At 38.7% G+C, this 124894-nt stretch overlaps 5 protein-coding genes across 10 annotated transcripts; all 5 read left to right on the forward strand.

Annotated features, from left to right (window-relative positions):
- Window positions 1–3373: 3373 nt before the first annotated feature.
- On the forward strand, window positions 3374–14005 carry LOC103031719 (ankyrin repeat and LEM domain-containing protein 2). Of its 2 annotated transcripts, none has more exons than XR_007427542.1 (13): window positions 3374–3523; window positions 4773–5168; window positions 6073–6255; window positions 6973–7163; window positions 7677–7865; window positions 7973–8095; window positions 8743–8806; window positions 8934–9115; window positions 9213–9319; window positions 10074–10255; window positions 10946–11429; window positions 12165–12333; window positions 12429–12469. XR_007427542.1 is itself a non-coding variant. In XM_007250239.4 (13 exons), the coding sequence occupies exons 2-13, from the start codon at window positions 4784–4786 to the stop codon at window positions 12815–12817; spliced, it is 2379 nt and encodes a 792-aa protein (XP_007250301.3). In that variant the 5' UTR covers window positions 3374–3523; window positions 4773–4783; the 3' UTR covers window positions 12818–14005. The 2 variants fall into 2 exon arrangements, 1 of the variants encoding a protein (XP_007250301.3); XM_007250239.4 differs by lacking the exon at window positions 12165–12333 and adding an exon at window positions 12661–14005 and having other exon boundaries at window positions 12429–12560.
- A 1295-nt stretch (window positions 14006–15300) lies between these two features.
- On the forward strand, window positions 15301–37445 carry zdhhc8a (zinc finger DHHC-type palmitoyltransferase 8a). 2 transcript variants are annotated; one of them, XM_007250323.4, is made up of 10 exons: window positions 15301–15556; window positions 27202–27323; window positions 28458–28615; window positions 30409–30581; window positions 31427–31529; window positions 31777–31868; window positions 33052–33181; window positions 33599–33713; window positions 34522–34631; window positions 35521–37445. In XM_007250323.4, the coding sequence occupies exons 1-10, from the start codon at window positions 15453–15455 to the stop codon at window positions 36523–36525; spliced, it is 2112 nt and encodes a 703-aa protein (XP_007250385.3). In that variant the 5' UTR covers window positions 15301–15452; the 3' UTR covers window positions 36526–37445. The 2 variants fall into 2 exon arrangements, with proteins under 2 accessions (XP_007250385.3, XP_015461554.3); XM_015606068.3 differs by having other exon boundaries at window positions 33602–33713.
- A 12472-nt stretch (window positions 37446–49917) lies between these two features.
- arvcfa (ARVCF delta catenin family member a) lies at window positions 49918–81316 on the forward strand. Of its 3 annotated transcripts, XM_007250238.3 has the most exons (17): window positions 49918–50979; window positions 53988–54146; window positions 62104–62214; window positions 64515–65463; window positions 67155–67338; window positions 67540–67657; window positions 67988–68156; window positions 69430–69447; window positions 69700–69771; window positions 74467–74594; window positions 74806–74956; window positions 75811–76003; window positions 77420–77531; window positions 77682–77769; window positions 78026–78102; window positions 79182–79285; window positions 80690–81316. In XM_007250238.3, exons 1-16 carry the CDS (start codon window positions 50959–50961, stop codon window positions 79272–79274), a joined length of 2643 nt encoding a protein of 880 aa, XP_007250300.2. In that variant the 5' UTR covers window positions 49918–50958; the 3' UTR covers window positions 79275–79285; window positions 80690–81316. The 3 variants fall into 3 exon arrangements, with proteins under 3 accessions (XP_007250300.2, XP_015461549.2, XP_015461550.2); XM_015606063.3 differs by lacking the exon at window positions 69430–69447 and having other exon boundaries at window positions 49919–50979; XM_015606064.3 differs by lacking the exons at window positions 69430–69447; window positions 69700–69771 and having other exon boundaries at window positions 49920–50979.
- Window positions 81317–82227: 911 nt separating this feature from the next.
- Window positions 82228–88529, forward strand: LOC103030033 (uncharacterized). Of its 2 annotated transcripts, none has more exons than XM_022680891.2 (6): window positions 82228–82428; window positions 83805–84385; window positions 84636–84669; window positions 84867–86147; window positions 86913–87304; window positions 88180–88529. In XM_022680891.2, exons 1-6 carry the CDS (start codon window positions 82359–82361, stop codon window positions 88318–88320), a joined length of 2499 nt encoding a protein of 832 aa, XP_022536612.2. In that variant the 5' UTR covers window positions 82228–82358; the 3' UTR covers window positions 88321–88529. The 2 variants fall into 2 exon arrangements, with proteins under 2 accessions (XP_022536612.2, XP_022536610.2); XM_022680889.2 differs by having other exon boundaries at window positions 82229–82428; window positions 84867–86153.
- A 14465-nt stretch (window positions 88530–102994) lies between these two features.
- Window positions 102995–117350, forward strand: npffr1l3 (neuropeptide FF receptor 1 like 3). The gene is made up of 3 exons (XM_022680892.2): window positions 102995–103613; window positions 105467–105566; window positions 115382–117350. The coding sequence occupies exons 1-3, from the start codon at window positions 103247–103249 to the stop codon at window positions 116331–116333; spliced, it is 1419 nt and encodes a 472-aa protein (XP_022536613.2). The 5' UTR covers window positions 102995–103246; the 3' UTR covers window positions 116334–117350.
- Window positions 117351–124894: the final 7544 nt, after the last annotated feature.

Below are 124894 nucleotides of genomic sequence, written 5' to 3' on the forward strand. Positions count from 1 at the left end.
AAGGAAGATTAGCCTGTAATGTTACACATATAATGTTTCAGGAACATTCTGAAAACTTGTGACAAAATAATGGTTTGCATCACAACTTTATTTGAACGTTTCCCACATAACCTTCACAGCTAGATGGTGACTAACATTATGGAAATGTTAAGAGTAACATTCCCAAAACTAAAAAAAATTTACATTGACATAAGTGACATTGCAGCAATGTTACCAGAACATCTAAAATGATAAAAAAAAATGTATAAGAACCGCCAGAAAACTTGAGATTAAACATTTTAAGAACATTAATAGTAATGTTTAGAAAATGTTTTACTAGCCAAAAACTGATGGCTGGATTCCAGTTAAAGAAGAACATTATAAAAATGGTTACCAACGTTACACAAATAATGTTCCAGGAACATTCTGAAAACGTGTGACATAATAATAATGGTTTGCATCACAACTTTATTCAAACATTTTTTTCACATAGTGTCTCCAGCTAGACGACAACTAACATTATGAAAATGTTAAAACACTGACACTGAAGTGATGCTTTAGTGAAGATACCAGAATGTTAAAAAAAAGCAATAAGTATAATTTTTTTAAGAACATTCAGAAAACCTGAAAGATTACACATTCTATGAATGTTAACTGTAACATTCAGAAAACGTTCTGCTAATCAGAAATTGTTTGCTGGGCAGCAGCAGAAGCTGGTTTTAAGCTGGATCTTTCAGCAGGGACGCAGCTTTGTAACACATTATGATTGATGGTCTGACTGATAGAACATGTTGATTTATTTACTTAACCTTCTCCCACCTCGTCTGTTCCTCAGGGACACTGAGATGTCAGTTGAATGATATGACTTAGCGAGACAATTTAGGCAGCAAACGTTTGTTAAATTAGTTAAATTGGCTGGATAATGTGGGCAGAGGAGGCCTCGAATTCAGGCTGTGTCTTAATTTGTGTGCTGCACACTAATAGACTAATAAGGTATAGACTGTATACTATATATGTAGGGGTTATTATGGTAGCCTATATGAATATTTTGTGTACTAACTTTCCAAACCATTATGATTATTAGAAATTAGCAAATTATAATATTTTTAAACTCCTAGTTTCCTGCCACCTTCACTGTTATAGTTGATTTTATATATTTTTTAAATATATTTTCCTGATTTTTGAGTGAGTTGTTTTAGGTTTTATTTAATTTTTTGTTCATTTTTTTAAATTTTGCTTTTATTTTAGCTGTCCTTTTACCTTCCTATTATAGTTTTTTTTTTTTTTTTTTTTTTTTTTTTTTTACAATTTTTCAGTGAATTGTTTTAGGACTTATTTAATTATTAGTTCATTTTTTACATTTTGGTTTGTTTTAGCTGCCTTTTAACCTTTCTGTTTTTTTTTTAAACTATTTTTTTATCATTTTTAAGTGAGTTGTTTTTATTTTTTAATTTTAGTTATTTTTTTGTTTTGTTTTAGCTGTCCTTTTACCTTTCTTTTATAGTTTCTTTTCATTTTAACATTTTGGTTTGTTTTAGCTATTCTTTTACCTTCATTTTATAGTACCTTTTTTCAGTTTTTAGTTATTGCTTATTATTTTTTACACCTTTATGTGCTTAGTTTTATTCATTCTCTTGTAATTGCATTCTAGGTAAATTAGTTAAGCAAGCTGCATAAAAAAAAAAAACATACTATGTATTAGAAGATTTTATGTACTAACCGACCCAACCAATAAGATGGGGGCACAGCCTTTAAGCCATAGAGCCTACTGTTAACAGTACAGACCCGGCCCATAGGCCGTGCACTGTTTGATGCTTGTACTGAATTTATTGGGTCTATTTATGAATCTGCTCTGTAATATTATATCAAAAGAAGTCTGTGTTTCATCTTAGAGGTTTGAAGAAATACCTCAGTATTTAAATGTGCTGTCTGTCAGAGCTTCCCCCCTCAGGGTCTGTTGAATGTCAATTTATGTAGATGTTTTTCATTTGAATCCAAATTCAAAGCTTCATGCAGCATTATACAGCTGCACATTCTAAAATATAGGTGTGTCTATAATCATAGTATTAACGGCAACATTAATATTATAATAGAATTTTTGGTTTAATACCTTGTGCAGGTTCTATTTAAAGAGAAACTGGAAAGACTGGAAAGAATTAACATTTTACTGTGCACATTTTTTTTTGAGAATCTTTGCACTTTTTGGGGGCAATGGATGAAATTACATTTTTGTACTAAGTAAATAAATAAAAGTATCTTTGACAAAACCATATATACTTTTAGATTTACATGCCTACATATTTTATATTTTATTTTAAAGTATATATATTTCAATATTTAATTACTATTAATTTATTTATTGCAAATATTAAATGAATTTATTGGAAGTAAATTGCTTTTAAGAGGTTTAGGCATCAGTACACAGTACATCGGCGCCCTCTGCTGATTACCTAACAACATGACATCCTTACCTTCTGATCAAATACAGTGCATCTAAATATACACACTTAAACACATTCATCTTGCAGCATAGTTCTACCTAATACAATTTAAGTATAATTGTCTAATCTGCACAGTGAACCGCTAAAAACTACTTAAAATGTGCTTAAATGATTCTTGTCACATACTTTTATATATCAATTATTGTTGTCCAAGGATGAAATTTGTATATTTATAAATAAAATAAAATATTTAGACAAATACTTCTTTGTTTATGTGTGTTTTAGTAATATACATCTATTTATCTAAGTATTTTAATCAGTAAAAGAAATTGTAGCGCCTTACTTTTAGTAAAAACTAGCAAGTGCCTCCTCTGATACATGTGAAGTCAGACTCCGCCACTTTTTGAACTGCTGCTGATGCAGCATTACAGAGTCGCATCACAGCACTAACGCTCGGAGGAAAGCGCAGCGACTCGGTTCTGATACATCAGCTCACAGACTCCTTGTGCTGATCGACATCACCCTAGGAGTGATAAGTGGAAAGAGCGCCATCTACTGTACCCACCCAGAGAAAGCAAGGCCAGTTGTGCGCTCTCATGGCTCTGGCAACTGATGGCAAGCTGCATGACCGGGATTTGAACCAGCAATGTTCCAATCATAGTGGCAGCGCTTTAGACCGCTGGACCGTTCAGAGCTCATATTACACCTATTTTTTCAAGATCTTTTTATTTTTTTAAATAGTGATTGATTATTCAAAAGATTCTAAAAACATATGGATAATTACTCATTCAGTGACAGTGTTGGTATATTAATAACTATAAATATATAAATCCCATAGGAACTTTATTATGAATGACGGGCTCCTCCCTCAGCCTGGGTCTCTGCCTTTTAAGGGCTCGCGCTGAGTCTGCGCGCTGTGACGGGCTGCCTGATGAGCATGCGCAATAGCATGCTGCTGGAATGAAGGATATGAGGGCAGGGAAGGGGGTGTTTTATTATATGGCGGTTTGAGGAGCATAATTCAGGTTTTTATTTAGAATTAAACTGCATTTGCGATAAAGGAGAACACTGCCAGGGTTTCCGCGTGTGTAGCTGCAGACGCTGTGAGTCTGTTTTATAGTTTTAACCTGTGTATTCTTCACGTTTTATTGCAACGTGTTTTAAAGTAACCTAACTAGGTTATGTTAGCTGAGTGAAACGTAAGAGACAGCCTTTTTAAAACAATAAAACATTTTTATTAAGTGATTTAATTTGTATTCAAGCTTGTTATTCAGTTATTTTAGATTATCAATATTTAACTATAAATGACAATAATGTTTTTTTGTTTGTGTGACTTTTATTGTAGGGACTTTCAGTTTACAGACTTTTATTTTGTAGCGCTTTAACTACGTACTTATAGATTGGCAAAAAAAGAGAATAATATAGGTAAATCACTAAGTAATGCTTTAAAATCTAGTGGAAAATCTTTCTTAGACAGTATAGAAACAGTTAATCCAACAATAACAGCAGAAGAGAATGTTTTTACACAACAAAATTCTATTAAATGAGCTTATTTTAGCAAAATGTATTATTCACATTACTGTATTCTCATTACTGTATAATGTTTATAATATATATTTCTATAAAGACTCAGAACCATTTTTGTTATTTGTGTGACTTTTATTGTAGGGACTTTCAATTTACAGACTTTTATTTAGTAGAGCTCAAGGTGGTTCACAGCCTAATGCAGTAAAAAAGTAAAATAAAAACAGTACTTAAACAAATGTTAAAAATTAACATAAATATAAGAGAATCATGATGATGGTGGTAAAAAAAATAAATGTGAAATAGGAGAGCTTATGATTATATAAACGAATTCGATTTAAAAAATAAATATAAAAATAAATATGTTTCATTATATTTCAGTATTAATATATTTATTAAATAAACAAAGCATTTTAATTTTTACAGTGTTATTTACATTATTATTTTGATTTGTCCACTGTGCCCTAATTTAACTGATAATTTTACGTTTTTGCTGAAATGTGTTTATATTGGCAGTTTTTTAATTGCATAATTTAATTTATTTTTACCTCTACTTAAAAACCGCATGTGAAGCACTTTTGACATTCATATTTTGTGAAAGGTGTTATAAAGGTGGTATAAAGATTATTCTTATTATTGTTATTGTTGAACACTAGGTTTACTATTTGGTATATATTATTATTATTTTATTTATTTATTTATCTATTTTTTTCATTTTTGCAACATATAGCAAGCAAGAATATAATGACCCGAGAGTCAGTATTAGCAGAATGTGAGATGTCACAGGGGGCTTTAACCTCAGCAAGTCTGTGTTAATTCTCTCACCAGGTTACCTCACCATGGAGGCAGTTCTGAACAGGCTGCAGACTCTGACTCCGGATCAGCTCCGCGAGGAGATCACCAGGGCGGGGCTGAAGTGTGGACCTATAACAGCTACTACCAGGAGCATCTTTGAGAAAAGGCTGGCCCGGTCTCTTTTAGAAAGCCAGGAAGACAGTGGAAGGTCAGAGGTGGACAGTGATGGTGGTCCAGCTGTTGGCTCTGTGCCAGAGAACACGAGTTTGGCTCTGACTGCCGACCCAGAGCAGACGGCGAGGCAGGAGAGAGATGTGAGTCCTGTTCCTCCGACTGTGGAGGAGGATGTGAGTCAACAGTCTTCTCCCGGATCACCTGTCCTCTTCTATGGAGTGCTGCCACCTTTAGATGATCCACTGCTCAATGATGGTAGGTTAGGAACAGCTGTGAGTACTGTCACATGTGGGATGGTCTTGATTTGGGGATGAACTGAAATGCCAGTAAGAGTTAATATAAAGAGTTTTTTTTTATAAAGAACACCAGAAAGTCCAAAAGTTTGGAATATATATTAAAAACCACTATGCTGAATAGAAGTTTCGAACTTGACAGTTAAATATTGAGACAAAAAAACTGAAGACTTAAGTCAGACACAATGTATGATTAATTTACTTTAATTAATTTATATATTCTTGTAAATACATAGCAGTGATGATAAAATGGCTAAATTGCTTTTCAACAGTACAAAGATATATATATATATATTGGTTTTCTAGGAGACAGCTAAATGGAAATAATGTATATTGATCCATTCATCACCCATTGCAGTGTAAAGCATGCAAAATAGAGAAACAAGGTTTCTTGGTAACTTGTGAAATGTATAAATTCAAAATGATCAATTACAAAACAATATCTGGTGAAAAAACAAAAACGCAATTCCAAACTTTGGATCAATTTATTAAGTTTTTTATTTATAATAATTATTGTTATTATTTCTCCCCAATTTACATTTCCGAGTGGCATCCCACGGTTCCAATACATCAGCTCACAGACGCCGTGTGCTGATCAACATCATTCTAAGAGCGCATGAGTGGATGAGGGTAAAGAGCGCCAATTTTGCTCTCTCAGGGCTTCAGCAGCTGATGGCAAGCTACATGAACAGGATTCGAACCAGCAATCTCCTGACCTGCCAAATTGTGACTAGATACTTGTCCCTTATTTTTATAAATGTGAATTGTTAAGTTCAAAGCCCAAGCCCAAGGATTAATGTGTGAGTGTGTGAGTTTCTCAGTTAATCTGCTTTGTGAGATTGATATGATGTTGATTCTTGCTGTAGGTTCGCTGCATGTATACACTGACAGACAGAAGGCTCTGAGGACAGTGGTGAAGATGAAAGGGGCGAGGTTCAAAGCTTTTTCCAGCAGAGAGGACGCGGAGAACTTCGCAAAGGGCATACATGAGAGTGGTCTGTCACCCTGCAGACCCTCAGCAGAAAAACCCCTCAACACGTCTCCTACAGGTGGGCAGCATTGCTAGAGATGCATTCCATTCCATATTGATTAATATAAAGTCTTTTTAAAATCCTTTTAATCAGTCAGTCATTTTGTTCCTATACTTTAATGATTTGTAGAACAATAACTCTACAGGGGAAGGAAACATCCTCAGTCCTTAAATAAGACTAAATAAGACCTCATTCATTCAGCACATACTGTTGCTGAACCTAGACCTGACCAACTGCAGCAATACCAGATTCAGATTAATTGCTTCGTTAAATCCAGGTGGATTTATTTATCACTTGGCAGGACATGCAGTGTCAAATTATATTAAATAAATACATTTAAATGGACATTCACACTGTTATTGTTTCCATGATGAATCTACTAGATGAACATTATATGTAGTGAATATATCGAGTGAATTATTAAGATTAGTGAAATCTGATTAGAAATTCAATTGTTTTATAATATTGAGTATACCACAGAAATAATATATACTGCAATGTATTTGTCCCTCAATGTCATGCAGCTCTACTGTCAGTTTAAGTCAATGCAATATTGTCTAATTTGTTTTTGATCGTTTCTGTAAAAACTGTAAAAATGGAGATGCACAGTTTTTTTGTGCAACAGTCATGATTTACAGCATTTGGCTAATGTGCTGTTTTGATGTTATTTTGTTGTCATTATTATTAGTAAGATTTTTTATTAGATTTTTAAATGTAAAGTCTTTTTTTCTTTAGGAGAGAAATCAATACATCTAGAAACTGCAAACATGGAAAAAGCAAATGAGTTTAAAAGTCCTCGTACACAAGACCTGACCGCCAAACTCAGGAAATCTGTGGAGAAAGGAGACGAGGAGGCCTTTAAAGAGCTGGTGAGGAGCAACCCACGATACCTCATCGGCTCTGGAGACAACCCAACCATTGTGCAGGTGTGCAATATTGTATCATACACAATAATATTATCAACATTTAAAAAAAAAAATGTTATAATAGCAATAATCTTTTTTGAAAGCAGAATATGCTTTGTTTTTCAATTTACTGTAAAGCTTTAAGCATATTTTTTGTATAATTGTTTATGTTTGCAGTTTATATGCACAAACTAAATATTCTGCACACTGTAGTAAGCATGGGAAGGTGTTCAGCCACTACTGATGTTAATTTTTAGTTTACTACATAATTTGAACAGACAAACTGTCCCTTACACTGTGTCAAATTTCTTGATGAACGGACCAATAGAAATACTTAAAAATGACCTGAAATAAACTCTTTTTACATTGACTTCCGTTGAAAGTTTAGAAGGTTTTTTCTCTCTCCTGTAAAGTTGCTGTTTTGAAGATACTTTATTTATTTTTTTTGTTGTTTTTTATTAGACATGTATATATGAATATACTGTTACCCTTTTGCATGACAATGGACTAAGAGATCTGATTCATGTTTTGTAGGAAGGGTGTAGATACAACGTTCTTCACGTAGCTGCAAAAGAGAACCAACCAGCAATGGCTTGCCTAATCCTGGAGACCCTGGAGGATCCAGAGTTCATGAGATGCATGTATCCTCATGATCAGGAGGACATGCTGTTGAAACGAATCGAGTACATCGTGGACCTGTACCTCAACACGCCTGATAAAGCGGTTAGTGATGTTCTGACGATATGCTGAATAAATTCAGAATTACTGTAAAGCTGACTCACTATCACACTATCAGTGTGACAGTTTTGTTTACTGTGTTTTTCTCACAGAGTAACGAGACGCCGCTTCACTTTGCCTGTAAATTCGGCTGTTCAGAGGTCGTGAATGTGCTCTGCTCACATCCATCCATCGATAAGAACTGCAGGAACAAGTATGGACAGAAACCTTCCAGTGTGAGTACATAGATTTCATTTTAGTACAGCAGAATTTTTTATTTGATGGCTATAAAATAGTAAACAAAACATGTTAGCTGTTAGCATGTTAATAGTTAGCTGTAGAAGAGATAGAAATTATGGTAGGGATTTTTTTTTTGTTTTTAAATATATGTTTTTATTGGACATTATATTAAGTTACAGTACAAAAAATAACAAAAACAATGTTAACATCTATTTTCCCCTAAAACTGCATTTCCTACAACTCCCCATTCTCCTCACCCATGTTGGTCTAATGAAATCATACAAATGATACAAATGTGAATAGAAAATAATATTAAAAAAATTATAAATAATAATAATAATGAATGTAAAGGTAACAATGAATATGGTAGGCACACAATATGATCAATTAGTTAAATAAATAAAGATGGAGGCCCTCGAGAATTAGTCAGTTTATGGACAAATGTGGTAATTTATTAAAATAATGAAGAAGAGGTTGTCAACTTTGGTAAAATTTGTGAGTTGAACCTCCTAAGTGTAAATTTTATATTTTTTTTCCAATTTCAGAAAGGACATTTAAATCAGAAAACCGCATGAGTTAATACCAGAATTAATATATTTTGCTGAACTATTTCTTTAAACCAGTCCTTGCATTTTTTTTATAGGTGATCTGTGAGAGGAAGAACAAAAGTAAAGAAATAAAAGAGAAAATCAAAGAATATTTAGAGGGTAAGTTTGAATATATATATATATATATATATATATATATATACTATATGACGATCCGAATTAAATAAAAGCCAGTTTTTAATGAAGAAATTTCTGCTTGTTAACTTCCTTTTATTTTGTATCACAGATCGTTTCTTCGTGCCTTTGCTGAGAGCTACAGATAACACTCTGAACCCTGTGGTTGGAGCTCCGTGGGCTCCTGGATCTTCTAAATGTGATGATCCATCACTCAGCCCTCGGCTGGTGGAGGATCCCAAAAACCCACTGATGACCATCAGAGCATTTGCTGGGCCTTTAAATCAGTTAAAGGTAACTCTGACTGTGTACAGTTTTAGCTGCAGAAGCTGATAATGCTGTCTATTTCTAAATAATTCTGTATCCTAATACTTAATATTTCGTTCTGCAGGCTGAGGAGTTACACAAGTTGTGGAGAACTCCAGCTCGTCATAGAGCCAAATATTTCCATGATATTTTAAAATCGGACCCCGATCGAGGAGCCGAGAGAGTGGGAAGGTAGAAGCAAAACTTTCAATTTTAGACCTGTTGATTATGTGTCAAAAGTATTCAAATTCAGGCATTCAGGTGGAAGTATAGATTTAGTTTAAACTACTTCTGTAGAAATTAAAGTATAATTTCAGGATTTTTTCCTCTTTAAGTAAAAGTGTAAAAGTACTGCTTTCAAAACTACTTAAAGTATAAAAGTAAAAGTAACGTAAGGTAAAAAAAAGCCATTAAGGACAAAATCTTGTCCTGTAGTGCAAAAAATTGCCTAAAACAGTATAGTAAAATATAGATAACCAGTATGTACACTTAAGTAAGACTTACAGACTTTATAGAATTGTTCCTGCAATGTAGAGTTCAAGAAAGACAGCTATTGAAAAATACAGTGCTGTAAAAAAAGTATTAAGTCCACCTCTGAAGGTTTTAAAGTGCCCTAGTAAAACTCCCGATTTTTCACACAGGACTAGGTTGGTTTTGATTGATTTTTTTTTTTCCTTAAAAATAAAATGATCAGGGGTTCCGAGTGGTCCAGTGGTCTAAAGCGCTGCCATTATGATCGGGAGAACACTGGTTTAAATCCCAGTCAGGCAGCTTACCCTCAGCTGCTGGAGTCCTGAGAAAGCACAATTAACCTTGCTCTTTCTGTGTGGATAGATGGCGCTCTTTGCCCTCATCACACCTAGGGTGATGTTGATCAGCACTGTATAAGGGCTTAATGGATTTGAAAACTGTTTGCTGAAATGTTCATGTTCATCTTTGTTATCAGGGAATTAGCTCAAGAGATGGGGTACCCCTGGGCTGAATACTGGGACTTCCTGAGTTGTTTCACTGACCTCTCTTCAGATAATGGTTTGAGTTTGCTGGAGGAGTATCTGAAGAACTGTGTTCAGCAGAAGAGCCGTACAGAGAATAGCTGGATTCATGCTAACAGTCCCACGTCTTTCAGGGGTAAGCCCAGGTTTCCACCTCATTAACATACTTAAAAAATTATACGTTTTTTATTGTATTTGGGATTTTTAAGCATTACTATTTTTAATATACTAAATTTTAATTATGTGTAATTGCGTTATATTGCTACTGTATTGTCATTATATCATTACTGCTTTGTCTTGGCAAGAATTTGGCAATGCAATATGTTTTACGATAAAGGAGTTATGATTCAAAAGGTCACAATAAGCAATGGGATTTATTGTAATTGTTTAAATCAAATTTATATATAAATACTTATCATATTTGTATTTATTAAGTGTGAATAAAAGAGAAGTTAACTTTTTACTTTTTATCCAGTTATAATGTTTAGCAACTATTTCTGGGACAATATATCACCCAAAAATAATTGGTTATTGTAATAGGCCTAATAATCATTGATATAGCCTTAAGCTGTTGCAAAAGATTCAGATGTTCAGGTTTAAATCAAATTAATGCATAAATACTTATCATAAATTTCTTTATTTAAGTCAGAATAAAAGAAAAGTTGACTTTTTATTCACCGATAAAGTTTAGCAACTATTTCTGGGACAATATATTGTAAAAAAAAACAATTGGTTTATTGTAATAGGCCTAATAATCACTGGTATAACCTTTAGCTGGTGCAAAAAAAAAATGTGTTCAGATTTTAATCTTTGAATTATTTTGCAGAATCGTGTTCGTTGCTGGATAATCATCTGCACAGTCCCTCTGGGACGTCACTTGATGATGGCTGGACTGAGGAAAACAGCCCTGGATCGCTCAATAAGAAGTCCCCAGTGTGTGATCTTCGTCAGGAGTTTGAGAAGGTGTCCTTCGATCAGACAGTGGATTCTGGTGTGGGTTGCCACGTCTCATCTGGCTGTTTAGGAGGAGACAGTGGTCTGGATCTGGCTGATCGTAGCTCACTGGGAGGGTGGGAGTGGAGAGAGGATGATGATGCCAGTTCAGAGGAGTACTACACAGCGGACGAGGACGAGGAGGAGGTGCCCTGCCAGACTGATGGGAGTGGAGGACGGCGTTTATCAGAATGTGGGATTCTGGCTCGTTCCAGTCCTGTAAGCTGTTCTTCTGGGTCGTCTTACAAATCCACAAACAGCACACCTGAGGAGAGGTGGATGACGGACGAAATTTGGCAAAACACTTTCCTTGCAGGGTGAGACGTTTCTCTGTATTAGAGTTTAGTCGGTTTTAAGAAAATGGTCTGTGATGTAGGCGTCTGTTTTTAATGCTATTTTTATTTCATATAAAGCTATGGCGTGATAATCACAATACAGCAAAGTAACAAATAAAACTGTTTAAAAAAAAAAAGTTGCACATATTAGAATGTTATAATCATGTTATATATCATGCAGCTCTGGGTCTGAAAATCTGGGTCAAATCAACAGTTTGGTACATTCTGGAGGAAAAAAGAGCGCACTGGATAGCTTGTGAACTCAAAAAGACCTGGTCGTCCACAGAAGACGTCCATACTTAAAACAAAATACTTGTTGGCCTTTATATATAAATATTAGTGGTGTCAATCGATTAAAATTGTTTATAGCAGTATATTATCTATGTATATAGTTGGGGTAAAAAAAATATATATAACGTTACTTATTCCAAATAAAAAAATATTAAGGGTTACAGCTTTAACTATGGAATTAAGAGACTGCTTCAGTTTCTGAATCAGTTTCTCTGATTTTGCTATTTATAGGTATATGTTCGAGAAATGAAACATTGTTGTTTTAGCCTATAAACTAACTATAAACTATTATTGTAATTCAGAGCATTTATTTGAAAAAAAAAAAATAGGAAATGGCTAAAATAACAAAAAATATGCAGAGCTTTTAAACCTCAAATAATGCAAAGAAAACAATATTTGGTGGAATAACCCTGTTTTTTACCACAGTTTTTTATAGATCTTGGCATGTTCTCCTCCACCAGTCTTACACACTGCTTTTGGATAACTTTATGCTGCTTTACTCCTGGTGCAAAAATTCAAGCAGTTCAGTTTGGTGGTTTGATGGCTTGTGATCATCCATCTTCCTCTTGATTATATTCCAGAGGTTTTTAATTTGGTCAAATCAAATAAACTCATTATTTTTAAGTGCTCCCTTATTTTTTTTCAGAGCTGTATTTATAAAATGTGTGTTATCTTTCCGTTTTGGTGCAGTGACTCCCCCACCAAGCTGGATAACGAGGTCCTGCTGGCAATCAGTGGGGCGGACGCCGACCACCAGCTCTATCCCTGCATTAATAAATGGAAGAACGTTGTTTTATCTTTTCCTGAAGCTCAAAGACTGAGGTGGGTTTTACCTTATATGACCTGCCTCACCCACCTCTCTGTAATGTACAAACATACGCTTTTTATCAATCCATCTCTCTACATGAATTTTGTTTTTCAGATGGCTGAGCGTTAACGTGTGGAACAGGAACCCGGAGAGCCAGATGTCGACCCCCCGCAGGCTCACGCGCAGCTGGCTCACGGGATCACCCAGCTTTCTGAACATGAAAAAATGCATTAAGAACAGCACGCCCAGCAAACCTTCACCATGCAGATAAGCACTAACCTGTATTGCAAACTTTTTATAAATGTTTTTTGCCCTGTATTAATTCCCCTCACTCATCTTTTGGTCAAAAAGTGTAAAATCACTTTAAAATATATAATTAACTACTATAATAATAAACAGCCTCTATAGGCTAATAACGCTAATGCACTAGGGGAGTTCAAAACCCCACAGTCAAATTATTTATGAAAGTCAATATTTCATTGTCGCCTTTTAATGGCAAAGTAATTACTTGATTACAATTTACATCACATTTGGGAATTGTTATATACCCCCTCCACACATTTAATAAGTGTTTACAGCCTTTCTCAGCGCTTATTTTATTGTTGTACTACAGTTTACGGCACTTTATATAAAATAACATGGAGCTACTGTGGAGCTGGATGTCCACTACATTTGTTTTATTAAAATAGTTGGTTGTTATACGTTCTTATATAAAATTAGCAGACCTGATGTTTCAGTTGTACTGAAATTGACCAATATATCACTTTTTACTGAGGTTTTATTTTATTTTACTTTATTTTATATTTTATTTTTTTGCCTGTAGCGCTACTGGGATTTATTCCCATGTCCCTGTCCTGATGCTGGGCAAATCCAATTATGCAGATTAAAATATATAAAGCACTACAACACTACAGGCTGACCTTAAAATCCAAAAATCTGTCTGCCAAGTATTACAAAACACGTTAATGTGGTAAATGTATTCAAACCTAAACAATTGCAGCGTATTAGTGCACTATGTTTAATGAAGGGATCCAAAAAAATGAGTAAATATGTATTAAAGCACTTTTAAACGGTTAAAATGTAATGTTAAGTATGGATTATGGATATCTGTATTACTCAGATACGCAGTACATTATTTGTATTTTGGTCAGGACCCAATTAATTGTGTACCGTAATGTTAATGGTGTTTGATTTCTATAATTAATAATGATCAAGTTGGTTATGTCTTTGAATAACTGTTACTTTGTCACTTTTATTCCTCATGTTTTGTAAGCCAAAGAAGACGTGTTTAAAGACAAATGCACAATAAATTGTTAGGCATGTGTATTGTGAATGTTTTTCATCCCTTTTATATTATTTTACTAAACTGAATAGTGCAATTTGTAAGTGAAAAATCTGAAACTGAATTCCCTGCTATGTTGTATATTTGAAATTTCAAATAAAAAAGGCATAAAATCTGTTTCTGTGCTTTTAATTACATATTCGTGTATGTGAATATTATATATTACTGATACTCTTAATATAAAATATTCTTTTATTACTGAAGCAGACTGGTGTCAGCCTCACTGCAGTGCTGCAGTTTAAGAACTTCACCACCAGAGAGAGCTGAACTGCCTTTTTAACCAAGAAGTTCTTGCTAGAAATATGTATATACAGTACCAGTCAAAAGTTTGGACACACTTCTCATTTTATGTGCTTATTTATTTACTTTTTCCTACATTATAAATGAATAGTGAAGCGATCCAGACTATGAAGAAACATATAAGGAATGTAGTGACTTAAAAAACTGTTAAACAAACCAAAATACTAAAACATTTAGGTGCTCTTATCTGGGGAAGTCTGGAAACTCTGATAAATTTATTCTGTACAACAGAGGAAACTCTTGCTCTTCCTTTCCTGGGATGGTCCTGATGAGAGACACATTTTTATTATAAAGTTTTTATAACTTTTTTTGTTTTTTTTTCGTCTTCGCGTCCATACTTGAGTATGTTTAATTTCTAGATTTTTTTTTTGAATGACTGACCTAATTATGAATATATTTCTTGCAAAAATTCATAACGTAATAATATAAAAGATTCTACAAAAAAAGTCTTCAATTTATTCTGCTTATGCTTGTGGTTGGTGAGCGTTTACAAAACCACGCCCACCGAACAAAACGATTTGGTAATTATATATATTAAATTATATTCAAAATATAGATGAGACAGGTTTTTTATTGTATTTTAATAAATACAGTGATAAAAATATATTTTACATAAATGTAAATATATTTACGTTATTTAATATGTTTAAAATATATATTTTTCGCTGGTGCTGTAAATATTAGATTTAATATTCATTAATAAAATACGTTATTTTGTGAGGAAAAAAAAGTCCCCAAATTGAAAAATAATCCGTTTATGCTGCTCGTGGTTGGTGGGCGTTTACAAAACCACGCCCATTGAACATAACCCCGCCTCATTATATCAGTGGCCACCATTATATCAGTACCCACTGACCAAAACTATTTAGTGATTATATTTATTAAATTATATTCAAAATATAAATGAGGCGGGGCTTTGCATATACTTAAATAAATATATTTATTTATTATAGTATATATAATAATTATACATTCAATATTTATTAATAAAACTAATTAAAGCTGCTTCTGGTTGGTGGGCGTTCATAAAACCACGCCCATTGGTCATAACCCCGCCTCATTATATCAGTGGCCCCGCCCCTTTATACTTCATCCACAGATCATGGGTTTATCTGTAGGGGCTGCGGGACCAGAGTGTTCCCAGGACGTGTCCCCGGCCGGTGCCCGAGCTGCAGCCCGGAGCAGGAGCATGTTTGGCGGTGTGAGGGGAGCGGGGAGAGCGCTGTGTGTGTGCGGCTGAAGGGGCTGAAGCGGCGGCGGCAGCATGCCCAGCAGCTCCGCAGAGAGAGTTAGAGCCGGAGCCTACCTCCCCGTGTCCGTCGCTGCGGGGCTACTGGCCGGATCCTCCACCCTCTTCTTCGCCTTCACGTGAGTCTGTCTGACCTGCTGATTATCATTTATTAATCATTTATTAAAATTCTACAACTTTTCGATGAAGTTAACAGGACCACCTGCAGCATTGTTGAGCCCACTCACATTAAAAACATTAAAAAAGAAGCATCACCAGCTTTTCTACATGACCATATCATTAGATATTAAAGTTTTAAATCATTTACTCTAGATTTGTTGGGAAATGCAGTTTCATACTTATGGTGAGGTGAACCAGACACCTGATAAGTGCATGTTTAACACACCTAAAAGTTCCAATACATATAATTTTTACACTAAGAATAGTTATTACATATTTATTACTGAGATAGATATAATGGTGCATCTCAAAACATTAAAATATGATTGAAAAGTTACTTTATTTTAGTAATTCAGTTAACAACGGGAAACTCCTATATTATATAGATGTTTTACACATTTAAAGAGTTTATTTCTTTTATTGTTGATGATTCTGGCTTACAGCCAATGAAAATCCAAAAATCAGTGTCTCAGAAAATTAGAATATTTTAAGTCCTGCTGGAAAATGAAATCTCCATAAAAGTTGTCAGTAGCAGAGGGAAGCATGAAGTGCTGTAAGATTTTGTGGCAAAACAAAACTTTAGACTTTAGACTTGATAATAAAACACAGTGGGTCAACACCAGCAGAACCACCAGGTTCTCCAAACTATGTCCAGCAGGAATTGGCACACTACATTCAATGCTTACAGTAAAGCAGATCACTAGATGTGTAGTACATCTATATAATATATGAGTTTCACATTTCACATTTCACAACTTTTTAATGCCAATCTAATTTTCTGAGATGCACCTGTATTATACCTGTATACAAAAAAGGTTTTGGGTGTTATATGTCAATTGTTTGGTGGTTGTAACTTTTTACATATTTGACTGAATGAAAGTCTGTATGATTAAAATGAATAACTATTTGCATTTAGTTATTATCTCAATTTATTATAAATGAAATGTGTAATCCACCTGTAGCCCATGCAGTCTGCAATATGACAGCTGCTGCAGCTGGGTGCTGAAACTTTTTTGACCCTAGCTATTAGGCCTATCATTTTTCATGATGCTAACAATGCTAACCTGAGACAATGCTAACAATGCTAACTTTGGACATAAAAAGTGGGACCAGGTTTTGTGAATGTAAAAGTCTTAAGTTAAGTGTTCTTTGGAAAAAAATCATGATGATGATGAGTACTTATTGTTGCTTTGGATAAAAAAAATCATAAAAACATGTAATTTGATCATGGTGACCGAATGTTTGCCTCATATGATTAAAAAGCTGTTTCCAGCGGAAGAACATTACACTTGTGAAATCTTGCACTAGGGTTATTGCGCTTCCTGTAGTGCACGGTGATGTGGGGGAAACCCTGAGCTGGAGGAGCGCTGGACTTCAGGTCAGCTATTGTTGGTGGCGTGTGAGTGGGCGGACGGGGCGGGATGAGGCAGCTGTGCCGAGCCCACTGCTCCCTGACCTTTCCTGCCATATTTGTCCCAGTTTCCGTGCAGCCGTGCCGCTGCGGCACCCACAAACACAGAGGCTGGATATTGGTTGGACGCTCCAGCAGATGGGAAGTTGGAGATTAGGATTTGTGCTCAGTTCTCTTTGATTTCCCATCTGGAGGGAGTGGAGGGGAGTGGAGTGGGGGAGAGGGGAATCTCATACAGTCTACGAACATCCCGAGAGCCAGAACCCATGATCCCTGTGACTGAAACAGGGTTTAGGCTGGGGATCATATGGGATATGTCCAAATATTTGTGGACACCTGCTTATCCAGCGATTCTTCTGAAATGAAGAGTATTAATATGGATGTTCTCTGTTCACTAGGGAGATCAGTGCACTAAATCAGGGGACCCACATTTTCACATGGTTATTAAGTTGCGAATACAAACAAAACAAATGTATAAAAAAGAAGTAGCCTTTTAAAACCCATTAAAACATACATATGCATGCAAAGTGAATTTTAGAGCAATTGTTTTAAAAAACTGATGAGGAACATGACAACTACATGTATAAAAGTTACTGCTATTTATTTTATTATAATATAATATTATATCAAAATTGCAAAAAAAAAAGGCCATATCTCTGCATTCAGAATAAGAAACTCTCTCTGTCCCTTTTTTCTCACAAATATAAAAGACAAAGGAGTACAAAATTAGATAAGCATTAGTTATTTAAAATTTAAATTAATTTTACTTAAATGTATTTAATTTTTACAAGCTGTCCATGACCTGCCCGAATTAATCATTATATTTAGATGAGACTTGATTGGTTTATTGGTCTGGCACAGTACAGTCACATCATTGACGAAGCTAGTTCCGTAAAAAAAAAAAAAATACAGGTCTAGCGCCTCTGCCGGCTGGTTGCAGTATGACGTGTAGCTCCGCCTATCCATATTTGTTTAAATGACAGAAAATTACCGCCTATGTTATTTCTTATTTTTCTCCTCTAAACTGATTTTCCATCTCCAGTATCCAACAATTCCAACTGTTTGTTTTCCTGTGCTAATTTTGAAACATTTTGTATTTTCCCACAGAATATTTTATTTTTTACTTTTTAACCATAGGAAATTTAAGCATGAAAGTTTTGGTATAACAATGAAGGAGATGGTGAAAAGGACATTAAATACAAGATAAATTCTGCTATACTGTAAGAAGGTGGGGTTACACGTAGGGATGGAGTGATTGACAGCCTTGGCTGGAAGAGTCTGGATGTCTGCAATACCTTCATTGCACCCTTTCTGTTCATCACAAGAAGTAGCTGAGTTGTAGTTACTTACATGAGCTGCACTTTTACTGTTTAAGCATCACTCTTACTGGACAATCCACTCAGCTTCTGCACTGGTGAGGCAGTCTCAGAGACTCTTAGGGCCCTGTTTTAGTGATCTATAGCAGACCGGTCAATTGCAGATCGTGCAGCTGGATTTAGGGTGTGCCGGTGTGTCTTTGGTTTTGAGAGGTGCAAAAGGCATGTACTAATTGTGGTTAATTTTGGGTATAATGTGAAATAAACCAATCAGTGTATCACTTATCTTTATAGCCTTTAAGAGCCAGGTGAGCTCTGACTTTGGCGCGTTCGTATCTTAACAGTGAGGTGCTTTTGTGCCTCTCAGCAGAGACAGATACTGACCTGCGCGTTCATGCGTTCAAGCGGTGAAGATACACCAGCAGCTCATTTAATGGAACAGCAATGTTATTTTATTCTTTATTCTGTTTATTGTTGAGTTAAAAGTCGAGTTTGAGCTCGGCAGTGTGTCCATGTCTGTGTGTGTGTGTGTGTGCGTTTTATTAAGCATGGGGTGTACACAGCGCGCTGAGAGCACCTATAGGAATGGACTCTGACGATTGACTGTTGTCTAGGTTCATTTCAGTCAGTGTTGCACCTGTGTTTTCCGCTGCCAAGATAGCAATACGCCAGAAATTTACCTGAACACACCTCACTTCCAGACCACCACACCCATCAGTGTAGATTTATTCCTAAAGTCACTAAAGACGCTATTTTAACAGTGCAGGTGTAGGGTGTACAGTACAGTCTGATCATCAACTCAGTCTCTAATTGGCAAGATTTGTTGGTTTGTTACAGCAAGAAAAGCAGCAGCAAACTGTTCTGCTCTGGACTATTCAGTTCCCAAGACCTCACCCCCTGCTGCTCTACGACTGCAGTTTTAGATGAGATGGAGGAGTTTTGAAAAGGTCATCAGGAAACAATGGATAAGTCAAGATAAAAACATTAATACAGTACAGACAGACCCTTAACTTTACTGCTGCTTCTTCTATAGGTGGCCTTTTACCCTCAGCTACCAGTACAATGAAGGGCAGTGTGTTAGACTGGTGGAGGAGAACATGATGCCAAGATGCATGAAAAAACTGTGATTAAAAAACAGGGTTATTCCACCAAATATTTATTTTTTGAACTTTTAAAAATATGAATATGAACTTGTCTCTTTGCATTATTTGAGGTCGGAAAGCTCTGCATCTTTTTTATTATTTCAGCCATTTCTCATTTTCTGCAAATAAATGCTCTAATTTGGGAGAAATGTTGTCTGTAGTTTATAGAAAAAAACAAAAATGTTTATTTTACTCAAACATAAACCTATAAATAACAAAATCAGAGAAACTGATTCAGAAACTGAAGTGCTCTCATTTTTTTTCCAGCGCTGTATATGCGTATGCCTGAAATCCAGTCTAAACATTGTTAATCAACATAAATATATCTGCATACCGTACTTCTGAAGCTGTTCGCTGACTGTGCTCGTATCATTGATCAAGAGTAAACACAGTTTAATTTAAAAGGGCAGCCTAGTTCTTTATATCGAATACGTTCTACACGCTGAAATCAGTTCAACAGATAAATGAGACTAAGATAAGATGCAGACTACCACCACAGTGGGACCATTAAGGCCAGCTCCATTCCCAAGCAAACAAAAGCCGCCAGGCCCGGCATTAATTCTGCATGCCGGAGGATTGATGGTGGCTCCTAAAGAGCAGATGTACTCCGGTGCTCTCAGTAGCCGTATTAGCATTCCCACTAAGCAATCTATCTCTGTGGCAAGGCCTTGAGATTAAAATAATAAATAAGCTCCTTTTAAAACACTGCTTTACATCAGCCTGTCACTGCAGACTGCAGAGCTGCTGTGAGCTTCAGGAAGGCTGTACTGTAAACATGGAGAGGAATAGAAAGCACCTCAATAGAGGAGGGATAATATATCAATACGTGGCATCAAATATCTGTAATTTATTGACATATAGGTGCTGTAGGACCCGCCCCCAATTAGACTTAGCAGTACTAAAGGTACTACTTCATTGCTACAAAATCAAATAAATTTTTTTCCAGAGCTGTATGTGTGTAATTTTCTGAACTTTCCCAGTTTCCCCAATTAAGCTAGGCCAGTTGTTCCATCCATTTAGCCGCTACTCAGCTGTATATCCCCCATCAAATGTGATGCCACAACACAAGGAGGATGAAGACTAGCACATGCCTCCTCCGATACATGTGAATTCAGACGCCGCCTCTTTCTCAAACTGCTGCTGATGCAGCATTGCCAAGTAGCATCACAGCGCTAATGCTCGGAGGAAAGCGACTCGGTTCTGATACATCAGTTCACAGACGCAGCCTTGTGCTGATCCACATCACCCTAGGAGTGATGAGGGGGAAAAGCGCCATCTACTGTACCAACCCAGAGAGAGGCAAATTATGCTCTCTCTGGGCTCCGGCAGCTGATGACAAGCTGCATGACTAGGATTTGAACCAGCAATCCCTTAAACTTAGCGGCAGCGCTTTAGACCGCTGGACCACCCTGCGCCCTAGATTTTAGGAATATATTGTTGTGTTTTTATACTGTGACAGTTTTTCTATTAATAATATATATTACCTGACATTATTATAGTATATTACAATGTGTTGAACCCCTGTTTATATTGAACCGGAACCCCTGTTTCGTGATGCAAATTGTATCGTCCAGTTTTGCCAACACACAGGCCTAGTGTGCTCTGGGAAGACCAAGCAGCTTAAAGGGTTCCAACAAGTAGAACCAGCACTGATTGGGTACAATTCTCTCATACTGGCCACTGATCATTCAACATGGCACTTCATGGCAAATAACTTTCTGAGGATGTGAGAAACAGAATTGTTGCTCTCCACAAAGGTGTTCTAAGCTACAGTATAAGCAGATTGCTGACACTCTGAACCTGAGAAACAGCACAGTGGCCAAAGTCATACAGTGGTTTTCCAGGACGAGTTCCACTTGGAACCGGCCTCACCAGGGTCTACTGGCCAAATACTACTGTAAGCATTTTCACACCAGCACTATTTGATCTGGTTAAAACGGATTGTTCGTTTGTAATCTTAATGTGGTTTGATTGAGTAGGTGTGAAAACAGGTTTGATCTTCGTCAGCAATCAAATATAACCACTTCTGAAGGACATATTTTACACATGCATTTCTGGACAAGCTGAGACATACATTTAGGTACAGATCTGTCACTGAAACTGGAAATAAGCATGTGGACAGAGGTGATAGAATAATAATAGGACAGGATTTTTACACTAATATGCTACTTTAACTCGTGGAAAACACGTTTTAGATTTTCTAAGAAGCAGTGAGCTGCATTATAGCTGCATTATATAAATCATTAGGACGCTATTGCTATTTTTTTTTTTTTTTTTGCGTAGGCCTCTCCAGCCAGGCCTCCACACAGACAGCAGCGACGGCTTAGATTGAGAAGTGCTCGGCCGTTTCATTAGGAATTGGAGCTTGTCTGTGTGGGCTGCTGCAGCATAATGAACTCCCTGCGCTCCAGATGGCCAGAAATCAATGTTGGTCAGGTTTTGCAGCGGCATCCAGAGTAATCCTTTTGATAAGAAATCAGGTTCTTAAAGGGAAAGGGGCTTTTGTCCTCATGATTTTTCTGCTGAATGGCACCTCCTGTTCGTGGCATGACCCATATTACGTGAGCAGCATAATTCGCCGAGGTCTAGAGTACAGTGCAGTGGAAAGGGGATTTTCTCTGTTACTGCGTGTTTGTCACAGTGAACGCTTTTAGATCTTTAAACAGAGTGCAATATTATCCGAAAACACACTTCTCACAGACTAAACACCTTCATACAATCATTTCATTTAGTTAAGTAATCCGACATTAAAAGCACCCGTGTGGAAAATTAACTGTCCCTTAGTTTCTCAAGCAACAATTGAAGCAGATTTAATTGTTAATGAGATTCAGACGATTGAACACAGCAGGGCTTTAGTGCAGCCAGTCCCTGAATGGAAAACTGACTCACATTGAAGAGAACCATCAGACTAATGAAGTCAACACAGGCTTTCTAAGCACAATTGTTGGGAATGCCCTATTCAGGTTATTTTGCCCTCATTCTTAGACTCTTAATGCTGGATCTTATGATTGGTGTGTGTGTGTGTGTAGTAGTAGTAGTAGTACACTACTGATGTGCTCTGATTTGGGTTTCTATAGGGCGCATGTATTAGCATTAGCGTTAGCCTACACTCGGTTCTGCACATGCTAGTCAGCGCTGGTTTAATAAAAAAAGCACCGCAACAATGATCAGGAGATAGCTGGTTCGAATCCCTGATATGCAGCTTTCCATCAGCTGCCAGAGCCCTGAGAGGGCACAATTGGTCTTGCTCTCTCTGGGTGGGCAGATGGTGCTCTTTCCCCATCACTCCTAGGGTGATGTCAATTAACACAAGGCGTCTGTGAGCTGATGTATCGGAGAAGGCATGTGCTGATCTTTACGCTCCTTGTGTTGTTGCATCACTTCTGATTGAGTAGCACCTGAATGGGTGAGATAATTGGCCTAGCTTAATTGGGAGAAAATGGGGAAAAAATTAAAATAAAATATAAAGCGAAAAAACAATAGATCTGTTGAAGCTAATAAAAAGAAATAAAAATCATTATAAATCAATTGTATTTATCAATTGGCCTGTTGTGGTAGTGTAGCCAGCATCACGTATTGGTTTGAAAATATCCTGCACATCTAGGCATTGGCATGATGCTGATGATTCTAAAAAAGGTATTACCGTGCATCCCTATTTAAAATGTGCCTGGATCATCCCCAATCCCGAGCCACTAGATCAGATTAAGACATCCCTAATTAGCTAAATAGATTAAGAAAGGTCTAGAGAACAACTTTTAATGTTCTTGCATATCACAGACTGACTGGTAGAGCCATTATCTACAATTTGGGATAAACAATTTATGAACATAAATTGCAGAAGTTGCTCCACAGTGATGTGAAAGGCTGATATAAAATTATAGTTCATGTTGGTTGCAGTAATTGCTGTTAAAGGTCTTGCAACAAGTTACTCATTTTAAGGCGAATGTGGGTAATTTGCATGTCGCAGCACTAATTGAGGCTAATGGATGTATTGCATTGTGTGTGAAAGGTTTTCACAGTCTATTCTTCCATTTTTTTCCACTTTAATCATTCTCTTTGACAAAGAAAAAATGTGCATACTGAAAAGAAACAAAGGGTACTATTGTGTTTATATCTTGGAGGCAGGACATACAGGTACGCCACTGGCTGATTAAAACCCTGACAACAGTTAACAGTCAGATGTCCAATCATATTTTAGCCATTCAGCCATACACACACATGGAAGCGCTGCAGAGCACAATCTCGACTTTTAACTCAACAATAAACAGAATAAAGAATAAAATAACATTGCTGTTCCCTTAAATGAGCTGCTGGTGTATCTTCACAGTGTGAACGAGCAGGTCAGTATCTGTCTCTGCTGAGACGCGCACAGCAAAGCACAGCGCTGTTAAGTTACAAACGCGCCAAAGTCAGAGTTCACCTGCCTCTTAAAGAGAATTGCAAGTCAAACACTGGTTGATGAGTTCTGCACGGACAAAAATGTATGAACAATTCCTCTTTTAGAGCGATGATTAATACTAATCTGAGTTGAATAGGATTTTTTTTTCTTTTTATGAGTAAGCTTTTGGACAGAAGGGAAGTCTGTGGCACTGTGCCATTGTTTGTGAATACTTGTGAACGCAAACCCCTGCAATAAATAATAGCGTGCACTGCAGAGAGATAAACAACGTTAGTCAGATTTCAACATTTATGGGGATTCATGAGCTTCCGTGTCGTCGTCTGATTCTGCCCCGTCTCGTTTATTCCCCAGACGCCAGGATGAATCTAAATCCATAGATTGGGAGCAGGCCTGTGGAGAAATTATGATTATTCTTTAGTATTGCACATATTACTGACATGTGGATGATGAGATGTGATTTGAGTTCATATGGAATTTTGTTTATAGTAGGGCTGCAAATTTTATTGCAAATGTTATTTTTTTCGACGATATATATCGTGATATATAAACAATGCAGGGCACATGACGACACCAGCCCCGCCCCCACCTGCGCGATGGCTCGAATCCAAACCAATCAAGAGCCAAGTCAGCGCCGAGCTCAACTCAAAACCCGAGGAAAACAGCAAAACAACAGTAATCGGCCTTTTGATCAGGCATTTAAATGGCTTTTTAAAAGGTAAATCAGAGCGTTTGTTTTTCTGGGATTAAAAGCGTGAATTCAGCTGTAACTGGAAATATCTGCACTGCAAAACTGTGCTGGACTCTGAGGTGCACAGCTGTCGACAACCATGTGGATGGAGGCCATGTGGTTACCTCGTGTTTACTCCTGCACCCCCTCCCCTCGCGCCCCCCCCACCCCCCCCCCCCCTTGTGCTTCTCAGGCAGCAGCAGCCTGATACTCACACAGACACAGAGACAGCGCTGTGTATCTACTACTTGTGTCAAGAATCAAAACACTGCAGCATGACGTGTTTTATTTAATTACGTTAAGTGACATCGCACGTCCTGTTTTGTAAAATAGGTTTTATTTGTTTGTTTTATTTGTTCATTTTATTAGTTTGTTAGGATAAATGTATGATATATGATAAATATGTTCACGTCCTCACAGGGTCCAGCACTGCATGATCGACCTGTAGGGTTTTTCATTGCATACGGATTCGGCAGTGTGCTGATAAGCGGCCGGCGGAGTGGTCCATGATCCTGATTCGGTAATCTGGGGATTATAGAACTGCAGCTGGCATAGCACAGACATTCCTTTAGGGAGAGCCCCTCCCCGAGCCCCTCCCACTGACCCCCATTACTGCAGACACCAGTCAGTCTACTGGCTCAGGACTCAGGACGAGCCTGGTGACCTCTACTACGATGGTTGATGTGGTGGCTATAGCCAAAATGGAAATATATAGGTCTTATTTAAGTCATTTAACTCTTTTAAACCCTTAATCCATTACAATGAGCATCATCTATTTCCTTTTTTACTGTTGTATTGCACATAACACTGATTGATACTCACTGTTGACCAGCAGAATAGGGCATGAACCAGCCAATGAACCATTGAAGTTTACAAGCCAATAAAACAGAAGCTTAGCCCCGCCCACTTCGCTGGAAAAAAAATAAGTAAATGGCAGCTCAGGCATTAGAGCATAGAAGCACTCTAAACCCAATGAGGCAAAGTAATAAGAGCTAATTTTATTATAAGCTAAATGTACGTGATTTAGACACTTTAACCATGTTTATTTTACTGTTTTTGAATAGTTTGTGACATAAAAAGATCCATATCTAATATAAAATAAATGTGTTAAACACAGGCTTCCAATATATTAGGAATATTTTAGTTAATTGGATTTAACTGGACTTTATGTTGAGAGTATTAGATTCTGCTTTTGTGTGAATTACAGGGAATAAACCCGAAAGGGTTAATTTCTGAATGGTGGTTGAGATGTTTGGATCAGGTTTTCCATAGTAGGAATTGAATAAATCTAATACCTAATATATTATTATATATAATATACAGCTCTGGAAACAAATAAGAGACCACTTTATTTTCTAAATCAGTTTTTTCTTATTTTGCTATTTATAGGTTTATGTTTGAGTAAAATGAACATTGTTGTTTTATTCTATAAACTACAGACAACATTTCTCCCAAATTCCAAACAAAAATATTGTAATTAGAGCATTTATTTACAGAAAATGAGAAATGGCTAAAAAACAAAAAAGATGCAGAGCTTTCAGACCTCAAATAATGCAAAGAAAACAAGTTCATATTCATAAAGTTTTAAGAGTTTTAAGAGGCATCATGTTCTCCTCCACCAGTCTTACACACTGCTTTTGGATAACTTTACGCCTTTACTCCTGGTGCAGAAATTCAAGCAGTTCAATTTGGTTTGATGGTTTGTGATCATCCATCTTCCTCTTGATTATATTCCAGAGGTTTTAAGTGCTTTCTTATTTTTTCCGGAGTTGTATATATAATTATACTAATAATACAGCAGAGATAAATTGTCCTAATTTTGAGTTGTCTTACTGTAACCTTATATAGTATCTCACCATATTGCAGACTTCTAGTCAGAGGTATACTGTTTCCTAATGGATCTTAGAGTTAGTTTTGTAACTTGAAACTTGAAACTTTTGCTTTAATACTAGTCTTATTTTTAATGGACTGTATCTCTTTAAATGCCTTTTTTAATCTTCACACTAAAAATGACACTGAAATCTTTTTCTTTTCATTGGCTGATGTTATGAGGCTGTCTCCTTATGAAATAATGTGTTAAATATTGTGTAAGCCTATAATTTCACTTTGATTTACAAGGTCATCTGAAGGCTGGTTTCTGGGAACTTATCAATAAAACCTCCTCATAGAGATTTGGCACCATGAGTAGACCTACACAATCCGTCCACAGTGTGTCCGAGTGCTGAAAGAGTGTGTGTCTGATTTACCACCCAATCAGGCGTCCAGTGGAAACACGATTACCTTTCCATTTAATCTCCTCCTGGTTTGATTCATCCCCTCGACTAATCTCTTTTTTTTCTGATTTTTCCACACTTTCATCTTTAGTGTGAAGCTATATTGTACCCACAGGCTATAGGGTGAGATGAAAAGTCTTGGTAAAGCAGGCGAGCAATCTCCCAGCGTTATCTGATCAAAAGAAGTTCAAAAAGACTGAATAAAAAGTTCCTGAAGCGTCGAATCCGAGATTGCTCCTGGAATGGCGACAGTGCTGCAGTGACTGCAGAGGAACAGTGGGCTTCCAGGAAATGTAAACATGACCTCTGACCTTTCCTTTCTCCCCGTCTCCCTCAGGTGTCCTTGGCTGGCTGAGCACGTGTCTCTCGCATTCCCACCATGCGTCGCCGTCACCTTCCTCTTTGTCATGGCCAATTTCACCATGGCAACTTTCATGGATGCTGGTGTGCTTCCAAGGGGTCAGTTACTTCACTGTTAGAACCATATGTCTTTGCTGTCCAATGAAAAACAAGTATCTTCATTTTTAACGATTTGAATTTTTTTGGTTCTACATAATTTAAACACACAAACAGTCCCTCAAACTGTGTCAAAATCTTTTTACGAATGGACCAATAGAAATTCCCTGAAATTATTTAATTATTTAATCCTTAAATATACTCTTTTTAAATTGACTTCCATTAAAAGTTCTCTCCAAACCATCACTGATTGTGGAAACTTTACACTAGACCTCAAGCAGCTTGTTTTCCCAGAAAATCTTAAACAACTTTTATTGAGATGCGGATTTCATTTTCCAGCAGGACTTCGCACAAGTCTTATGGTCTTATATAGTATTCAAATTTTCTGAGACACTGATTTTTGGGTTTTCATTGACTGGAAGCCATTATCATCAATTAAAGACTTATATTATTATTAAACACTTAAAATAGATCCCTCTGTGTGTGTAATACATGTATATAATACATATGACTTGCACATTTTGTACAAGTAACTTTGTTTAATGTAGGGCTGGGCGATATGGCCCTAAATTAATATCGCCATATCACTAAATTAATATCGCCATATATTGCCATAAAATATTTTATGGCAATATGAAAAAAAATTTCATACTCTTGGCAATATGAACAAACATTGAATAAAAAAAATATATATATATTTCAAGAAATATATTTCACTACTGCAACAAAATGAAAATAAAATGTTCTTATTGTATACGATATGATATGGCACACCCTTAACTGAGATATTAAAACATAAGAATTTTATCAGATTTGGAACATTAGATATCTCCATATATCCAGGAATGAAGTAAAATCAATGATACTGGACAGATATAATCTGTGATAGTCTCTAGTAGATATATAAAGTGGTAAATGAGAACTGTTAAAATTTTTCTATTGCTAAAAACAGCAAAAAATAGTACCCTGATGTGATAATTAGGGGTTGGTGATTGTGTACTATATGATATAGCACACCCCTAGTTTAGATGCATCTGTATATTTTAAGGAAAGATGGACAAATAACTTTTATATTATTAACATATATTGCCTTAAACTTTAGATATCTGACATGTTTCTCTGGTGTTTCTCTCACAGCTAACGAGGACGAAGACAAGGATGACGACTTCCGCGCTCCTCTCTATAAGAACGTGGAGGTCCGGGGGATCCAGGTCCGGATGAAGTGGTGCGCCTCCTGCCACTTCTACAGGCCTCCTCGCTGCTCCCACTGCAGCGTGTGCGACCACTGTGTGGAGGTGAGGGAGGAGTGGGTGTGCGAGGGGGAGGGGTGTGTGTGTGTGTGTGTGTTTGTGTGTGTGTGCGCCAGAGAGCGAGAGAAAAAAGCAGGTTAATCCCCTTTGCCCTGATCGTTTTGTCCCCTCTCAGATGAAATCTGCATACAGTCAGCCGTATTTAGGTGGCCAGCAGAGTATTATGCATTGTCTGCCGTTCATTCAATTCTCTAATGAGGAAAAAATCCTGCTGCTTAAAGCGTCCCGGAGCGCCCTGCTGTTTTCCTCTATTTGCGATGCAGAGCATCACTGAAACTCGCTGCAAAATAGCAGCGCAGGCTGAGTGAAGTGTAAGAACATTATAATAATAATTATAAGTTAATTTCCTCGTTTATATTTCTCTGTTTGCTTTAATAGCCGTGTGTGTACGTGTGAGAGAATAGATTAAACTAAGATTACAGCCTGTAAATCAGTTAAATTATTTTTAATAATTTTTCTTCCACTACCCTGATGCTGAAAAAATACATTTAAAGTTACTTTACTACATTTTACCCAAAGTGATGAAAGCTACAACTGTTTTTATAGTAAGTGTAGTAGTATTTAAATAAAAATAGTATGAGTGTTCTTATGTTGCTGTGACATTAAAGATGTGTGCAGACTAGAATAGATGATATAAAGAAATATAATATTAAAATATTTTATTATAATGAAAAAGTATATTATAAAATATTTTATTATAATACTTTAGAATAATACGTAAATTAAAGTTATTAGATGAATAGTATAGCTAGCTGAATTTAGCTTTTCCCATTCCACCTAAAATCATGCAGCAGCCTCAGGTAACAGAATGCAACTGCTAAACTATTTAAGGCGTAGCAGTAAAATTAGCTACAGAGACATACTAGTAGTGATTTTTAATGTTTGTTATGAAGGGTCATAATACATCAAAACTACGTTAAACTAAGATAATGCGATGGTTACTGTAATTTTTAACAATTTAACAATTTAAGCCATGTACAAACTATTTCCAAACCTTTCTTTATCCCTTAGAATTAAATTATCCTTCGTGCCTCACTGTATTGTAAAGACTGTATTATATAAAAGCACAAAAAAATATATAGATGTACGTTTCAGTGGTTTGATAGCTAGGTTTATTTTTTCCTTTCCAACTTAAATCATGCAGCAGCTTCAGGTAACAGAACGCAACTGCTGAACTATTTAAGGTGGAGCGGAGATGAACTACTAGTGATTTTTAATGCTTGTTATGACGAAAATGGTCAGAATACATCAAACATATTTTAAATTGAGATAATACAATGGTTATTGCAATTTTTAACAATTTAACTTTTTTATTCTTTAGAATTAAATTATTCTTAGTACCCTACTGTACCTCATTTTCACTTTAATGGACAATGCAATGACTATTGTAATTTTTAACAAAGAAGTCATTTACAAACTATTTCCAAACCTCTCTTTATCCTATTGAATGTAATTATTCTTTGTATCTTACTGTATCTTATTTTTTATAAGGTACAGTATCATAAAGACTGTATTGTATAGAAGGACAAAAAAAAAATCTAGAAGTATGTCTCTAGTATGGTTTGCTAGCTGCTAGCTTTTTTTTTTTACCCATTCCACCCTAAATTATGCAGCAGTTACCTTCTGGAACCTGTGGCTGCTCGTAATTTAAGGTGGAATGGTAAATTCTAGGGAGTATCTTCCTTCATGCTCCCTATCACAAAGTGTAAAGGGCACTAAGTGGCGAAATGGGATTGGGCTGTATTTATAGGGCAGTTGTAAATTGTAATTGTTCTCAGGACTTCGACCATCACTGCCCATGGGTCAACAACTGCATCGGGAGACGGAACTACCGATTCTTCTTCCTCTTCCTGCTGACTCTGACTGTGCACATGGTTGCCGTGTTCTCTGGAGGACTGCTGTACGTGCTGGAGCACCTGGAGGACCTGTGGGCTCTGCGGGCTGCGGTCACGTATCCTTAAACCACCCTTTACCCCTGCGGTCCGGTGGTGTTCAGTGGTGTTTAATGGTGGGATGTTTGTGTGGATTTATGTACTAAGCCACGCTCATAATTCTGTGTTACATAACCATTTCACAACCTCTCTTTATCCCCCAGAATTAAACCACTGTTTGTTACTGTACATTTGTTACTGTGTTATTTATGTACATGAGCTCTGTTCTGATTGGCTCTTGCCATATATTGTGCATCATCTATGAAGCTTTTTAGTAGAGGTGCAAAATATATATACAGTTTGAGCATCATCATCGCAAAACAAAACATGCAATATGGGGCCCTATTATTATTGCAACACGAAAAAAAAAATCACAATATGTATAAGGCTTAAAATGTATTTCAGATAAAAAGCTACAAAAATTTATAAAAAAAAAAACATTGCAAAAATCTGGATGATAATAAAGAAATTCGTAACAAATTTAGAAAAAAAAATATTTTTTAAGGCCTGACAAATTAAAGCATACCATGCCACAATTATTATGATTTACAAGTGCATCTAAAAAAAAAATAGAATATCATAAAAAATTACTTTATTTCAGTAATTTAGTTCAATACAGTAAATCATATAGATGTATTACATACAGAGTGATCTATTCTAAGCTTACAGACAATAAAAACCTAAAAATCAGTGTCTGAGAAAATTAAAAAATTATGTAAAAGGACTTGGTACTATTGGCAGTGTGGGCAGTGTGCCAAGTCCTGCTGGAAAATGAAATCCACATCTATACATGGAATTGTACATGAATCACCATTTACTGTAGATACTTTTTTAAAAGAGCTCCTCTTTAACTGCACTGCTTCAGTCTGGCTGTCATGAGCGTCACCGGCCTTTTCTTCATCCCTGTTGTTGGTCTGGCTTGCTTCCATCTGGTGCTGGTGGCGAGAGGAAGAACCACAAACGAACAGGTAATATACTGTTAGCTGTTAAATATAGTTAAATATAAGGGGTGGGACAAAATATTAATATCATGCTATATCTTTAGGTTTTTATCTGCGAAAATTACAAACGTCTCTAAAACTCGTCCCAGAATTTATTCTCTTCAGGAATTTTATACGATACTTCGGTCAATATTCTTTGATGTTTTAGCATTACGTTATACTCAATATAAATAGCATTATGTTATACTCATTTAAATGACTGCCTTCCTTTCAGGTGACTGGAAAGTTCCAAGGTGGCGTGAACCCCTTCACACGTGGTTGTTGCAGCAATGTGGAGTTTGTCCTGTGCAGTCCCATCACTCCCAGGTAAAGGATTCTGTTTGTGCTCATATAAAATATTTTGGTACCACTTTAAAATAAGACTACCTTTATAAAGGGTTCATACATGGTTTACAATTAGTTTATTAATGGTTACTAATTAGGTTGTTAATGCCTTAAAATCATTAATAATCAGTTATAACACATACATAGAAATTTGAAAAAGGCTAAAAATTGGGAGGGGTCGTTTGGGAGGGGAACTGTGTGATGTATGGGTTTAGGGGTGTGGCAGGAGGGAGAGGTGATTGGCTGAGCTGGGGTGGTTATTGATTGACTGATTTTCATATTGTGAAACATCATCCTTGCCTATAGCACAATTGAACCTGGGAGATCGCTGGCGAGGCAGAAATGACCACAATAAAAGTGTTTTTAAAGGTTAGGAAATTTTAAGCAGGACTGGTATGTTTCATTACTTTAAACGAACACAAAAGCGCAGCTCTAGCGCAGAAACACGCGACAAAGAGTCTAAAAGTGAAGAGAGTGCGCAGTTTTAGCGACGAAAAACAGGCCAAAGAGTGTAAAAGCGGAGAGGGTGAAGTTGTAGCACAGAAAAACAGGCCAAAGAGTGTAAAAGCAGAGAGGCTGCGCAGTTTTTGTGCAGAAAAACAGGCCAAAGAGTGTAAAAGCGGAGAGGCTGCGCAGTTTTTGTGCAGTAAAACAGGCCAAAGAGTCTAAAAGCGGAGAGGCTGTGCAGTTTTTGTGCAGAAAAACAGGCCAAAGAGTCTAAAAGCGGAGAGGCTGCGCAGTTTTTGTGCAGAAAAACGGGCCAAAGAGTCTAAAAGTTGCCGTAATTAAGGAGTTTAATATTAAGAGACATCATGAAATGAAACATCAATTTAAAAAATCTTAGTTTACACAACACTGTCAAAGATAAAGATAGTAAGTCAAGTAAAATGATGTGTAAATGAAAGTAATCAGGGAAATGGATTATTTAAAGTGGTATATTTCATTATTTGTTTTATTATAGAGCCCTGGTTTAGTGGATCTTTAAAGGGTCTGTTAAAGCAGAACATTGTCCTGGCTTTTTCCTACTGAATACTACAACATTCAGTTTCTAAAATGGAATAACACCAAGTTAAATACAGAATGATTGGGAATGAGAATGATAACATGATTTTAGAGGTCTATTCATCCCATAAATCATATGTTCATTGTTTTTCTTTATTCTCAGATACACCGGGAAGCCTGGAAAAAGACCACCTGTCCGTGTACAGCCTCCATTCCAAAAACCCGAGTCGCTCAAGAGGTCCCCTGGAAAGGTCGGTGACAATGGGATCCAAAACAAATCACCGCCATCAAAAGTAAGACAAAGCCCCTTCTCATTTTTACAAGAGTTCCTTTATACAATATACTGTAATAGCATACAATAATAGTGTAATAGAGTATGAGTACTGTAGTACAGATTTGATCAGCTCTGTAAAGGAAATGTGTGGGAAGCGTTTAAAAATCCAGGACTGTTCCACCTCTCTTTATACGTTCTCTTTTTCAAATTATACCTTATGGGCTGCTGGAGAACCTATTTCCAGCTTTTAATCAGGGGATGTGAACTTGCCGTGCGCATTAACCGTCTGCGCAGAAGCTTTTGTTTCCTTCCTAAGTGCAGGCGGGAAACATCAGGGTGTCTTTGATGGAGCCTTAATTGTAGTGGTGAGGGCCCATTTACTGCTCTGCTACCTCTGTTGGATGCGTTCATGTTTTTCCTGCTTGTCCCCTGCCAGCAGCAGTCCCCGCGAGTGCTGAGCGTCCCTGAATTCAAGCGGCCGAGCACTCCACCCCCTCTGCCCCCCAAACCTGACCCGGTTCTGCTCAAGAGCCACCTTGCAGCACTGGAAGGTGGGCGTCCGTGTCACTATTGTACCTCAGCTATTGTGTTGTTGTTGAGCAGAGAATTGGTCTTTTGTGGTTTTGTGGCTTTTGTGGCATGTGCAGTTTATGTATTAGAATAGGCATGTGTAGCTTTTTGATAAAAAATAAACATACTGCATCAGTTATATACAATACTATAATACTATACATATATTATTATTATACTATACAGTATATTATACTATAATCAGTGTCATTCAGAGTGTTTTATACATTATAAGCCCTATCTTACCCCCTGCACAATGTGCGTTGCGATGCTCATTGTTATCTTACACCTCGACAACAGTCTATTTTCAGGCTTTGTGCCTCTGTTGTTTAAATAGCAAAGAGGCTTAGTAATACCATATTTTTCTCAATATAAGGCACACTTAAAATTCTTACATTTTCTCAAAAACCTTATAATCCGATGCACCTTATGTATAAATGCTACCAGTCACATATTTAGGAGCAGTAAAGCCACAGCAGTAGAAGTAGTAGTAGCTCTGTAGGGTGGCCTATACGTCCCGCTAGTGCTGCGGTTAGCGGCTAATGCTAATGCTGCTGCCCCCAGCCTTAGTGCTGGAGAATCTTCACTGAAAACTCACCCTTAGACAAAACATTGGAAATCAAAGCTTACTGTAAATAAACACAAGCACTTTACTTACCCAAATAAACATTTTTTAAGAGAGAAATGTAGATGTGTTGATTACAATCCAGTGCTCATTTAACTTTGAAAGAAAATGTTTTTTTTATTTTTTGGTATCATAATTACTAGACATTGTTTTTTCTTCTTTAGAGAGCTTATTGCACTCGCAGTCTGTGGGGCCTCCTGGCCAAAACCTGAGCAAAATGGGTCAGATTTTGGAGTCACCTTCCAGAGTGCATTACCAGGTTCCCAGGGAACAGGTGAGTAGAAAAATCATATGTACAAACTGTTCAAAATTATTTCAGACACAGTTGACCACAGATATGAGTTCATCAGGTTTAGATCAGGGGATTAATGTGGAGGACAAACACTTTGTTTTTCACTGTTTGTGTTTAGTGTTTACTACATAATGCCATGTGTCCTTTAGATGTTTTCATGTCTTTAATATTATTCTGCAATGTAGTTGCAAGTAAGTCTGCAAATAATTGCAGAATTAAATATAGAAAATTGAATTGAATGAGGTGTGTCCAAACGTTTTACTGATACTATATTTTTGGCTGGCTAACCTAAGTATATATATATATATATATATATATATAAATTACACTAATCAATTTATCTCAGCATTATAAGTGTTTTTACCAGAAAAGCACCACATATGATTTAAACAGATGCAAATAAACATAAATACAGTAAAACGTAACAAGGAATTCTCATTTTTAACTAAGTATGTTTTATCCTGTGAGCCGAGCTGAAGAACAAGGTGTAATAATTCCAGATTTCTCCTGGATGCTCCTCAGCCAGCATGTGTATATTATGTTCAGTTCCGTCAGCAGCTCACCTGATTTACCAAATTTACCAATTTGTCAATTTACCAAACCAGGTGTTGATTAATATGATGAGAACTAGAAATAACTCTATTAAACTCAGATGAGGAGGAAAGATTCGGAGATGTTTTATTAAGGAAAACAGGGCTGTAAAAGCTCTGCTTTTTGTAAAATTGCTGTTTGTATTTATTGTAATGCTGTAATAGTGTTTTACTGAGCTGATAAACACTTACTGCACAGGTTATTTCCACAGGTGCCTAATGCATTTGCACAATACTGTTTAAATATATATATATATATGCATATTTTTGTATTTATTTAGATGAGGAAGAGGGAGAACATCCATTTCCCGATGACCTGCAGATCCCAGGACCAGTCGTCTGAGTCTAGTCTGGATCAGATTGATAAGCAGACTCCCATCTCTGTGCACTCGCTCCTGCAGTCCAGCACCCTGCCCCTCAACTCCCTCACCCTCAACTCCCGCTCGCTCAGCCTGAAGCACGCCCACCGCCGAGGGGACCGAGCCCACGTGCTCGGCCAGCGGCCTGAACCCCTGGCCTCCCGCCCGTCCCAGAGCGTCCTGAGCGGGCGGTCCGGCAGCCTCTCGTATGACAGCCTCCTCAGCCCGGCGGAGCTGGCCCAGCGCGGGGCGTACCCCCTGTCTTACCGCGCTCCCTTCCTGCCTATGGACATGGGTGGCAGGGGTCCTGTGGATCCCCAGCGTCCGGCCCCTCGCACCTGCAGCCCTGTTTTTATGGCGGCGAGCCGGCGGTCTCCCCAGCACCGCGAGGCATCACCCGTGCACTACGACAACCTCCCTAAAGGCCTCATGGGCTCCATCCAGGAGATGGAGGAGCGGGAGAAACAGCAGCAGCAACATCAGCAACTGCTGCTGCAACCTCAGCTTCGCCCGCAGATGCCCACCCAGGACCCTCTGGGCGTCTACGACACGCCTGGCAGAAGGAGCCTCCCGCACGAGTCGTCCTCCCGCGGCCCCACGCCACCCGCCTACGGTTCCCGGGAGTTCCTCATGAGCAGCGCGGCCTACGGCTACAGCAGCCGGACTCAGCCGGCCTGCTCCTCCACCTCCTCGCTGAGCCGCGCCCCCAGGACTTCCACCTCGCCCCTGGGCTCTAACGTGGCCCTCCAGGGCCGCTCGCTCTCCCCCTCCATCTACCGCTCCCTGGAGCGCCAGGCTCAGCGCTCGCCCTCCACCCTGCCCGGCCCACTGCCCACCTCCTCCTACACCACCCACAAAGCACTGGCCTTCAGCACTACCTCAGAGCAGCAGGACTCGGACCCAAAATACCCTGTGAATGAGTCCTGATTCATTCATTACGTGTGCTTGTGTGCTGTAACGGACATCAGGGCTTCAGAGGTCTTTTCATGTGATTTTTTTTTAATTGTTCTCATTTTTCACAAGAGATTTATTATTAATAATAATTATAATAATAATGATGATAATAATAATTATACAGCCATTATTACAATTATATTATTTCTTTTTTTTATTATAATTATATTATTTCACATAAGAGAGACTGATAAGCTTTATATTGTGGCAGGCAGACAGACAGACAGACAGGCAGGCATATGACTGTTGCTTGACAAGTCGTTTTATTCTCTTCTAAAAGGAATGAAATTCCATTTCATAAATGCTGTTTCAAGTTGAGTCTTGAATTAAATTTTAATCATTAATTTAATTATATAAATACTGTATGTATGTTGTTGTACACCTCCATTTTTTGACAATTTTTTTATTTACATATAAAAAAATAAGTACACTCTTAGAAATAAATGAGCCAAGTGGAAACAAAAGCTATTTTATAACATGTAAACATTGCATTTACTCACACATGGCTTAGATTTTATTAATGCTTACTGGTTCTATTGCGTTTATAAACCATTTCTTTACTAACAGAGACAGAGAAAGTGGAGGAGAATGCATATACCTGAAGATCAGACATCATTTGATCTTACCTCATGTTGTGCATGATCAGAGGAGCAGGAGATTTTCTCTTTTAATCTGATATAAACGGGATGTTCGAGTGTGAAAATCCTTTTAAACACAACTACAAAAAATTTCAACATTTAATGTCCTATAACATAAAGTCAGTCCAAGAACCCTTAAGCATCCTTTATTTTTAAGAATGTACAGTATAATGTATATTAATGGATCGTTTTGTAATTTTCGATACTTTTCTGTGTTTTTGTAACTCGTTTAGCTAATAAAGGATTATTGATTTATTTTGCGTTGTCTGATTGATTGTATTGATCAGATGTGTAAGCCCATTTAGTATCCACCTAAAAACAAATCCAGCACATATTTTGTAAATTAAGATCTTAAAATTTTCTAAGTCATTATTTTAAGTTACTACCTCATTATTATGAGATGCTCTTTCATTATTTTAAGATACTAAGTCAGCATTTTCAGATAGCAAGTCATTATTCTGTGATATGAAGTCATTATATTAAGATACAAAGTCATTATTTTAAGATACGAAATCATTCATTTTTTTACATGCAAAGTCATTATTTTAAGAAACTAAGTCATTAATTTGAGATACTAAGTCATTATTTTGAAATACCAAGTGGTTATTTTGATATAAGTCGTTTTTAGGTATTAAGTCATTATATTGAGATACAAAGTAATTATTGTGAGATTCTAGGTCATTATATTGAGATAAAAATTAATTAATGTGAGATACGAAGTCATGACATTGAGAAAAAAAGTAATTATTGTGAGATACTAAGTCATTATATTGAGAAAAAAAGTAATTATTGTGAGATACTAAGTCATTATTCTGAGATACAAAGTAATTATTGTGAGATACTAAGTCATGACATTGAGAAAAAAAGTAATTATTGTGAGATACTAAGTCATTATATTGAGAAAAAAAGTAATTATTGTGAGATACTAAGTCATTATTCTGAGATACAAAGTAATTATTGTGAGATACTAAGTCATGACATTGAGAAAAAAAGTAATTATTGTGAGATACTAAGTCATACTGAGATACAAAGTAATTATTGTGAGATACTAAGTCATACTGAGATACAAAGTAATTATTGTGAGATACTAAGTCATTATATTAAATACTAAGTCTATATTTTGAGATAGTAAGTCATTATTTTGAGATTTCAAGTTGTTATTTTGAGATACGAAAACAAAAAAAACTTGTAGAACTTGTAAAAACTTTGTATTTCAAAATATTGAGATTTATTTAAAGTATGTGCTGGGTTTTTTTTTTTTATTGTATGTGGTGCGAATGGGCTTCTGTTTTTATCAGACTTGTTTAATGAAACTGGGAGTTGTGAGCTGTATTGATGTTATAAAGGTCAGAAGGAATGGGAGCACTGACCTGAACCTCCCTGCTGATCCTGACTGACCTCTATAGATTCTACTGCTGCCTGAGGAATAAATGCATTATGGGGAACTGGCCAGCAGTGGGCTGTGCCCCCTCTAGTGTTCATGGAATGACCTGACTCTATCTATCTATCTATCTATCTATCTATCTATCTATCTATCTATCTATCTATCTATCTATCTATCTATCTATCTATCTATCTATCTATCTATCTATCTATCTATCTATCTATCTATCTATCTATCTATCTATCTATCTATCTATCTATCTATCTATCTATCTATCTATCTATCTATCTATCTATCTATCTATCTATCTATCTATCTATCTATCTATCTATCTATCTATCTATCTATCTATCTATCTATCTATCTATCTATCTATCTATCTATCTATCTATCTATCTATCTAATTATTATGCAATACAACTAAACACAGTGGCACGAATTTGGGCACCCCTTGTGTCTAAAATATTGACCTTCTAATGATATAAAGTTAAAGATAGAACTAAACGTATTTAATGATTTAAACAAGATTATACCTTCATTTCCAAATTTCACAGGTTTAAAACAAGAAAAGTGGAAAATGATGCCTAAAGTAAAAGTTTGTGCATACTATATGATCAGTACTTAATAACACAAGTATGGCAATTATTACATAATCAATTCTACAACAGGCAATTGTATAATATATTGTATAATCATAAAAAAGTATGCAGAGAAACATAAGCACTACAGTATTTAATTCTAGAACTACACGGTGCCTCTGTACACTCAGTGGAGATGATCAAATGGACAGTGAGTAATTTTATGATCATATCTAATGATGATTTTATCCATCGTCTCGCAGTTTAGTGACAGCTGGTGGAAGATAACAGGAGAGGCTGTGCTTCATTCTTTAATATCGCTCTGACATATGGCTCTACTGTGGGCCTCGATTGGTCGATCATTAGAACGCTTGGCACATGCCCAGTCCTGTGATATCAGGAACATCGTTTTTCCAACATCACCAATTACAGACAAAAGGCTGTAGTCTGATAAGGTCTTGCTTGCTCTGTGTCTCTGTCAGAGAGTTTAAAATGGTTTAATCTGAATAGTATTTGTCATAGGGACTGTCAAAGGGCTGGAGCTCATGCAGAAATCAAAAGAACAATACTGGATGTGGGTTAATATCAATATAACGTGCTTTTTTTGTGTTGCAGCATAGTTTAGCATAGCAATTTATTGACTGCAAATACACTGTCTGGCCAAAAAAATTAAATCTCCACCTGGATGTAAGTAAGTAAATGATGTGGGGTTGGTTGATGCTGCAGTTGGTCTGCAGGTTTAGGTTCAGCAACAGTATGTGCTGAAAGAATGAGGTCAGCTGACTACCTGAATATACTGAATATAGACCAGGTTATTCCATCAATGGATCAATTTATTCTTCTCTGATGGCACGGCCATATTCCAAGATGACAATGCCAGGATTCATGGTGCTGGAATTGTGAAAGAGTTCGGGGTTCAGGGAGCATGAGATCATCATTTATCATTTTCACACATGGATTGAGAGAGAGTTCACCACAGAGTCCAGACCTTAACCTCATTGAGAATCTTTGGGATGTGCTGGATGGAGAAGAGAGGCTTTGTGCAGTGGTCAGACTCTACCATCATCAATGCTGCTGCAAGATCTTGGTGAAAATGTAATAAATTAATGCAACACTGGATTGAAATAAATCTTGTAACATCGCAAAAGCTTATGGAAACAATATTACAGTGAATGCGTGCAGGGCTAGGGAATGGGCAGGATCAGATCCTAAAACATAAAAAGATTACTGGTCTGTAACTGACAACTCAAAGAAGAGCATACTGGTTGATCTTAACTTAACTTAATGTGCTTCAACTTAAAGGAGAAAAAACACTTCACTTAAAGAAGTGTTTTTAATAAGCTTCTTGTGCACTTTTTAAGTTAGTAATGCCTCGTTTTAAATGTCAGAGCTCTCCGGATTCTACCAATGAGGTGTGGAGCTACTTTGAGTCTGGATAACGATGTTAAAAGTGATTTATCATGGGCAAAATATGCCCAGAAGCGGATGTTGTAAAAAGTGCTGGTCAAAAAACACAAAATTACTGGATTTCAGAAAGCTGCAGGAGAGCTGAGGTGGGCTATTCAACAAAGGTTAGTACTCTTTATCATGTTTTTCTACACCCAAAGTCAAATTTCCACTGAAATTCTGGTTCCTTATCTAATGTCTCTTCACACATTCTCATAATTTTATGATTTATTACAGAAATTTATTTCCCTTCTAGTTCCGAACACGGATGCCATCTCCCATCTCAAACTCAGAGCCGTGACCTAAAATCTATCCAAAGAGAATACCTTTTGATGACTAACTCTCAGTATGCCGGTCATATCTCGCCATGTGCTGTGGAAGCTCTACAGAGGACTCGCTAGAACAGAGAGCCGTGTGGAGCTGAATCAGAGCAGATAGGCCTTTGTGGAGAGGGGGGCTAATTAGTGGATTCTATAGACAGGCTTTATCTTTGAAGGCTGTCCAGGCACTGAAGTCTCTTTTACTGCAGACGTTCCTCAGGGAAAAGAGGAATATAATGGTCTGACACTCTGCATTGTGCGGCCCTCGTCATACACAAGTGGTCAGAGATAGGCCTATAGCGTTTTAAAGTAATGGAAATGTGTGAGAGCTGTGGAAACAGGCTGGGCGGTGGTCAGTATATGGGACATTCCAGGATTTTGGTACATTTCCTGTCCCACCACTTAAATTTCAAATGCACGTATCCAAAATATCTAAATGACTATTTTTTGTGACACAAGTACTTGTTATAAGACAAACTCTAAAATATGGTGGAAAAATAAGCTCCTTAGATGTTATTCAAAAGACTGAATACCTTTGGACCACCTCAAAAAATGGCCGTTTTCTCTTGTCCCACTCATTGGGTGACCAACTCTTTTGGCAAATTTAACAATTAAAATAAGCTCTAAATAAATGACTTCCTCTTGTATATTGTTGATATGCATCTCCTTTACTTATGAAAACAACTTCTTTGGTCAACATTGTTTTGCATGTTACAGTTTTTATGCTATTAAGTCGTGTCCCACAACATGCGCTCAACCCTGTTACCATAAAGAATTTTACCTGCAGAGAAAGAGTTAAAAATATTTGTCTACTGGCACAAAGGAAGTGACACCACAAGGACATTTTCTGCCCACATGGCAAAACCAAGAGTAAGTGCTCTAACAATTTTCATTTTTTTTTTCCAAATATTTTTGTCCAAGTTGTGTGTGTCACTCAGTGAACTCAACCCTGTTACTCATATTGTAAGACTAATAATGAGTAGAGTCAAAATTTACTTTATATACTTATATAACCATGTTTGTCCTTGATCTTGTATACATAGCTAAATTTTACAGTTAGCATCTGTTACTGGGCTAAACCACAACTTAGCCTAGATTTGCAACCCTGTTACTCGCAACCCTGTTACTGTAATTTACCAAATATATTGCATAACCTAATTAAAAAAACTGCTTTGATACCTGAGCTTGACAAATCAAACTTGTTGATAGTCTGTTACCTGTATTTAATAAATATATGACTAAAAATCATCAAATTGAAGATCAAATTTTCAGAAGTGACCCCCCCTGAAATGTACCAAAATCCTGGAATGTCCCATTTAAAGAAAGAAAAAAAGAAAACGGACAGTCAGGGATGATGTAAGAAAGGCCAAGAGCTTTAGTAACACATACATAAGCCTTCCATTCCCTTCCACTGTACTGATCCTGTCTGACACTCTGGAGCTGCTGGAGCTTCTGCTGCTGCTACCCAGCTTTCAATAAACCCTCACTGCTCCTCCTCTCCTCAGAGATTGGGACATGCCATTAAAACGGCACATGGCCTCTCATGGGTGGAGCTCCCTCTAGTGTTTATGGGAACAACTGAAGGATAATGATGATGACTTCTTCCACCCATAGGTATGCACTTATATAAACATATAAACACATTACAGAGAAACTCCACACATTCTACATACAGATTCCTCAGAGAATTGCTGGATATATTAATCCAGTATTGATTGCTCTTGGTGAAGAAACTCACAGATTCTGATTTCTGTACAGTGTGAGTAATTGCAATTAGGGCTCCTGAGGTCTATTAGCAAGTACTTGCCTTTTTTCATATATACGTTAATCAAGTAAATGCTCTTTATACCTTTAAAATGTCCTTAAACTCACATTTATCTCTATTACAAATACAGTTTTTACAGAAACAAAAGCAAAGTTTTTTTTTTATTTGCATTACTCAAATGACTGATTTGATCATCTTTATTTTACATTTGTTACAAAATATAAATCTGGTAGTTGTTTTTTTACATTCTAACCAATAGAAATTGAAAAATAGAAATGCTCCGAAATGACTTGGAATTAAACCTTTTTTTACTGGCAGTTTTGGAGATATGATGATTTTGCCAAACACTAATAATATGTAGTATTGGTGATGATAAAAATGTTATCTGTACCATCTAGAGAAAAATCACACTGACAGCGTAAAACTATGAAACTTTGAATGAATGAAAACTACATTACCTAAAACTAGTAAATTTCTAATGATAAAAAACTTTTTATACAGAAAAGTAATACCGTTAGTTACTATACTAGCTAGGTTAGCAATGTTTTCATAATTTAGCTAACTAAGTAAACCAACTTAGCTAACATTTCTCCTAAACTTCCTAAATATGGTATATTATGAGTATTATGAGCTTATCCTCTTTGAGTATTCCTCATTTAAAGCCCACATTTAAGATGCTACACATCTACTTTCTGTGTTATAATCAAATATTTAGCTAATTATTCCTTTTACTGCTATCTTTAAATAGCAGCCAGCCTTTAAAATATACATAATACTCAAACACATAGCATAGCTATTGAGTCTTTTTCATTAGGTTCTTGTAACTTGTCAAATGGTGAAAAACATAAGAAAAATAAAGACCTTACATTAAAACAACTTACAGGTGAAGTGATTTTTTTTATTCATTGTTTCTTCTGAATTCAAATCAAGGGAATTATGAAATTCTTTGTCCTGCTTTTGTTAAAATATCTTTAATCTAACGTCTCTACTGCCCAGAGAATGCTTTCGACTAGATTTTGCAGCATTGCTGTGAAGATCTAACAGCATTTAGTGAGCAGAACATTATATGGAGGTCAGGATAACAGATAATCACCACTCCAACTCATCTCCAACTCTCCAGCTCCCCAACTCCCCACATTATCCTGAAAGTACTGGATGAAGCTCCACCATTCCAGAAAACAAAGTCCACTGATATATACCGCTAAATATGCGAGTTCAGAAATCAATATTTGGTGGAATAACCCTGGTTGGTTTTTATCACAGTTTTCAAGCATCTTGGCATCACGTTCTCCTCCACCAGTCTTACACACTGCTTTCGGATAACTTTATGCTGCTTTACTCTTAGTGCAAAAATTCAAGCAGTTCAGCTTGATTATATTCCAGAGGTTTTCAGTTTGGTAAAATCAAAGAAACTAATTTTTTTAAAGTCGTCTCTTATTTTTTTTTCCAGAGCTGTATGTACGCAAAGGGAGATGAGTTAATATTTTTGGCGATATATTATATATAGTGTGCATGCACATATGTAAATATGTATGGTAAGCAGTGATCAGTATCTACCAAGAATGCTTCAAGAATGGCAGGGACATGAGCAACCAAAATCTTTCAGAAATATATGTCATATATAAGTTGTTAAATTATCTTCAGATCAACAAAATATGCTATTTGAATAGATATTTATATAAATAGTAATTAGATATTTATAAATTCATATCCACATTACTGTTGATTGTAGAATAATAGCAGTTAATAGCTTCAAATCCTGCTGCCGACTGGCTGCCTTAGATCTCCATCTCTGTGAGGTGGCGGAGGGCCACAGCGTCGCTTTAAACTGCCTTTGATCAAATATTAACGGCGACCCGTGCGCTTGCAGCTCGTTATCTGCGCGCTCCACAGGCTCTTTTTCACCATGTCTGGGTTTGATGTGTGGAGCAGAGAGGACCAGCCTGGGGTGGAATGGGAATGAAGGGGCATGTTAGAGTTGTCACCGAGGGCAGAGCTGTAGTTACAGTTACTCTGATCTATGCGCTGAAGTAAACGTATGATGGATTTATACTTATACTATACGGGTTTTGTCAAATAGGCCTGTCACAATAATGACATTATCGACTTATTGCACGATGTATGGGCATGACTTCAATATTTCTGCTGACCTCAGTTTTATCCATTATGTATTTCTGAGCTGGGAGAGCTTATTAACATGACTGAGCCAGTGTGTCGACTTTGTTTAAATAATCTCTTTTATTTAAAAATTGGACACACCTCTTCTCATTCAATGTTTTTCTTTCTTTCTTTACGCTTTTTTTACATTGTAAATTTAATATTAAAGACTATATTGAAGCTATACAGGAATAAATGCTTTATTAAAAAGCTTTAAATAAACCAGAATATGTTTTATCACAAGCCATCAAACCAAGCTGAACTGCTTGAATCTTTGCACCAGGAGTAAAGCAGCATAAAGTTATCCAAAAGCAGTGTGAAAGACTGGTGGAGGAGAACATGATGCCAAGATGCATGATTAAAACTGTTTCATCTGGTTATTCCACTCTTAAAAATGTAAAACTTTATGAATATGATCTTGTTTTCTTTGCCTTGTTTGAGGTATGGAAGCTCTGCATCTTTTTTTATTTATTTCAGCCATTTCTCATTTTCTGCAAATAAATGCTCTTACTTATAAATAGCATAGTGCAATAGTGTTCTTTACCTCAAACAGGTAATTCTTTTAGGATAATTCACTTGTTTTTCATGAAAAGAAATACATGTTCAAACTTTTTTAATGTTTCACTACTTTATTACTTTTGAAAGACCAACATATAAAACACATAACATTAAATACACATAACATTCAAGCATAACTTAGTTTTTGTTTTGTTGGTTGCAAATGTGTGAGATCAACCATTTTTATATATACTGAAAAAAATACTTCTTTTTTCTTTGTTTTTCCCACATCTTCAAACTTTAAAATGGGTAAATTTGACCTGTAACATAACTTTAAACATAACTTAAACTGGATCATGGTTGCAGGTTTTTCAGTCGCTACTTTATTGATGTTCTCTTTACTTCAGTATTGCTTTAGGCTAATTTACTGATCTCTGGTCAGTCGGAAATGCAAGGCTACAGCAGTTACGCTTACCAGACCTTGCTGCTTCCAGTATTCCCTGCAGATCGAGCTCATGAAAGGCTCAGTAAGTAGCAGATGAGCCGGATAAAGGTGTGTTGTGGCGGGGAATTCTCCAAACTGGTGCCTGGAGCTGGGAACCCCTGGGCTACAGCTCTGTTGCCACCAGCACTGTGTTTTCTTAATTGCTAGCGTTATCAGGCCACTGTGCCGTGTTACTTCAGCACACGCGGTCATGGAATCAGGCTTAAGATTAATGACTCTTAGCTGTGACTTTACTATTATATCAGAAGTTTGCCAACCCAGTCCTGGAGGACGCCCGGCGGTCCACGTTTTTGTTGTATTCCCAACACGACTCAACCTGGGGGAAGCTGATGATCTGGCTGTGTGGTGCTGGGAGCTGCTGCAGCACAAAAATATGGATTGGTTAGCAGTCCTTGAGCACTGGGTTGGGAGCCGCTGTGCTGTATCATGAAATCGGCAGCGGGGTAGCTTAATTAGCTGCTCTCGCATTATGTCGTAAAGGACGCGGCGAGGCTCGGGCCCGGCGTGTTGCAGTGCGACTGCGCTGGCATTAAGACCCATGATGTCAGCAAAGATTTGCTTTGGGCACTGAATGTGTTATTCAGTGCTTGTGTGTTTCTCCACGCTGCATGATTCCGCTGCTTTCCTGGAGGACATGACCCCTGCTTTGGGATTTAAATCATATAAATGTAGATGTTGCTCTGTTGCTCGGTTGCTCGGTTTCTTGCTCTCTCTCTCTCTCTTAGTCCTTCTCTCTTTTTCTCTCTGTTTCTTTCTCGTTTCCCCCCACACACATGCAAAACAATCCCATTTTCCCTCTAATTAAGATGCCGGGCATTAGGGTCACTGCTGTCCGGCCGATTTTGCACTTGAAATGCGGTGACATTCTGCAGCATTTGCAAAGTCTTCAGTCTCGCATGATGAAATGCCTCCTGCGGTGGCAGCTGACAGCAAAGAAACTGGATAAATCATCCGCCCAGATAGCAGCTCGGCAGGGAAAGTTGTCTTACATTTATTATTAATCACAATTCAGATGGAGTTGTACCCCATTTATTATTCATCATAAAAAGTTGCACTGGGCCCTCACCCAGCGCTGCGCTGCCCGAGGGGGAAAGTGTGCTCCACAAGTGTCTTTAGCACGTTATCCTCTATGGCAGCATCCACGGAGCCTCAGCCAGTAATGTCATTAACGCTGTCTCAGTTCTCTGAGTTAAACAGGTACAGCTTTCTGAGTCAACTGCTGCGCCGCCATCGCAGTTCTTCCAACTTTAAGCTCTCAAAAAGGCTTACCGTATTCCCTCCCTGCCATAAATAGGCTGCACGGCCTTCCCCTTTCCCCAAAAAAGGAGCACGCCGTCTCAGGCTTTCTGTCAAACGCCATTTGTGATGAAGTCTCCCAGGGCCTCGGCACGAGCCGCTGTAGACTCTGATTATGAAAATTATCCTGCGGCTTCATGCAAGGAGGAACGGTACAAGCAGAACACAAAATTTCAAAGGCCGCCATCAAAACCGCTATGAAGGAGACAAACAGTGAGATGTGCTACACGTGTACTCATTTGTCTTTGGGTCGAACGTTCTTGTTGGTGGAAGAGATGGCATGTGCTTCCTGGCCCCCCTGTGAACCCTGCTTGTGTGTTACATACAGTATCTCTCTGACTTCCAGTAGCTTCAGGCCTGGAGCCGATTTGATTTGGCCCTGATGATGGTTTTTGGTCTTCATCATGATGGAAAAAAAAAATCCCAAGCTCCCAGCAGCAAGAGCAAAACATTAAACGCATCGGACGCAGCACCAGCTGGACCTCTCTGGCCCTGCGGTTGCAAGTAAGCAAGTAAACAAGGTATTATCATATAAAAGAGAAAAGCACCAAATGGTAGAACACAACACTCGATGCAGTGGTAATAGACCCATTACTCCACGTGTGGGTGTTTGTTTACGGCCTTGTGCGTGAATCTGCCGATTTTAACATCACTCCTTTTTCGTGATTTTTTTTCTTCTGCTCTTCGCTTTCCTCGTAGACCATGTAATCCCGACCTATCTCGCCATTATTTTAAGGACAGTAATATCATAAAGGACAGGATTTCGAATGAGACAGCCACACAGAGACAGACAGAAAGAGAGAGCGTGTAATCTTAATTACTATTTTGATAAGTAGCTTACTTTACATATGTGCCATTTGAGAAGGATTAATCAGTGCTTAAACAGAATTAAATTACATGCTGAATCATTCTGTTGATGGTAATTCCGCACCAGAATGGAGCAAGATGAGGGAAGGGTTACGGCTTCTGCTTTGACAGGGAGATTGCCCAGAAGCGGCTGTCTTGCTGCGTTTTCTTTCACCGGGCTTGAGGCGGGAGTGGCTCCCCTCAGCGAGACAGGGTTCTTCCAGAGGTGGAAGGGCCGTCCACCCCTGCCTGAACAAGTCATCTGTACGTAGAGTGATATATGCCAGCACCTTTGTACTTTTGGGTAAAGTGGATCAAGTTGTCAGTAGAAAGTTATTTTTTGCTGTCAGAGAAATAAATTGTGTCTCCATTTTTGTGTGAAAGTAATGGTATATTAGAAAAAGAAATAAAGAAGGAAATACATTAGATCCCATCCTGTAACAGATGACCACATAGAGAGATTGGATTTCTATGTGGAATCTAAACTGTCCAGAGAAAAAGAATTCTGGTCCTGGTCATCCAATCTCAATACAGAAGCCTAGTGTGTTGGATGTAAACTGTTTAGAATAGTAGATCTGTAGATAGAGTAGATAGACCTGCCCACCACCTAACATCTCAATATTGGGCACAGTTATGTTGGATTCAAACTGTCCAGAGTTGTAGATCTCCAGTCCTGGTTCTAAAGATCTGGATTGGAACTGGACAGGTTTTACTCCAGTCATACTCCAGGTTTTCACTCCAGTCCTGGACCTCGATATCTATTTACCCCATAGAGTTTAGATCCAACATACCATAGAGTGTTGAAGTTAGGTGTGATGGACTACCCAATGTAGTAAATCAAATTCTGGTCCTGGAGTTTTGAATCATGGTCCTTTAATCAAGAGCTACGACTGGTCCTGGAGACCTATTCATGCTAGAGAGTGTAGATTTTACATCTTAATATTGGAGCTAAGTGTGCTGGATCTGAACTTCATTGCTGTGATCTGAAAAACCCAGGGAGGTATACCTCTGGCCCTGGAGGTCTATCACCCTTGAGAGTTTAGATCCAGCATATATATATATATATAGCAATAGATATAGCAAAAGGAGTGAAGCGCTAAAATTTAGCAACCTAGCTGCTGGTTAACTAGTTAACTTTAGGGCGTATTTTATCATATGTATTCAGCAAAGAGGGATTGCAGCAATTAATTATTGCCAGTGATTCTCATAGCCCTTTGTTTTGAGTGTGGCTTAAAATCTGCCATCTTGACCCCTTTACCTCTAAGCATGCAACCACAAATCAGTGGGGCAGGGACAGGAAGTGAAATGGGATTGGGCCATAGTCTAAACCGTGGATCTAGACTGTCCAGGGTGTCAGAACTCAAACCCAGTCCCCTAAGGCTTTCATTACCTTCCTCGATCAGGTGCATTATTTCAGGGTTGAGCAGTAGTTAAACTCTGCAGAGTGGTTGTCCACCATGACCAGAACTGGTACTTCTCTTCTGTAGGCGGCACCTTACCGACAAAAAAAAAATCACAAAATTCATGTATAATATATATTCTGCCACATTATGCGTTGTATTACCTCCAAATAAGCATCCTGTTGCATTATTTATTTTCCTGTTTACAACAATGACAGAGAATCTACAAATCCAGAAAGTTCAGTGTGCCCGGAGCGGAGTGGCGCTTCTTGCCCGTCTCAATTGAATAGAGTAATTAATTTTTTAGAACCTCATATAGCTGGAGAATGTCTGGCTTTAATTAGTCGACAGTGTTTCTTTGTAATGGATTGAACGCGGCTTAACTGGAGTGTGACGGAGAATTTGACTGGCTTGCTTGCTTGCTTTCATCTGCGGAACAGTAACTGTCCTTCACTGCTTCACTCGTATGTGTTTGGCGGGGCTGGGCTAAAGCGCTCTTTCTCTCTCTTTCTCTCTCTTTCTCTCTCTCTTTCTCTTTCTCTCTCTCTTTCTGTGTGTGTCTCTCTCTCCCTCTCTTGCTCTCTCTCTCTCTCTGTCTTACCCACATGCACGAGCACACGCACACTCTTCCTCTCAGTGTTCCTCTCCTCCCTCCCTCTCTCTTCCCACTTTCTCGACCTCGCTCGTCGCTAATGTGTGTGTGAGAGAAGGACCTAAGCCTGTTAGCCCCAAAGGGAAGCCTGCCTCTGTGTGTGTATGAGTGTGTGTGTGTGTCTCTCTATCGGTGTGTGTGTTAGGAGGACGTGTGTGCGCATCGCATTGTGCTCCACAGCTGAAGAGACGATTGATCGAGAGAGAGATCGAGAGAATGAAGTAGAGCTGAAAGCGCCTGGATTTTGAGGGGACCTCCGCATCCCCTCTTCCGCCTTTCTTCCGCCGATGCTTCAAACGACTCAGCTCTTGATCCCGTCTCCTTCTTCCCGAGGCTTTCAAAAAACGTCCTGCGGTGAGAGGGGCTCCAGCTGCCGCTGTTGATTCAGCACCTCCCTACAGCGGCTGCTGGGCGAAAGAGAGATAGAGACAGAGAGAGAAAAAGAGAGAGAGAGAGAGCAACAGAAAGAGAGAGAGAGAGAGGAAGGCTGGGGGTGTGTGCCTAAGCGTGTGTCTGTGTGTGCGTGTGTGTGTATGCGTATGCCAGCCTGCATGTGTGCAAGCCTGCATGCGTGTGAGCATGATCGAGTGCATGTGGACGCGTGAGCCGGGAGGAAGGATGGCTGCTCTTGCCTGAGCTACTGCGCAGAGCTCGGGAAGGGAGACAACTCTATTCCTCTATTCCAGTCTGGAGGAAAACCCTCATACTCTCTCTTCCTGAGACCAAGCCAGGAGAGGGATAAAGGAGGGAGAGAGGAAGCGAGGGATAGAGAGATTGAACAGAGCAAACAGAGCGAACAGAGCAAACGAGAGCGAGAGGCACTGAGAGATACCGAGAGATACTAAGAGAGAGTCTGCTGAGTCGACCACCCTACATCACCCTCGCAGCATCGCAGAGGAAAAGCAGCACCCAGCACCCACCATGCCTGCGGAGGTGAAAGAGGTGAGAGCCGGGACTGGAAAGGATGCTGCTTTCTTTCCCTTTCCTCCGCTTGTTTCTTGGCTGGCGCTCGCTTTGCCCTTCCGTGCCACGTTGGGAAATGGCTGATTGTGCTGGTCTAAGGGGCTGGGCACTCTGGCCAACCTCGATCTCTGGATTTTTTTAAATGTATGTCCTACGACACGTTTAGTTCCACACGCTCTGCTTTAGTGCATCATATTTGAGCATGCGATGAGGGATAATGAGGGATAATTACAGATAATTGCCTGCTGCAGAGGTACCTGTGGCAACCGCTGAACGACTAATGATTGATATTCCCGAACAGCGAGGGTTCGAAATCCCACGGCAGGAGGCGATGTAAATATGAAGCTTCACAGCTTTGCAGCTTCACAGCTTTGCACTGCAGCTTTTTTTCAAAGCCTGGCATACGTGGACATGGATGTGGACGTGGATGTGGACGTGGTGGTGGTAATGGTGTTAACGGTAATGGTGATAGTGATAGTGGTGGTTTTAGTGTTATCGGGGAAGGGGAGGGTTGGTTCACAGCAGTCAGATGTCTTTGGCTGTATGCTGAAGCAATGCTTGGCTCAAGCCACATCAAGCAGGGAGGTGTGTGTTTGAGGGAGCGAGGCGGGAGGGGGGGGGGGGTCCTGTTGTGGTGATGTTTCCTGCTAAGACTAGCAGGCATACTGCAGAGGCGAAGACGTGTGATGCCGCTGCTGCGAAAAGAGCACACTGACGGCGTGAGCCCGCCCAGGCAATTGACAGCATGCATAAAAACTTCTGCTGGCGAGCCCCGGACGTGAGCGAGGGAGAGCGAGGTGAGGTGTGGGAGAAGGAAACATCTGCAGCAGAATAACTCAGCCGGAATGCCCAAACACGGGTTCTGGCTCAAGCACGGTTCAGTGCTATTTGTAGTCCGACTGGCCTGACCGTAACTCGGGGCAGTGTGAACGAAGCGTAGTGGATGAACCGTTTTATTTTTTTCCCCTGAACTTTGTCATCGGTGAATGATTCATCTGTCAGACTTGGGCTCTGTGACAGATATTGTGGCTGGCATGCATCTGCCGTGCCCTTGAGCGGGTCACAGTGGCTTCTGTGTGCTCATTAAAAAACGCTAAGCCACGCGTTGTTTCCCTCGGCCCGTGCGGCGGGTAGACTGATAAGAGTTTCCACAGGGGGGACGGAAGCGCACGTGAGAGACCGACCAAGAGGCATGGCCAGAAGTGGGGGGAAAATAGGATGGAGGGGTGGTGTAAAAGTTGCTTGGTTTGCCATTCATCTTTATCATGTCCCAACATTATAGTGTCCAGAGTAATGGGAGTCTATGTGTCAATGTGTCAATCTACTGAATTTCTTTAAGGTTGAATTTAAAGAAGCTTACACAGACCAAGAATTGTGCTAAAGGGACTGCAGGATCACAGAAGATCACAGAACGAGAATTCCACAGGGATGATTCCACAGGCAGTGTGTTAGACTCTGAGGAGAATAGCTCTAATGCAAATCCTATCTGACAGACTCTCACACCTTCACACTTCCCCTTCTTTCCCTTCCATGCTCTTATATTTCAGGCTTACTTACTTAGTTACTTACTTACTTCCACAGGAGGGTCAAGTGCAGCAATGTCAGGTTCACCTGTGTCAACCTGTCAACACGTTAGATGTCACTCTTAGATTAATAAAGGCAACACCTTTATAAGACCTTTTCAGACATTAACATCTTGCCACGGCGTTAACGAGATGGTGCATCTCCTCCAAAGATGGGTCTTGACAGCTCCTGGTGCTTGAAAGGTTTCCAGGAATGATGATTCCCTTCTGTTTTCATCACTACAGTCACATCTGTCTGTGAGCATTTTCCATTTGCCTTGCTTAGCGTGAGATAATGGTAACTGATGTTTGTTTTAGAGCGTCGGACGCATCAAGCGGAACGGGAGGATATTCTCGTTGACATGCTTACATCTCTCTTTTCATCAGAGCCGGAGGAAAGCTGTATCCTCTGGCATGCAGAGATTTGTTGTTGGGAGACTGATGCTTGTTTGCAGAGCGTGCAGCCATTTTTCTGCCACACTGTTACACTGACAGTCCATCCATCCTCACATCCTTCTCTAAATGCATGACTGCCTCCCTTAACCGTCTCATCATGCACTGTCATTTAAAGGAGATTGCTTTATGATTTGAAGACGGAGCTACTGCACTAGAGGCCATAAAGAGCTTGATAGTCTCGTAATTACTCCAAGAGATGAGGGAGATACGACCGCTAACGGAGAATCAGCGTACATTTGCATTTGCATTCCGAAAAAATGTTCAATCCCAGGGAATTCAGTCATAATATTGATTTCTTAATAGGTGAAGGAATGGCAATAGCTTCAAAGAATCTGCCTGGGCGATATGAAGTAATTATCTTTATGCGAAGCACTGAGGACATGCTGTTAAATAGCTTTACATAAGTTCTCTACTCCTAAAAGAAGGGTGGGAAGCGTTTATTGCTTGTTATCCTTATAGGTCAACTTTATGGCTTGTCGCTTTCCAGAGGAAAGACTCGAAAAAGAACATACTTAAGAGTTTGTTGTGTCTAGAAAGTTCTGGCTCAGAACATCTATGGAGGATGTTCAGAGGCCTGGCTCATGCATTATTCAAAGCTGCTCTATGTGTAGCGGAAGGAAGATATATATACTTATTTTTTTTCTTAAGAATGTTTGCGGGTTATCTCGCTGCGAGATGAGTGCAATTTCGCTAAAGTGCCTTAGGTCCTTTAAAGACGGAACCGTATCATGAAACAGTCAAGGGTAGTTTAATTATTTGAGGCACCATTTCATGTTCAAGAGCACGAGGAGAAGCCAATAAAATATTACGAGATCCTCCTGCAGGAATAAAATACCTCTGCAGGCTCACGTTGGCTTGGCAGTGGTTTAAGATTCTGCTCAGGTCAGCCTCTGCTGAAGAGAGAGGTCTACTGCTAAGTCCTTTTTTTTTCTCCACTGATCTTTCTTCTGTTCTCCTTTGGTCCAAAAGGAACAGAGCTCAGAGGATCCCCTGGTGGTGCCCTCAAAGACTCAGACCAAAGAGCCGGCTGAGGAGGTGCCTCCTGCCGAAGATACCCCGGATACCCCCTCCTCTGACCTGTCCACTGTCACGTCCACCAACGGAAGCACACAGAACACTGATGCTAATGTAGGTTGCGCAGAACGAGGGGTGGGTTAATGGGACAGTAACAGTGATGGAAGTTGATGGAAGCTAGTATCTGCTGCCCTGTGGTGGCGTCCCATTAGCTTAGTCACCATTGACTGAATAGCAACAGGCAGTTTGCCAGAAAACACAATCAGGAATGCACTATGTTTAGCTTTGTTTGTGCACATATGACTAAGGTGTCTATTTTTGTATCTTTTTTTGCTTGCTTAGAGTTTGCGGCTCATATTTTAAGCCATTATGTAAATTGGTGTTAATGGCCAAAATTTACATTTATACAGTTTTTCCTTCACATAGTTTTGCACTGGAACCATAAGACTGAGGAATCATGCCTTAAACCTCATGCACTTGACATAGGCTGTGTCAAGTTGTTATATAACCTCAAAAAGATGTCTTTCAAACAGTATTTTTTTGTTATATACATTATCTGTATTCCAAAGCCTGAAATGCAGTTTAGATTTAGAGTGATTTTAAGGATGTAAACTGAAATGCAAACTTTTAAACTTTGAAGCTGTTGATTGATAAAAAAAAAAATTAAAAAATCCAACTATCATTCATTGGAAGGGATCATTAAACTTCCAATGATCCTTTCCAATGAATATCCACAAATTAAAAATTTATTTATTTACTTATTTGTTTAACTATTTTATAATTTGATTTTGTTTTAAGTGCCTTCATGAGTGAAGAAATAGAAATCTTAATGAAGCACATTTTAGTTTTCATCGCAGAAAGTTGTCCAAATTAATTAAGAATTAATAAACAATAACTATTAGGATTAGAAATGATTGCTATATGGTTATGAATTGGAATGGCTCATATTCACAGTAGATGTGTTTAAAGCCCAATTTCCACTCTAGGTGACTATACTGTGATACACCAATAAGAGTCCTTGGGCAAGACTCCTAACACTACATTGGCTCAACTCTGTAATAGGAATAATCTTGTAGGTCACTCTAAATATGAGCATCAACTAAATGCCATGAATAAAAAAAAAAACATGCCTGTATTCATTTTTGTTTTGAAGACTAGAATGGAATTTTAAAAAATGAGTTCTGCAAAGTTTATATAGACTAATAAAATAAATAACACAAAATTTACATTTACTAAATAAATATGAATTACAACATTTGTAAAATAAAGAAATAATGGATCTGCTCATGATCCACAACATATAAGACTCACAGCTCTGTGGAGTTAGCCTCATGGCTTGGACTAGCATGATGACTACTTTTGGGAAGGACTTGCTGATCTGTATTAATGATGTAATTGTATGGTGGCAGCAGCAGCAGAAACATCCTGTCTGACAATTTACAGAGAAACGCATCCAGTGTAATTGGGAGATGCTTCTGTTACGCAGCCTGGCTCTCCTTCCACACTACCGGACTCTATTTCCCAGAATTCCCCAGATTATGACATCAATAATAACCCTTCACATTCACCCAATCACGTTACGCTCCGACGCTCTGATTCACCTGTTTACTAAATTACTTCCGGTTCATTCTTATCTAGATTCTGTATTTAAGGCATCCATTTGTAAGGAAACACCGCGAGGTATTGCCAACTCATGTTGCGTACTAAGCGTTTTCTGGATTACTGTTTTTGCCTTCTCGTTACGACTCTGTGTTTGGATTTTCGGTTTATGTCTTTTGTTTTGCCCTTGTTGGATTTGGTATATGGTTGGACTGTTTTCCGGTTTAGAACTTGGACTGTATCTTTGACTACGTCTCTGGTCATCGGTGAGATTATTGTTTGTTTTCTGTTAGCAGAACCTGTTAACCTTTCTTATAATAAACCTGCCTGTATTTTTAACTCGGCTCGCGTCACTCCTCTCTACCTGGCGCTTCAGAATACCTCGCCTAGCGTGATGGCCGAGTTTAATAACCTCCAGCAGGCAGTCGGTAATCAAGGGAGGGTTCTCGAACAGCATAGCCAGCTGTTTGAGAGCCTCGCTAACACGGTTACTGCTCTCACGACCCAGCAGTCAGAGCAGCACTCTCAGCTAGCTCAAATCACCACTAGCCTTCAGGATATCGCTACTCAGCTAGCCCAGCTAAGGGTAGCTGCTCCAGCTAGCCTAGCCTCCGCTAACCAGGCCCCGGTTAGCTCTCCTGCTAGCGCTCCCTCGGCAGCCGCTTTTCCGGTAAGCAAACCCGATAAATATGACGGTTCCCCCGATTTGTGCAGAGGTTTTCTCTTGCAAATGTCATTATTTTTTGTTAACTCGCCGGTGAATGTCGATGCAGCGCGCATTTCGTTTTTTATATCGCGCCTTACCGGCAAAGCTTTGGATTGGGCTACTGCTATCTGGCCTAGCATCGAGGGTAGCACATACGAGCATTTTCTTAAGGAGTTTAAACTGGTTTTTGATCATCCTCATCACGGACAATCTCAGGGGGAGTTATTAGTAAAGTTACGCCAGGGAAATCGTTCAGTTTCAGATTATGCTTTAGAATTTCGTACTTTGGCTGCTGGTAGTGGTTGGAACGAACCCGCTTTACGGGTTATGTTTCGTAACGGGCTCAGAAGTGAAGTGTTAGCCGAATTAGCATGCAAGGATGATGGACTTCCCTTGGACGAACTTATATCACTAGCCATCAGACTTGATCAGCTAAAACAGAACGCGGTACCTGGTCGTAGAGCTGCTTTGTCTACTCTGCGTTTTCCTACACCTCGTGCTTCTGGATTTACTCCACGGGACACACTCAGAGAGGAGGAACCCATGCAAGTGGACGCTACCCGTTTATCAAAGGAGGAAAGAATGCGGAGAATTCAGGCTGGACTTTGTTTCTATTGTGGCAGAGCAGGCCATGTGTTGAGAAATTGTCAACTTTGCCCTTCCCGAGTTCAACGTCAAGTTACTTCAGGCTCGTCCTACGGTGGGCTCTCCCATGGTTACCATGGCAACCCGGACCGTCCATATGAGCCACCTGCTTCTGACTCGGGAAAGCGTGTGGAAGGGGTTCCACACGCTAAAAGGGTAAGCCGACCTAGCTCTGACATGTATTCAAGATCTTTTATTATATCAGTTATACTGTTCTGCCAGTCCTCTTCCTTTGTTTTTCCAGCCCTGATAGATTCCGGAGCCGAGGGGAACTTCATTAATGAGCAGCTGGCCAGAAGACTCCAGATCCCGTTAGAATGCCTGGAGAACCCAATGAGACTGTCAGCGGTGGATGGGACCCCAGTTGGACAAGGAGCCGTATCCCACACCACCACATCAGTCAAGCTGAACGTCAGCGCTTTGCACTCAGAGGAGATCAGGTTTTTTGTGATGAGGGACACAACTTATCAGATTATTTTGGGACTTCCATGGTTGAAAAGACACAATCCTCTGATTTCTTGGTCAAATTGTGAAATAATCTCATGGTCACCATACTGTCATGATCACTGTATTATTGGCCCTAAATTATTGATCCAATCTACTACTGTAGAAAGTCCTGGTTTGGAGTCACTTGCACATATTCCTCCAAATTATTCAGATCTAGCTGAAGTATTTAGTAAATCGCGTGCGTCTCAACTCCCACCACACCGTTCGTATGATTGTGCTATTGAGCTTACTGATAATCAGATACCACCGAAATCACGCATCTACCCGTTAACTCGGACTGAGGAGAATGCTATGGAGGAGTATGTGCAAGAGGCCTTAGCTCAGGGGTATATTCGTCCATCTACCTCTCCAGTGGCTGCATCCTTCTTTTTTGTTAAGAAGAAGGACGGAGGTCTTCGTCCATGTATAGATTATCGTCAGCTCAATGCAGTTACGAAGACGTATCCATACCCACTTCCTTTAGTACCTGTAGCTCTTGAACAGTTACGTGGGGCTTCCATTTTCACTAAATTAGACCTGCGTAGTGCGTATAACTTGGTAAGGATCAGAGAGGGGGATGAGTGGAAGACTGCCTTTACTACCACTAGGGGGCACTATGAATACTTAGTTATGCCGTTTGGTCTCAAGAATGCCCCTTCCGTGTTCCAATCTTTCATTAATGATGTACTACGTGACATGTTGGGGAGATTTGTAATAGCATATATTGACGACATTTTGATCTATTCATCGGATTTGCATACTCATGTCTCCCATGTACGTGCAGTATTGAACCGACTCCTCCAAAATCAACTTTTCATCAAAGCAGAAAAATGTGAATTCCATTTGTCCACCATTTCTTTCTTAGGCTATGTAATTAGTGCTAAAGGTATTACCATGGATGATAAAAAGGTTCTGGCAGTAGTTAATTGGCCTCTTCCCAAATCTGTTAAGGATCTACAAAGATTTCTTGGTTTTGCCAATTTTTACAGAAGATTTATTCGTAATTACAGTTCAGTCGCCGCCCCGCTCACAAACCTGTTGAAACGCAATGCCAAAAAATTGGTATGGTCAAGTGAAGCATCAGATGCGTTCTGCTCTCTCAAGGAGTTGTTCACTTCAGCTCCTCTTCTAAAACATCCGGATCCCAAAGAACCCTTTATAGTTGAGGTTGATGCGTCCAGTGTAGGAGTGGGTGCAGTTCTGTCCCAGAACTTTGGCTCTCCCAGCAAGATGCACCCAGTGGCCTATTTTTCCCACAAACTCTCTCCTGCTGAACGTAATTATGGAATAGGTGATCGTGAACTTTTGGCGATTAAATTAGCTTTAGAGGAGTGGAGACACTGGCTAGAAGGAGCATTACATCCTTTTGTAGTGATAACTGATCATAGGAATTTGGAGTACTTAAGGTCTATGAAAAGCATGAACTCACGTCAGGCTCGTTGGTCAATTTTCTTCGCGCGTTTTGATTTTGTTATTACTTATCGACCTGGTTCTAGAAATACAAAGGCTGATGCACTTTCACGTATTTATGAGGATGACAGTGCAGAAACTTCAGAACCCTCTGCTATATTAAAACCAGGTATTGTTTTAGCCCCTATTCGATGGGAGATCTCGGATGAGATTGATCAAATTAATTCCACTTCACCTCCTCCTGTACAGTGCCCTCCAGACAGGACTTTTGTACCATTGCAATGTAGAGATAGACTCATAACATGGGCCCACACCTCACTCACTTCGGGGCACCCAGGGGAGACCCGCACTTACCAATTGCTAGAGAATCGTTTCTGGTGGGAAAATATGCGGTCAGACATCCACCGCTTTGTATCTTCCTGTACTGTGTGTGCTCAGAGTAAGACTCCCCGTACTCTACCTGCTGGTAAATTAGTACCGCTGCCCGTTCCTGCTAGGCCCTGGTCTCACTTAGCTGTTGATTTTGTTACGGATCTCCCTGAATCTATGGGGCAGACAGTGATCATGACAGTCATAGACCGTTTCTCTCGCGGTGTTAGGTTCATTCCTTTCTGTAAGATGCCTACTGCCTTAGAAACTGCAGAAGCGTTATTTAACCAAGTGTTTCGTGTGTTCGGAATCCCAGAAGATATAGTCTCTGACCGAGGTCCTCAGTTTGTTTCCCAGGTTTGGTCTGCTTTTATGAACAGATTGGGTGTATCCGTTAGTCTATCCTCTGGTTATCACCCACAGAGCAATGGTCAATGTGAAAGAATGAACCAGGAACTAGGGAAATTTTTAAGAATTTACTGTTCTAACAACACCCATGACTGGGCTAAATTCCTTCCTTGGGCCGAATTAGCTCAGAACTCTCTAATTAGTTCCACCACCAAGATGACACCTTTTCAATGTTTTTTAGGCTACCAACCACCCATCATGCCCTGGACAGCCGAACCCTCTGATATTCCCGCAGTTGACGATTGGATGCGTCGGAGCGAGGAGGTGTGGGAGGAGACTCATAGGCGCATTGAGACTGTTCTACAGCGACAGAAACAGCAGGCAGATCGCCTGCGCCGCGAGACCCCCCTCTATTCTCCCGGGGATCGGGTTTGGTTATCGACCAGGGATTTCCGGCAGCCAGATATGCATAAGAAGCTCTCAGCTAAGTATATTGGTCCCTTTAAGATTATCAAAAGAATTAATGAGGTCACTTATCGTCTCGACTTACCGTCTCATTATCGTGTATGCCCTTCTTTTCATGTTTCTCTGCTAAAGCCGGTTATCCCTGGTCCATTGGATGAGACTTCGCTTGGGGCACCTCCTCCTCCTCCAGTGGCTATGGAAGGTGGTCCAGTTTATGCAGTGGAACGATTATTGGACTCCAGGCGGAGAAGGGGGACCCTGGAGTATCTTGTGGACTGGAGGGGTTACGGACCGGAGGAGAGAAGCTGGGTGTCGGCAACTGATGTTCTGGACCCTTTGATGGTGGAGGACTTTCATCGGTCTCATCCGTCCCGTCCTGCACCACGTCCCAGAGGTCGCCCTCGGAGAAGGTCTCCGGTTCCACGAAGGGGTAGACGTCGTGGTTCGGACTCGGTCCATTCCCTCAGTTCCGTCCGCGGCTCCAGAAGGGGTCGTCCCAGGTCCAGGGTCTCCGTCCATCCCGTTCCCGCTTCTGGACGGCCTGTCCAGGTTGCCACTGGGGGTGATGGGGTTGTTTCCTTGTGTCGTCCTCATCCTTTGTTACCTTCGGACTCTTTGGAGGGGGGTACTGTTACGCAGCCTGGCTCTCCTTCCACACTACCGGACTCTATTTCCCAGAATTCCCCAGATTATGACATCAATAATAACCCTTCACATTCACCCAATCACGTTACGCTCCGACGCTCTGATTCACCTGTTTACTAAATTACTTCCGGTTCATTCTTATCTAGATTCTGTATTTAAGGCATCCATTTGTAAGGAAACACCGCGAGGTATTGCCAACTCATGTTGCGTACTAAGCGTTTTCTGGATTACTGTTTTTGCCTTCTCGTTACGACTCTGTGTTTGGATTTTCGGTTTATGTCTTTTGTTTTGCCCTTGTTGGATTTGGTATATGGTTGGACTGTTTTCCGGTTTAGAACTTGGACTGTATCTTTGACTACGTCTCTGGTCATCGGTGAGATTATTGTTTGTTTTCTGTTAGCAGAACCTGTTAACCTTTCTTATAATAAACCTGCCTGTATTTTTAACTCGGCTCGCGTCACTCCTCTCTACCTGGCGTTTCAGCTTCATTATGCAGCAAGACAATGGCCAAAACCACAATCCAGCACAACAGAGGCCTTCATCAGGGGGAAAAATGTTTTTTTGACCGGCCAAGTCAATCGGCACAATGCGTTTCACTCTAATGAGCTCACAAAAAGCAAACTGAACCAAGCTGCAGTGAAAGTCTGGAAAGCAATCAAAAATTAAGAATTCAAAAGTGTATTGTCGGGTTATTGCTAGCCTAGGTCTGGGCGATATGATAATAATTTTATATCAGCATATTTAAAGACATTTTTACAATTAATATAAATTAAGCTAGGTCTTGGCAGAGTGGCTATACATTATATATTACTTTTACATAACTTCAAAAATGCATTAGCCTTGTAGCTTCAGTGCAAAAAAAAAATCATATCAAGCTAATTGTAAAGTATATTACATAAAACGCTCTGAAAAAAAATAAGAAACCATTTAAAAATGATGAGTTTTTTTTATTTTACCAAATTGAAAACCTCTGGAATATAATCAAGAGGAAGATGGATGATCACAAACCATCAAACCACCAAACTGAACTGCTTGAATTTTTGCACAGTGGCATAACGTTATCCAAAAGCAGTGTGTAAGACTGGTGGGGTGGTGAAGATCTAACATCACCCCACCTGTCTTTACTTCCGCACTACTAATGTTTTGTTTTGGCTGAATTCAGTCAAATCATCACTACAATGCACATGTGTCCCAATATACCAATCTATGAAATGTAACTAATTTCTAGATTCATCTGCAAGTGGAATGTTTCAGTGTATGTTCTATCTAAGATTTTTGCCTAAGATTTAATATGCTGTAATCAGTGTAATTGACTATATTGACTATATTGAATATATCTTCAATAATGCTGAGTATTAATTCCAGTAATGGTGTCATTGTGTTGGGCTGCTGCTGCAGAATGATGAGAGTTCAGGGATTGGGACGGAGAAGTCCTCCAGCCCCGACACTGAGCTGAACCCCCTCAGTGCCTGCAGCTCTCATGAGGAGGTTGTGCTGAAACAGCTGGAGGTGAGCATGCTAACCTACAACCACCCGCCATCCAAACACAGATGCTCAGAAGTTAGAAAATATAACATAGATTTGGTCATTCTGCCAAACTGTTTGTGCCACTTTTATTATTGCATGCAATTTTGATATCAGTTGCTTTAGTTAGTGTGAACTATGTGATTGATGTCATCACAGTGCATGAACGTTTCATATCTGGGCATCTGCATATCCCTAAAAAAGTGGTAATAAAAAGTCATTAATTTGTTTATTTATAAAAAAAGATATTCATTTTTCTTAAAGTGCCTTAAGTCTTCCAAAAGGGTTTATTTTTGCACGTAGCTTTTTGCAATTTCCAAAATGTAAAATAGAAAAAGTAAGCTTACAGAATTAACAACAAACCAAAATAAGTGGAACCAATGCTATCTATCTTATCTTATCTTTAAAAATGCATCTCCAAAATGGCAAAAAAGACAAAAATTGCTACTTTAAGTTGCCCTTCTTATGTCTAGAATTTGAGTATAAATTGAGTGCCTGCAAAATGATGCTCTCCTTTAAACTTTACTTTTGAATTTTGCAAATAAACTCTTCAAATTATAAATTATGATGTGCCCTCTAAATTAATATGAACAATTTTATATATATAAGTACCCGTATATGGGTGTCCTTCTTCCCTTCCACTAGAGACTGTCTCATGGAGAAGCGTAGCTTTTTGCAAGTTAGTGGATCCCCATGTAGTGCAGGGAGGGGCACTGAGTGATGTATGGGTTTAGAGGTGGGGCAGGAGGGAGAGCTGATTGGCTGAGCTGCAGCAGCAGCAGTGTGCTATTAATCAGCTATTAATGGCTATTAGTGGCTCTTTAAAATGGTAAAGGGTACATTTCTTTATATATATATATATATATATATATATATATATATATATATATATTTTTTTTTTTTTTTTTACCTCTCTCTGCTCTTTAAACAGCCTGAGTCTACCACTGAACATGTAGTTGTTTTTATTTGAGAGGCCCCTGGGTTTAACTAGCTGTTTGTAAAATGTTAGATATGTTGCAGTTGATGTTGTACATGTTGTACATGTTGAACATGTTGAACATGTTTGATGAAATGAAATGCTGTGAGTCTGCACAGCTGCTTTCTTAGCTAGGTCTCTCTTGTAAAAGAGATTTTTTGATCTAAGTGGTTCTTCCTGGTAAAAAAAAAAGTAATAATAATAATAATAATAATAATAATAATAATGTTATTATACTAATTTATACAAATGACTTCTTAAAAAGAAATCTATTAAAATGTTCTAAAATCCTTTTTGCCATGTATGCTTATTACTAAGATTGCAAACCTGCCTGTTGTGACATTCTGGTATTTTTCATTAGACACGGCCAAACTGCTTCACAGATATGCATGAACTGCTCTCTAGAAACACAGGGTTAAACTAAATTGGACTCACTTCATTGCATCAAATGCCCTGCTGCTGGCAATTTACCTAGCTCAATAGGAGTTCCTCTGAATCGCATTTCATTCAAGTCCACATTAAACAAATTTTCAGCCGAGTGAAAAATAGATTTCTGTCTGTAAGTTGTGTGCGTCAGGTACTCAGACAAATGTATATTCAACCCTTATCTGTTGCCTGGGCGACAAAAATCCATATATATATAAACATATGTACAGCTCTGGAAAAAATTAGAACACTTAAAAATTATGATTTTCTTGATTTAACCAAATTGAAAACGTCTGGAATATAATCAATAAAGAGATGGATGATCACAAGCCAACAAACTACCAAGCTGAACTGCTTGATTTTTTGCACCAGGAGTAAAGCAGCATAAAGTTATCCAAAAGCAGTGTGTAAGACTGGTGGAGGAGGAGAACATGCTGCCAAGATGCATGAAAACTGTGATTAAAAACCAACCAGGGTTATTCCACCAAATATTGATTTTTGAACTCTAAAACTTCTAAAACTTTATGAATATGAACTTGTTTTCTTTGCATTATTCTCATTTTCTGCAAATAACTGCTCTAAATGACTATACTGTTATTTGGAATTTGGAAGAATTGTTGTCCGTAGTTTATGTAGAATAAAAAAAACAATGTTTATTTTATTCAAACATATACCTATAAATGCCAAAATCAGAGAAACTAATTCAGAAACTGAAGTGGTCTCTTATTTTTTGCCAGAGCTGTATATATATATATATATATATATATATATATATATATCAATCTAGCCAGACCCTACCCACTATAGGTGGTAATGTCAGTGCTTTTACATTGAAGAATGTGTTGAGAAATAAATTTCTCAGTATTCTTGGCTTGTTTCTCAGGAAAATCCAACTGATGCAACGGAGACATTACAGACAGCGGGCAAAGGCTCACAGGATTCAGACGGCGATCTCCTGCCAAATGCCTCACTGGAGACAGGAGATGAATGTGCTTCAAGCCCGGCCGCCACTGTAACTCCCCACACCGAGACCAACACCTCCTCTGACACTCCTGGTGAAAGTGTCAAAGAGCAGCCTGCTCAGCACAGCGGCTCCCTTCAAAGCCCACAAGTAGCCCTGAGTAACCTTGGCACCATGCCCCACAGTTTCCCATACCCGCCACCCTACACAACCCTGCCCAGGAACTACTTACCAGAGAACTGTTATACCCTTCCTCTTCACCGAGACTTTGGACGAATCGCCCAGAGCGCGTCCATGTGCAACGGAGCGACCAAAGGAGACCAGGACGGCCCTGATCTGAGGTCAGGAATCGCCGCCATTAGCCACCCTATGATGGGCGGGACCCTCCACCTGAGGCCGACTCTGGACCTCGCGGTTGACGATCACTTGGGCCCACTACCACACACCTACCTGCAGGATCTGTACAGGATGCAGACACTGATTCCGCAGAAACGTGCCAGTATGGTCAGCCTGGACACCATCCGCAAGGACCCCCGGTGGAGAGACCCAAACTTACGGGAGGTCATAGCCATGCTCAGCCACCCCATGGACCCGGTCAAGTCCAACGCGGCTGCTTACCTGCAGCATCTGTGCTACGAGAACGACAAGGTCAAGCAGGACGTCAGGCAGCTCCGAGGCATCCCCGTACTGGTGGGGTTGATGGACCACCCAAAGCCTGAGGTCTACCGCAAGGCGTGCGGTGCCCTGCGCAATATTTCCTTTGGTAGGGATCATTTCAACAAAGTCGCCATCAAGAACAGTGATGGAATTCCCGCCCTCCTGAGGCTGCTGAGGAAGTCTAGTGATATGGAGGTCCGGGAGTTAGTGACAGGTTTGTATGAGGGTGGGATGGCATATGTCATAAGGACATATGATATTTCCATAACTTCATAACTTTACTTTTTAATGGAAACCCAGGTACATATATTGGGAGAATTGATTTTTTGACAGTATGGAAAATGCAAATAGAAAAAAGTGTTCATTACAGAAAGTGTTTTTTTGATCTGCTTTAACTTTTATGACTTTTATGTCATTGCAGATCAAGATATTTTATGCTTTGTCTGATAAACTTAATTTTATTTATTGACATGATCCAAGGACAGACACATGCAGATACCAATCAAACAATTTATTAACGAAGGGGAAAGGCTTACAGGGGTAGTCAGAGGCAGGGTCAGTATCAAAATGGCAGCAGTAATAAACAACATACGGATAGCGTGAACACCGTAGCATCACGTGATCAGCAAGAGTCAGTGAAGTCCGGTGAGAGAGCATGCTGGGAATTAGAGTCTTTGTTGTAAAGTTCCAGAGTCTAGAGCAGGCAGACTGACAGCATCAGGACTGACACATAAATCCATTCAAGCGTTTCAGACCTGCAGTGCATTCCAAAAAAGCTGTTAAAGTAAAGCTTTTACCACTTTGTAATGGTGCCATTCCTTCTCACAACACTTACAAGACATTCTGGCACCAGGAGAATACAAAGCAATGCAGTGTTACAGATAATATTGTTTAGTCCCATTCTTGGTACAAAGCAAACACAGTTTATGCTTTAAGTGCAACAGTATAGGGTTGTTGTTGTTGCCAAATGTTTATACATTCTCTATCAGGGGCAATTTAGGACTGAAGGGATGCCAGTCCAGTACGCATATCCCTTTGTGATGTGTGCAGTATGTGGTTTTGCATTGTCTTATTGAAAAAAAAATGCATGGAAATGTCTGGAAAATATGTCATGTTAAAAGAAGCATATGTTGATCTCACTGCACAATTCTGCATTAATAATGCATTACAGACGTGTTCTGGCACAATCCCATCCCAATGACAGATACTGGCTTTTGAACTCATTGCTGATGAGTCTGGATGGTCCTTTATATCTTTGGTCTGGAGTAAACATGGTCCTTTTGTTTCTTAAAGATGTGGAATACTGTTTCCACTGTGTGATGGTTTATCACAGATTCTGAGCTGAGAGAAGAATTAGAAATTTCAAGGCAACTTACTGCACTAGATTTTTGAGTTTTGAGGTCAACAGTTGGGCCAACTAGAATTTTTTTGTTCAGATAATACATATTTTATGTGTATAAAAACTTCAAATAATATGTATAATAACATTAAATTGCTCAGTAGACCCAGTTTAACTAAACAGTCAAACTGAGCATGTGCAGAGTAGGGTTCAACTAAATTTGTAAATTTTGCCACACAAATAATTTAGTAAGGCCAACTTTTAACAAAAAAATTAATGAAGGTAGTTGATGCAAATGGTTTGCTATAGTTTATGGTGCAATTCAGTATAAATTGTTTGTCTGACAATTTTAAGTTTTGTTTTTGACAGTGTGGCATTTGTTTTTTTAGATTAGTTATTTTATTTGTATTTTCCACAGTCACAGCTCTTTTTTTCTGATTTTCATAAACAATAGATCTCCAGCTGTCCATTCATCCATGCTGTCGTTCGTAATAATGTGTAAACAAGTAGATAAATCCATGCGTTCTTCACATTAACATATAAAAGTCAAAATCTAACCCTCACAGGTACACTGTGGAATCTCTCGTCTCATGAACCTCTGAAGATGGTGGTCATCAACCACGGGCTTCAGACGCTAACAGACGAGATCATCATCCCACACTCTGGCTTAAGAGGGGACCCCAATGACCCTACCAGACCGGGAGATCCAGAGTGGACCACAGTCTTCAAGAACACGTCTGGATGTTTAAGGTACTTTGTGGCATGTACTGTATGCTGTATGCTGTAGGATTTGTCAGATGCCTGATGGTTGATGGTGATGGTTTACTCTCTTTACATCATCGGTCTGGACTGTACTGTATAATTGCATCGTATCATTGAGAATGACCTGTGTGGTGATGGTACCGTGTTTGTGCAGGTCTGTGTAGCTTACAGGAGCTATATCTCCTGCAGGAACGTGAGCTCCGATGGAGCTGAAGCCCGCCAGAGGCTGCGCGAGTGCGAGGGGCTGGTGGATGCCCTGCTTCATGCCCTTTACTCTGCCGTGGCTAAGAGGGATATGAATAATAAGGTAGGCATGTGCAACCAGATCATTGCTGGACCTGGTTAATGTGAGCGGAGGTCAGCAGAGAGGAGAGGAGTAGATTAAAAATAAAAACTCCCAGTAACATGCTGACGTTTCACACCTGGATATTGCCTGTAATATTACTCTCTTATTGTCCTGCAATATGATACACCGTCTGCACTCCCAGGAGGGACATTTGCCGTGTCCCGCAATACAAAAATGAAATCGCTGCATGGTTGGTTGTGGTCAGAATGATAGCTGGTATTTTTATCTGTGGCCCGTTTTTTTTTTTTTTTTACTTTCTTCAGTGCCTTTTTTTTTTGTCGCTCTTCCCAGTCCGTGGAGAACTGTGTCTGCATTCTGCGTAATCTCTCCTACCATGTGCACAAAGAAGTGCCGGGGGCGGAGAGGTTTTACAGCCACCCCGCGGCTCCAACCACAAAGCCGAGGAGCCACCCGAAGAAGAAGGACGAGACGGATTGTTTCGGAGGACGCGGTACCAAAGGTCAGCTAATTAGCGAATCAATGCCTTTAAATATCAATAGCGTTTTTTCTGCAATTAGCTGTAAAGTTCCATCAGTCTTAAATGTGGCGTCTGTAGTTTCATAAAAAAGTAGATCCTGCGACCCCCCAGAAGATAAAAAAAAAACACAGGAAAAAAATCACTATGACCTATTTGAGTGTACTAGTTATCTATACATACTGTAGATACACTGACATGCCAACCAAAATCCAAAAACGAATCCAAAAACTAATTCATGATACTAGTATAGGCCTAGTTCTGTGTCCAATGACTTTTGCCACTGATTCCCATTAAAGCTAAAGAATGCAAGAATGCATTGATCTGTGGGATGTGTGCATGTGGGACCGCCTGTACTAGATCTGGATGTAATTTTTGCACACATGGGCAATTCCAGCCAGAAGCCACCAGTCACCATCATTGCCACACAATAGGCATTATCAACTGTGGGTGCTATAAGATATGATCTGTGTATTATGTATTAGTTAAGAAATGAAACTGTGGTTCAAAGAATGTAAAGAACGCCCAAGTGCAAAAAAAAATATAAAAAAAAATAATAATAATAATAAAAATAACTGTCCAATCGATCTTGTTTTAACATGGTAAACGTGCAGGCTACAGTCTGATATACTCACCTCTAAACAGCAAAAGAGCTAGCGCTGTGGTTAGCGGCTAATGCTAATGCTAATGCTGCTCCAGCAGTGCTAGCCGGGGTTAGCAGCAGGCTACAGCCCAATAATACTCATCTCTGAACAGCTAAAGAGATAGCACTTAGTGTAGTTAGCAGCTAATGCTAATACTGCTTGAGAACTAACTGAAATTCTTTTTTGACTCTGTACTTCAGTGGAGTGGCTTTACTGCTCCTTACGACCACAGTGGTAAAATTCATACATAAGAAGCACCGGATTATAAGGTGCACTGATGATTTTTGGACTTAAAGTGTTAAAAATACAGTACTATGCATACTGTGGTTACATGACACAACCCTTTTGAATTTTTTTTTTCATACAGGCATGTCAGTGTATGTAAATGTAACAGTTATATATACATATGTGTATATATAGTATACACTGAAGCACGGTGTAATCGTATTTCTCTACACTGATCTGGAGTCTGGGTCTGAGCAGCAGTAGGTTAGTGTAGTTAGTTGTTGTAATATGTCACATTTAGCTTTACATGTAACATTCTGCCATTGTGCGTGTGTCTCCTTTCCATGTGGTTGCTTATGCACTGTTGGTCCGACTGTCTCCATCCGCAGAGGAGTGGTTCAATCAGTGTGAGTCTGCTTCTGTTCCTGCCTTGCCTTGTCTGTTTTCTGTAGTCAGTGGTGGAAAAACCTTGATGCTTTATTCCAGTCATGTCACATACACTTGATTTATTCAGCACTCCCACTCCAACACCCACGGTGCCTCCCACACATACACTCAAGCTTTGGACAATGCGAGCGCTTGTTGCTTGAGAATTCTATTTTTTAATTTTTTTTAAAACGTACCAGCGTTGCGTTGCTGATGGTACTATGCCTTTTCAGGCAGGAAGCACGGAGCAAGCGACAAATCATACAGCACTTTGGAAATGCCCAAGCGCACGCTGCCAACGAAAGGTGCAGAGTTTTACTTTGGCTTTTGCCTTCGATTTTTATATCCATCCTTATCACTTTTTCACTATTTCATATCCATTTCTCATTGCCTTGTGCTCCCTTTTACCACTCCAAAGGGAAAAGATCATCCATCATCTTTAATCAGTAGGGCTGTGTACTGGCAGGAACTTGAAGATTCGATACAAATCAATAAATTGTGACTCTGAAGACAATCTGAAGAGTACAACACTGCCACCTAGTGGCCGGGATTTAAACACAACCCAAAACAAACCACTGTCTGCATTCAATCCAAACATGCAGAATAATAATTAAACATCAATATACTGCAGCAAAAACATGCAGTACAATCCCTGTTTTCAGTGGATGCAGCCATCTTTGTTACAGTGTCAATTGCAGATTTCTTTAATCGTTATGCAAAAGAGTCGCCCCCAGCCCTACTGAACTTCAAATTTCAAATCTCACTTTTCTATTAACTCAACTCTACAACTCTATAATTATATTGTATTGATTTATAGTGAAGAAAATTAATGCATATTAGAAAAGTGAAGGGGTGGAGGTCATATAAGAGGTCATCTCACGGTAGGTTATTATCACGATACGCTGCTCACGATAATGATGATATCACGATACTGTAATTCTGCGATAGTCGATATGTAACAAATTCTTTTTTACAGAATTTGACAACTAACATTCCTGACTGCAGGTTTATTAACCATATTCATTTAATCATAGCGCCACCATGTGGAGCAATGAAGCTGTAGCTTTAGTAAGTCTAATTGAGAGGAGATACAACAACAATTCGATGCGATACATTTGAAGCAATGTGATATATCGCAGTAACGATATATTATCCCACCCCTTAAAAGAAGGAAAGCACAGTATTGAAACGACTTCCATTGGACCTACGCTGTACTTCAGTACACTAAACATCAGCCCTGAATTCCCATACCGGTTCATCCCTGTTTTTTTAGTCGCCCACTCCAAATACTAATAGCAAGCACTTGTTTTAATGGAGGGAATTGAAGGTTGAACGGTGTAATAAATAGGGCTGGATTGCGGAGACGTAGGCAGCATATGTAGCCCGCGTCTGAAGTCGAGTGTGTGTTAAGTTGGCAGATGGAGAGAGTGTGGGAGCGTGCTTTGCCGAGGAGAGCCGTGCGGGTCACAGGAAGAAGACAAAGCTTCCGGGGAGGGAGTGGAGCGGAGGGGGTGTCGCTTTGAAAAAGAGAATTTAGTCGCAGGAGCACCAGGATGAGCTCAGGCTGCTGTTTCACGGCGTATAGTGAAGATTAAGACCAAGCCAAGGCAGCTTCCTCCGTGTGTAGGAGGGTAATTAAGTGTTTTTCTGGCTGCGGTGTCAGGCGTGCAGGGAAAGGTGTTTGGAGAGGAGAGGAGCGGCAGGGCGATGATACTGCGCGATACACTTGTTACGCTTGTGTTTGGATGTCGACGCATCAAGTTAGATTAGCGACATTCCGCCTCTGTGCGGAAGCGCGGGAGATCAATGAGATAAGCGCTTTGCGGCGAGATGAAGAAAGGGGCCGCTTTGTATTTAAGGACAAGTGTCTTGTAATTTTATGTAACTGGGTCACCAAGTCTAAGAATGACTGTATCTCTGCCGCACTGACTCCAATACCCAAGCGCACCATTATCTAAATCCTTTCCAATGTACCCAAGCTAATACCATATCAACAGATCTGGGAATAGCTGTGATCAAATTCCGAGCTACGTACGTACGTGTGCTATCTGCGCTTGTGTACTTGCCACTCTTGAAGGCACCGACGGGGAAGCTGAGCCGATTCTGTTTTCATATCCCCCCTTTTTTTGACAGCCTGTGATCTTACGTCTCTTGACTTGAACACCTTTCGATGTCAGATTTGGCTGCTGTTAAGGGCTTTTCGGAATCTGAGATGACGTGAAAGGAAAGCATGCAAATGTAAAAGGGAAAAAACTCAACTCAAGGCTCAACTTGAACGGATGAGGTTTGACATGACGTCTAGTATCTAATGTACGCAATACACCTTATTGATTCGCCCTAACTGTCAAGCTGGGTGAGTTGAGTCGAGTCGAGTGGGTGTCGACACGGTAAGCAGCTTCTGATCACTTCATTCCCAGACAGAGACTCCCTCCATCCCTTAAGTCACCCTTCCGACTCCTTCGGAAAGGGTTCAGCAGAGATAAGTCGGTTTGCTCCAGAGGATCCTGGGGATCAGACAGCAGGTTTATTGCTGCGCAGGTTGAATCGTTAAAAGACTCTTGAGGGCCTTAGTTCATCTCCTTCCATTGTGAACTTTAGATCTTGTCTAAATCAGAGCTGCGTACATTGTCTGTGCTTGTGTACTTATCACTCTTGATGGCACTAACCTCAATGACAAGTGGCCTGGGATCTTGATCTTGTCTCTTGACTTGAAAGTGCCTTCCAGTGTCAGATTTAGTTGCCGATAAAGTTTGTTTTGGTATCCAAGATGAAATGAAAGAAAACCACCCATATAGGAATCTGAATCTGATAAATATGATGTCTAATATGTCATGTACGCTGTACATGTATGCAAGACAACTTTATTGATTTGCCTTAACTGTCAGGTTAAGTTCAAGACGAGTCAAGCCTAGTCGAGTGGGTGTCGACAAGGTAAACAGCTTCTGATCGCTTCATTCCCAAGTGGAGGCTCCCTTCATCCCTGGAGTCACCGTTCCGTCTCCTTCAGAAAGGGTTCAGGAAAGATAAGTCGGTTTGCTTCAGAGAATTCTGGGGATCAGACAGACGGCTCATTGCTGTGCGGTCAAAAACTCTTGAGGGCATTCATAAAAGAGTTCTTAAGGTTTTCTGCTCTGTATTCCAGACAAGCTTTGGATACCTGCCTTAGGTCATCATCTCCTTCCATTGGAAGTTTTGGATTTTGTCTATGTCAGTTGGGCCATAAGTTGAAAATTGAAGCTATGTTCAAGATATGTTATCTTGAGCTTGTCTCTTGACTTGAAATACAATCCTGTTCAGTATTAGATTTGACTAATCTTAATGGTTTTCTGGACTCCGAGATGATAAGAATGCAAAAGTTTGTGGACGTGAAAGTAAAGAAAACAATCCATTCAGGGCTCATCTGGAACGAGTAAAGTTTTGACATGATGTTAGTCATCGCTGTATGCTATACATGTATGCATTACTCTTTGTTGATTTGGCGTAACATTTAAGGAGCTAAGTCAAGTAAACAGCTTCTGATTGCTTCATTTCCAAACAGAGATTCCCTCCATCCCTTGAGTCACTCTTCCGTCTCCTTTGGAAAAAAAGTTCAGTGGGGATAAGTCGGATCAGACAGCAGGCTCACTGATGTGCAAGCTGATGATTTTGGCTGTGTATTTCAGACTAGCTGTGGATACATGCCTTAGGCCATCATCTCCTTCCATTATGAATTTTGGATCTGGAGTATGCCGTTTGGACTGTCTGTCAAAATTCGCTGCTACGTAAGTTTTGCTACTTTTAATACTTTCCATTCTTGATGGCACCAATCAAGCACTAACCCAAGCTAAATCATACTTCCCCTTATTTTGAATCCCGGTCATGCAGCTTGCCATTAGCTGCCGGAGCCCAGAGAGAGCACAATTGGCTTTGCTCTTTCTGGGTGGGTAGATGGCGCTTTTCCCCCCTCCTCACTCCTAGGATGATGTTAATCAATGCGTCTGTGAGCTGATGTATTGAAATCGAGTCCTGTGCTTTCCTTCGAGCGCGTACTTTTCATTCTTGATGGCACCAATCAAGCACCAACCCAAGCTGAATCATGCTGATTCTGTTTTCATAGCTTCCCCTTGTTTTCTAAAAACTCACTTTCTGTGTCCGATTTAGCTTTTAAGAGTTCTGGAATCCAAAGTGACGTGAAAGTAAAGACAATGATCCACGCAGGAACGAGTGAGGTTCAACCTAAGGACGTTTACTGTATGCAGTAAAAGTATGCAATACACTCTATCGATTTGCCTCAACTGTCAAGTCAAGTCGAGTCGAGTGGGTGTCGACAAGATAAACAGCTTCTGATTGCTTCATTCCCAGGCGGAGGCTCCCTCCCCTCCCTTGAGTCACCCTTCCATCTTCTTCGGAAAAGGTTCAGCAGAGATAAGTCGGTTTGCTCCAGAGGATCCTGGGGATCAGAAAGCGGGCTCATTGCTGTGCAGGCTGAATCGTTAAAAGACTCTTGAGGGCGCTTATAAAAGAGTTCTTAAGGATTTCGGCTCTGTATTCCAGACTAGCTGTGGATACATGCCTTAGGTCATCATCCCCTTCCATTGTGAATTTCGAATCTTGTCTATGCCGTTTGGGCTGTCTGTCGCTCAAAAACGAGAGAGAAAGAGAGAGAGAGAGTGAGAGAAAGAGAGAGAGAGAGAGAGGCCTCTGTAGGGCGGGAGGCCTTTAAAGGTCTTATTCTAACAGATGCAGCAAAGATGAAGCTTGCGTAGCATATTAATGCCATATTACCACCATGCTCAGGGAAAAAACTGCATATTTCATCGTTGTGTTTTTTTTGCTGCGGGCTACGCTGTCATGATAAACTCTAACATACATCACATTATTATGGCTTTACCGCGCATACTGAATGTCTGTTATATCCATATCATATTGTGGTTGACTTGCTGGATTATGAATCACTCAGCTTTCCCTACGTGTCAGAGCTCACTGCTTTGATCTGTGTGTGTGTGTGTGTGTGTGTGCAGGTCTGGAGCTGCTCTACCAGCCCGAGGTTGTGAGGCTGTACTTGTCACTCCTCAAGTTGAGCCACAACCAAAACACTTTGGAGGCAGCTGCGGGGGCCCTTCAGAACCTTTCCGCAGGACAGTGGGCTGTGAGTGGGACCACTGGGCATGGAGAGGGACAAGCAGATAAGAAAAAAGAGAGAGAGAGAGAAAGAGAGAGAGAGAGCATAACCCAAGGCCGAACAAGAAACCTTTATACAACAGAGAGCAATTGTCTTTTGAAACCCTGCACATGTAAATGAGGCCTTGAAATTAATGCACGATTTAATAGCCTATCATTCCGTCTCTCCTCTTTCTCAGTGGTCCAATTATATCCGAGCGACTGTGCGGAAAGAGAAGGGCCTGCCAATTCTGGTCGAGCTGCTTCATTCAGATGCAGATAAAGTGGTGAGGGCCATCGCCATCGCCCTGCGCAACCTGGCTATTGACCACAAAAACAAAGATCTCATCGGTAAGAGTGCATTCTGCTATGTTTTATTTCCTTACTTAATGATTGCTTGGTTTTGAACAAAGAAGGACGTGAGTGGGGCGGCGAATGGTCCAGCAGGCTAAGCACTGCCACTATGACCTGGAGATCATGTTGGTTCGAATCCCGGTCATGCAGCTTGCCATAAGCTGCCAGAGCCCGGAGCGAGCACAATTGGTCTTGCTCTCTCTGAGAGGATAGATGGCGCTTTTTTTCCTCATCACTCCTGGGATGATGTTGATCATTTACTAATTAATAGGGTAAATATTGACATACAGTTACAGATACAATTAGAAATTCAATGACCAACCAGTCTTAAAAGCCCACATGTTAATTACCTTCCAACTGACCTCTCCCCTTTTTGGTACTTGCAGTAAAAAAGCACTACAGTACAAAGTTTATGCTAAATTCAGCGAAAAATCAGAAATTCTGTGCTTAATATTATGTCATTATTTAATTTAGAATGTTCACAGAACAAAGGGAAAGATTTCGCGACTTATTACAAAAAAGGCTTGATTTCAAACTATATATTGTTCTGGTTGAATGAAAACATTGTATCTCCAAATAGGTAACATTATGAAAAGGATTCTTTAATGTCAATGAGAGAAAGTTTAATAATTTTGTCATTACTTTTTGCAGAATATAAATAACATTTATCAGATTCAAATTAAGCCAAAATGTGTGAAGCAAAATTGGAGATACAAGGCTTTTCTGTGATTGTAAAAGTATTGTGTTGTGCCTGGTTGGCAGTTAAACAAATGAAAGTCCCAATGATTGAAAACCCCTCCTTTGCTGTTGCTGCTGGTTGGGCAGTAATATGGTATTTCTGCTGTTTGTAGGGAGCTATGCCATGAGGGACCTGGTCAGCAACCTGCCCAGCGGGCAGCAGCGACCTGCCAAAAACCTGGACGGAGACACAGTGGTGGCAATTCTGAATACAATCCATGAAATCATTACCGACAATCTGGAGAACGCTCGCTTCCTCATTCAGGGACAAGGAGTCCAGAAGTTGGTGTCCATAAACAGGACAAGGTATTGGGACTTTCTCATCTGGCATTCATAAAACTTCTCTAAGAGTTTAAGAGCGTGAAAGTGAAATGTATTGTATTTAATGGATGTGAGTCATTGAATGTGAAATCTTTAGCGATGTTGACTAAAATGCATTAAGAACAAAAACTCTCGCAAAGGGTGTTTCCAAAGATTATGCTATTATTTAAATATAGGGCAGGAGCATAAGGACAAAAATTATAGCACAATATGTTTCTTAATTCGATGCAAAAACAGTTGATGCAAAAAAAATCCAATATCGATATGAACAATATAACAAAGTGAAAAAAATTAATGTACTGCATTGTACTGTCCATATCTTTTAGCTTTCAGAGAACCTTCACAAATAAAAAAAGCAAAGATCTTTTTTTTAGGTCTCACAGTGGGGAAGTTCATAGAAACATCAAAACACACAGAATTGGAAAGAGGTAATAATATCAGGAAGAGGTTAGAGTATTAGGATATAAGCATTGTAAATAATAGATTATCAAAAAATGTAATAAATGAGGCTTTAGACACAGATAGACTCCCCAAACAAACTATAGCAACACAAAATATAGTGGTTTTTGTATATATGATTACACTATATACAGCTCTCGAAAGAATTAAGAGACCACTTCAGTTTCACTGATTTTGTTGTTTTATTCTATAAAATACAGGCAACATTTCTCACAAATTCCAAATAAAAATATTGTCATTTAGAGCATTTATTTGCAGAAAATGAGAAATCGCTGAAATAACAAAAAAGATGCAGAGCTTTCAGACCTTAAATAATACAAAGAAAACAAGTTCATATTCATAAAGTTTTAAGAGTTCAGAAATAATCAATATTTGGTGGAATAACCCTGGTTTTTAATCACAGTTTTCATGCATCTTGGCATCATGTTCTCCTCCACCAGTCTTACACACTGCTTATGGATAACTTTATGCTACTCGCTCCTGGTGCAAAAAATTCAAGCAGTTCAGTTTGGTGGTTTGATGGCTTGTGATCATCCATCTTCCTCTTGATTATATTCCAGAGGTTAACATTTTTTAAGTGGTCTTTTTTTTCCAGAGCTGTATGTAATTAATTTTTTTTAGTCAGAAACATACTGGTTATAATTTCCCATCCTATCTTGTTCTTAACTGTCACGTTATTTTTAATTAATTCATGAGGTTGGAAACTGTTTTCTATGGGATGAACATATCTTATATATATATATTTTTTTTTTTTTTTTTTTTTTTGGAAAGTGTCCTTGCTCTTGATGAAATTGTTGAAAATTGCAGTGTGGAAATGGCCCCCGTTTCGTAGAATGCCTTGTGTAATGAAATATAGATTCAGCTCAGAAACAGCTGAAGGTTGTCATTGCTGGAGTTTCATACCGGTTGCTGCATAATGAGTTTTCATTTCCAATTCCACAGCCAGTCTGTACGAGAGACCAAAGCGGCGTCGCATGTGCTGCAGGCCGTGTGGGCCTACAAGGACTTGAGGCACACGCTAACCAAAGGAGGGTGGAATAAAGCGCACTTTAAGGTAAAGCCTTGTTGATCGCTCGGCACCTAATAGCGCTAAACGAACGGCAAATAAACAGCCGGTCAGGGTTCATTTAAGTGTAATGAGAAATAAATGAAGTTCATTTCTTTGCTTGATTGTGAGTTTGGATGCTCTTTATGCGATCTGCAGCCAGTCGTCTCTGGAGTCCCGAAAAAGCAGAAGAACGCAAAGCTAGGCAATGATGACATCACACTGCCCCTAATGGAGAAAAACCAAGGTCAGCACTATCCTTGGGCTTTGTCCCCTAGCTTTCAGAATGCTCACTCATGATGCCCTACTTAGGAATCAAACGTGTGTGCGGATCTGTATGTGTGTGTGTGTTTGTGTGTATGTGTGTGTGTGTGTGTGTGTGTGTTTGTGTCTGTACCAGCATGTGTATTTTGATGCATTCATGCAATGTAGTTGAGACAGGTGGCATTTATAAGGAGAATGCACTTATCCGTGCTTATATAAGCACATCCGTCCCTCCTTAGATGGATACTGCAGCAATGATCAGAGTGACAGGGTTGGAGATGGACCGTGCCACATGATAGAACGGGAATCCTTCCAGGTAAATTCACATATAAACACACACACACACGCACACACACACACACACTTTTTTCTGAGTACATTAACATGTTAATATTAGTATCGGTATTAATATCAATTCGCCAACTGTTCTTTAGTGGAACTATTATGCATTTTTATGAAGATTATTACCTGACACATTTCTCAGTTTGGGTGGGGGGGTTGCAAATGTTGTAATGATATAAATGATATAATTTTATGGTGATGTGTTCAACAAGTAAATTAACAATTATCTTTATTAAACCATATTTAAAATGCACGGTGCAAATTAACCTACTGGCTAACTTCCAGCGGACTAAGGTGCTGCCACCATGATTGGGAATCCATGTTACGGTTGTCATCAGCTGCCGGAACCCTGAGAGAGCACAGCTGGCCTTGCTCTCTCTGGGTGGGAACAGTAGATGTCGCTCTTTCTCCACATCACTCCTACGGTGATGTCAATCAGCATAAGGCTGCGTCTGTGAGCTGATGTATCAGAACCGTGTCTTTGCGCTTTCCTCCGAGGGCACTGTGATTCAGTTCTGTGAACAATTTGTTAACATCGTTTAACATCATGTATCTGTTGTAGACTTTTTGTTCGGACTTTTTTGAAAACTTGTACTAGTGTATGAGTGGACCAGATGCAGAAGTGCTGCTGGAGTTTTTAAACACTGTGTTTAATCCCTCACTGTCGTCTCCTACCTACAGTAGCTTCTCCATCTTGTAGATACAGTAAAGTCCGAAACAGAAGCTCTGAATCTGTAGCTGCGCAGTTCAGTTTACAGTGTTGCTCATCCTCTAGTCTAGTCCTTCACCAGTGCTCACAGGACACTATTGGCTTCTGGTTTGATTTCTGGTTTGTGGAGTATTCTCAGTCCAGTTGTGACTCTGGGGTGTTTAAAAACTCCAGCAGCACTGCTGCATCAGATCCACCACCATGCTACTCAGTGCTAATCAATGCAGTCCTGTATGTGCTCTGTGTTGTTCTATCCTGTGTTAGACTGTGGCAGACTGCTGCTATGTTACACTCATGCCGTATTTTCCAACATCAGGCATTTAAATTGCTCTTTGTTTTCGCAGGGAGTAAACGATAAGAGGCATTTCATCAGGGCTAGCAGGCCAGCTGTTGGCTTAGTGGAGCGAACCCCTCAGCCCTTGGACTCTTGGGTCTGAGGCCCCATCTGGTGAGCTCTGTTGCCAAATTCAAAGATAAAATGGTCTTATGTGCTGTTTCACAGTGATACTAAGCCATCATTAGATGATGCAAACAAGGGAAACTAAGTGTTTTATTCATTTTTTCCTCTCAGACACAAGTGTTTGTAGCTGTTTTAATTCACGTGAAATCAAAGGTAACTGATTAAATAAGAATGGATTATGAGGTTCAGTCTAACAAAGAAGATGATTACAGACCAACAGTGCGACTGGCTAGACTTTACAGCAGTTCTCTTCCAGTAGCCGAGGAAATTACCATATAATTTCATAGCACATCTTCAACACTGGAGCGTTCATTTTTGTAAGCCAACATTTGCTGAAATGTTATCAGTATTCTAAGGCATTTGCTGAAAAAATTCAGATGGGGCACAGACTTAGATGTAGGGGCATATATAAATAATGACATAAAATAACACTGAACGCATGCTTAAATGGGAATCTGTTAGCAGAATCAAATTACAAGCAGTGGAGACATTTTTCAGATAAATTCTGAAATCACAATTTTGATTTTTTTAGTTCTATAACAGCTAATATATATATATATATATGTTTTTTTTATTTGTATACAGCTCTGGAAAAAATCAAGAGATCACTTCAGTTTCTCTGATTTTGCTATTTATAGGTTTATGTTTAAGTAAAATGCACATTTTTGTTTTATTCTATAAACTTCAGGCAACATTTCTCCCAAATTCCAAATAGAAATATTGTCATTTAGAACATTTATTTTGCAGAAAATGAGAAATGGGGTGAAATAATAATAAAAATAATAAAAAAAGATGTTTTCAGACCTCAAATAATGCAAAGAAAAAAAGTTCATATTCATGAAGTTCAGAGTTCAGAAATCAATATTTGGTGGAATAACCCTGGTTTTAAATCACAGTTTTCTCCCCTAAGATACAGTATGCCACTTATTAGCGCCCCCTTGTGGAGAGAAGTCAGTCTGAAAACTGAGATATGAGTGGCTGAGATAAGTAATGAGGTAATCTTATAAAGGTGCTTCATATGGTGCTTTGAGTATAGCATATTTTTTGATTCATAAGGAACTGTGTTTGCAACAGGGATGTAATAAAAGTTAAATCTACTTTTAAATTTGAACTTTTAAAAAACTTTTTTTTTATATGTAAGTTTAAAGCAGCTTTATTTATTATATTGAAAGAATAGTATGTTAATTACAAGTGCACTTTTGTTTATCAATCCACAGACGTTTTTTTTTCTATAAGTTATAATTCCTTAAATATCATGACTTAAATAAACTTATCATTTCAGATTTGTTGAGCCCAGTTTCTGTCTTTTACTCAATAACCTGTGAGCAGAATGTCTTTTACAGCTTTATATAAAATGTGACATTTTCTGATGAACAGTCCTCTCTTTTATAGGTGGAGCTACAACATCAGTGAGAAATTGGCATCATCAGGTCTGCATTTCAATGGACCACGTCCAAAGTCATGGTGTGTAAAAAGAGACGGAGTTAAAGCATACCACAGCTTTTACTCCCGCACCCGCAGAAAGCAGATAATGGATTTTTTGTTTATGGAGAACTTGACTGATTGTGGCTGTCAGTTTTTTTCCCATGCAGTGTTTTTCTCTCCTAACTGCTAAAATGTTCTCTGCTTTTAGCTTCTCTCATAAATTACCAATGCCATTACTCCAGAATAATTTACACATATTATAAAATCCCAGCATTGTTTGATATTCAATAATAAATCATATCCTTGTACTATTTCATATTTGTCTAAAAGACATATTGTATAATAGTGATGATATTCTTAAACTGTAGGCAGAGCAGACCAGTATTCTATCATGTTTTTATTTCTATGTACAGCAATGAGATGCAACCAGAGCATATTATGGATATTAAATGTGACTAATAGTATACAGAAAATAACAACAGCCATCATTGTGCCATATTAGTCAAACAAGTCATTCTTACTTGATTTGATTTGTTCACCCACATGAGTGTTTTAATTGCTTGAAAAATAAAAGGCTTTTTATCTTTTCTCGTCCTTTAAAAGCAAATGCATGTCTCTGTGCCTGTTTAAGATACTACATAACATCACAGGTCAATGATTTACACCACTGGCACGCTCAGGATAAGCTAGCCAGCTTTCTTAGGATCATTTAGAATTCAGCCTGAGGCTGTTTGTTTCCTTACTGAGTAAATATTGCACTATTTGGATGGAGAAAAAAAATCTTCCACACTTACATAATGCCTGATCTAAACCTGATGAACTGAGATGGTGATTTGAGGTGATTTAATTGGGATGAGCTGTGCATTCACCACCACCATGTATGAGTAAAAAAAAAAAAGAATATATATATATATATATATATATATATATATATATATATATATATATATATATATATATATATATTTTTTTTGTTTTGTTTATATATATATATATATATATATATATATATATATATATATATATATATATATATATATATATATATATTTATATATTCAAGTTTATTTAACACTTTGGTGTTGGAATATGTAAAAGAATAATAAAAAAGATAGTACGTCATTTTTGAGATAGTAAGTCATTAAGATCATTGAGTCATTATTTTTAAAGTTTTTTTTTCACGAAAGCAGACACATATATGCTATCTCAAAATAATGACTTAGTATCACGAAATAATGAATTAGTATCTCAAAATAATGACTACAATCTCAAATAAATTTATTACTCAAAGTAAAGAGATAGCAGTATTAATAATAACAAAAATATGCTGTATTTGTTTTATTATTATTTTAGGTGGTGGAAATAGGCTGACATAGTTTAGTATTAATATACAGAAAGTTTTAAAATAATTAAAAAAACACTGAATTGTATGAAGGTGTGTAAAAACCTTCTTTCTCAGAGCTCTGGAATTTTCCGTTTGAGAGCTACAGTTAAAAAAAATCTAAAGAAGCTCAAACGGAGCATTTTAGCATTTTTTAAACAGTGAATAATGTTAGTTAGGTTAGCTGGTGTATCTGAAACCTGTAGCTAGTTATAGTTAAGCTGCTGATTCATCCATTTCACTGTGAAAAGCAAAATGAGGGTGGAACAGCTTCCAGCTCCCAGTAACAACCTCACACCCACCATCCAGAGAAACCCAGGAACAGGTAAGAGAACTCCACCACCAAAAAACACACCAAAATAACCAGATAAAACTCTGTGGAAACTGTGTTTTTAGCTTAGCTAACCAGCTAGTTAGCTTAGCTAGCTAATGCTACAATCTGTTGCTAAGGAAATCTTAGCCAACATTAGCTAGCTAGCTAACCAACCTAACTACCCATGTAAAACAAAAGTTATTATTTTAACATGGAAAAGTACATTCTTTTTAAAATTAAAATATGTACTTAAATATATAAGTTACTATATGTACTATTTTGGGACAACTTATGGCAACTTAAAATATATTTTAGTTGCAATTAAGTTAACCTGTATTTAAACACAACATAAAAAAACATTAAATTGTGCTTTTGAGTGTTTTTTCATACAACTTAAGCAAACTTAAGTAGATTTAAGTATGTGTTTTTTAAACATCATTTTAATACACTTAAAGTATATTGTAATAAATGTACTACTTTGCGTATTGATGCACATATTGTGTAACACCTTAATGCTACTGGGAAAAAAAACTACATTATAGTGCAATTTAAACAGTATTTAATGCAACTACATATATTTTCTATCAACACAACGTATAATTAAAAGCATATTGCTTAAAATATATATAAAAGTATATTTAATGTGTATTTTCATAAAGCATATTAAAGTAAAAATGCAAATTAAAGTATTCTTTACCTAATTTAAACATACTTTCAATGCTAGTAAGTAAGTTATACTTCCTTTTCACAAAGGTAGGTTAGCTAGCTAAGTCAGTTTTTACTATAAAAACTTAAATTCAAGATGCATTTTTTATTAGTAGAATGTCTGTTTCCATACTGAAGTAAGCTAGGTTAACGTTATACATTTTTTTCAGTCTATAAAAGGGTCTTAGTTAACTGCTAAAATGTCTTAAGTTTGTTTAGCTAAAAAAAAAGACCTTAATTTGTTTAAATAGTCTTTTCTAATAAAACTAATCTCTAGAGGTCTTGAAAATGCCACAGACGGTAAATACAATTTTGGTTTTAATGATATCAACTAGCTATAAAACCTCCTTTTTATAGCTCCTTTTTCTTTAGATATATATTTTAGACTGTTAGACTGTTTCCTAGCATTTGCCGTTGAAAATGTGAGCAAGGTTTTATTTTTTATTTTTTTTAGAAACAAAACAGCATTCATACATGATAAATATGCTGTAATTATCATTTTGAATAAATATGCTGTCATTTAAAAAAATGAGTTGTTGCTTATATAAAAATGAATAAATTGTGCTGCAACACTTCATAGAATTTTTTAGTTGAGGTTATTTTGTTTGGTCTAATGTTGTTCTGTTGCATATTTCTAGTACATAATATAAATAGTGAAGGTTATTGCTTATCTCTCTGTCCAGCTCTCTTATCAGGAGCTATGAATGGCAGCATAAATCCAGCAGCAGCAGCGAAGGAACCAAAAAATGATGACCTTCCTGTTAAGAAGGCATTTACGGCCGAAACACCCAAACTCCCAACCACTGCTCCTATTAAAAAGAAGACTCTACAGCCAAACTGTAGAGAGACTCAACCGAGACCAAGCAGCCTCCCCTCTGCAGGAAGAGACACTCAGAAGAAGATGACAAAAGCGAAATGGCTGTGGAAATTTTCTCGGTGGAGGCGTCTCCACAGAAGTCTGTGGGACCCCCAAAGTCTTAGGCCCCCAAAACTAACACCCGATGCTACTACAGTACAGTCCAGACAGCGTGAGAAAGCAGATGCCAGCGCCAATAAGAATTCATTAGCTCGATCAATCAGATCCATGCAGCTGTTAACTTCCACCTCAGAGTCTTCCCCCTCTCCTCCTTCCTCTAAAGGCAAAAGGTGTAAAGCCGTCCATGTGTACCGAACCCGCCGTTACCGGAACCAGTTACTGTGGTACCGGATCCTGCAGCATGAGAAGAGGCTCAGAGCTCAGAGATTAGCCCAGCAGAGCATCAAGGTTGGTATTCATAGTTCATATTCATAAAGTTTTAAGAGTTTTAATCACAGTTTTCATGCAGCTTGGCATGTTCTCCTCCACCAGTCTTACACTTTGCTTTTGGATAACTTTATGCCACTCCTGGTGCAAAAATACCATCAAACCAAGCCGATCAGTTCCTGTAAATGTTACAGTGCATGAACCACATTAAATGTGTTTAATTTGATCGTGTCTGAGAATTCAGTGTGCACATTTTGTCTTTTTATTTCAGACTCCGTCTTCTGCAGATTCCTCAGTGAGAAAAGGTAAATCCATTCAAATACATACTTTCAAACAGTCCAAGGTTATATTTCAGCTTTCAGAATCCAAGACTTTATTTATTTTATCTATGTATTTCTGTGGGGTTTTATTAGAAATGTCAGTTAACTGTCCTTGTTGGTTCTTTTGAGGTGTTCTGTCTTTTTGGCCTTTGGAACTATGTAACAGATTCTTTTTGAGACAGGCACCTCAGAATACCTGGATAAACCAGGTTTGAAATATCAGCGAGAGGAAAGAAAGAGAAGCCTGCCATCAGCCCGCAGCTTTCTGGTCAGAAAGATGTCAAGAAGGACCAAACGCAAGCTGTGGCGTCGCCAGCTGGACAGCAGCAGCTCTGATTCTCCTGTTTCAGGGAGCAGTGCCAGTGCCACCCCTGTATGTGCCCACTGTATGTCCTCCAGAGGTCTTGGCACTAGGAGCTGCCCAACTTTAACTTCAGACTCTTTCACCTCCCTGAAGGACACTCCCTCAACCAACATGAAATCAGCTCTGGCAAGTCCAGGTCAACGATGTGCCGATAAAAAACGAGTTACGTTCTCAGATTTTCAAGAGGGACCATTATTTTCTCACATGCAGAAGACCACGAAATCTCCAAGACCTCTGAAAGAGGTCAAGTTCAAAGATTCACCATCTGCAATTCAAATCTCTGAGACACCTAGCAGATCAAAATCTGCTGTACAGAAGATGAGACTGCCAAGCACTCCACACGTCTGTAAGAAGAGATCAAAATCTTCAACAAGACGCTCTGCTACGCCCAAGCACAAAGTTCAGGCTAAATCCATATCCTCTATTGACCTTTCATTGAAGGGGAACTCGCAGTCAGACACGTCCAAATCACCCTCAAAAGTATCAAGCTCTCAATGCTTAGCTTCCCAGATGAATCACTCACAGAAGTTCATCCTCCAAGTAACCCCGAGCCCTAAAGACCCTCATCAGAGGAAAAAGAAGAAGAAACATGGCCAAAACAAGCCAACTTCAAATACCCCTGCAGAGACAACAGCGAGAATGCAGGCTCATCCACAAGCCCAGTTTAAGACTCCATCACCAAGAACATCAAACATCCAACCAGAGTACCCCCTTCCTTCCAAAGCAGCATCGTCCAGCACTTTCAAACGCCCAATATCTGCAAGACAGGGAAATTTAAAGATTGGGCATAATTGCACCCGCAGTACGCAGACGCCGTTCAGAAGGCCAGACACGCCGAGACCTAAAAGCTGCCCCGAATTTCTGAAATGGAAGAAGGTTCTTGAGCTCAGAGACAAAATGACAAGACCTACTTCCAGGAGCCTGTGCAGCTTCCAAGGACACTCGTCAGAAGAATACGCAGATATTCTTCCCTCACCCAGACAGATGTTCTCAGACAGTTCATCACTGTCCATCCAGTTCACACAGAAGCATGGTCACTCCAGCAGGCCTGCTCTCGACCGTGAGAATTCTTCTCAACGTCTGGAACAAAGTCATCATGGTAAAGGTGATATCAGATGTCAATAATGTACTCTTTAATATGCTATTTAAAAAGATTGGAATCTGTGTTGTCAATAAAATAAGGCTGCTATGAATTAGAATATATTTGAAATTCAAAATTTACAATTATTATTAATTGGAGATTAAATCTCAAGGCAGAAAACGTGACAAACATGAACGCAGATTGCAAATTACACTATTTTTACATCTACATTTTTTATTTAACAAAACTTTTTTGTTTTGGGATTTCTTAAAATTTTATATTAAACACCTTCAGATATTGTTTGGTGAACAGTTTGAAATACTTACATACACATACATAAGTAGCAGTTATTCTACTTATACCTCATGTTTCTAGAATGTCAATCCATTTGAAAAAGTAAGAGTGATGTCAGGATAAAAATACGTGAAAAACATGAACTCATTTAAGACCGTTATGGACCTTTAGAAAATTGTCCTGCAGATTTTTTTTACAGTAGAGTGTCCTGAATAAATGGAAGCTTTGGTAAAGGTAAAGAGAAAAGGCACATAACAATGAAACAGTACATATTTCTAGTAAATATGTGTACCATTTTAATTTATTGTAATTGTGTAAAATTAAGAACTTGTGTTTTTTTTATTGAAAAACAAATAAATTAACGGTGCTCTCAGTGTTTTGCACCGGCGATTCCAATCTTTTAAACAGTAAACAGTTCCATTAATTTTATACTGTATAAGATGTATGTATAGCCACCAGCTTATTTTATTTAATACTCTGATCTCATAGCTGCTGTACTGAATAAGAGGATGGAGAGCCAGCATCTCAGCACATCGTCTCCATCCATAACCCTGCAAATCGCCCAAGAGCAGCGTTCCGGTTCCTCCAGCCCAGAGCTCAGCCAGGCCATACTCAGTGCCATGAGACTTTTTTTGAGTAAGCAGCCAGCGGAGGCGGAGTCTACCTCCTTTAACAGCCCGTGCCATCCGAGTCCTAGCCCTGACACTTCAGCCTCTGGCGGGGATGCCAGGCAGCGGCCTGTCAGCCAGAGGACAAGTCTTTCAGGATGCCAGTATTTTGCTGTTTCTATCAAACCTCTGGAGCTTTCTCCTCCTTTACCGTTCCTCAGCCAGGACACGTGCCGTCCTGTTGAGCATAGAGGACCCTTCTGGCTGGTGCAGGTGAGGCTTTTAAATGGAGAATCTAGAGTTGAAAGCCTAAGCTTTTGATTTGGTTGTCTGTGCTGTCCACTTTGGGTGATAATGTTAGCTTTCTAAGGCTGATTCCCAAAATAGACGACACTGTGGATCATAACTGCAAATGCCCACACAACTTTGGAAAGGGAAGGTCCCTATCAAACCACTGACCATTGTTTCTTGTTCACTCACAAGATAATACCTCACAACTTATAGCTGTGGGCATACAGTCCCAAATATACCCCTGAGGTAACAACTTACATACTGCTGTCCCATGAATTTTGTCAGTGTACAATCTAAGTAACGTAATTTGGCCCTTTTTGCTGCTACATAAATTTTTTCAAAACTTTTTTGAACATTACATAAAAAAGAACCATCATTTTAAAAATTATTTTCTATTTAAAGTGTTTATAGAATTCTTCTAGTGTTTTGTGAATGGTTTTATATTATATCTAACCAATGAACAGCCACCGATTGTTGGTAAAAATATTAAATGGATATTAACAGCCAAATTGTACATATTTTATTGCACTTTTGGGATGAGTTAGGGACCTCATTAATGCACTTGTTACCGTATGCAATCAAATCATCACAGCAATAGTAAGTAGAAAGTCTTCCCTGGACAGTAGAGACAGTTTCTTCAACAAAAGCAGGATAAAATACTTTAAATATCCTTGATTTATACATATAGTGTATATTTATAGCGATATTTTGCTGATTCCTTCCATTCTACCATTTATTGCTAATAAATAATTTAGATACAGACAATTTTATGTTACAATTGAAATATATATTTCATAGAAATTAATTTAGAGCTAGTTACTGTATAATTAACACCTCTGTTCATGTGCTTGTTCTAGGAAGGGGGAGATAACCATACCCAGTCATCACCTGAACAAACCCTGACCGAGCGAGAGATCAATGGACAAGCTGCAGAACCAGATGCAAAAAAGGCAGATAAGATTAAATCTGCATCAAAAAGTAAACGCCATACTATATAGTAACAAAATCCAGGGATCTGTGTGTAAATAGTTCATACCTAGGTATTTTGGGAAGCCTCTTTGTTGTATTTACCATAAATGAACATAGGATGGCAGCGTTGTGTAACACTGTTGAGCAACCCTGCTCTGTTCTTTGTCTGGGGATGTGCCAAAAAAAGGAAGATGTTGAAGATAAAAAATCAAATAAATCATATTTACAATTTTTTTTTTCTGAAATTTTAGTGCGATGAACTTTCTGTAGTAGATTAAACCATTTTATTTCACATACATCATAGTTTTTTAATTGGTTTTAAAGTGTATTATCATAGCATTCACAGCTCTCCTCCTTGCCCTCCTCATTTCACAAGGAGCATTGCAGTGATAAAGGGGAGTCCTATTAAGTGGGTGGTTTAATTTGCTTGGCTAAATTTGAGAAAATAAAAATGTGTGTCTGTGGATCTTTAAGAAGTCATTCGTTTAGCCAAAAAAAATGAAACTTGATTTGTTTTAAAATGTTAAAATAGCTCGCTAAACTTCTTAGCTTTTTAAACTAAGCAGAACCAAGTGGCATATATAGGGCTCCAGGGGTTCATTACTTGCTTTTAGCTAGCTAAAAATGTAGTGAAGCCACGTGCTAGTATACTTTTTAGTGTATGATTAGGTTTATTTCTGTTTGTACACAAATACTAATATTAGTTTATGTTTGTACGTTTTTGGTGCTGTGTGCTTTTTGCCATTTTTTTAAGTGCAAAAGTGGTTTTAATTTTGTGATATTAAAAAGTCCTACATTTAATTTCACCATAGAAATAGGGAAACACTGCAGATACCCTGTCAGAAGATTAATTTTCTAAGAAAACTCCACGATCTATATTATTGAAATCATTAAACTCGCAGTACTTTCCGCAACGCAAACCTGCATCCATCTAAAACAACACAGACCTGACTTCAGCCGCTTTACTTCCATGTCACTCGGCTCTCAGTTGTCATAACAACAGATGCGAGGAGCGCCGCACCTGAATAACGACCTCCACTCTCTAATCTTCTTGTTGTCATTTTTTTCTTCTCTACTTGAGGAGCAATTTCACCGATAATCAAGTGGTGTGATTGTGTGCGGCATTATACCACATTTTTACACACGTCCTTGTGCTGGGGGTCAGAATAAAGGGAAGAAAAGTCTATTGAACATGGGGGGTGTATGTTGGAGCTTCTGACCTTACATTCAGTCTTTCAGAGCAGAGACACTCATTCACAATTGATTTTCTCATGAATAGAAGAAAGTCTTCTTTAAATCACTGCGATAGAACAGTAACAGCCTATTCTCTGCAGCGCTGGTGCAGAATCTGGAGGCTGTTTGGTGCTGGAATGCTTTGAAGAAGAGCCTTGATTATACATTTTTACAGTACGGTGCTGCCCTTCAGCATATATACATATATATCTCTAGAAAAAAAAATAAGAGACCACTTCAGTTTCTGAATCAGTTTCTCTGATTTTGCTATTTATTTATGTTTGAGTAAAATGAACAATGTTGTTTTATTCTATAAACTACAGACAACATTTCTCTCAAATTCCAAATAAAAATATTGTCATTTAGAGCATTTATTTGCAGGCAATGAGAAATGACTAAAAAAAAAAAAAAAGATGCAGAGATTTCAGACCTCAAATAATGCAAAGAAAACAAGTTCATATTCATAAAGTTTTAAAAGTTCAGAAATCAATATTTGATGCAATAACCCTGGTTTTTATTCTCAGTTTTCATGCATCATGTTCTCCTCCACCAGTCTTACACACTGCTTTTGGATAACTTTATGCTGCTTTACTCCTGGTGTAAAAAATCAAGCAGTTCAGTTTGGTGGTTTGATGGCTTGTGTTCATCCATCTTCCTCTTGATTATATTCCAGAGGTCATTGGTTTTATTATACACCTGTGGCCATTAAAGACATTGGAATCTTGGAGTTCTGTTTCAGACAAAGTGTTATTTTTATATCTAGCAGTCATTAATGGGTGAGGTATTGTCATGCATAGCAGGTGATGAAGGTAATGGGAATAACAAATAGCTCCTGTTGAGAGAAATGAAAAGCTGTTTATTACTGAAAGGTGTCTGCATGCCTGTAGAACAGTCTGGATCTTTTGTATGCATCAACTCAGCCCATGTTTGACCTTCACTGACCTCTGTTTAGAAGATTTTCCTGAATGTTGGCCAGTGAAAAGGCTGAGAGCTGCTGGGAGGGCCATCTTAGTAGCGAGGAGCTAAATGGCTAATCTCTGCTTTCCTTTTGGTCTGTGTTTACTTTAAGTGCTTGACCACAGGAGACGGATGCCTGGCCAATTTGAGTAAAACGTTTTTTATAGACCTTTGGTTGACCCCTGGTCCGCATACAATAACAATAAAAGCGTAGCTCTGTGAATGTGTTCTGGATTAATTACATTTCTTACAATAATATTTAGTAAAAATCTGATTTACGTAATCTTCTCGTACCCATCAGATATAAACGATGTGGCCAAAAGTTTGTAGACACCTCTTTATCTAGTGTTTCCTGTGAAATCAGGGGAAATAACTGAGAGTTGCCCATCTTTGCTGCAGTAACAGCTTCTATACTCTTCTAAAAAGGCTTTACATTAGAGATTGGAACATTGTTGAAAAGATTTGATTGAACTGCGCAACTCTGTTAGATGGAGTAAAGGAAATGATGTTGGATGATTAGTTTTGCCACTCGTTCTTATCCCAGTTATTGAACGGACACCTGCTGAAACCAATTGCAACAGGAGTGAAAATTAACCTGAGCCCAATTTAACTGGACTAAACTGGATTAAACATCTAATATTTCTCCTTTCAATTCTATTGTAGAAATTATTATAAGATTAAATAACTTATTTTCAACTATATTTATTATTTTAAGCACTTTTATCTACCAGTGGCAGGTTATTTGGAAACACAAAATAACAGTACTTTCACATATAACACTAAAAGAGTCGTGTAAAGCGAGTGCTCTTTGTATAGCCTGTGATCAAACTGAGAACAGAATAAGAAACAGGTATTCATCCTTTTTAGCTATAAATGAAAAACTGAAAAGGTTAGCTTTAAGCTTTGAGCCTGCTGACCATCACTTTATGTGTGGTTGCTCTCAAGCAACCGATTTCAATGATAGAACTTTTCTACAGAGATTATACTGTACAAGGTTTGTGTACACGACTGAACCCATCATTCAACCTGTGCGCTTGACATAATTAAAGTGGCAGTCCATATTATTTTGTTTCTAAATTGAAAGCAGAGGCATTTCTGAGTGGAGAAGAGACAAAATACTATGTTTAATTGTACCAGTGTGCTGGAACGATCATTGCTTCTAAGCCTGATATATTAATTCTAAAAACTGGGGTGTAGGGTCAGTTTTTTTCTCGGGAGTTTTGGCCATGTCACACGTCTTTCCGTACTTGCGCCACACGTACAGCCTCTAAAAGAGGATCCGGCTTAGTTTTACTGAATGCGAGCAGCTGGTGGAGCAATGGAGACTTCAGAAGGGGAAACTCAGAGCTCAGTAGCTCATTCACTCAGAGTAAAACCAAAGAAACAAAGGAGTGAAGTTTTTGAGTGCTCTCTCTCTCTCTCTCTCTCTCTCTCTGACTGAACATAACCTGGAATCGTGACTGGTTACAATCAATTACTCCCAGCTATGTTCCAATATCTGGTAAAAAAGCACTGTTCAAAAGGTGGACAAATTAGTATTAAATTCTAATGGATTTCTGAAAGAGTTTTAAAAATCAAAGGTCTATAATCAAACAATTACAGACATCCCACCCTTCAAAAATTCATTTCAGGTAGGGAGCACTAAGCCACACCCCCTCACGCCCACGGAGAACACTGATAGGAACACTCAGATAGAGCACAAGCAGAGACCAATTAGAATGCTTTCTTTGAAACAATGCCATTACATTTGTCACTCATTTGCTCTTCCACAGACAGACATCCCACATCTCTTGCAACTTACGGGATTCTCCCATATTTTAATAGAGGCTACCTGGTGATATCTCATAAATTTGGACATTGTATATCTGGCCTATCTGTGTGATTTGTGAGAAAAATTCAGCATGAGAATGTGCAGTAAACTTATAAGCACAACTGTATGTGCTCTGGCTTTAGCTTAGCACTAATAAAGCAATTTATGGGTGTGACCAGAAGCTGGAATTAAAAAAAAATAAGCATACAGATCATTTTGACTGAAGTTAGACACCTCAGCTAAAAGGCTTTGCTTTAATTCCTGCTTTCAGCATTTTTAGGCAATAAGACGTCTAGCTGTTTGACTTTAAAATTAGTTCTAATTTGCTTCAGAACCTGAACAGAGGTGAGTATCATTAAGAGCGTAACATTTCAGCGGGCCGGCTGACATCTTGATTGTGCAGAATGAGTCGGCCAGACAGTCCTGCTCTATTTTCATCCAGACAGACATCAGGAAAAAACATTAAGTGCATTTTTTTTTTCAACCCCGCAGACTGAGATGAAGTTAGGGGAAGGTTGGCCTCCATCTACTTTACCTTTAGAAAGATGATATTCATTTATAGCACCTCAGAAAACGGTGCCAGATTGGGTCAAGCTAATATAAATATTTATGAAAATGAATAGAGTTCAAATAAAGCCAGCATTTTAAGGGAGAGAGAGATCCTTTTTTATTGCATTCATCCACAAGGGTGTGCTCCAAAAACTCAGGTGTTATTCTCGGTGATATTTTGAAGCAATTGGGGTCATATAGAGGCGTATTTCTAAGTGATTTCAGGAGTCAAGTTTCCCACAGTCTAAACACTTTCCTGATCAGAGAGGCACGACTGCCTGAGAGACTATTTACTCATGTTTTAGGCTGCTTCACATCTAGCTTTTTTTGTTTTGGACCTTTAGACTTTTTAGTTTGGTCTGAACCAAAATAGCAGGTGTAAAATGTGCCTCAGGCCGTTGCCTTTGGCCCAACTAAAGCAGGCTTTCAGTTTGTCTTCAGTGTGAAAAATGTAAAAACAGAAATGAATCATAGGAAGATGATTCATTCTATCATTGCCGATTGAACAATTTGGAAGAAGAAAAATAGAAGTGGTGTCACTGAAGACAACACGCCTTGGTTTTAAAACTCTTTTGTTATTTACAGCATGGCAAAATGATTGTCAGTACTGCTTTCTAAAAATAAGAGATTAATCATGAGATACATATACTCCCTTAATGTGATGATGTAAACATGACAACGACTCATTTTCCTAGTTTCTGCTATCAGCTTTAAATATCTTTAAGTATAACTTTAAAGAGAGATTTTTTTTTTCTTGCATCCTTCAGTTAAAAAAGGTTTATGCATGCGATGCGAGGTTGGTTTCAGCTTACAAGATGCATCAAGTACAGTGTCTTGAAAAAAGTATTTATTCCTCTTTAGCTTTTTCCACAAGCTTAAAAGTATTTTATTGGGATTTGAAGTGAAAAAAAAAAACAACACAAAGTAGAACGTAACTGTGAAGTATTAAAGTATTGACCTAAACCCCACTGAGCATCTGTGACAAAACATGGAAAAATTACTGTTCACAGACTTGTATTGTATTGATACTAAGTAATGGAGGGCTGAATACTTTTGCACGTCACACAATCCTTTTAGGGGTCATAACCCTCAGATTAAGAATCCTTCTAAAGATGAATTTTTGGCTTACAGTTCAATTCTGAATTGAAACAAGATGAGTTTATGAAGTTCCATTGAAATATGAGGTGCCCACTGCGGTTGGTGAGCCCCATAGCTCTGGGGAAAAAGCTGTTATTATGTCTGGTTGGGCTGGGTTTGATAGTCCTGAGTCTTCTACCTCAGGGATGCTGTTGGATGAGGTAAATGTTCAGGGTGAGAGAGGTCAGCTGTATTCCTGCCAGCTTGCTTCATGACCCCGCTGTTGTAATGGTCCATGTCCTGAAGCGTTGGCAGAGCTCAGACTCGGCTGTGCTGATTATGCGCTGGAGGTTGGCTTGTACTTGTGGAGGTTATTGGTGTGGGTGACCCAAACCAGATGGTTACAGATGATGTGAGGATGGACTCGAGGATGGAGGATTGTGGTGTTGAACCGGATCTTCAGGGCCTGAGGAAGGCTGGATTTCTTTCTTCAGCTACACCAGAAAACTGCAGCCTCAGCTGGACTCCAAAGGATCCATTGCCTTCAATGCATCTTCAGGTCCTTCATCTCTACAGAATATAAATGTGATTTATAACATTGATATTGATATCAAAATATATCATGATAATAGTGATATGACTTTTAAACACATTTTCAGCTTCAAGCTTTATTGAGCCTATCTAACTCAGCCAGTGCAATTGAGCTGTTAACAACTATAAGCAAGACATCCAGCTCAGAACAACAGCTAACATACTACAAGCCTGCCGAGGCTGGCTGTTAGCATTGTGGCTAAGCCAATCGAACATTGCTAAACATACAGTACAGCTGTATTACAGCTGCAAACTTGCTATTCCAGGCTTCATAAAGCTGGTTCACTTGGCAAGACAAACCAACATATAATACAATACACTTACATTAACCTACAGTATACAGTGCTATTCTAATAATAAACGTATTACAGCAGTGCTGAAACACTGCAGTATGACTAAACAAATAATTTACTCATTTTTCATAATAAATGATAGGTATTTAGATAAGTATTTTTACATATTACATCAAAAACATAGTTATTTGTTTACATTTCCAGCTTGAAAATGTTTAATTTCAGCCAAATATTTAGAGCATCCATGAAAACTGCAATATATACATATCACCTGTCTTTTACAGTGTTGCATTATATTTTACTGTATTGAATTATAATCTCTTGTATCAATTGTAAATTCTATCATATTTTTAGGTATTTGTGCATAGATAGCCCTGTTGGTTAGGCCCTTGGAGATGCAGAACTGAAGAGCTGGTTCAAATCCTGTTCATGCAGCTTGCCATCAGCTGCCGGAGCCCTGAGAGAGAACAATTGGCCGTGTAAATTGTGGAGAAAATGAGATAAAAATAGATAAAAAGATAGAAATAAAATTAAAAACGAAAAACTGAAGAGCTGTATGGATTAGAGCACACAGTCTTGCATCCCTGTGGTACTGCAGAACCAAGGTTCCAACAGTCTCACACAGGTGTCTGTTTTCCCAGCTGCACTTGCTGCATCCAGTTGATCAGATAGATTGACCTGCAGGAGATCAGGCACAACAGGGTTAAAAGCTGAGCTGAAGACCACCAACGGATCTCCTAACAGAAGCATATAGTAGGTCCTGAACTGTAATTCCACAGTTTTTCAGTATTTGGGCATTTTGTTTATTAGGCTGGCACCGTTCTTGTCTCTCAGGATGATGAGTAGTGAGTCCGGATCCTCTAACGGGCACACGCTTGTGGCAGAATGTAGGCACTGGACAGAATGAAAGGCAGAACCCCTCTAGGGAGGTTAGAACAGCCTGCACAGCAAGTTGGCAAAGAGCTGATACACAAACAGTGCGGCGTCCATGCTAATAGCAAAGCTAACTCTCTGTGCATTAAAATTATCTTGGATAAAAAAAAATATCTCGGTCTCCTTATCATGCCAAAAACAGCAGCTACCTAAAATATAAGATTTCAGTCAAAACAAAACAACACAACCTACCACAACTGATAAAACTTGTGAAAAAGTTATATGTATATTTCAATATAATAATAGTGTATTTTAATTATTCACGAAATAATTAAAGTGTACTTTTTCTCCTTATACTTACATTTTTACCATGTTTATCTGTATTTCAATATACTTAAAAAAAGACTTTATTTGGCTGTGCTAATTTTGTAATGGTGATGTACTTCATAAAAATATATACTTATTATGTTTTTTTATGATAAATCTGTGCTTTTACTAAATGTAAATACAAAAAAAGAAATAAAAATGCAAAATTTCTGTGGAATTTGCTAGCCAAACATTCATTTTGTGTTGTGTCATTTTAGATGTTAAATCTTTTAAAACTTTAATCACATTTTTAATATGTTTTTGGTGTTCATTTATACAGCTCACCCAAATATACTGAAAGTGTATTAAATAGTGTAGAAAATACCATATGGCTTGCATACTCGGTATAAATGTAAGTATAGTGTAAATTTATCCTTTTAATTACAGACAAGTAGTAATTAAGTACATATTAGTGATCCTATATCAGCATAATTTAAGTGTACTTTTTTCACAAGGAAAACTTTGCTGGATGAGGTTGCCACCCTTTAAACCACATACACATGAATATATTTAGGAGTAGGGATTTCCCTTCCTCCGTTTTAAAAGATAGTTATGTCCACACTAAGATGGCCTTGGTCTAAATCTATAGCTCAAATATATATATCAAATGGTTCCAAAGAGTTTCCATGTTGGTTTCTGATATGGAATAACCTTTGATGTATCTGCCTGCCTTGAAGATGATAACTCCTACGTCACTGGAGACTCTCGTGGGTGGCTTAAAACTGAAGGATGATAAGTATTGGTTTAGTGATAATAAAGCCTTTCAGCAAATGCAGCTCTCTTCATTATCCCTGACATCTTCAGTTTTCTTTCTGTTCTATTAGACATCCCAGTGCCAGAGCTTCAGAACTGGACCGAGCTGACGAAGAATCATCCTCACGTCACGACAGCAAAGTATTCAGCTACTTTATTCCTCTACATTATAAGTTTATAACTACTTTTTATACTGAAGGTGACCTCCCTGCTCTGTTGCCCACCCCCCCCCCCCCCCTCCCCGGCACAGTAATTAATGTTTGATTGTGGGTACAAAGGGAGAGATTGTAACTTGGAGGGAATTTTGTGATGATGGACGATACTGGACCCCACTAGAGGACTTGTATTCGTGCAGATAAAGCAACGTGTTTCAGACATTTCACTGCTTTTTAAGAAGAAAAAGGACTATTGACTTATTTTTAGAGAACTAAGATCTATCATCTATCATTGAAGTTGAAAGTAAGCTTATCGTTTAAAACTGACTTGTTTGAGTTCATTGTTTTTTTTTATATTAAAACATAAATACATCAGGCCCTATTTTAGCATTCTTTAGATGAGCATCAACCGTGCACCATGCAGCTTGATTTAGGGCGTGTCAGTTTGGCTTTGCTATCATAACGACAGGAAATGTACACCTTGCTTGACTTAAAATGAGCAAACGGCATGTACTAATTTTCTTAATCAATTAGCATGTCTTTTTTCATTCCCTTTAAGAGCCAGGTGCGCTCTGAATTTGGAGGATTGCTGTTTCAGTGGCGCACTTAACGCTCCTCAATAGAGACCTATTTTGTGTCGATGTAAATTATTAGGTTATTATATTTTGTATTCTGTTTATTGTTGATGTTAACGTTTGCACTATGGGTTTGTGCACTGCTGCATTTTTCAATCAGGATTGTGCAAGCATTGGGTATGCTCCTGTCCACAACTCCTTAAGAGGCAAGAAATTTAAGTAATTAACTCTTGACGAGTTCAGCACAGCTGTTAACTGAAAGCGTAAATTCCAGGTGACTCTACCTCATAAAGCTGACTGAGAAAATCCAGCCATGTCATATAAGAATCTAAAATAAAGAATATATTCTGGTTTGGTTAACACTTTTCTGTATACTATATAATTCCATATAATTGTCTACATAGTTTGAATGACTTTAGTATTAATCTACAATGCAAAACATGTAAAAATAATGAAAAAACACTGAATTTAAAGTCCAAATTTTTACAGGTATTGTCAGATCAAGTAAACCAGTAAACTCAGCAGGGCAAGCTCACAGCTTTTCTGTGAAATCAGGCCAATTAAAAAAAAAATCATTAGAAGGAGGTTCAGCATTGTCTCATCACAGGCTGGGTTTTTTTTCTGTTGTACTGCAGCTGCCAAAAAGCTTCACTGCAGACAATGCAAATGAACAGCACTATTAGCGCATATTGATCCTCAAAAAAAAGGTGGAAACTCAAGGACAGACAGGCAGGTACAGTAAACCACAGCTGGGAGTGAGAGAGAGTGTGTGTGTGTGTGTGTGTGTGTGTGAACAACTGAATGTGAAGTAATGCTGCTCCTGGTTTGATGATTCTAAATGTGAAAATATGGGAAAATGGGAAATTAATAATAATGTAATTTTAGGATGTACAAACTGGCAAATAACCATCACTGACCTCACTAACCAATCCCAGGTTTGTATTGTATTAGGGGTTAAAACAGATTTACATTATTTTGTATTGCGATTTAAGTGTACCAGCTGTTTTAACCCCTTATACATGTGATAATCGATATGTAAATCGATTTGCTGTCAGCCTCCTGTGTTGTAATAAACTAATATGCATTATTCCCTATGCACTTTTACTTCCTCTGGTTTTCTATGGAATTTCATGTAAAATGTCTTATTTATATATTATTTTGTGTTGGCACAACATGGGGAACTACTGGGGTGATTACAAATCAAGATTGAATCAACATAGCTATTTGAATAATGTTTAAATCCATAATATGGCAAGAACTAGTCAACTAAGTAAAAAAATATACTTTAAGAAATGAAATTCAATCAATCTGAAAAAAAAAAGTCAAAAAGACCATTAAAACCAATATGATGAAACTGGCCCTCATCAGAACTGCCCCCGAAAAGCAAGAGCAAGAGCTACCTCTGTTGAAATATTTTGGTTTGTTTAACACTTTTACGATGCTACATGATTCCTTATGTGTTCCTTCACAGACTGGATGACTTCAGTATTAATTTACAATGTAAATAAAATAAGATACTATATATATACAGCTCTGGAAAAAAATAAGAGAGCACTTAAAAATGGTGCGTTTCTTTGATTTACCAAATTGAAATCCTCTGGAATATAATCAAGAGGAAAACGGGTGATCACAAGCCATCAAACCAACCTGAACTGCTTGAATTTCTGCACCAGGAGTAAAGACATAAAGTTATCCAAAAGCAGTGTGTAAGACTGGTGGAGGAGAACATGACAAGATGCATGATGAAAACGATTGATGATTAAAAAACAGGGTTTATTTAACTTTTTATAAATATAAACTTGCTTTCTTTGCATTATTTGAGGTCTGAAAGCTCTGCATCTTTTTTGTTATTTCAGACATTTCTCATTTTTTTAAAATAAATGCTCTAAATGGCAATATTTGGATATATATAATATATAATATTTGGAATTTGGCAGAAATGTTGTTTTACTCAAATATATACCTATAAATAGCAAAATCAAAGAAACTGATTACATGTCAACTACAGTTACAGCATCTGGTGGGCGGGGTTTCACCTGAATCTGGGCGGGATATATCTTCTGGACCTGGCAACCCTGCCTCCTCTCAGTTAATTCCTGTACAGTATGTTCATTAGTGCGGCTGAGAGGAGCTGAGCTGCTGTTAGACTCAGACTCTCCTCCAGCAGCGGGGAGGAGACCCAACCAGCAGCTCGCAGGAACCCAGTTACCCACCCAGACTGGACCCGAGTGAGGGACTGGAGCTGGCAGAAGATTAGGACCAGCAGCAGGAGCTCAGACACGCGGCGGCTCTGTCCGCTGAGGATCCACAGCTCTGCTCTGCACTGCTGAGGGTTCAGGATTTATTTAAATTGAAGAGAAAAAGGTGAGATAACTGGTTTTATTTCATTTATTCTCTTTCATTTTACTTGTTATGTAAAATGTATGTATGTAATTCGGTTTCTGTAATAAAAAATAGTTTATAGTTAGGGGTGGGCAATATTATATCATAATATACCGTGACAGAGAAATATCATGATATTAAAAATCCATATCGTGATAATAGGGCTGTTCTGTCTTAAAAGTAGTCTATTATTTACTGTGAAGCTTTAGGTGTATTTATTGTATAATTGTTTTAGTTTGCAGTTTATATGCATGCACTAAATATTCTGCAATATTTTTTGTTGCATTATATTATTTTATGCTATATTATTTATTTTGCCACATTATGATTATACTGTTATACTATTATACTATATTCCTGAAATTAATTAATTATTTTAGTTTTCCTATATCGCCAAGTATATCGTTATCGCAAAAATACCCTGAAATATCGTGATATTATTCTAGAGCCATATCGCCCACCCCTAGTTTATAGTGTAGAGTACAGATATTTTGGGTGGATTTAAGGTGGACTGGGGTGTTCTGGCATCCCTAGTGATTTATACACTGATTACTTCTTAATAATTAAGAAGAATTGTTTTTTTTTTTCAAGTAATAATTACACAAAAAATATTTATGTAATATTATATATTTCCACCGCTTAAAAAATAAGGGTCCCCCAGAAACTCATCATAATGAGATTGTAAGGCATTATTATCAGATAGTAAGACAGAACTGTGAGACAATACGTTATTATTATTAGATTGTAAGTCATTTTATGAGGTAGTAGGTCAGAATTATGAGGTAGTAAGGCATTATTACGAGTAGTTAGTTATTATGAGGTAGTAATTTATTATAATAAAATATTACAACATTATTATGAGATAGTTAGTCATTATTATGAGATAGTAAGTCATTATTATAAGGCACTAAGTCATTGTTATAAGGTAGTAAGTAATTATTGAGAAGTAGTAAGTTATTATTATGAGGTAGTAAAGGATTATTATGCGATAGTAAGTCATTAGGATGAGTTAGTAAGTCAATAGTATGAAACTGTAAGTCATTATTATGAGATAGTAAGTCATTATTATGAGGTAATAAGGAATGATCAGGTAGTAAGGAATAATTATGAGGTAGGAAAGCATTATTATGAGGTAGAAAGTTATTATTATGAGGCAGTAAAGCATTATTATGAGATGCTCCCTGAACCCTGAACTCTTTCACAATTCCAGCCCCATGAATCCTGACATTGCCATCTTGGAATATGTCTTTGTTCATCAGGGAAGAAAAAAATGCATTGATGGAATAACCTGGTCTGTATTCAGTATATTTAGGTAGTCAGCTGACCTCATTTTTTTCAGCACATACTGTTGCTGAACCTAAACCTGCAGACCAACTGCAGCATCAACCAACCCCACATCATTTACTTACTTAAATCCAGGTGGAGAGTTTTTTTGGCAAACGGTAGTGTATCAGTAATTTCATACAGTGCTTGCATCAATGAATCTGTAGAATCATTTTTGTGTGAAGCTTTAACAAGCCAGGTTTATATGATTGAAAATATTGATTGCAAACTTTTAAGTCTATTCCAAGCAGTGTGTGTAAAAAGGCATTTGGGAAAAGGCAGCTTTTATCAGCTGCTTAAATTTCCATTGATTGTTGCCTTGTTTACGTTCTGACATTGTGACCCATCAAATTGATGGAGCTTTCTTTTCCCAATTATAAGGAATGCGGCATAGCATGCTAATTATGTGCCTGATTACTCGCTGCCCGGTGTTCTCATGCTCCAGGGACCATTATAAATAATGCGATCTACATAATAGCATCAATACCTTCAGTCTGTCAGCGGCATTTAAATATCTGAATAATCAATCGCATTAGTAGCTGGATAGACTGGATAAATGAATTATACCAAAGTGCCAAAGTGAGGAATGTAAGGATGTAATATGCTGTGGGAGTTTAGTGTGTGACATCTCTCTCTTTTTTTTCTCTCTCTTTTTCTCTTTTTTCTTTTTTTGTGGTTTAATATTAACATTACAAGCATTTTGTCAAAGCACAGTTGTTTAAACTTTATGCAAACACTGTGAAAAAGGAATATTTTTCAACATTTACTCAGAATGAACAATTTATTACTAATGTAGTGGAATGTTGACCTTACATTTTCTACTTACCATACAGATAGCGATCTTTAGAGAGTTCCTTATGCTTGAGCAACCTTGATGAGTAAAAATTACATCTTTCTCATTTTACCTTGCACCTTTTACCTTGCATTCTTGGCATCACACTGACACTCACCTTCAGTGTGTAGTCGTTTCCTTTCGGCTAGAATGGGTAGCTGGTAGTCCACCCTGTCATCTTGGAATAACCCTGCCCATTTAAGAAAGTGATTTTTGACATCAGTAACATCACACCCTTAACAATGTTTTATTTGCAAGGAAATTGAATACATTTCACAATTGTTGAATGTTTAGCAGTTAATAATATTCATTTAACTTAATCTTCCTCATGTTGTCTCCATACTTAGCCTTAACTCTAGGTGCACTCTAGGTCACTGAAATTTTCCCCCTTGTCGCCGTCCACCCTGTTGCTCAGCTTGCTTTAACAGGATGGACAGATGCATGACAGGAAATAGAATTATTAAGCTGGAAATTATGATTTCTGTGTAGTGTCAAATCTTAAAGGGGAAGGGAGAAAAACTATTGTGTTTAATGGAACCAGTGTTCTGGAACGACCATCCCTGCTAAGCGTAATAATAAAATCATTCTAAAAAATGGGGTGTCGTGTTGCTTTTCGTGGGATTTCTTCTTCTGGCCATGTCACACGTCTTTACATACTTATGTCACACGTACAGCCTCTAAAAGAGGATCTGGCTCCGTTTTACTGAACGCGAGCGGCTGAGAAGAGGAAACTCACAGCTCAGTAGCTCATTCACTCATAGTAAAAACAAAGTGTGTTTCACACAAAGCACAAGAGCAATCCAGACTGTTCTCATACAGAGTTTGAGCATCCCTTACTACCTTTAAGAAACTCCTCAAGACAGAGCTCTTCAAAGAGCACTTACACTCCTAACACCTCTAACTAAAAACTAACTACTTCTAACCTATTTTTTAACCTACATCCCCTCCTTTCCTCCTTTATCCCACTATTTCCCTTTGGCCTTATGTAGGCTCTGTCTAAAAATGATTTTGCCTTGAACTTCTATGTCTTCTATTGCTAAGTGTACATCGTTATTTGTAAGTTGCATTGGATAAAAGAGTACGCTAAATGTAATGTAATGAAAAATCATTTTTTAAAAAGTCTAAGATGCCAGTATGCACAGTATTCTGATAAAAACTCTTATGTCCAGGTCTGCCACTTCTGCCCATGGAAGGACACTCTAAAGGAGGCGAATCTGGGCCGGATGGAGAATCGTGGGCATTGCCCACAGCGCTCTACATAATCCCAGTGTACACCATCAACGTCACCAACAGCACCAACTCCACTCCGGAGGAGCTGGTCCTGTTCTCGCCGTATTACCAGCACTCGCTGGGCATGGCGGCCGTCTTCATCCTGGCCTACCTGTTCATCTTCCTGCTCTGCATGATCGGGAACGGCGTGGTGTGCCTGATAGTCCTAAGGAATCGACACATGTGGACGGTCACCAATGCCTTCATTCTCAACCTGTCCATCAGCGATCTCCTCGTGGGCATCTTCTGCATTCCCACAACCTTAGTGGACAATCTCATTACAGGCAAGTGGCATCACCTGGATGCAGAGGCAGCCCTGAGGGCAGGAAGCAGCACTGGGTTTTTATACACTGCTAAAAATAAAGGGTTGAATACAGGCGTCATGTTTTTGACACTGCTCCAGTTTCTTAGAATAATGATTTATCTATTAAATACCATCAACTCTTTGTATTTACTGGCTTTTACCTCCTTATTGTAACTAAATATTATCATAAGCAGTTCTCTCAAACGGCCAGCACATCTCACCTGTTGGTAAAACTCAGATTAGAACTTTTTTTTTTTAGACTTTTACCACAGATTTTTGTGTAAAATGTGTGAAGATTGATCAGATCGATTTTAATTCCTGTTCAGTCAACAATGTATACATGACACAAGATTAATTTTCTATTGATTGATTCATTATAACACTGCTGATTTCAGATCAAACTAAAATATTCAAAAAGGTGTCGTGTTTTTGTTACACTGGGTTGTTATAAACATGTCCAGTTTCTTAGAATAATGATTTATCCACTTAATACCATCAACTCTGCAGAACCACCAGTCTCTACTGGCTTTTCCCCTTCTTATTGTAACTAAATATTATTAAAGATGTGATGATATTACGATAATATCACAGTAATATCACAATATTTCAGGGTATTTTTGCAATAACTATGAAAAATAAATGTTGTAAAAGTTTTATTTAGTGAAAGCTTTATACATTCGGTAGAAACTTTTTTTTTAATTATGTATTTTATAAACGGTAACTCTCCAAAACCCTGATTTTGTATAAAATAATGATAGTGCAACAAAAATAATACGCTAATGTATTAAATAAAATGTACCACAAAACTAAAGTGCAGCATATTTAGTGCATCCATATAAACGGCAAACAATTAAAAGTAAAAACAGCAAATATAAAATGTTAAACATGAAATATTAAAAATGTTTATAGCATATTCCTAGTTAGATGCTGTATATAGTTAACTACTCTTGAGCTGTAATACAGCTCTGGCAAAAAATAAGAGACCACATCAGTTTCTGAATCCGTTTTAGTTTGATTTTGCTATTTATAGGTTTATTTTTAAGTAAAATAAACATTGTTGTTTTATTCTATAAACTACGGACAACATTTCTCCCAAATTCCAAATACAAATATTGTTATTTAGAGCATTTATTTGCAGAAAATGAGAAACGGCTTTCAGAGCTCAAATAATGCAAAGAGAACAAGTTCATATTCATTCAAGTTCAAAGCTTAGAAATCAATATTTGGTGGAATAACACTGGTTTTGGATCACAATTGTCAAACATCCTGGCATCATGTTCTCCTCCACCAGTCTTACACACTGCTTTTTGATTACTTTTTGTTCAAGTAGTTCAGCTTGGTTTGATGGCTTGTGATCAGTCATATTTCTTTCTTCTATTTCTTCTATTATATTCCAGAGGTTTTCAATTTGGTAAAATCAAAGAAACTCATCATATTTAAGTGTTCTTTTATTTTTTCTAGAGCTATATATATATATATATATATATATATATATATATATATATATATATATATATTGCTATTGAACTATAATATGTAAAAGGATTTTATGATCTCTTTTTTACACTCTAGTGAAACTGTGTTTCAGTACATTTAACTGTTGATTATGTAGGGAGTTTATGTAATGAGACTGTTCTCTGTACATTATTACTGGAATGTGAAGAATGTGGTGTCATATAAATGTGTGATGTTATGAGAAGCTGCTTCTAAATGTAAGTATGTAGGTGTAAGATAAATGAAGGATTGTTATGTAACTCTGCGCTCTATAAAAGCAGCAGTAAAGGCATTTCTGTGCGTCTCTAATGAGCGTCTGATGCCTCTGCCCGTGCTCAGGTTGGCCCTTCAGTGATGTGATGTGCAAACTGAGTGGCCTGGTGCAGGGGACGTCCGTCTGCGCCTCCGTCTTCACCCTCGTGGCCATCGCCGTGGACAGGTGAGAGTTTGTGCCCTTTTATTCACACGTCTGAATTAGCTTCTGACAGACGGCAGATCTTTTCCCGGGGAAACTGACGCACAGGCTTGATTGGACCTGTAATTTCCAACACTCTGCACTAATAGCTCCTAATAGGTCAGCCCTCAGACTGTGTGCCACTTACCCGGTGGCATAATTGCAGAAGTGGAGGAAAGTACTGAAATAATTTTCATGAAAACGTAGAAGTGAGTGTCAAAAACTGCACCCCAAAAAAACTGACATAAAAAGCAACTTAACTGCGATATTCAGTATTTCCATATTATAATGCTGTGGGAATACATTATGCATGAATATATGGTATATTTACTGTGGGGATGAGACCCTGTTCAGTGTCTGTTTAGTATATTATTTTAAAAAGAATTCTGATAACCAAAATTGATATTAATATAATTTTAAGATCATACTGTGCCGAAGACATAATGATATTAGCATTGGCAGAATATCTGTAATATGTAATATTATAAAGCAAAATAAAACAAATACAGCCCTATAAAAAACAATTGAAATTGAAATATGAATAATTTTAAATATTTAAAAAATTTGATTAAATAAGCAAAATAAAATAGCCAAAACAAGCAAAAAAAAAAAAAAAATCCTAAATAATGGCTTATTCACCTTAATGGTCTCTTCTTGCTAAGAAAAACATAATGGACAATTTGTAAGTCATTATAAGATAGTAGTAATAATAATAATAATAATAATAATAATAATAATCAATTTCATGCATAATTGCTGTTTAAAATGCTTTCCAGGCCACATTATGAACATAAATTAATATATGAATTAATCAAATTAATAAAACATTTGCAGTTAAAATAAAAAAATAAAAATACAGATATAAATAAAGTAAAAATAAAATTTTTTTGGAAGGATCAGAGACATGTAAACAGAAAATAAAAATAAAAATGATAGTCCTCGATAGATTTCAAATTTTTGAATATTTTAGCTTGATCTAAAATCACCAGTGTCATAATGAATGAACCAATAGAAATTCAAAATATCATGAACACATTATTGACTGAGCAGTAATTCAAATAATCTGATCATTCTTTACACATTTTACAGAAAAATATCTGTGGTCAAAACATTAATTTGTGGTCAAATAAGTCAGTATCCCTGCTCATCTGTAATCTTTATAATCTGAGTTTTAATACCAGGTGAGATTGAGCCGTTTGAGAGAGCTGCTTGTGAAATAAAGCTGGAAAGATTTCTTTGGAAATGTCGTGGAACTGACTAAAGCATACATTTTCCACTCAAACACAGATCACTGACAAAGAGGCTTAAATACTGTAATAAAGAGCTCTGACACTTCACCAGTGCATAACTGAAAACCTGACACGCTATAATAAGACACGGTTAGAGCTTAGAGAAGTTTAGTTGCAATATTTCGGAGAATATTTGACCCTAACACAATTCTTGCCGATATGACAAAACAGATTATACTACATAAAAATTTTATATGCAGCTCTGGAAAAAATAAGAGAGCACTTAAAAATGATGAGTTTCTTTGATTTTACCAAATTGAAAAACTCTGGAATATAATCAAGAGGAAGATGGATGATCACAAGCCATCAAACCACCAAACTGAACTGCTTGAATTTTTGCACCAGGAGTAAAGCAGCATAAAGTTATCAAAAGCAGTGTGTAAGACTGGTGGAGAAGACCATGATGCCAAGATGCATGATGAAAACTGTGATTTAAAACCAGGGTTATTCCACCAAATATAGATTTTTTTCTGAACTCTTATAACTTTATGAATATGAACTTGTTTTCTTTGCATTATTTGAGGTCTGAAAGCTCTGCATATTTTTTGTTATTTTAGCCATTTCTCATTTTCTGTAAATAAATGCTCTAAATGACAATATTTGTATTTAGAATTTGGGAGAAATGTTGTCTGTAGTTTAGAGAATAAAACAGCAATGTTCATTTTACTCAAACATAAACCTATAAATAGCAAAATCAGAGAAACTGATTCAGAAACTGAAATGGTCCCTTTTTATTTTTTCCAGAGTTGTAAAGTTAGCTACTCTTGAGCTGTAATTTAAAAATGATTTTATGATCTCTTTGTACTCTCTAGTAACTGATGCATTTAAAAATACAACAAATACTACCATTTATTCTATTACAAGAGCATGAAACCAAGAGCATTTGAATGTGTTGTGACTAATTAATGTTGATATATACTCTCTATACTCACTGTCTATCTCATCAGCTTCAGTGAGCATATATGTTGGACCATCTAGGAGTTCTATAATTATAGTCTGTACTTCTGTATCTGTTTCACTGCATATGTTGGTATTATTATCCTCCTTTTGACCTGTTCTTCAGTACTCAGCACTCCACAGGAGAGAAAACCATTCATTAAGTTTTGAGAGTTCAGAAATCAATATCTGTTGGAATAACCCTGGTTGGTTTTTAATCACAGTTTATTTCATGCATCTTGGCATCATGTTCTCTCCTCCACCAGTCTTGCACACTGCTTTTGGATAACTTTATGCGGCTTTACTCCTGGTGCAAAAATTCAAGCAGTTCAGTTTGGCTTGATGGCTTGTGGTTATCCATCTTCCTCTTGATTAAATTCCAGAGGTTTTTAATTTGGTAAAATCAAAGAAACTCATCGTCATCATTTTTAGGTGGTCTCTTATATAGAACTGTACATACATGAAATGAACAGTGAGGGTGGTTTCTGAAGTGGCTGGTCGATGTATAGCCTAAAACCTTACCTTATATCTAGAAAAGGGATCAGACCCCAGCTGTGATTCATGTTTATATTAGCATAATCATGACAAACGTATCCATTTCTTTAAGCGTTTATGGAAAATGGAGGTGAGTGAATGGTTAAAGTAGCATTTAAATATCTGTCACATTCATATTTCCTGTAATGTATTCAGATTTATTTCAGTGCTCGTTTCTAGCGTTTCTAGGATTCTTGTATGTTGGTGTAAAAGTGAGATGTGTTATACATGAGATGCAGTCTAGCCTGCTGCGTCGTATCAAAGAGAATCACAGGAGCTTTACACAGCAAGTGTCACAAGTAACACAGCGGAATATCTTAAAATGTAGGGCCTACAGCAAGAAACACTCACTTTATACCAATTAAATTCAAAAAGTGAATATGGTGGTATTATATGCACTGCTTAGGGGTATAATCTAGATATAAATATGATTATAAAAGTTAAGCATTGTATCTTTTTGAATAGAGCTAGTATGTTAAGCTAATTCTAGCTCCCGTACCACTCTCTAAGTGGAGATGTTTTATACATGAGCAGAGCGATTACTGGTTGGAATATGAATGGGACTACACTATCTATGCTAAACCAACACTCCAAAAGTCTATTACAGTATGTCATCTGCTGGTGTTGATCCACTGTGTTTTATTATCAAGTCTAAAGTCAGTGCAGTTTTGTTTTCCCTCTGCTGACAACTGTTATAGAGATGCGGATTTCATTTTTCAGCAGGACTTGGCACACTGCCCACACTGCCAAAAGTACCAATTGGTGACAAGCAGCGTGAGGACGCTGGCGCATTTTGGCTGCCGCTTCTCGCTGCTCTAACCTCCAACCTCCAACCTGTACCTCCTTTCCGCCAACAAACCTACCACCTACCTGGATTACCTGCCGTCAAACTTCCATCTGAGTCTAGGCTAAAGTTCCAGGAATCTCCTCTGTGATCTGTGCATGCTGGCTGGATTTCATCTTCATCTTTTCACCGCCGCTCGCCGAGGGTGGAGATCCGGGCGGACATCCATCTAACCCCGGTGCGGTTGGCCCTCGTTGGCTGGGACCGCTACCCTCGTTTTTGAGCTGGCTTGGCTAGACAACCACGCCGGCTAGCTGCTACCTCGCTACCTCTTCATCCACCTCCTCCACATGGAACCTCACCGGTTTTTCCCCTTGTCCTCCGCGCTGCTGTTGCTGCTCTCCTTTCTTCAACAGTTAGACCTTCACCTACATCCAACACCACCACCCATCTTCAGGATCTGCCATTTCTCAGCACCGGCCATGGTTTTCCGTTACACACCAACCGAACTTCTCCGGCTCATTCCCACGCTGTCTCCTCCTGCCGAACTGCTAGAAAATCTGCGGAACTCTGCACTTTTACGCCGACCTCCCTACATGCATCGTGGATCTCGCCGAAAATTAATCTACACTCCAAGCACTGAGAACTCCATTCCAGCACTATGGACCGACCGCAGCTTACACACTGGCTTCCGCACTTCTTCCCTACGTCATCAAAACAACACACGTCATCAGAACTCCTCCTCTGCGAACCTTTTCAATCTCCGGACTATCCTAACTTCCTCTTCAACTGCTTCAAAACAAAAGCTCCTGAAAATCGCCCTCTTCAACACACGATCCCTTAACAATAAAAGTCTTATCTTAAATGAATTCATTACTGACAACAAACTTGACCTGTTCTGCCTAAATGAAACCTGGCAAAAACCACAGGACTATTTCTCACTAAATCAAACTACCCCTACAGGATACTCTTATCTTGACAACCCACGTACTGAGGGCAGGGGGGGTGGCATTGCTGCTATTTTTAATCAAAACCTTAAACCCCGTGCGCTGTCCCTCCCCTTAGCCCCATCATTCGAACATCTGGCTTTTAAACTTCCTGGACCTAAACCTCTCATTTGTGCTATTATTTACCGCCCCCCCAAACCCAACCCATCTTTCATATCTGACCTCTCTGAGTTCATCACCGCACTTTTTTCAATTTCATCATCTATTCTGCTTCTTGGTGATTTTAACCTGCACATTGACTCCCCGGACTGTAAACATGCTATGGACTTCATGGACTTCCTAAATTGCTCCAGTTTCACTCAACACATAAATTTTCCCACCCATACTCGCGGACACATCTTAGACCTGGTCTGCTCTACTGGCGTCCATATCCATAACATTTCCAGCTCTGACCTTACCATATCCGACCACCTAGCCATTATATTTGACATTGACATTCCCACCCCCGAACAAAAACAAAATCGCACAATCAATTTTCGTAATTTCAAGTCCATCTGCCCAGTCGCTCTTTCTACCTGTATATCAAACTCTCTTTCCTGCTTCACCCTTCCTGAAAATCCAACCCCCACGGACCTTGTCAACACTTACAACAACATTCTGTCTACCTCCCTCAACACACTAGCTCCTTGGAAAACCAAAACAGTCACTTTTACCCACTCAGCCCCATGGTTCACCCCAGAACTTCATAAACTCAAGAAACAACTCCGACAGCTAGAACGATTATGCAAGAAAACTGGTCTCACTGTCTATACCCTCGCTTACAAAGATCACATGCAACATTACAAATCAGTCCTAAACAAAGCCCGCTCAACTCACTACTCTAACATTATTCACTCTGGTTCCTCAAATCCACGCTCCCTGTTCTCTACCATAAACAAGCTCTTTAAACCCCATGACAACACCTCATCATCAATCACCCCAGAGAAATGTGATACGCTTTTGACATTTTTCAATTCAAAAGTAGAAACCATCCACCACCTGCTCGCATCCTCCACCTCCACTACCCCACACCATGAGCCCACGCTTTTTTCTTCTCCATCTGACACTCGGCTATCAACTTTTTCACCCATAACCTCTGTCGACCTTTCCAAAATACTTTCCATTATGAAATCCTCTACTTCTCCCCTGGACCCCATGCCATCTCAGCTTATCAAAGACTGCCTCACCCCCCTTGCTCCACTCATTATTGACATTATAAACTCCTCCCTCACCTCTGGGATAGTCCCGTTACCTCTCAAACTTGCAGCCATCACTCCTCTCCTCAAAAAACCTGGTCTTGACCCCGAGGATCCGAACAACTACCGACCTATCTCAAACCTCACTTTTCTGTCAAAACTACTGGAAAGAGCCGTTGCAAATCAACTTAAGATCCACCTTCTTTCAAATAACCTGTATGAAACTTTCCAATCTGGTTTTCGCACCCACCACAGCACTGAAACGGCCCTACTCAAAGTTACGAATGATCTCCTGCTTTCCTCTGATTCTGGTTCTCTCACCATCCTCCTCCTCCTTGACCTCAGTGCTGCCTTCGATACGGTAAATCACTCCATTCTTCTAAACCGTCTAGAATCCATCGGCATCACCAACACCGCCCTCTCCTGGTTCAAATCCTATCTGTCTGACAGATTCCATTACATCACCATCAATCAACACAAATCCCACACTACCCCTGTTCTACACGGTGTACCTCAAGGTTCAGTTTTGGGCCCCATTCTCTTCATTCTGTACATGCTTCCTCTTGGACATATCATCCGCCGCCATGGGCTAAAATTCCACTGTTACGCTGACGATATCCAGCTTTACATCACCACTAAAACCATCTCCCCTGCCATCCTCTCCACCCTCACTTGCTGCCTCATGGATATCAAAGACTGGATGAACCATAATTTTCTCAAACTAAACAGTAATAAAACGGAGATTATTATCTTTGGTCCAAAATCCAGCCTCTCCACCTGTCAAAATTTCACTCTCTGTATTGATGGTCACTCTGTCACTCCTTCCCCACTTGTCAGAAACCTTGGAATCTATTTGGACCCTACACTCTCCTTCAAATCACACATCAACCACATAGTTAAAACATCCTTCTTTCACTTACGTAATATTGCACGCCTGCGACCCACTCTTCCCACTCCTGCTGCAGAGACATTAATTCATGCCTTTATCACCTCCAGACTCGACTACTGCAATAGCATCCTGTATGGTCTCCCCTCTACTGCTCTCCAAAAACTCCAATATGTCCAGAACTCTGCTGCTCGATTGCTCACCCGCTCCCCCATTAGACAGCACATTACCCCTGTCCTCCGTCAACTCCATTGGCTTCCCATAAAACAACGCATACATTTCAAGATCCTCCTTATCACCTATAAAGCCCTTAACAACCTTGCCCCCCCATACCTGTCTGACCTCCTCCACCGCCACTCCCCCGCCCGTCAACTCCGCTCTGCTGACGCTAACCTCCTCACCCAAACTACCTCCACCAAATACCGGACCCGTGGGGACAGGGCCTTTGCCGTCGCTGCCCCCACCCTATGGAACTCCCTCCCCCTTACCATTCGAAACTCTGAGTCCCTGCACTCCTTCAAACGTCATCTCAAAACCCACCTTTTTCAAGTTTGCATATGAACATTGACACATGTGCATATTGTACGTGTGCATGTGAAATTTTCTGTAAAGCGGCTTTGAGTACCAAGAAAAGCGCTATATAAAATTGATTTATTATTATTATTATATTACATAATATTAAAATTTTCAGAGACACTGATTTTTGGGTTTTTATTGGCTTGAAGCAATATTCATAAAAATAAAAAAATAAACGCTTAAAATAGATCACTCTGTGTGTAATACATCTACAGGGGTTGGACAATGAAACTGAAACACCTGGTTTTAGAGCACAGTAATTGATTGTGGTGACGGACAGTTCTGGTGGAAACAGGAGAGTTGAGGTGTACATTGAATTCTGCGTGATTTGATCAGCCGTGGTTTTATGTTTTTTTGGATACAATCCGGGTTAGCACCCGAACATCCCTTTCAGACAGCTTCCTCTTACAGCATCCACAGTTAATCCTGTTGGATGTGGTTGGTCCTTCTTGGTGGTATGTTGGCTGACATTACCCTGGATACCGTGGTTCTTGATGCATCACAAAGACTTGCTGTCTTGGTCACAGATGCTCCAGCAAGACGTGCACCAACAATTTGTCCTCTTTTGAACTCTGGTACGTCACCAATAATGTTATAGTGTGCATTGCAATATTTAGAGCAGAACTGTGCTCTTACCCTGCTAATTGAACCTTCACACTCTTCACGCTCTTACTGGTGCAATGTGCAATTAATGAAGATTGAACACCAGGCTGCTCCAATTTAGCCATGAAACCTCCCACACTAAAATGACAGGTGTTTCAGTTTCATTGTCCAACCCCTGTATATAATATATGTAAATGGTCGACAGAAATGCTCAAATACATTAATAAAGACCTCTTTTTTGCTCTTTTTTTATCACCTGCTAAAAAGCTATAAAGTAATTAAACACAGAAATGGATCACTGCTCCCAACATTATTATAACTGAGGCAAAGCAGTAAAAAAAAAAACGTCCCAGGGACGTTTTGAGAATGTGGTTTGCTCTGTTCTTTAGGATAAAAATGATGGTACGCTTGAATTTACATAACACATCAGTTATAAAAGGGTAATTTGCAGTCTTTTTTATGCAGGTGGAAGATTACCAAGGCTGGCATGTATTGCACTGTAAATTGTTCTGTATTGTCCTGTAAATGCGAGCATGTGACACAAAACAATGATAAAAATCTGAATGTCACGGCGTGCTTTTGAGAGCTTCATGGCCGAGTCAGGCACATTCATTATCAGACAGAGCACACAGGAGGAGACTGAGTACACTGAAGGCCCTATATAGCAAAATTAGATGTGGGAATCTGGTTCAACACACAGGTGTGTGAATAGGGTTCCTTTAATGTAGGCTGGGGGGTGGGGTTGGGCATTAGGGGGGGGGGGGGGGTTGGGGGCAGAACAGCTTCATCACCTCGCTTTATATAAGGTGAACCTTATACCTTATTAGCACCTGTTTTTTGCTTACTTAACCACTACAGATATTGTTTAGCACTGTGGACGTGTATAAAGTGGAAGAACAGAGTGTATTTTCAGGATACTGTGTATTATCTTATCTTGTTATTTTATAATATTATAATATGTCTAGACATAACCTAGGTACCCTAGGTAATTTCCTGAAATGCAAATTACAAATAACAAAAAAAGTAGTAGGGCTGAACAGTATATCGTTTTAGCATACATGTGCAATAGTCACAATGTAGGATGTTCAAGTCATGTAGGGCAAATTAATATAGAAAAAAAATATTGGTTCTTGAGCCAAAGCATTATGAATTTTTCTAGTCACTGTAAAATAAAATATTTTACAGTCTACAGTCATTTATTTTAACAATATTGTACTGTATGTTGAATTCCAGCATCTTACTTTTAGATTATAGTCTAATATGATTAATCAATGCTTATTCAGAGAAGGCAAAATAAGCATGGAAAAATTAATCAGACACATAGTTACAGAAAAAATAGTAGCTTGCTCTTATGGCCTACTACTGATGTCAGAAATCAATATTTGGTGGAATAACCCTGGTTTTTAATCAGAGTTTTAATGGCATGTTTCATCTTGGCATAAAGTTCTCCTCCACCAGTCTTACACACTGCTTTTGGATAACTTTATGCTGCTTTACTCCTGGTGCAAAAATTCAAGCAGTTCAGCTTCAGGTTTGGTGGCTTGTGATCATCCATCTTCCTCTTGATTACGTTTCAAAGGTTTTCAATTTTGTTAAATCAAAGACACCCATCATTTTAAGTGGTTTCTTATTTTTTTCCAGAGCTGTATATTTTAATATTTTATAATTTTATATATAATATAATATTTTAAAGATAATATTTTAGGGTCATAACTCACCCCTAGTTACCACTTTAGTTTGAGGGTCTTAAACTAATCATTCATTGAACTTATGTCATGTTGCGTGTACAAGCTGTGTAATAAACTAGTCGTAAATACATGTCAAATACTGCTTTATAAATACATTATCCAGTGCTTATAAAGGTGTTATAAAGCCCTTAGTATAGGTAGCCTCTAATTAGACAATTTATTGCAAATATAGCTGCAAAATTACATTATAACGATGTAACAATCTGTATTCTCTCTCTCTCTGTTCTCTCTCTCTCCATAACGTTGCCTCCTCCACCCCCAGGTTCCGCTGCATTGTTTACCCATTTAAGCCCAAGCTCACGCTGCTGGTTGCGAAGGCAACCATCGGGCTGATCTGGCTGCTGGCTCTGGTCATCATGTTCCCGTCGGCCCTCATGCTGACGGTGGAGCAGGAGAGGGGCCACTTCACAGTTTATAACGGCGACTACAACCTCAGCTACCCGCTGTACTCCTGCTACGAGACCTGGCCGGACCCGCAGATGAGGAAGGTCTACACCACGGTGCTGTTCGCCCACATTTACCTGGTGCCCCTCGTCCTCATCATCCTCATGTACGGCCGCATTGGCGCTAAGCTCTACACCACCACGGTGCTGGGCAACGTGGAGCAGGCCGATGGCACCCCTCACGGAAAGTGCCCCGTCTCCCAGAGGAAGATTAAAGTCATCAAGATGCTGATCGTGGTGGCGCTGCTCTTCATGCTGTCTTGGCTGCCCCTGTGGACTCTCATGCTGCTGACGGATTACGCTCGACCTGAAGGGGAGCAGCTGGAGCTCCTGACGGGCTACGTTTTCCCCTTCTCGCACTGGCTGGCCTTCGCCAACTCCAGCGTCAATCCCATCATCTACGGCTACTTCAACGAGAACTTCAAGAGGGGCTTCCACGCCGTCTGTCAGCAGACGTCCTGCTGCAGCCGAGGGAGGCATTCCAGGCTGGGTATCAAGAGGCCTGAACGAGGTGCCGAAGTTTCCGCACACCTGGATAAAACCCTCAACTCTAACAACCTCAGCTTGGGGGTGAGGAACAGAGTCTACACAGACAGCGACTTAACGGGCTGCGTTCGTCTTGAGATGGAGCACAGGAGGGCTTCTGCGGAGCTGAGGAGCTCGGGGGCTGAAGGGGGGCTCGGAGGAACGTTGATCAAAAGAGAGCTTCTGGAAAACATGGAGTGGATCAGTCCAGCAGGTGCTACCGTCTACCAGGCCTGGGAACTTTAAATAAGAACCTTTATAGCAAGGCTGTACATAGCTGAAGACCAAGATTACCCTTACACTGGCGTAAGATGGCTTTAGATGGTAAAATGTTCAACACAGCAACATAACTTTCATACTGTTGGAAGCCCAAAAAATGAGCTGTGACTATGTACAACTTGTTTATGTACAGATATGTGTAGCATTTCTCTCATTTTTGAATGATTTCAAGCTGTCACTGACTTTTTTTTCTTTTTTATGTTCATCTACATGCTTATACAGGGACAGTTGGACAATGAAACTAAAACACCTGTCATTTTAGTGTGGGATTTTAGGTTTCATGGCTAAATTGGAGCAGTCTGGTGTTCAATCTTGTGTGAAGGTTCAATAAGCAGGGTAAGAGCACAGTTCTGCTCTAAATATTACAATGCACACAACATTATGTGTGACATACCAGAGTTCAAAAGAGGACAAATTGTTGGTGCACGTCTTGCTGGAGCATCTGTGACCAAGACAGCAAGTCTTTGTGATGCATCAAGAGCCACGGTATCCAGGGTAATGTCAGCATACCACCAAGAAGAACCGACCACATCCAACAGGATTAACTGTGGACGCTGTAAGAGGAAGCTGTCTGAAAGGGATGTTTGGGTGCTATCCGGGTATTCTATTCTATTGGGAAGTTAAGATGCCTTTGGCAGGGCAAATTAAAAGACACTTTGGATATTTTAGCATCACTTCATTAATAATCGTAGAGTGTGTATATATTTTGTCCCTGTACTGATTCAGAAAACCGTGACAATAACATTATTTACTTATCATACAAAATGTATGTTTACTTAGTGAGGTGAATGCATTAACACGAATGAGCTGCTGTATATCTGTGTGTTGTATATCTGTTAAAAACAGCTATTTTATTTTAATTTATTTGTGTTTAAGGGATATTTGAAAATTCTCTTGCAATGTCTGAACATTCTGAATCATTAAAAAAAAATCACTGTATTAAAAGGAAGTAAATGCATTACCATAATGCTGATACTATATTATATAATCATCATATGAGTGGCATAAATATGGCACAGTTATTTCTTAAACAAAATATCGTCAGCCAAATTAATATCAAATAGTTATGTTGACAGGCCAACTTGTGTACAACATCCTAGTTAGAATTATTTCTAGAGAAAAATAATTTATTAAAAGTTGCAAAAAATGTCGCGAAACAGAAGTTAAGAAAAGTCTAGGCTCCCAGTAGATAAACCTGTGGTTTTTGGGTCTAAATCACTTAATTAACGCAATTAATTCAGGAAATTACCAAAAACAAACTGTTCAGATTGGGATTTACTCTAATGATGAACATCATCAGATGACATTTATTCTCTCAACCACTGAACAAATTAAATGTACCGAATAAGCGTTGATGTTATGTTGCTACAAGCAAAGCTCTGAATGTCATTGAGGGGAAAATAAGAGTTAAAGTGAAATGAGATGGTGTCCTCGAGGCACAATCAGAAAATAGCCTGAATTTTTAGACTGACCTTCACATTAAAAGCCTCATTTTGTTATTGCAGATAACAGACCCGTCCTAACTTAGGATTGCCTGCCCTCTGGAGAAGCAGGTAATTTGTCAAGTCATTTGCGAGCGCAGAAACACAAAATCAGCCTGAAATAAATTGAATATTAGCGGCTCGGGTTTGGAAAAGACGGGAAAAGTTTTCAGTGTTGCTATGAATGCCATAAATATTCACAAAACCTGATTTGGTTAAAGAGTATTCACAGAGCATGTCCAGACTTTTGTAGCAGGAGGACAGAAAGAGTGTATTTGCTTTGCTAAAGCCGCCATTTGTGTTGGGCTTATGTTCTCCAGGCTCATTACTCATGGGCTGTCGTTCCATTAGCTTCTGCCAGCTTTCATTTTTCCAGCTTATTTCTTGTCCTGCTTTGCTGTGGATGTCCTGTCAAACCCGCAACAGAGAGCGGCCAGAAAATGTGTCATATTTTTTTTATATAAAAAAATAATGTGTAACAAATAATGCATTCATAAGTCAGTGCAGTGTTTTCGGGATTGTGGCTCATGAGCAGACCTGTAGCTGCAGATGGCCTCAGGAGGCTCGTTAGGTTGCAGCGCAGGTAGCAGGTCTGCCTAAACATTGGTTGGCGTGTATCATTTAGCTCTTATACTCTTCAACAGGGCTATAAGATAAATTATATCAGAATCACAATATGAGAGTTCATGATTAAGACATTGAGAGAGCTGTGATAATATTGTGAAGGACAGCGAGCAGTGAAATCAATGAATTACCTGCATGCAGCAACAGAGGAACATAACGAAACTGAGGTAGAGTGAGGCAGAGAAAGGTACCATAAAGTTGAGTGAATGGGTAGTGAGGCAGAGTGAGGTAGATGTCGAGGCAGAGTGAGGTAGAAACAGGTAGAGTGAGATAAAGTGAGGTAGAGCAAGGAAGAGCAAGGTACCATGAAGTAGAGCGAGGCAGAGTGGGTAAAGTGAGTTAGAGTGAGGTAGATGTTGAGGCAGAGTGAGGTAGATGTTGGGGTAGAGCGAGTAAAGTTAGGTAGAGTGAGGTAGAGTGAAGTAGAGTGAGACATAGTGAAGTAGAGGGAGATAGAAGGAGGTAGAGTGGGTAAGGTTGGGCAGAGTAAGAAAGAGAAAGGTGTCAAGGCAGAGCAAACTGGAGTGAGGCAGAGTGAGGTAGACAGACGTAGAGTGAGATATAATGACATAGAGAGAAATAGAGTGAGGTAGAGCAAGGTACCATGAAGTAGAGTGAGGTAGAGTGGGTAAAGTGAGGCAGAGTAAGAAAGAGTGAGGTAGGTGTCAAGGCAGAGTGAGGTAGAGAGAAGTAGAGTGAGATACAATGACAGAGGGAGATAGAGTGATGTAGAGAGAGGTATAGCAAGGTATATTAAAAGAGAGTGAGGTGAGGTAGAGTGAGATAGGTGTCGAGGCAGAGCAAAGTGAAGTATGCGTTAGTGTGAGGTAGAGAGAAGTAGAGTGAGATATAGTGACGTAGAGGGACATGGAGTGAGGTAGAGCGAGGTACCATGAAGTAGAGTGAGGTAGAGTGAGTGGGTAAAGTGAGGTAGAGGCAGGATGAGTCAAGGCAGAGCGAAGTAGAGAGAATTAGAGTGAGATATAGTGACATAAAGGCAGGTGGAGTGGGGTAGAGGGAGGTAAAACAAGGTAAGTTTAAAAAAAAATTGAATATCATTGAAAAGTTATGTATTACTTATTTCAGTAATTCAGCTCAAAATGTGAAAATGTGAATATATTATATAGGTGTATTAAACACAGAGTGATCTATTATAAGCGTTTATTTATTTAATTGTTGATGATTATTTATGGCTTACAGCCAATGAAAACCCAAAAATCATTATCTCAGAAAATTAGAATACTATATAAGACCAATTGGTACTTTTAGAGTGTGGGCAGTGTGCCAAGTCCTGCTGGAAAATGAAATCCGCATCTCCATAAAAGTTGTCAGAGTAGGAAACACCAACACCAGCACATGACCTGTCTACAAAACCATCACTGATCATCAGTAAATTTTACTTTTCATTGGAAATCTACGGTGGCCGAGAAAGCCCAACGCAGTGCAAATTGAAAAGCGCTGCAAAAGCACAAAACACATCCGTCAAAATTACAACACAGGCGCAGCAAATAGAAAAACGCGCTGCAAATAGAAAAACGCGCTGCAAATAGAACCACAACACAACGGAAGTGAGTCACAACACAACGGAATTTTCCCGGGGGACCTTAAAAGATACTGTACCAGCTAAGCTGCGTCTTCAGTAACGTCTCGGACTTCACTATATGTACAAAGGACAATAAGTGGCAAACAAGGCGTTTTGTGAAGCAGAACTTTTAATAATAGGCACACAACCGTGGTAATCACAGGTAATAAACATAACTTACTTTTCAGAAGCTTGTTTGCCACTTACTGTCCTTTGTATACAGCTGGTACAGCATCTTTTAAGGTCCCCCGGGAAAATTCCGTTGTGTTGACACTCACTTCCGTTGTGTTGTGGTTCTATTTGCAGCGCGTTTTTCTATTTGCAGCGCGTTTTTCTTTTTGCAGCGCGTTTTTCTATTTGCTGTGCCTGTGTTGTAATTTTGATGGATGTGTTTTGTGCTTTTGCAGCGCTTTTCAATTTGCACTGCGCTGGGCTTTCTCGGCCACCGTAGAAATCAAGGGACTAGAAGATTCTACAGCACTTCATGCTTCCCTAACTATCAATAACGATTTATAGATTCCAGCCAATGGCAAGAACTCCTAACGAGTAATTCTAATTCAGAGCAGTCGCCCCTAAATGAAACGTACTGAACGACTCAGAAACTTTTTAACTCAGAGACTTCATAAAGACTGCATCCACATTACAAGCTTCATTACTCACTGTTCGTCCGCGTGAACAAACCTACGCCCTGAGACGACCTGCTCTCGCACGTCCTTAACACCACACTGAGGCTGAATCTTAAACAGCCGTGTGTATAAAAGATAATACACTGTCAGGGAGCAGGGTTTTTACAGGGTCACGGTTTCAGTCACAGTTAGTCACAGTGTATCTCGATATAGAATTGAACCTGATTGGAATTAATTTTCTTCTGTTCCCATCTAGAACGCTTAGTTCCTTAAAGGTGACACAAAGTGCATTTATTCAGTGCTTCAGTATTGATTGGTTTTTAGTCATTAAATTAAAAGTCCATTTAAAACAGCTCTGAAAAAAATGAAGAGAGCACTTCAGTTTCTGAATCAGTTTCTCTAATTTAGCTATTTATAGGTTTATGCTTGAGTAAAATGAACATTGTTTTTTTATTCTATAAACTACAGACAACATTTCTCCCAAATTCCAAATAAAAAAAAGTAATTTAAAGCATTTATGTGCAGGAAATGAGAAATGGCTGAAATAACAAAACAAGATACAGAGCTTTCAGACCTCAAATAATGCAAAGAAAACAAGTTCATGTTCATGAAGTAAGTCTTAAGAGTACAGAAATCAATATTTGATTTAAATAACCCTTGGCATGTTCTCCTCCACCAGTCTTACCTACTGCTTTTGGATAACTTTATGCCTGCACTCCTGGTGCAACAAATCAAGCAGTTCAGCTTGGTTTAATGGCTTTTAATCTTTAAGCTTTTAATTCCATCTTCCTCTCAATTTGGTAAAATCAAGGAAACTCATCGTTTTTTAAGTGGTCTGTATTTTTTTCAGAGCTGTAGATCATATAACAGTAGTGGGTTTAAGATTAGTAATAGTATTACTTTACCAATATTTTTGAGATCAGAAATTTAAGTTAATCATCCTCAGCATTTGATGTGTAAAAGTTGTGGAGTGTGGAGATGACAGACATAAAATATATCATATGATTTCGCTCTTCAGGATGAGCTACTAACAATAATAGATTTGTTTATGAATTCTTTTGTCTTAGCTGGCTTAAAAAAAAATAATAATTTAGCAGTAAATGTAAAAAAAATATATTCTTTAGAGGTGAGCAGTTGTCCTGTACATTTCAGGTGATGGAATCTGAAAATAGCAATTTCCAGGTTTGGATAAGTTTTGAAAAAATAAAAATAGACAGAAAGTTTTGGAAAAGTCATGGAAGTTTGGTCTACAAATCTATTTTAAGCTCACAAATACATCAATCAGCTCAAAGTTTATTCAGTAATTTAGCCTCTACACAATGGAGCTTTCAGGATCTGATACACATTTTATTATTTAAAATTGTGTCAATATTTCTATCAGGTTCATTTTAGACCTACTATAATCAATTTTGATTTTAGTTTTTTTTTCTTTGTCTGTGTCTACACTGATGTTTTTGAAAAGTCACAAATGTATCCATATTTATGTATATAATATTAGTTTAGCCCTGGGTGCTTATAACATTTGGCTCCGCCCCTTTTTATAAGGCTTTGGAGGCCCGTAGTTTATAATATGGGCGTGATGTGGACTGTTTATGCCGTTTGAGCTTTGGTTTGGGCAAAACAGCTTTGCAAACAAGTGTGAACAAACCTGCCAAACCAGCATGAAGAAATTGTCGGTATCGGACGCTCTGGCTTCACTCGCGTCTCTTTGGCAGCGAGTGAAGCACTGATTACATGTAGCAGCTGAGTTATCTTCCAGTATTGACCGTGTCATTGGCTGTTACATTGCGTGAGATGTTTTTTCTGTTGGCGAGTTGGCAGGAGTTGAACAGGAGGACCAGCTGCTGCAGCAGTGCTGTAGACTGTGCTGTAGCGATCGTGCCACTAGACTCAGTGGAGATGAGTTTCCGAGCTCCTGAGGCTGTGTTACCTCAGATACAGATGGTGTTGTGTCATTTTATGCTTTGTTGATTTGTACATATTATTTTGACCCCTGTGTTGCACAGCGGATAACACACTATTTTTAAACCTCATTATCTGATTGTCCCTGGCATGTCCGCCAACGCAGAAACGGCTATAGATATGTTGACGTTGGAGATGCATTAAAATATCCTCTTCCAATGTTCTGGAAATATTAATTGAGTCTAAGTTGTTGGTCTTGGGTCAATAGGGATGTGCTGGTCTTGGAGATACACAGTAGCTCTGGATACACAATTGCAATAAACACTGAGGTCATTTTAACTTGCTTACAATGCTTTTAGACTCTTTGGCCCGTTTTTCTGCACTAGAAACACGCACTCTCTCCCCTTTTACACTCTTTGGCTCGTTTTTCTGCGCTACAACTGCGCACTCTCTCCGCTTTTAGACTCTTTGGCTCGTTTTTCTGCGCTACAACTGCGCATTCTCTCCGCTTTTAGACACTTTGGCCCGTTTTTCTGCGCTAGAAATGCGCACCCTCTCCACTTTTAGACTCTTTGGCCCGTTTTTCTGTGCTAGAAATGCGCACTCTCACTGCTTTTAGACTCTTTGGCCCGTTTTTCTGTGCTAGAAATGCGCACTCTCTCCGCTTTTAGACTCTTTGGCCTGTTTTTCTGTGCTAGAAATGCACAACCTCTCTGCTTTTAGACTCTTTGGCCCGTTTTTCTGTGCTAGAAATGCGCACTCTCTCCGCTTTTAGACTCTTTGGCCCGTTTCTGACACCTAGTGTTCAAATTTTGAATCTCACATTATAAAAAACTGCTTAACAGCGGGCCAACTTTCAATCTATTTCTAAATACCTCCAAAAAAGGAAACAGGCCGCATGGCCGTAGTTTGGACACCCCTGGCTTACAACTTTTAGGCTTTTGTTAGAGTTGCAACATTCTGAAAATATAACTACTGTACTTTTCGCACTATAAGGCGCACTTAACTTTCCCAAAAATCGTCAGTGCACCTTATAATCCAGTGCTCCTTATGTATAAAATAAAAATAGACCAGAAAATAGCCTTATAACCTCATAATCTGATGCACCTTATAGAGCAAAAATATGTACAAAAGAAGCCACAAACTAAATTTAAAATGTATTTTTTTTTAATGTACCCAATCGAGAAGCTCTAAACGTGGTTCAGACTATGCAATTTTTATTCCTCCCATTGGAAGCAATTTTCCTGCTTAAGAAGTGATTTGAAAATGGCACTGTGCAATTTGGCAATATTAATTATAGCATAATACATTCTGTTATCATTTTGTTGATGCTCATTCATGGGCTTAAAAAGCACTGAACAACTGTAGTATCATCATTATCATTGTCATTGTTTTTAAAGCATTTCCTTCTGCTCATTTTCTGGTCATAAAAAAATAATAAACTTGTTCTGATTAATGTTTTTAGCAGAAACGAAATAAACAAGAGGTGGGCTCTGGCTTTGTTTGCGCTACTGCATGATTTATCAGCACTGCGAGTGTATAAAATGTGATTTTTTTAAGACTTTTTTTTTCACTAAAGTGAATAAACTAGTGCTGTTCTTGCAGTCTTCGTTTTGGCTGTTATTTATTTTATTTTTTTTTTTTCATTTTATTGTGATATAACCCCCAATGTGTTTAATACTGGACTAGCTTATCAGTTTGTGTTATACTTATAATATATATCAGGACATATTACAAGTAAGACAGTAAAAGAGGTGAATGAACAATGAATGTAACCATATTCTGAATGTCTTTATTAATTAGCTTATTAACAAAAATGATTATTTATATTTGTGATTTGCTTAAAAAGCACTATGTGATATCTGACATTAAAAGACTGTGTTGTGGTAAGCTTTGGCTTATTTGTGTCGCACACTGTATGATGCCATCATATACAGCTCTGGAAAAAAATAAGATTGATTTTACCAAATTTAAAACCTCTGGAATATAATCAAGAGGAAGATGGATGATCACGAACCATCAAACCACCAAACTGAACTGCTTGAATTTTTGCACCAGGAGTAAAGCAGCATAAAGTTATCCAAAAGCAGTGTGTAAGACTGGTGGAGGAGAACATGATGCCAAGATGCATGAAAACCGTGATTAAAAACCAGAGTTATTTAACCAAGTATTGATTTCTGAACTCTTAAAACTCTTTATGAATATGAACTTGATTTATTTGCGTTATTTAAGGTCTGAAAGCTTTGTATATTTTTTGTTATTCCAGACATTTCTCATTTTCTGCAAATAAATGCTCTAAATGAGAATATTTTT

Source organism: Astyanax mexicanus, chromosome 20 (assembly GCF_023375975.1).
Source record: "Astyanax mexicanus isolate ESR-SI-001 chromosome 20, AstMex3_surface, whole genome shotgun sequence".
Taxonomy (NCBI): domain Eukaryota; kingdom Metazoa; phylum Chordata; class Actinopteri; order Characiformes; family Acestrorhamphidae; genus Astyanax; species Astyanax mexicanus.

Excerpts from the sequence above, each read along its gene's own strand:
- arvcfa (XM_007250238.3), top strand. The coding sequence starts at position 50,959 with ATGCCTGCGGAGGTGAAAGAG. Across the intron at positions 50,980-53,987 it reads TGCCTGCGGAGGTGAAAGAG|GAACAGAGCTCAGAGGATCC; the intron begins GTGAGAGCCGGG and ends TTGGTCCAAAAG. Across the intron at positions 78,103-79,181 it reads TAGAACGGGAATCCTTCCAG|GGAGTAAACGATAAGAGGCA; the intron begins GTAAATTCACAT and ends TTGTTTTCGCAG.
- npffr1l3 (XM_022680892.2), top strand. The coding sequence starts at position 103,247 with ATGGAAGGACACTCTAAAGGAGGCGAATCTGGGCCGGATGGAGAATCG. Across the intron at positions 103,614-105,466 it reads AGTGGACAATCTCATTACAG|GTTGGCCCTTCAGTGATGTG; the intron begins GCAAGTGGCATC and ends GCCCGTGCTCAG. Across the intron at positions 105,567-115,381 it reads GTGGCCATCGCCGTGGACAG|GTTCCGCTGCATTGTTTACC; the intron begins GTGAGAGTTTGT and ends CTCCACCCCCAG.
- LOC103030033 (XM_022680889.2), top strand. The coding sequence starts at position 82,359 with ATGAGGGTGGAACAGCTTCCAGCTCCCAGTAACAACCTCACACCCACC. Across the intron at positions 86,154-86,912 it reads ACAAAGTCATCATGGTAAAG|CTGCTGTACTGAATAAGAGG; the intron begins GTGATATCAGAT and ends CTGATCTCATAG. Across the intron at positions 87,305-88,179 it reads GACCCTTCTGGCTGGTGCAG|GAAGGGGGAGATAACCATAC; the intron begins GTGAGGCTTTTA and ends TGCTTGTTCTAG.
- LOC103031719 (XM_007250239.4), top strand. The coding sequence starts at position 4,784 with ATGGAGGCAGTTCTGAACAGGCTGCAGACTCTGACTCCGGATCAGCTC. Across the intron at positions 8,096-8,742 it reads ATGGACAGAAACCTTCCAGT|GTGATCTGTGAGAGGAAGAA; the intron begins GTGAGTACATAG and ends TTTTTTTTATAG. Across the intron at positions 9,116-9,212 it reads GGCCTTTAAATCAGTTAAAG|GCTGAGGAGTTACACAAGTT; the intron begins GTAACTCTGACT and ends TTCGTTCTGCAG.
- zdhhc8a (XM_007250323.4), top strand. The coding sequence starts at position 15,453 with ATGCCCAGCAGCTCCGCAGAGAGAGTTAGAGCCGGAGCCTACCTCCCC. Across the intron at positions 28,616-30,408 it reads TGTGCGACCACTGTGTGGAG|GACTTCGACCATCACTGCCC; the intron begins GTGAGGGAGGAG and ends AATTGTTCTCAG. Across the intron at positions 31,869-33,051 it reads TGCAGTCCCATCACTCCCAG|ATACACCGGGAAGCCTGGAA; the intron begins GTAAAGGATTCT and ends CTTTATTCTCAG.